The following is a 140,907-nucleotide window of genomic DNA, read 5'->3' on the forward strand; positions in this document are numbered from 1 at the left end:
CTGTCTCGATCGAATTTTCGAGTCTGGGGACATCAGAGATGTCGTTTGGAAGAACGCTAGCATATGAACGTAGGGGAAAAATAAATTTTTAACTTCCCGCTCAGAAAATGATATATATTAAAAAAAAAGGGAAGTGTTACGTTCTGGCTTTAATTATATTTAAATAAAAATTTTAAAATTTCTTTTGATAATATATAATAAAACTTCGGTGAAGAAAAATTCCCCATCAAAGTAACTACAGTAGATAAGCGATTTCCGCGAACACCGTCGTGGCCCGTAGTCTAAACTCATGACGAGGCATGAGACCCAGACCTCGGCGACGTTCGCTAGGGTAACCTGAGATGCGACGTTGGACAATTTATAATTTTATAATTTTCTGTACTGGATTTGCGGAGACAGAACAGGCAGTCAGCCGACGAACATCTAAGTCGCCGGATCTCGGTCCGGTGACTGACTGACTCAACCTAATATTTTATTAATTAAAAGATACCTCATTTTAGTAAATGTGGTGTACCATTTATTATGTAACCCTAATCAAATATTTATAAAAAATTCTTAATCACTAATAATCGACGACGGACACGCCTGGGGTCGATAGATACCCTAATGATGTCAAACCTGAACATTTAAATTATTAATATAAATTTATTTATATTTTTAATTATTCTGGGGTAATACCCCAGAATGTAACAGAAGTCTTTGGTTTCGGTCCGATTTTCAAAAACCGAGTTTTCAACAGATCTCGACGTTTTGAGGTCCTAGGAAACTATTCGAACTATTTTTAAGAGGATGTTCGAGTGTATGTATGTAAATATTCTATAACTTCTGAACGAATTAACCGATCGAGATCGTTGAGGTGGCTTCCGAAGCGAATTATTAATCTGTAATAGGGTGCTTTTTTTGCGACAATTTTTTTTTTTTGATCCCATCCCGAAATTTTGTTGGAAATACCCCCCAAAAAATTCCCTGAGAGTTTGAGCCTTTTATATTAATATTAAGTACTCGTCCACAGCGTGTAAAAATTTCCCATTTAAAATACACGGGAACTTTGATTTTTTAAATATTTTTATAGCTCAGCGGCATTTTATGGTATCATCTTGTCCAAATACGGGATTTTCTCAGAATTAAATGCTATACAAAAGTGCCGATTGTCGCGAAGTCGTAACTCATACTGGTGGGGTAGTATGGACCGCTAAACTGAATTTTTTCATAGGATTTTTATTTTTTCTCTCACTATCTCATAAACAACAAGACCTACAGAAAAAATGTTACTGACAATTTTATAGGAAATTCAATTTTCTACAATAAAAGTCTTTAGCACCGAATCACTAAGATTGATATTTGCTGAGATATTAGTCAAATAAAAAATTAATGTTCTCTAAGATTTGAAATTTTATGAAATTCAATGCTATACGTAAATTTCAATGACTAATATAAGCTTAATCAGTACATTATGTTCGGAATTATTTGAAAAATAAAATTTATGAAAAAAGTTTTTTTCGAATAACTTCGAACTTACTTCATAGATTGATTCCAAAATCTAATTAGCTCAAAAACTCTATAAGCCACATCAAATGCAACTACAACAATTAAAATTGAATCATTTGTTCAAGAGATATCGTTAACTAAAACATTTCAAGAAAGTGTTTTTTTTTTCGAATAAAATCAAAAACGTTCAATTGATTATTTCAAAAAAACTTTAAGCTTAAGAGACTAAAAAACTGCGTCGAATGTCACATTAGACGTCAAAATCGGTCTATTAGTTCAAAAGATATCGGCGATGAAATATTTAAATAATATTGTCGACAAAATATATGAAAAATCACTGTTTTTTACACCTCTTAGATATTTTGTCTATTAACGCTTTGATTTGATTCAACTCATCGAACTTTCTATTTTAATCGCATTTGGCTGTCTGAACCGGCCTGGAACCCGACTTCAACTAAAAAAAAATAAAAAACTACCTTTTTTTTTAAGTCTACAGAGCCATTAATATTCTGTTCATTCAATATTTATTACAATATTTTGAATGAACTTTATAAAGCATATGAACTAATTTTTTATAATTTTTATTCAGTCCGTCATCATTTATTGTAGGAATTTTCATACAGAAGTATCCTATTATTGATTTCATTTTTCCTACAAGCAAAACTACCCGGATAAAAATTATTGTGCATGAATGTATTATTAAACATGATACCGTATTTTCTGTACCATGCATGATCCCGTCGTTTTTTAATTTTTTTAAGGCTGGGCCGTACTAAACGAATTTTTGAATTTTACTTTTCTTTTAATTTATTAATCAATTGTTATCACATAATTTTTATAGCTTCCGAAAAAATGTGAAAGACAAACTTATTCGAAAGGTTTTCATCATTCGAGTGACGTAATTATTCAAAATGTAATTAGAAAAGTAAAATACTCCCGACCCTTAAGAATTATATGAAAGTTTTGAATACTAAAGTAACGGCATCTAACAGATGTAACAAAATTGGAGAACTGTTTACTACTATCGGTATTGAAAATCACGGAACGATCAACCATCGCTCTGAAATGTTACAGACACACACGATATTATGGTAGTGTTTTCATAGAAAAAAATGACATGCAATAAAAAAAGGGACCAGCGACACAAACTTGTCCCAACCTCCCTATTCTAGTAACCTTGCTTTGGTCTTTCGTCGTTTACAGGAACAGAAAGGGTCTTGCTTATTTTAAGTTGGTACTGTGCTGCACTAAACCTACTTTACCAAAAACGAGCAGTTCAGAAGGGAAATCATATGATTGAAAAAAAGCAACAGAGCATAGCCAAGGTTACTAGAATAGGGAGTGTTATGTCCTGGGAGGTTTAGGGTCGGAGCAGACGCCACCTCCTGGACAGTGGGCAGTTCGTTGTCACGCGGGACCAATTTTGAATTTGAAAACAGTGATAAATTTATTGTTGACTATGATGATGATGATTATTATTATTATTTAATGAAATAATGAAATTATGGGTAAGGATAGATGTAATCGATAAAATAACTTTTATCTGAAGACTGAATTTTATTATAAAGTGTAGATAAGATTTGATCAGTAATAACAGCTGTGCTCGTCAATAGCTCCCGGAGAGAAGTGAAGTTACATCAGCCCAAGGCTACTAGAATAGGAAGGTTAGGTCAACCATTATCCCAATGTTAAATTTTATCGCTGGTCCCTTTTCTAGGAATAAATGCTGGTCTACCAATCAGCTTTCCCGAAGCATTTGGATGAGTTTTCAATACTCTACAGAGATTGGATCTGTACTCTATAGGTAATTGAAAGTAAAAACGAAGCGCGATAGATAAGAAGCAGCAAATGGTAATATTTTTATTTATCAAATTTGAAAGCTAAATGCCGCTGATTGATTTATATAAAGAGTAGGGAAAATATTTCAATAGAAAATAATTGTTTTCAAATTTAATTTTGCCAAACTTTGTCATTAACTAAACTAAATTTGTAAAGGAACGTGGAGCTAGTATATGATCGTTCAAAAATTTTCAGCAAAAGACTTTTTTTTTTTTTTAATGTGGTTATTTTAACTCAAAATAAGTTACTAACTAAAAATTTTCATGAAAAAAAAATTTTATAAAACTTCTTAGACAACGATTATTTCATAATCAAATGAAATTAAAATTAAAAAACTCAATCAAAATTGAGTCTTTTATACAAGCGAAAAGACTACATTGATTAATTTTATATGAATTTACAAAATTGAAAAACGTCAAATCTGAGTAAGAAAAAAAAATTTTTTTTCAGCATAAGCCAGTGAGTCCTGATTTTCTATATACACTGGTCACAAAAATTAAGGGATAGAAAAAAAATTCTTTACAATTGATTTTCTTAACATCGAAACCATTTCGAAGATGATAAAGAAGAAAGATATCGGAAAAAAAAAATTCAAAATAATCAATTTTCGCAAAAAAAAAAAAAAATTTTTTTTTTAATTTTTTTTAAGAATTACTGTTTTTGATTGAAGAAACGAAGCTTGTCGCTAAAAAAAACTTTTTGACATTGAAGAAATGATTGAAAACCAAAGAATCGCTAATTATGCCATTTTTGGCTAAATCGATACATTTAAAGCTTCGGGACACTAAGAAAGAAAAATCGCAGCGCTTTGAAATTTTCAGGGTTTTTTCAAGACACTTTGAGTTTGAAAAAAAAAAACGATGATATCCTTTGTTCATCCGTTATATCCAAAGTTATAGCAAGATTTCCGAATATCCTTAAATATGCGAATTTTGACCTGTTTTCTAATAAACATTATCGCTTCAAAAAAAATTTTTCCTTCAAAAGCCACTAATTTTGCCTTATAGAGAACGTTTTTCAGTTTTCAAAACCCTACTTCCATTCTCTGTACGACTAATACATCCGGAATTATTGATTATCAAAGCCAAAGTGGACTTTTTTGCTTTGATCAATGATAACTCGGCGCCAAATCGCCGTAGAGACTTTTGTAGGCCGCCAAATTTTCTAAAAGAGTGATAAAGTCGGATTATCCAAAAAAATTTATTGAAGCCCATAGACTTGTTAGAAGACGAGCAAAAATTTTGAAAAATTTTTTTTCGTCGGTTTTCTTATGATTACTCCGTAACCGTGCATGATAAAAAAATTTTAGATCCAGATCTAAAAACTAGAAACTTGAGGCTACAATTTGCTTTTTTAATTTTTTCTACGACCATTTTTCACCGAGACACAGCATGTTGAAAATCACCCAAAAATTTCGAATTTTTTTTCTATCCCTTAATTTTTGTGACCAGTGTAGGAGAGGGTGGGGCAGAGCGGCCCCCCTAAGCCAATTATTACTTTTTGTGGCTTTCAACCATAAGATCACTTTACTTTTGTCCTATTTCGAACGAATTTATGGACATTTTGCCAAAATTCTGAAAAAAAAAAATTTTTTTGTGGGGCAGAGCGGCCCCTCTCCAAAAAATGATAAAAAAAATTTTTTTTTCGTTTTTTTTTTTTTTTTTTAATTTTTTTTATCATTAAGAATGTATTTCTTTCTCTTGACAACTATTTCTGGTTTTATATTACTCGAAAAAAATTTTTTAAGGTGTAATAAATCGTTCACCCTCGATTACCTTCAATACTAATTGTTATTTAATAAAAAAAAAAAACAATTCTATAGTTTTACTTTATTTCAAAAATTTATCAACTAAAAAAAAAAAATTTTATTTTTATAAATTTTTGTGACCAAATTTGCCTCTTATATAGAAAAAGGGCCGAAAAATATGAAAAAATAATTTTTTCGGAAGATTCGGCTGGTCCATTTTGCCTCAGGTGTTATGCGTAGGGCTTGAAATGTGGAATTATAATAATTTTTTTTTAATTTGACAATAAAAATATGAAAAAATCACTTTTTCAAAATTTTTGGGTTGTCCGTTTTGCCCCAGGTGTCATGCGTAGGGCTAAAAATGCGCAAATATATCGGATTTATAGTAATCAGACGAAAAAAAAAAAATTTTTTTTTTGATCAAAATTTCAGGGGGGCCGCTCTGCCCCACCCTCCCCTATATACTGAGCACACTGAGTAAACTTGTCGCATTCAAATTTACTTGTCGCATGTAGATTATCGCATAACCCACAAAAATGTCGCGGCAACAATTGAATCAGCAAAAAGCTACTTAGCGAACAAGGCAGCGAGCACTAAAATAGTACTCATATCGCATTAATAATAAAAAAAAGTATGTACACGTCGTGCGGTGTTGCCGATTACCCACACGAGCAAATGAGCTCAACTTTGCTCTCATGGGCAATCGACAACTTACCGCACTAGTTGTACAATATACTATCATCGATAGAAAAATTAATAATGGGTGAACAAGAGCTATATATAAATAAATTTCAATAAATGTTAATGAACAATAAAATTAAAACATTATTTTGTAACAGGGTAAAATAGATTCCAATGGCTATTTATTAAGATCTAAAATTGGATTTGTCCACGGTCGATAACGGGCCCTAATTATAATTCGGTTTATTAAATTGAGTGATTCGACATGTCACCGGGTGTCGCTAATCAGTGAGACCCGAACATCCGCCCCTCTCTTTTGCTAATTAATTTAGTAGGGATGAGTTTTCCGGGGGTGAATCGAAGAGTTATAAGGGAGTGCCGTACCAAAAATCAAGAGAGTTCGTTGGACACCCAAAGAGAGTCAGTCGGACGACCGAAGGCGATAGACGCCTAAGTGAAGACAAGAGTTAGTGAACGACAAAAGTGATCAGACACATTGTAATACAAGGTTATCTATCATATTACGAACGAAATAATAAAATCGTGACAGAAGGAATTACGAGGACAAAGAAAGCCGGACAACGGAAACCTGAAAACAACTAACTAGAGAGATTGCTAGCAGCCGGAGCAGGTCATCACTAAAAGTTCCAAGGACTGCTGAAATAAAATTTGGAGGTAAAATTTAATTAATTCAGGCCGCTGATTAATTGTATTAATCTGGCAAATTAATTATAATATATTACTTAATATCTTTCCGTTGGTCTCGCGTAAAGAAACGGATAGTTCAGGCTCTCCAGCCGTTCAATCTCGTGTTCTCGAAAGTTCTATTGCGTCTCGTTTTGTCGCCATTAAGTGTCCGAAACTCTGTAGTATTTATTCAAGGCTCTAAAGCCAGAATAAAATAAAGTTGTCGCGTAAATAATCCGGTAATTAAAATTATTAATTTATTAATTTATTCCAGGCTCTCCAGCCGTTATAAATTAATTTATTAATTGATCTTAAGATTAATACAGGCTGGAATTTATTCCGTCGGCCGCATTAATTCTAAGATTCATTAATTCAATCGATTTACTCTATCAACGTCAATAAAATCGGGAACCGTGTGACGCCAATTCACCGGCCTAAAATTCTAGTCAACCCGAAATCAAATTCTAGTCATTACGTGATTATTAAATTAATTTTAAGTTAAATAAAATATCTAAAATTTAAATAAAAGATACTAGAGTTTGGGTAAATTAAATTGTGAGTAAAATTGAGAAAACGGATTATTTTGAAAGTGAAATAAATTTAATTGTGAAAATTGTCAGTGAAACATTTAGGAATTGAAAGTAATAAACGAATAATAATTGTGGCAAATTAATTATGAAATTTAATCAGAGAAAATTAATTAGGAAATTTATAAGTGGTAAAATTAATTAATTTATAAATTACATTAAACAAAAATAAATTAATTGATTGGAAATACAGTGAATTATGAATTGTAAAAATTTAAGTGGGAAAAGTTACTGAGTATTGTTAAAATTAAAGTCAATTAAATTGTAGAGTCAAGTTAGAGTAAAGAAACTGTGTCTGTGATGTAAGTCCGGTGGACAAAGATTAAGTTAGGTTTAGGATATGTCCGGTGGACACTAGGAAATAAGAAATGCGGGTTAACGTCCTGTGGACGGTTTTTTAAAGTAGTAATTAAGGAAAATAAGGTCTAACGTCCGGTGGACGGTTTTTTAATCAAAGTGTATTAAGGTTCAAGGTTTAACGTCCGGTGGACGGTTTTTTAACGAGAGTGTGTGTGTAAGTGTGTTACGTCCGGGAGACGCTTAAAATACGTGTGTGTGTGGGAGTGTGAAAAACGTCCAGGGGACGATATTTAGTTTTGTCATAAGGAACACCGTCCAGGGGACGAGATATTTAGTTTGTCATAAGAATATTAGTTTGTCATAAGAATATAGTTTGGTTAAATAAATAATAAGCAAGGTGCTTAAAATAATTGAAATTAAAAGCAAAGTTTTAATAAAATTTATTTCAGCCTGTTCACTATTCCTCTCCTCTCTCACAAAATAAAAATTTACAAACGACCCTGAGAATCAAAAATTACAATTAACATCCGGTTCTGGAAGGCCGAGTCCATCTTCCAGTGGCGCCCTAATATTCGACTATAATACTTAGGTGCGACCAGACTTGGCAAGCTAATCACTCTGTCATAATTTTTTTAGTTTAAATGAACTCTTTCACTATTTTTTCTGATTGACTGCGACGCAAATTTTACCACCGATCTTTTCCGACGGAGATTTGGGAGATCCGAACCCTGGTCCATCTTGACCATGTCCGGTAAATTGGCTACAGACACCCCCAATCTTTAAATCCTTTTTAAGTAAAAAATAAACTTAAAAAATTGATGTTTGATATTAAAACCCGAAACCTTGATGTCAACATAGGAAATAAATTTTATAATACACGTCATAAATTTTTAATTTTTAAATGACGATTTTAAAAATCCAAACATTATTTTTTCCTGTATAGACAATAAATTTTAATATTATTTTATAATTATTTACGTTTGAATTGTAAATGAAAGAATTACTACACTTATCCAAAAAATTAAAGGAACAAGAAAATTTTATAAATTTTTTAGTGATTTTTGGAAGGCTGTATTTTTGTGAAAAATGATCGTATCGAAAAAATTAAAAAAGCAAATTGAAGCTTGAAATCTCTAGTTTGAAGATCTTTCAGCAAAATTTTTTTTGAGCCACGGTTTTTGCGGAATCATAAGAAAAAGGTCGAGACAAAATTTTTCTAAATTTTTTGGTTTCGTTTTTTAGGTCTACGGGGCCGGGAAAAATTTTTTCAAAAAAACGAATTCATGGCTTGTTTAGGAAATTTATTCAGCTACAATTTGCTTTTTTTGTTTCTCTGTACGACAATTTTCTGCTGAGATATCAGCCTTCAAATGAAAAAGGATCCTTTTGTCTTTGATTATTGATATCTCAGCAAGAAATGGTCACACAGTAATTTAAAGGGCAGTTTAATAAACTTGAATAAATCCCCTACAAGCTCCATTTTCGATTTTTTCAAAAAAAAATTTTTTTTTATCCTTGATATCCATTTGAAAAACCTTTAAAAAATGGCCATTTTCTAGTTTTTTAGTCAACTCATCGCTACTCTGCAAATATTGATAAAAAAAATAATGTTGCCAGGTAATTTAACAGCTTAATGTACCCTCAAAAACCCTGGAAATTTTCAGATTGATCCATTGAACCATTTGTCCGGACCGATTGCTCAAAGTTTTACAAAACAATTAAAGGAACAAGTTTTGTTCCTTAATTTGTGTAATCATTACCAAAATGAAATAATGAATTTTTTTTTTATTTTCTTTCATTTTTGCGTTAGTTATTCAGTAAATGTAAGGTAAAGAAAAGAAAAATTTTTTTTCCGAAAAACGAAAAAAAAAATAACCCTCCGAATAAAACGTAAAAAAATAAAAATGTGAAAAAATTCTTGTTTGGTCTCGTTTTTTGTAAAATTTTTTTTTTTTCCTCTTTACCTTACATTTACTGAATAACTAATGCAAAAATGAAAGAAAATAAAAAAAAAATTCATTATTTTATTTTGGTAATGATTACACAAATTAAGGAACAAAACTTGTTCCTTTAATTGTTTTGTAAAACTTTGAGCAATCGGTCCGGACAAATGGTTCAATGGATCAATCTGAAAATTTCCAGGGTTTTTGAGGGTACATTAAGCTGTAAAATTACCTGGCAACATTATTTTTTTTATCAATATTTGCAGAGTAGCGATGAGTTGACTAAAAAACTAGAAAATGGCCATTTTTTAAAGGTTTTTCAAATGGATATCAAGGATAAAAAAAAATTTTTTTTTGAAAAAATCGAAAATGGAGCTTGTAGGGGATTTATTCAAGTTTATTAAACTGCCCTTTAAATTACTGTGTGACCATTTCTTGCTGAGATATCAATAATCAAAGACAAAAGGATCCTTTTTCATTTGAAGGCTGATATCTCAACAGAAAATTGTCGAACAGAGAAACAAAAAAAGTAAATTGTAGCTGAATAAATTTCCTAAACAAGCCATGAATTCGTTTTTTTGAAAAAATTTTTCCCGGCCCCGTAGACCTAAAAAACGAAACCAAAAAATTTAGAAAAATTTTGTCTCGACCTTTTTCTTATGATTCCGCAAAAACCGTGGCTCAAAAAAAAATTTTGCTGAAAGATCTTCAAACTAGAGATTTCAAGCTTCAATTTGCTTTTTTAATTTTTTCGATACGATCATTTTTCACAAAAATACAGCCTTCCAAAAATCACTAAAAAATTTATAAAATTTTCTTGTTCCTTTAATTTTTTGGATAGGTGTATTTAGAATGATACTATTTACTGATGACTGTCATTATATTATTTGTCGCTTCTTAATGTACACAGTTAATTTATTTCCGTGTACTTTAATTTTCAGAAAATTTTAAATTCATTATTTGAGACTTCGACATAAATATATAATGACAAACTTAATTATTTTCCATCAGGTCTTTCACAGGAATGGTAATTACGTTCACACCTGAATATGCAGACCCTAATGACCATAATATTTTGAGTCATTAGTCTAATGACCTTTTCTACCTCAGGTACATTTCTTCAGCCCCGAACTATTACTTTCTAATTACCCCCACACCCATTGTTGTGACAATTTCTTTTGTTATAAGATCCCTTAAATTTCAGCGTCGTCAATATTTTCACATTTTATTCTCGAACTCCATACCCGACAGTTCGTCTGAGAATATATTAAAACTTACGGAAAAAACAAAATTGTGTTATTTCAAAGTGCGTAAAGCTGTTTCGGTGTAAAGTAAGAAAGTTTGCAGTGAAGTTACATTGATAGTGAAAAATTTTGAATAAATATGGCACAAAAGTGGTATCTAAACAAAGAAGAGTTGAAGAACTCTCCAAGCTCCAAGGATGGCATCAGCGCGGAGAAGGAGTTAGACCACAAACAACAAGCCGCTTACCTAATAAACGACTTGGGCAAGCGGCTAAAATTATCAGAAGTCTGTGTGCATACTGCCATTGTGTACATGCACAGATTTTTAATCCATCATTCATTGGGCAAGTTTCACCGATATGAAATTGCAACGGCGGCGATTTTTGTGGCGGCAAAGGTCGAAGAAGAGCCACAAAAATCGAAGGCAGTCATAAATGCTCTTCATATCTGCCTAAACAAGAACAAGGATCACCAACTGGACACTACTTCTGCCGAGTACCAGGAGAAGGTCAAGGCACTAATACCAAATGAGCGAATTCTTCTGGCAACACTAGGATTTAAGATGGGGGTTAATCACCCTCATCATTACATCAAGAAATTCTGCAGGGAAATAAAAGCTTGCAAAGAATTATGCAAGATTTTTCTGCAGGTGGCAAACTATACCTTACAGATGACGTCAATGTGCGTGAAATATAAACCAGCAGTTGTGGCATCGTATTGTATTTATTTTACCATCCAATCGTCGCAGTGGAAGATTCCTGAAGTCATAGACGGGAATCTTTGGTTTTGGCTGCTGGATACGAAAGTGACCTTCGACCTGCTGATAAAGATGGACAGGGAGTTTAAAGCAGTTTTAGATAAAATGTCACCCAGAATAAAAAACCGGGTGATGCGATTATTTAAAAATCCATCTGTCAAAATGATTGCAATGAATCGGATAGCGACGACCCCCAGCTCATCGGATCCAGAAAATGTTTCCAGTAAACCTGAAGTCGAGAAATCAAAGACTCGACAAAAAATCAGCTATCACGAGTATTGTGATAGACTGATGAAGAAAAAATCTGCGGATTCAGATGGATCATCAACTTCTTCACCTCAAGCTGATGGGGAAGTTCAAGATGATTCCGTTGGAAGTACCAGCCAACTTTTACCCTCAACTGAAGCGGATTTGGACGCAACAATCGGAGGCCTGGGAAACTGCAGCCGTAAGCGTCAAAATAATTATGATATGGGCAGTATGTTGTGTTCTGCTAAAAGACGTAAGCTGTTGTAGTTTTATTAAGTTTTTAATAGTAACTGTGATTTTTTGTATATAATTATTTATCATCCGCTTATTTATTGTTGTAAAATATTATTGTAGTTTTAGGATTTTCATAAATTAAATATTAAATATTTGATGTAAATAGTATAAGATTTAATTGTATAAATTAATCGTAATTATGGTTTAAAAATTCAATTTTTATTTAATAAGTTCAATACATTTTTTGTAAATAATTAAATAGTAACATAATTAAAATTAATGATAATGCACCATAGGCTTAATCATGTTTTTTGAAAAATAAAATACTAAAAAAACGAAATCCTCATTTTGTTTTTATTTATCAATAATTTTTATTTTAATATAATTAATTTAATTTTAAAACTAATAATTAATTTTTATGATAGTAAAGTTAGCGGACATTTGACAATTTTCAAAACTTTGAAATAATAAATTAAAATGTTTATAAAATAAAAAAAAATAATAATGCATGTTTAGACAATTCAAAATTCAGTAGATGCATTTTTTAAAAATTTTATTACTTTAATTACCACGTCTGATTAAACAACTGAATTAGATTGAATTAAACAGAATTAAAATTTTAATTCTATTTAATTCAGATAAATTCTGTTAGTTCGGTACCTAACTTAAAAATGAATTCTGTTTAATTCGGCAGGAAAACCAGAATTTGTCCGAATTAAAACGAATTAAAATAATTTTATTCGGTTTAATTCTGATTAATTCGAAAATAATCCTCCGATTTCTGATTCTAAATCCGAATTAAACTGGATTAAAACGAATTTGAAATTTTTAAATCGGTTCTATTCTGTTTAATTCAAATTCAAATTTTCAATTCAGTTGAATTCTGTTTTGCAGAATTCGACAGAATATACCAGAATTAAAATTTTTAATTCGGTCGAATTGAGTTGTTTAATCAGGGACGCTTACACTTATTTAATTTTTCCAAATTTCAAATTTTTATAAAATTTTTTAATAAATGCAGAATAAAAACAAAACTTTCATTCAAAATATGACTAGTTTTAGAAAATAAAAATTATCTCCAAATAAAAAATTTAATAAAAATTTATGATCCTGAAGTTAGCAGACAATTAAAAATTTTTAAATGTTTCTTTCAAAAATTTAATTAAAAAAAAAAAAATATGCACAAATATAAAATTTAAAAAACTATGCAATTTTTAACTTCCCACTGAGAAAATCAACGACTTTAAAAAAATTTGGAAGTTATTGGTTTCACCCCAATTTTCATAAATCGGGTTTTCATCATATGTCGACGTTTGAAGGCGCTAGGATGCTATTCTGACATTTTTAGAACGATGTCTGTCAGTATGTATGTGTGTGTGTGTGTGTGTGTGTGTGTGTGTGTGTGTGTGTGTGTGTGTGTGTGTGTGTGTATGTGTGTGTGTGTGGATGTAAACCTCTCATATCTTTTTAATGAATGAACCGATTTAGATGGTTCTTGCGGCACTCAAAAGATCCCTTCTGAACTTAGATTTTTAGAAAATTTTAGATTATTTAGTCATATATATTCTGAGATATTTAAGAAATACGAAAAAAAAAAATTTTTTTTTTCGTTTTTTTTTGGATATTTTGAAAACTGTTGGATCGATCAATTCCAAAATCTAATCAGCTCTAAAGTCCTCCCAGAGAATAAGTCGCCGCCGGTTTTTACCCCCACTATGGAAAAACAAGTCTAATCTCACGCCGTTACTATACATTAACATTACAAAACGAAAATTTTCGACAATTCCCGACGGCGATTTACTCTCTGGGAGGACTTTAGAACTCGATAAAAGCTTTCGATTGCCGCCAAGAATGTCTCAATCAGATAATCCGTTCGAAAGATATCGTCGACGAAAGAAATAGTAGAACACAGTTTTTTGCAAATACCGTCGAAATGACTAAACCAATCATTCACAAAATTTTATCAGCTCTAGACCTCAATGAAACGCGCCAATTGCCACCTCAAACGTCTCAATCGGATAATCCGTTCAAGAGATATTGTCAACGAAAGAATGGAAAAAAAATAGTTTTTTTTCGTTTTGCGTGAATATTTCGGAGTCTATCGAATCGATCAATTCCAAAATCTAATCAGCTCTAGCACTCGATAAAAGCATTCGATTGCTGCCAAGAACGTCCCAATCAGATAATCCGTTCGAGAGATATCGTCGACGGAATGATAAATGTAAAATCTATATCTGCTTTTTCCATTGAATAACATCATAATTACTGAACATAATTACTCAAAACTAATATGTTCTTCTTTATATAAGTTATTGGAAGTGATTGCTCAAAAATCGTCATGTTCGCTCGTATCACGATATAGATAAAACTTAACACGTAAATACTTATTTTTGAGCTAATTATTGAACATAATTGTAAATAAATATATAAAAATCGCTCATTCATTTATTATTTTGGATTCTAAATTTTTAAACTTTAACATAAACCGTAACCCTTTTGAGCTTGAAAAGCTCATAAAAAAAAGAAACAAAGGTATTGTCGAGCTCGAAAATGTATTTATACTAATGTTTTCGAGTTCCTACACAGAAAAAACAGATATCTTGAGTCAGGAAAATATTTTTGAAGACAAACGTTTTCGGGAACCAAGTCAAGATTTTCTTGAGCCAAGAGAATTCGTCTTGGTTGGAGAAGATTTCTACTTTATCTGAGAAAATTTAGGTCTCCAAAAAAATTTTCTTGAATCAAGAATATTTACCTTCAGTCGAGAATTTTTTTTAGTGTGTGTAGAGCTCAAAAACACCGGGAAGTTTAGGGGCTGGCTTGCTCGGGGCCAACCGATGCCTAGATTTTTTTTAAGTGTAACGATGCCTTTTTTATCTTAATCAATGTATATTTATTTTAAATTATTCATAACTACATAAATAAGAAAAAAAAATGAGCTTAAAAAAATTAAAATTTGGCACAAGTGATTCTTAAAAAGAGGAAAATCTTTTACAAGTAACAAATTGATTTCATATATTGTTGTTCTTCCTGAAACTGTTGGCACGCACATAAAAATTTATTGATCAATAAAAGAAATGACTACTTGTCCAGTTTGAATTATCAAAACTACTTAGTAGTATGTCGAGCCCAATTGGTACGTTGAACTTGGGTCGATAGATCGTTCCTTACAGGAAGCCGTACACTAGTGGTCCTTGTAGGTGGTGATCCTGTTGCTCTGAGTATCGTAGTTAATTTACAATTCTTTGTATCTGTTTGATCCCCTACAAGATTTTCTTCATACTTTAAATTATCTTCGAAATTTTTTTCCACGGTCTCACCACGCTTTTTTACTGGCGGAGTATCGAGCATGAATGATGTTTGAGGAGGACAACTAATTCTTTGTTGTTGCTTAAAGTCTGGATCTCGAGCAGACGTGGTGGAGCTCGAAGTGTACAGTGAATTTCTTTGACGTGAGACACATGGCAAAGGTTTTATTAATGCTTGAAGTTCAGAAAGAGGATCTGATGAGCTTTCAATTTGTGTGGAGTAAACAGGAATTTTATGTGACATGATTGGAGATGAAGTAAAGCTGTTTGCTTGAGATATACGAAGAGATAGAGATCCCGAATTCGACGAATTCTAATAATAAAGAGTAAAATTAATGAAAACAGTAGACTGGTATTTTTATAAATGACATACTCACTGGTAATTTATTACAATTTGGAGATAAAAGGAAGTTCGGTGGCTGCATAGGGTAAGACGACGGCGTAGAGTAGGATGACCTCTGAGTCGGGTATGGGCTAATATTATGTAACCTCTCAAGTAGTTGGGCTTGAAAGTGCATTTGATCGTTGGAAGTAAACGGCTGGTCTATCCTCGCCGTTGTTGAATAAAATTCAGGAGTGTAAGAGTATGTAAAAGACGGTGCCTCTAACTCCCAGGGTGAGTTTTGTATTGGTGTCCATTGTGACTGCTTCGGAGAAAGGTGTATTGTTACGGAGTATTAGATTACACCGCGAAGACAAAGAACGTTAGTATGACACAACGATTCTTCTGCAATTGCGAGATATAAGATGCTAGGGCGATTACTGCTGATGCTGATTTTTATAAGTATGTACTGCTACTACGATATTACCTAGCATTTGCTGATATTAAATCCAAAAACCCCGTGCGAAGAACCTGTCGAGCAACAATCGCGGATACCTCGGGGTAATATCACGGAGATTTTAAGCTAAACACAAAGCAGTTTATTATTTTATTCAAGCGCCATTCAAAGTAGCATAAAACAATCACAGCCGTCAAACTTTTAATTCACTCTTTCTATTTTATATTCTCTGTCGCTTCAGCAATATTAGATTAAGAATATAGTCGTGAAATAACAGAGATAAACGTATATTGATTTGCAGCATGTATGAAAAATAAAAGATACGAAAGCCTCGCAATCATAACTATGGCAGTATATATATTAGGGTACTTTTGGATTATGTTGCCATCCCCGAGATCGGTTCTGAATCCCGTTAAAAAAATTATATTACAATTTCAGCTGTCAATATTAATACGCGCCTATAACCATCATTTGTATTGCACACCTCAACCACGAAGCGGAGAGGTCTACAAGAAAATCTTGTAGTAGTCTTGTACTCTTTTTATGAAACTATCTTACGGAAGACCCCTAAGTGTCTTTATATAGCTATTAATCTGTGACAAGATATTAATGCAAAATTCTAAGACAAGATTGTTGTAGGACTTGCACATGATATTGTACTAAAGAATATTGAAGATGTTTTGCTCAAGATTTGTTAGTAAAGTTACTTACGCATATCTTGAGCGAGTCTTACACCAGAAATTACTTGCATACACTAACGCATATATTGCGGCAGATCTGCTCAAGAAGTCTCATATTACATTGTTTATCTATCTCACTTCTGTCTCTGCCACTTTAACCCTTTCATTGTCATACGATACAGGATCCTGAGGTTAAGTGACAGAGATAGAAGTGAGATATATAGATAGTGTAATATGAGACTTTTTGAGCAAATCTGGCGCAAGATATGCGTTAGTGTATGCAAGTAATTTCTAGTACAAGATTGGCTCAAATCACTGTATCAATGCACCTTGAACAAGAAATCTTCAATATTCTTGCACGATTCTTTAAGTAAAACATCCCTGATTTCACAAAACGATAATCATTGAGTGAATCGTTTTGTGAAATCCCCATAGATATACATTAATCATTAATGTATATCTATGGGGCATTCCACACCAAATCGACCACTTTTGAACCCGACCCCTTTAGATTTGGCTAAAAATTTTTTCTCTTTTTCTACCATGTCAAAAACGTTCCTCATAATTTTTAAAAATTTTTTCACTCAACCAAAAAAAAGTTATAAATTTTTGAAAGAAATGGCTTTTTTTATTTTAAATGGCCATAACTTTTTCAAAAAATTCGACTGATTGGGACGTTTTTTTCTTCAACATTTTTGTTTTTAAATATACTTTTCGAAAAAAAATACAAAAAAATTATTGCAACCTATCTTCATTACTTTTTTTTAGATTTTTGGAAAAAATCAAAAATTTTTCGATGTTTACCATTTTTTTTTTTTTGCATAAAACTTAGACATTTTCTGCTAATCTTCAAATTTTTTCAGAGTGATGTTTTTTCGATTTATATTTTTTTTTTTCCAATTGAAAATTTAAGTAATGAAGATAGGTTGCAATAATTTTTTTTCGAAAAGTATATTTAAAAACAAAAATGTTGAAAAAAAAAACGTCCCAATCAGTCGAATTTTTTGAAAAAGTTATGGCTATTTAAAATAAAAAAAGCCATTTTTTTCAAAAATTTATAACTTTTTTTTGGTTGGGTAAAAAAATTTGTAAAAATTCTGAGGAACGTTTTTGACATGGTAGAAAAAGAGAAAAAATTTTTAGCCAAATATAAAGGGGTCGGGTTCAAACATGGTTGATTTGGCGTGGAATGCCCCCTATATAGGGGAGGGAGAGGCAAAAGGGGGTACTTAAGGAAATACCAAGTTTTCGAGGACTCAAATACGCTAAATCTTTTTTTTTAATGATATTCAAAGTAAATAGAAGAAATTTTCAGTTACCGTTGAAAAAAAAAATTTTTCATTTTTGCGGGCAAAGTGGGGTACCCCCTAAAGAAGATAAAAAAAAAAAAATTTCTGGATTTTAAACGAATTTGATTAAGTTGAATTTTTTTGTAAGTAATTTACATGAAGAAAAATTATATTTTACATGTTTATTGGAGACAACATAAGAAATCAAATTTTTAATAGTTTTTATCATAAAACAAACGTCATTAATATTTTTCAACTGATAATTGATTTTTGAAAAAGTTTACCAAAAAAAATTCAAAGTAACGCTTAATTATATTTACAGGAGTGATTTTGAAATGTTTAAAAACCCTGTGGAAAAGGTCTTATAAAATCTCATAAAAAAAATTGGCTATGAGAAAACGATCAGTATTTGTCCACGAAAAATCTCAAAAATTCTGATACAATTATTTTCTCATAGATGGTGCATCAAAAAAATTTTTTTCTTAAAATTCTCATATAAATTATCAGAATCTATAAGAAACAGAAGCTGTAATATTGTGATTATAAGTTTTTATAAGTTTTCGAAAAATGTGAAGTTTACAATTGAGTAGATTTTGGAAATGAATAAGATTGTATGAGACGATTTCTGAAGTATTGAAGGTTTATATGCTAAATTATTGAATTTTTTAGCATGAATTCAAAAAGTTTCTATTATGAATACTCAAGAATATTTGTATGAGTATTTACGCGGAAAATCTTTAGCAATCTATTCACGAAAAATCTATGAAATGAGTCCGTATATTTATTCATCAAAAATTACTCAAGTAAACATTAATATTAAATATTAAAGTCATGATGTATTATGGGATATACCATAGTACAACCCAAACAGGTACTTGTTGGTCTGTCAAATGACAGAGGAGTCAAATAAAATCGTATTGAAATTTGGAATATAACACTTCTGAAATAAATGTCTTACCAGGGACACTACAAATCGTAGGCGCGATCTCGTGGCGAGCACCGAACTACTCCCGCTGCTGCTGCCTAGCACCGGTGACTTTATCCTTCTCCATATCGATCTTTTCTCCCGAGAAATTTTTTCTCTTGGCTTAAGCAACTTTTGTTATTTTGGTCGGAGAATACAAAAAAACTTGCGTAAAAAGAATAGTACTTGTTCCGAGAAATTTTATTCTGTTTAAGCAAAAAAATGCAATATCGCTACAAAAAAATAATGTATCTTGCACCAAAAAAAAAAAAAAAAAATGGGGCAAGATACATTACTGGGTTTGTAAAAAATCACATAAAAAATCACCGAACAGTTAAAATATTTAAAGTACAAGAAATAGTGATAATATTAGTATTTTTGGTGTAAATTCTTATAAAAAAAAAATGAAGTTAAGCAATTATTTTTGAATGAATCTGATAAAATTAATATTTTATGTGAATGGAAATTATTTATAAAATCTCATAAGTACTCCATAATATTTTATAAGTAATAGCCTTCTAACTAAAACTTACAAAAACTCATAAATCACATAGCTTTTAAGTTAAAATTAAATCTTTTAGGTTTTTACAAGTTAATTCGATTATAGATTTTCTTACTAATTCTCATAAAATTTTTATGAGAAAAAGGTCTGCATTTGTCCATGTGATTCCTGATTCAGTCTCATAAAATTTCGAAGAAATACATGTTGAATATTTTCTCATAAAATATGACAAATATTTTATGATATTCAATAAGATATTATCTCCTAGGATAACTCTTACTAAATCTTATAAATTCTGGAAATTTCGTATAAAAAAATAATCTTATTGAGATTTTGTAAGTATTATAACATCGGAATTCGCCTGATCAATTCTTATTGAAAATAGATTAGAATAAACTGTAACAATCTTATAGAAGTGAAAGTACTTATTCAATCTCATAATCGTTGGCGGAATTCGAGTCACAAAATCTCATAAATTAAAAAATCTTACTCATTCTTTTAAAAATCTAGTACGGAAATCATGATAGGAAAACATCAAAAGCTTTGACTCATAGATTCTCATAAAAATTCATATGAGAATTTTTTTAAATCTCATAGATATTTTTGAAGCTCATAGATTCTCATAAAAAATATTCAATATCTTATTAGAATTTATGAGAGCTTTTCCACAGGGAACCATTTAAAATATAAAATTTTTTTTTATAAAATTTTGGGGGTACCCCGTTTTGCCCCCCCTTCCCCTAGTATTGAAATTGAATGGTTTTGAATTGTTTTAAAATCATTTCTAATCGTTTTGAATCGTTTCTTTTAATCAAGGATAACACAAAATTTTTTTTGTCTTGTACAAGACTTGCAATTTAAAACTTTGTACCAGTGTCTGTAACAAGATCCATAGTTATATAAAGACATAGACAACTAGTGTACTGGTGATTATGCCTGGACAAGATTGCTATAAGATTGTTATATGGGTTCTTTCCGCATTTGAAACCGATATAGAAAGGGGGGGCGGGGCAATATAAAGTTCAAAAGTAGCCTAAATAAGGTCCAGGTATATACTTATACAGTAGAACCTCGATAAGTTAAAATTCAAGGGAAACGTAAAAAAATTTGAGTTATCGAGTTTTTTACTTATCGAGAGTTTAAGTTAGAGAGGTTATTAAAGTAAAATTTTTAACTTAACGAGGTTTATTGATTGGAAACTTGAGTGTGAAAAAGATACATATAATTCAATAGAAATGATAGATTTTTATTTATTTATACATATATATTTACTCTTATATGAAAATTCCTACTGAGTAAAGGTCCTCCCCCTCCCCTTTATCCTTTATTTCCCTAGTTCCCGATTAAGTGAAAGACTAAAGTAAAAATCAATTAAGCTTTTGGCGAAACCTTTTGTTTGCATACATACTTAATACGATGACTCAATGATATTACTTTAAGTTATGGAGGTCACCAAAATATTATTTTAAGTTATCGAGGGCAATGCTCAAAATAATTGTTTGAGTTATCGAGGTTTTGTACTTTAAGTAATAGAGGTTTTAAGCTGTGAAGGGAAGGGAATCAAAAAAATTTTTAAGTTACAGAGGTTTTGAACTTATCGAGGTTCTACTGTATATATACGTGTGTGAGTAAATGTATACATATCTATTTATGTATTTATAAATATATGTCGTAAGTTTAATATTTTTATTAAAAAAGTAAAAAAACATAAGCTAAAAAAAGCAGCTACAATTATTTAAAAAAAAATAGTACATAAAATAATAAAATGCATTGACATAGCTTGTCGGTATCAATCACGGCATCATTCAGTAGAACGTTACCTGACCAAGACTTGACAAGTCAGGAATGGTGGGACTTTGCGAAGTTATTGTATTGCCAGTTACACCTGAAACTTGTGACTGTAACACTGAGTTCCCATGAGAGCTTGAAGTACGATCTTGTTCTCTTAAATGACTGACTAATGCTCCAATGTGCTCTAAAAGCTCCTTATTTTGAACAAGGAGCTGATGAGTTCGTGTCTGAGAAAAGAAAAAAAAATATACAATTTAATTATTTCTGAAGCTATTGAAATAAGTATATTTTTAATAATAATTTACTTGGGCTTCTACTCGCGCTGCCGTTTCAGCTGCCAATTGATCTTGCAATAATCGCGCGTGAGCCACAGCAGCACGTGTTTGTTGACTTTGCTGATCGAGACGTTCTCGAAGAAGTTGTATTTCATGTTTAAGAGAAGTTAATTCATTATTACTCGAAATTAATAAGTCGCCACAATCAGATGCCACAGTTCCCTGTGAGGAAAATTATTTTATAGAAGTTTAACAGATTGAAAATTTGCGCAACTTATTGAAGTGATTTAAAAAATAAAAATTACTGATGGTGATTGTCTCATTGGAGACGCTGACGATCCATGTGTTCTTACAATACAAGGCGAAATCGCAGGTGGTTGATCTTGCACTGGATTTTCTCCGTCACTTAATAGTGATATGTCTTTATGTATGCTTGGAGATGGTGTTCGTCGTTGGATTATTGGTGCGCGTTCATTTGTCATCTCGTCATCATAATCATCATTATGAAGAGGATGCTCGTCATTATGTTCAAGTACATGTTCTCGTTCTCTATCAATGTCTTGTTCTCTCTGTTCCGTTGGTGAGTTCAGGCTTAATTTATGGCACACTTCAAAGGCTTGACCTACTGTTCTAACTACTCTCATGGCTTGACTCTAAACATAAAAAATTAGTGCAGTTTAGTGACAGTACATAATGAAAACTAAAAGATGGTTAACCCTGCGAACCAGCCCCGAAACTCCCCGCTGCTTTTGAGCTCAAGGAGTTCGAAAACATCATTGCTGATGAATGTTCGAGCTTTTTGAGCTCAACAATACCTATAAAATACATTGGTATTTTCGAGCCCTTCGAACTTGAAAAAAGTGACGTTTCATATTAGTATCCGATAATTCGAGAAATTGAAAATAATCAACAAAGATCATTTATTCAAGTTTTGAACACGATTGTGCTCGATAAATTCAATGTTTTTAGACAGAAAATAATAGAAATGATATAGATGAAGCTAGGTGAACTTTGAATTAAACCAGCAAGTTGATATATGAAACATCTGGAAAAAATCTCAGGAACAGTAATTTTTCAAAATTTTCGAAGATGATATTATTTAAACTATCGAACTGATTGCAATAATTTATGTGGCGATCATGAAATACTATGAAACCAAAAGGCCGGTGTGAGTTTTGGAATGTATAATAAATTACAATGTGCGTTATCGGAGAAAATTGTAATTTTTTTAATTGTTCATTGCCGATACCCTTCGAACTAATTAACCGATTTTTATGTTTGAGGCGGCATCCGACGCAGTTTTTCAGCCTATATCGCTAAAACATTATTAAAATCAATCAGTTTTGTAATTTTTGAATTTATTAGAAAAAAACACTTTGTGTATTTTGTACTTTGGGAATAACTCGAAATGTACTGTACCGATCAAGCTCAATTTCTCACAGCACCTAGGAATTGATAAGCCATTTCGAATGCCACCTTGGAGATCTACATGGGTTCACCCGTTCAAAAGTTATAGAATATTTACATGCGTGCATACATTCACTCACACACATACTCGGACATCCTTCCAAAAATTGTCAGGATAGTCCCCGAGGGCCTTAAAACGTCGAAATCTGTTGAAAAGTCAGGTTTCGAAAATCGATCCGAAACCAATAACTTTTTTTTTTTTTTTGAAAAAATTTTCAATTTTCTTTGCAAGACATTGAAAATAAGTTAATGTTAATAGTAAACTATAGCTTACTTGAAAGTTTCAAATAATACACATTTTTCATTAAAGCCCGATAATATCACTTATTGTTTACCTCAAGTTCTTCATAATTTTCGTCTTCTTCAAATGTTTCTTCATCTAAAGAAATGTGTGACATTGGGTCTTTTGAAGAATTAGTAGGAAGATTTTTAGTTCTAGATGATGATTTTTTATTTTTAAAATACCTGGATAGTTCAGGTTCTTTAAAAGATAATTTTTTTCGTGGCTTTGAACCACCTGACGTATCAGGTTCAGGTGTACCAGGGCTTTGATTTCCGCTTAAACTAGTATTAACAATTGATGATAAATCTGACGAAATGGCAAGTTTACCAACACTTCTAAGCATCTTTTTTTAGCTTCAACCCAATGAAATTTCAAACTTAACTTAACATAAATTGTTATTTGAATGAGAAATCTATCTCATCATAATTAGAAAGGAATTTTACAATTCACTAAGCAAATGATCAAACTTAACTAAATATAATTCTGAACTGAGAAGAGAATACAAGAAAAAAGAGAGGGTAAAATCCACTCTTCAAATTATGTTTCTATTTTAATAACTCGACTGAATTGGTCTGATACTCAACGAATTCTGAAGATGAGCACATGTATATAAAAATTACAAGGAAAATTTCCTATCGTAAGAAATACAATGAAACGATTCTTATGTCTGTCAGATTCGGTAAGCACATGAACTGTAGCAATAATCGAAAACGGAACGTAAAACGTCATTCAGATAATCGAAGTATACATAAAAGCTAAACTTACAACGGAATTGTAAATGGTTTATTAATAAACACTAGAAACTGTACAACTACTTGCATCTTTCTCAAGTTCTTTAGGACTGTAAATCGTAAACATTCGAATAATCATTTCTGCAAAGCAACTGGTTTTGGCAGCGACAGATACCTGGTTATGCATGAAAATTGCTCGTCAACTGCAGCTCTACGAGACGCTTCATTTATTTATAGATTTTTAACGTCAGCAATCAGACATTATAAATTATAAATACGAAATAATCGTATGAGGAGTTATAATAAAAGTTTTTTAATTTGTACTTATATTTCATACGTAAAATTTTCTATTAAAACTATTTTTAAGTTTCTACAAAGATTTATTTGTAGAATAACGAAATTTTGTTGCTCTGAGAAAAGAAAGTCTCACCTTTTTATTAGATTTAAAGACGTTGCACTTGAACGAGTTGCTATTACTATCACGAGCTATGTAACTGAATATTTTTAGATCATGACTGTCGTGGGAGACGTAAAATATTCTGGAAAAAGTCGTAATTTAATAAGTTAGTCAACTAATTACACTGAGAGAAAAAAATGTATATTTTAAAAAGAAATGGTTGATTTAAGTATATCAGTTACTTAAATAAAGCCAAGCAATTATTTTCTTCAAGTATTTTATTTACTTGCTTAATACTAACAGAAAAAGTTGATGTTGTCAAAAAAATATTATTATACACCTTTTTTTTATCTAATATTGTTCTGATTAATTTTGTACCTTAACAAACATTTTTTTTATAAATAATAAAATTTAAATATTTAATAGTCTATAGAAGTAGCTCTCGAAAAAATTAAAATATTTTATATTTTTTTCAACACCAATGAGAAATATTCATTTTCTTATAAAAACAAATTCTTTTCTTAGGGCAAAAATTTTATTCTAATTTTTAATTGTAATAAATTTGAAAAGGTATCAACTAAACTAAAGAAATATTTGCTTACCTTAAGTAATTGATGCTTCTAGAAATTTATTACTAAAGTGAGGAATAGTTTTCTTAAACTAAAAACTATAAATTTAATTTTAGAAAAAAATTAATTATTTTGAGTATTTATGGAAACAAGAAAAATAATTACTTGAATTTTATTTTTTTTTCTCTCAGTATGTAATAAAAGATTAGATATAAAAAGTTAAATAAATAATATTTTATTTGAAAATTCCTACTTTGTTTTATAAAATACCTGTATATTGGATAATGCATCTGAAATGCTTTATTTTCATCAATCCATTGCTGTTTTTTCTAAAAATATTTATAAATTATTTCTATTTATATATTTTATAAATATTATATTTATTTATTTATTTAAAATCTTTATTACTTTTTTTTTACGCAGGCTAACTTTGAGACCATCTACAGAAACTTCTAATGTTACTTTCTTTTTTTTTATTCCTTTCGCCTTAAATTCATACTAAAAAAAAAAAAATACAGAGTAAGAATAATTATATTTTACTATTTATAAGAATATTTAAAACATACTCGAATTCGTCGCATTGCCGCTACGATCTCGACGCGGCTGGTTGGCCTTGGTACTTCCATAGATCCGATAAACTATAAAATAATAACAAAAACATTAATTAGAAGTAAAAATAAATCAAGGTTGAGATAAAAGGAAAAAGATATAAATATCAAGTGGCAATTATGCTCTCATGTTATTGAATTTAGGTTGTCTCTTGACTCATTTCTTCTATTGATCGTTTTTTCATCAGAACCAATTAATTTAAAAAATCCCATAGTTTAATAATAAAACAATAGAATTTTCTATTCGAATAAAAAAAAAATGTATTATCTATAAAAAAAGGGCAAAAGACTGGAGATCAAAATAAACACGTGTATGATGACGTCACGACGTGAACGATATAGTAAAGAAATACTAAACAGAAATATCCCAACATCATCGTCAACGACCTCATTGTTGAAAGAAAACGTGTCTTTGTGAAGCTGATATCGTCATACCATTCGACTTGTAATATTTAATGTCTTATTGTTATACTTTGATCATACATTAACACGTGGATTATTCATACTAAAAGATATAATGATTAATTTCTTTGTTTATAAAATAAAATAATCATATAAGCTAATTTAGTGATACTCATTCCTCATATATATTTTAAGTACGTAGTCGTGCGCCGCGTCAAAATGACATTCTTTATGAGCCTACTTGTTGAACTATAACGTTTACAAAATCATTTTTGATTTCTGCTATACGAATATAGAACAAATTGCCATCAGAAGTTGTTGCGTTGGAAACTTACACATAAAAAATGAGTCTTGTTAGAAAAAACACTAATGCAAACCAATAATTGCATTATTTTTATTATTTACTACCGAATATATTGCACAAATCACACAATGCTTATTAGTACTATAGTCTATCTGAAAAATTGCTATACTGTTATTTTTTAGGGATGTGCGAATATTCGAATTTACGAATTATTCGTCTCGAATCGAATCGAATAATTCGAACGACTCGAACTATTCGAAATGTTCGAATTATTCGAATAGCTCGAATTATTTGAATAGTTCGAATCATTCGAGTAGTTCGAAATTTTCGAATATTCTGAATCCAAATCAAATAATAATCTAATTATTAAATTCAAGAAAAATTCATATTCGTCGTAATTATCAAAATTTTTGACTTCCCGCTAAGAAAATTGTAAATCTTAAAAAATTCGGGAAGTTATTGGTTTCAGTCCGATTTTCGAAAATCGAATTTCTAAGAGATCTTGCAGACTGTCTGACATGGAAAATTAAAAAAAATTTTGCCGCGTAGCATGTTTTATTTAATTTATGTAGAATTTTCGAATCAAAATACGAAATTTACCTTTTCATTCCGGATATGACCGGATGACACTTTTCTTACAATAAAATTTTTATTATTTTAGTAATGAATTCTATGAAAAAAATATTCAAATTGAGTCAAATACACCCGAACAAGACAACTTTTTCATCGAAATCGATTAATTTAAGAGCACAAGACAATTATTTGAACTATTCGAATAATTCGAACATTCGATTCGATTCGAATGATATTCGCATACCCCTATTATTTTTATTACTATTTTATTGATATTTTTTACTGATAAAATATCAATTTATACAATGAGTATATCAAATTACCTATAAACGCTGAGTAATACATTTCATTCTACGATTTAACGATTTTTATTTTGTAAAAGAATAAACATTAACTGATAGTGTGTATTAAATACTCTACAATATGAAAAAAGTTACTGTCTGTATAGTCATTTTTATAAATCAGATGAATAGCGAAGTATTGAGTATCATACAGCAACTAACCAATTACTAAACGGTTTGTAATTTTTTGAAAGCAGATCGATAAAATTAACAATCGGTAGCAATTGCGTACATGAATATCTATTACAAGTTTAGAGACTTTCGTTCAAAAGAGGCATTGGACCGCCAGGCACACTATTAGCACGCGGGAGATCAGGGTTCGAATCTCGGTCAAGTTAAAATGATTTTTAAACATCAAAATTTAGACAAATATCAATACAGATGCCATAAATAATAATAATTATGATGAATATTTAAAAAACTAATCGAATTTCATTTTATTTTATTTCATTCTAATATAGTAAAATTTACTAAACTGGATAGTAAAATTCACTATATTGGATGTAGTAAATTTCACTAAACATATCGACTGAGATAAAAAAACATTAAATTTAAGTAATTATTTTTCTTCATTTCCATAAATACTCAAAATAAGTTATTTTTTTCTAAAATTAAATTGATAGTTCTAATTTAATAAAAAACTATTGCTTCATTTTAGTAATAAATTTCTAAAAACATCAATTACTTACGACAACCAAATATTTCGACAATTTAGTTGATACCTTCTCAAATTTATTACAATTAAAAACCTTGATAGAGCAATTATTTGGTTAAATAAAAAAAAAAAGTATTGAACAAAGATAAAATTCAAAATTAGTAAAAAAATTTTGTTTTTATCCCAAAATAAAATTTCTTATTGGAATTGATAAAAATATAAAATATATAAATTTTTTCGACAGCTTCTTCTACAAAGTAATAGATATTTAAATTTTGTTTTTTGGTTGTGTAAATTAATGTTTAAGATGACAAACATCGATGAATAACTTACGAGTTTATTAATAACATGATTTCCAATAAGCCACCGTGGCTGAGCGTAGGTTCGAATCTTAGGTGGGGTAAAATTATTTATTCATAAAAAAATGTCTGTTGAGGTACAAAATTAATCTGAACAACATCAGATTAAAAAAGGCATGTCTAATAATATTTTTTTGACAAAATCAATTTTTTAACTTTTCGCTAAGAAAATCGATGATTTCCAAAAAATTCGGGAACTTTTTGTTTTCACCCCGAGTCCTAGGAAGCTATTCTGACTATTTTCAGAATGATGTCCGCGTGTGTGTGTGTGTGTGTGTATGTAAACTCTTTGCAACTTTTAAACTAATGAACCGATTTGGATGGTTAAAGCCGCAATCGAAAAAGCTTGTTGGCCATCAACTTTCCTGGAAATTTCAGATAATTTGATCGAGTAGACTCGAAAATATTGGCGAATTACGAAAAAAATTTTTTTTTTTTCAATTTTTTATTGATTTATCAGAAACGACTTAAACGATCGACTTCAAAATCTAATCAGCTCTAGAACTTCATGAGACGCGTCGATTGCCGCCTTAGCCATCTCAATCAGTTAATTTTTTCGAGAGGTATCACGAGAGAAAGAAATGGTAAAAAAAACAGTTATTTGCGAATATCTTTGAAATAACTCAACCAAACAATTCCAAAATCTGGTCAGCTCTAGAACTTAATAAAATGCGTCGATTGCCGCCTCAACCATCGAAATCGGTTCATTCGTTCGCGAGATATCGTGAAAGAAAGAAATGCTAAAAAACGGTTTTTTTTCGAAAACAATGGCATACAAAAGTATTTTCGAGCTCAAGGAGCTCGAAAATGTATTCACAACAATGTTTTCGAGCTCAGAGGCTCGAAAATAGCGGGAAGTTTTGGTGCTGCCCTGCAGGGTCAACCGATAGACAGATTTTTTTGTTAGTATTAAGCAAGTAAAAAAATACTGGTTTTAAGTCATTATTTTACTTGATTAAAGAAAATATTTGTTTGCTACTCTTTAAGTAACTAGAATATTTAAATCACTCATTTTTCCCTGAAAATATACATTTTTTCTCTCAGTGTAGTCAAGTCTACTAATCCAGTTTATATTCATTACTATGTTCAAATAATAAAAATTACAAAATTCAAATATAAATTAAATTCTCAAGATAGTAAAAATTATGCAATATCAATAGCGTTTCAAGTGTACAATATAAATTAAGTAATTTTAACTCATATTTCATAATAAAATTCCCTGTATTTTTTTCTTTAAATATAAAGAATTCAGATCTTCGTGTTACTTATTGTTTTAAGATAGAGATGCTGAGTAATAAAATTGTATCTTGAACCCTGATTATAAATTGTCTTTATTGAATAAGTTTCTATTATTTGTGTAAATTTTATTATTATTTTTTATTTATTTGCCGCCAGAAATTACAAATTTTGTAATTTCGGTCTCCAAGGATCTAGATTTCAGGGTAAAAAAATGTATTAAATAAATGAATAAATTTTATATACCTTCGCGTGGAAGACAATACCACGATGGAAAGCCTCCTCGCTGTGTAAAGGAATCCTCGTGTCGTATTCATCATTGCGCACAAGGTTGTACTGCTTTTTCGAGGGCATGCTTGGCCCAGAATAATTAAATTAAGAATTGCTAAGGCACCTGAAAAAAGTATATTTTATTTTATTTTGTTTATTTTTTTAATCAGATCTGTAGAGTTATTATAAAACGTTAAATAATGCATAGATTGTTGAAAGGATAGTCTTGAAATGAAAAATAAAAAGGGCAATAAAATTCAATACAATTTGTTTGTTAGTTTCTGTATAAAATGATTTTATTGTTATGTCAAAAAATTTATAAAAACGTACGCTTATATTTATGTTTATGTTAAAAATTATTACATTTAAAGTTGAAATTTTGTTGAACTAGATAAGATTCAAATTATTCATTTTCAGAGTACTGTTTTTCGTTAGTGTTTTTTTTGCTATAGAAGTTGAACTTGAAGATTTCAAGATCACATAAAAAGTAGATATGTAGCTTTCAGTTGAATTAAGAATTTTTTATTCTTGTGTATCTACACATTCACGTTATCTCGTGACTGTTGAGGATCTATTAAATTTTTCTTTTTAAAAGTTAATGACAGTGTATATAAAAATCAGTATATTTTTGTCTTATAAGAGGGTAAAAATTTTCAAATAAAATTAGTATTTGTACTTATGTGTGTTCAGGTATAAATTTTAAATAATTTATGGGAAGACAATGAAAAATGCTTGAACCTTGAATGACAGTCACGGACAAAAAATCATGCTGGTTTCTCTCGTCATCACACACGCACTAACAACTGAGTATAGTTTCGCTCTCGTATTTTTCAATTTTCCATACATTCTCTCTTATTCCCCTTTTCATTAACTCGCGCACGATGATTTCTTGCTCTTGCTTCTGACTGTCCTCCAGAGGGGAATGAACTTACATTTTTTCCGAAACAATACAATTAAAGAAAATTGTTATGTAGAAAAAATTTATTTATCTATTTTGTCAAGTTCCTTTCTATTGAAGTGAAAATATTTTTTTATTTTTAATATTATGTTATATACAATTTTACTTAGTTTTTTAAATGTCTCACAAGTAATTATTTCCTTAAATTCACTAATCACATGTAAACAAACGTAATTTTATTCTATGCATTGTATCGTTATTATTTGTAATATGGATAAATATTTAATTAATTATTATAATTTTACATAACAATTGAAATATTGAGATTTGTTGAGAAGCTGCGTGAAATATAAACTGATGAACACATGTATGTATATACAACATTCCTCGCTTGTTGCGTCCGGAACAGGGGACTGGGAACTGCCGGCTGACTAGTCTAGACTAGTCAAGACATTAATACCAAGTCACTTGCTTGCTTGCTTCATATTCAGTATCCCCAGAGGCCCCAGAGCTTCAAGACATTGTTCAAGAAATCAAGTCCTATGTACACTTTGTATACATTTATGTCTATAGTAGCCAATAGAAATAAAGTGAAAAAGAGAGAGAGAGAGCAGTCATATATGAATAAATCATATATGTAATACTTCTATAGCTAATGGGTATACTATAGGAAAGAATGTACCAAACCACGGTAGTACGGTACCGACTAAAAATTTATTCTCTCTCTTTTCTGAAAGATTTTGTCCGTACTGCGCATGCTCGACAATTCTCTAAATAACAGTAGTGAGAACATCAACTTGAAAATAATTTATTAGTTATCGATGTGTTCATCTTATTTATTCAATGTTTTATTTTTATAACAGTAATTAAGATGAAAATTTATGTCATACTTATGAATTTCAATTAGGAAACAATTTTTTTTATCAATGAAATTCAATGAAGCACCTACACTTCATTTGAAATATTCTACTACACTGTATGCGCACAACAGGTGCGCAGAACGGAGTTAGTTACTCGGAAGAGAAAGAGCACGAGACGCCATTTTTCTTATTATATTGGAACGGCTTCCGCTTACAGGGGTTGACCATACATAAGTATTACATAAATAAATACAATAGTAAAGATTGTACCCCGGACTGAGATAATAAATTTTTCACCCTCGACTGCATATAGTGAAAAGAGACGGGTACTTGACCTAGGCTACCTTGCATTTTTCCGAAGGTTCTAATAAATTTTTCTATTATATTCCGCTTTTATCGTAATATAATTAACCTAAATAAATAATCGACCGTTGAAAATAATTAGAATTCAGCGCTAAGGGTAATAGGCTATAATTTTTATTAATAAAATTATGTTCTTAAAAATAGAGTCGATTGGAAAATTAATTGGTCAAAAGTCCAGCGTCAAAACGAAACATCATTATTTTTTTTCATATTTTATCATGTTGGCATAATATAGGTGGCGTAGAACAAAATACGCGGGTATTTCAAATATTGATGGAGATCGACATAACAAATCTGTCTATCGGTTGCCCTGCGGGCCAGCCCCAAAACTTTTCGCTGTTTTCGAACCTAAGGAGCTCGAAAACATTGCTGTGAATACATTTTCGAGCTCTTCAAGCTCGAAAATACGTTGGTATGCCATTGTTTTAGAAAAGAAAACGTTTTTACTATTTTTTTCTCCAACAATATCTCTCGAACGAATTGATCGATTGAGGTGACAATCGACGCGTTTTGTCGAGTTCTAGAGCTCAATAGATTTTGGAATCGATTAACCTAGTCGTTGTTGAAAAATACAAAAAAAACTAAAAAATAATTTTTTTTTTCAATTCTTTCGTCAACGGTTTCTCTTGAAGGAATGAACCGATTCCAACGGTTGAGGTAGCAATCGACGCGGCTTATAAAGTTTCAGAGCCCAGTTGATTTCGGAATCAATCCATCGAGCACATTAGAAGTTATAAAAAAAAAAACAATTTTGAAAAAATTTTATTTTTGAAATATCTCCGAACGCACACTACCGATCAAGTTCACTTTTCCACAGTTTGTGGGAATTAATAAGCCGCGCCGATTGCCACCTTGGAGATCGAAATCGGTTAATCCGTTCAAAAGTTACAGAGTATTTACGTACATACGTACGTACGTACACACATACATACACTCTGACATCATTTTGAAATTAGTCAGAATAGCTCCCTAGAACGTCGAAACGTCAAGATCTGCTAGAAATTCGAATTTCGAAAATCAGACCGAAACCAATGACTTTCCTTTTTTTGGAAATTTTCAATTTTCTTAGCGGGAAGTTAAAAAAAACATTAACAACTATCAATAATCGATAAGTAATTGCTTAATTCATATTATCAATGTTGCGTATATAATACACAGGTGGTGTCGTTAGTGCCTGGTATACTAAATTAACTCTGCTATACTTTAGTATACAAGATAATGAAGACCGCATCTGTACCTAAATGAAATTCTTCAAGTCCCTGAATACATTAATAGGTTGCTAAATACTCGCCTCAATTTATGAAGGAGCGAAAAATATTTGGAAACAGGTATAAAGTTGGGCTGTAGAAATTTTCCTTAAAAACTAGATTTTGTACTAATTCTATTAGAATTAGTACAAAATCTTATTAGTAAAGAAATTATAGTGAATTCAATTATTCGTAATTTAAAATTTTCGAATCCAATGATTAAAAAAAGCTTTGGGTTAAAAATTTGTAATTTAAAAAATGTTTCGTAATAATTTTTAGCCGAAGATGAATATCACCATTCAAACTGGATTTGAGTTCCTCAATCAATCAGGGACAAGCATTTGATAACGGCTGATCATGTCAGAGATGTCAAAGAATTCAAGAAATGCGCGGTAAAAGTATCTTAATATTAGTTTAAAAATTTATTATAATAATTAATATAAGATATAAGATGGAAAAAATTATGTACTTTGTCATTTATTATGAAATTTCATTGTAAATGATTGAAATAAAACTTTATTTAAAAAAAATATCATTAAATTACTAATTTCAATTTAATTTTAAAATAAGGACTTGACTCCTCTTCTGCTTTTCTACCTGCAATAAAATAATCACTACAAATACAATCTGTTGGTTCCGACTTACACGGTGACCCATCAAGACTCTAATAAATCTATTTTATTAGAAATTGACACAAACAAAATTATTTTTTATCTCACATAATATATTAGTACATCAGTTTTTGTAAACACACTGGAAAGTTAGGTTATACACTACTTACTTTTTTCTTCTTACTGCACCTATCCATTTTTTTCGTTTTTCTAATTTTCAACTGGCAGTTGGAAATGTATACAACTTGCAATTACTATTTGTGTCTGTAATTCTGCAATTAACTACACAACTACTACTAGATCTCATTTTTTAACACTGCTTTCATTTAGCTATTTACAACATAAGTGCTATTTAACTCGTATTTCGTCCATGACGGACGCTGCATTCGATTTGGTTGTCCCCACCCTATACTCCGCACCCTGCCAGTTGAGCTCAACTAACTCCACTAAGCGTTCACAACGCTCAAAACGCCTCAAAATCCTATCTAAATACACGTGAGCGTGGCGTTGTGAACGTCAAGTGGAACGCACCCCAACAGTCAAATTGAGCGTAAATTTGACGTCAAATTATAGCCGCTATTTGACATATACGATATACGAGACATCAAAAATTCACTCAAGGTTACTAGATTACTAGAATAGTAACCTTGCTTTCACTAGATAATGCGGTTTTATAAATTCCATCACTAGATGGCGAAAGTAGAAGAATCTATATATTTTAAATTGATGAATTTCATGTTTTACTATAAATCCTATACTATAAAGATCATGAATTCTTTAAAAATTATATAATATCGCATTAAATCTTATAAAATTGTATAAAATTCCTTATGAGTTAAAAATTCTATAGCTCAATGTTCGAGCCGAGCAACCGCAAGAATAAACTAATAGATCATATGGGACTGAATCAGAATTTTCAATTATTTTTTCCGCAACTTAATATTTTCGTTTAATAATTATTGTCTGTAAAATTAAAATAAATTTTCTCAAGCCATTTTCGGTGTCGAATTTTATAAAAATATATTTTCATAACCCTTATTAGAAGAAACGATTTAAAACGATTAGAAAAAAATATTTTAAATACTTTTTAATGCTTTTAAATACTTTGAATACTTTCGAATCGCCTTTCTTATGGGTATTTAACATTGCAAATCATTTCGAATTGTTTTTTTTTAATCAGGGAGTTTCTCTAGCCAATTGATTGGTCAGAATGAATCTTTATACAACTACAAGAGTGTATCTAACTATACTTTTCATCTTAATAAAAGATATTCTAAATGATAATTAATAACAAAAAAATTTAATTTTATTGTGTAACACTTGATTTGAAAAATTAACATTCTGCGTGATTTGGTATTCACAAAAGGTATGGAGACTATATAGTCTCCATAGCAAAAGAGAAAGATTCATATTAAAGAGAAGTCATATGACATATGTCGTGACATCTAGCAACTATTCAACATAGTAAATTTAAAAATCAAAAGGTAAAAAATATCTCTACACTTGAGGTCTTGTTGACGTCATTTGTTGATGTCATTTGTTGCGTCTCAAATTTTGATGTCTCATAGACGTCTAATAGCAGCTTTAAGTTTTCGTCAAATTTATGTGAAATTTAACGTCAAAGAGCTCTCAAAAGTTGAACTGAAATTTTTTATGTGTACTGTATGTCACTGAGACGATAAAAGTTTCAGCTCAAAAATTGTGCTGAAACTCTGGTTATCTGGGCTCTTTAATGATGTACCGACAAATGATGTCGTTGAAAGAACTTTCGTGCACTTCCTGATAGCCAGACTTTCTGAAAGAAAGTTGGTTGACAACAAATTGTTGCCAACTTTCAGCTTTTATAACTTTTGAATACAAGTTGTAACCAACTTTCCCTGAATGTTGGCGATAATTTAATAATTACCCTAATAGCACAGTTTGATTCAGCAAAAGCTTACTTTACAAAAGTTTCCTTGAATTTTTCGTCGAATTTCAGTCAACTTCGGACTTTCCTGTTTTTTACGTAATTTGACGTAAATTTACTTTCCGAATTAGAATGCAAATTCACTTCAAAAGTTGACTAGAAAAAAGTTGTCGTCAATTTTCAGGCAAATTTTATGTCAATTTATTGTTAATTTGACTTGAAGGGTAGACATCAGTGACCCATAATCCGATTACTCAGATCTATGTTTGCCCAGAATTCTTTTACTCAGAATCCGTTGACACAGAATTCTTTTACACAGAATTTCTATCACCCATAAATTCTATAACCCAGAATATCTTTAACCCAGAAATCCGATTACAAAGGATTTCTTTTACCCAGGCACCTGTTAACACAGATTCCTTTTACCCAGATTTCAAATTTTTCAATTGATAGTTTAACAAAAATTCACTAAATGGCAAATAAATAACTATTTTTGAATAATTAATAAAAATAATTAGCTATTTTGAAAGAAAAAAAATAAAAAATTGACTCTTGGGCCAAGGCTGGCAAACTTGGATGTTGGTGCTACGATATTCCAGCGAAAAAATAAAAAATATGCCTAGGCATCCGTTAACACAGATTACTTTTACCCAGATTTAAAATTTTCTAATTGATAGTTTTTGTGAATAACCTCTATTATTATTATTATTATTGTTATTCTTTTTATTATTATTATTATTATTATTATTATTATTATTATTATTGTTATTCTTTTTATTATTATTATTATTATTATTATTATTATTATTATTATTATTATTATTATTATTATTATTATTATTATTATTATTATTATTATTATTATTATTATTATTATTATTATTATTATTATTATTATTATTATTATTATTATTATTATTATTATTATTATTATTATTATTATTATTATTATTATTATTATTATTATTATTATTATTATTATTATTATTATTATTATTATTATTATTATTATTATTATTATTATTATTATTATTATTATTATTATTATTATTATTATTATTATTATTATTATTATTATTATTATTATTATTATTATTATTATTATTATTATTATTATTATTATTATTATTATTATTATTATTATTATTATTATTATTATTATTATTATTATTATTATTATTATTATTATTATTATTATTATTATTATTATTATTATTATTATTATTATTATTATTATTATTATTATTATTATTATTATTATTATTATTATTATTATTATTATTATTATTATTATTATTATTATTATTATTATTATTATTATTATTATTATTATTATTATTATTATTATTATTATTATTATTATTATTATTATTATTATTATTATTATTATTATTATTATTATTATTATTATTATTATTATTATTATTATTATTATTATTATTATTATTATTATTATTATTATTATTATTATTATTATTATTATTATTATTATTATTATTATTATTATTATTATTATTATTATTATTATTATTATTATTATTATTATTATTATTATTATTATTATTATTATTATTATTATTATTATTATTATTATTATTATTATTATTATTATTATTATTATTATTATTATTATTATTATTATTATTATTATTATTATTATTATTATTATTATTATTATTATTATTATTATTATTATTATTATTATTATTATTATTATTATTATTATTATTATTATTATTATTATTATTATTATTATTATTATTATTATTATTATTATTATTATTATTATTATTATTATTATTATTATTATTATTATTATTATTATTATTATTATTATTATTATTATTATTATTATTATTATTATTATTATTATTATTATTATTATTATTATTATTATTATTATTATTATTATTATTATTATTATTATTATTATTATTATTATTATTATTATTATTATTATTATTATTATTATTATTATTATTATTATTATTATTATTATTATTATTATTATTATTATTATTATTATTATTATTATTATTATTATTATTATTATTATTATTATTATTATTATTATTATTATTATTATTATTATTATTATTATTATTATTATTATTATTATTATTATTATTATTATTATTATTATTATTATTATTATTATTATTATTATTATTATTATTATTATTATTATTATTATTATTATTATTATTATTATTATTATTATTATTATTATTATTATTATTATTATTATTATTATTATTATTATTATTATTATTATTATTATTATTATTATTATTATTATTATTATTATTATTATTATTATTATTATTATTATTATTATTATTATTATTATTATTATTATTATTATTATTATTATTATTATTATTATTATTATTATTATTATTATTATTATTATTATTATTATTATTATTATTATTATTATTATTATTATTATTATTATTATTATTATTATTATTATTATTATTATTATTATTATTATTATTATTATTATTATTATTATTATTATTATTATTATTATTATTATTATTATTATTATTATTATTATTATTATTATTATTATTATTATTATTATTATTATTATTATTATTATTATTATTATTATTATTATTATTATTATTATTATTATTATTATTATTATTATTATTATTATTATTATTATTATTATTATTATTATTATTATTATTATTATTATTATTATTATTATTATTATTATTATTATTATTATTATTATTATTATTATTATTATTATTATTATTATTATTATTATTATTATTATTATTATTATTATTATTATTATTATTATTATTATTATTATTATTATTATTATTATTATTATTATTATTATTATTATTATTATTATTATTATTATTATTATTATTATTATTATTATTATTATTATTATTATTATTATTATTATTATTATTATTATTATTATTATTATTATTATTATTATTATTATTATTATTATTATTATTATTATTATTATTATTATTATTATTATTATTATTATTATTATTATTATTATTATTATTATTATTATTATTATTATTATTATTATTATTATTATTATTATTATTATTATTATTATTATTATTATTATTATTATTATTATTATTATTATTATTATTATTATTATTATTATTATTATTATTATTATTATTATTATTATTATTATTATTATTGGGAGAACATGTGATTCCGAAGTGCTCTGAAATAAAAGGCCGTTATTCAGTAAATAGTGGTTTGGTTATTATAAAAAGTGCACCAATGCATTGATAAAAACATGGTGAATCAATTATAATAATAATTAATGTTATTTGAAGTTGTTAATTATTTAAATTTGTCATTTTGATAAGTGTATTAATAATTGAGGTTAGTGTAAAGGCGGTGTTTCAACAACATTAAGCGGCACTGCTTAGTATACAAGAAACGACATAGTGGTAAAACGGTTGATATAATAATAAGATGGCTGGAGAGAAAGTTAAAGAATATCAGTGTTATCTATGCAAGCAATGTAATTTAAAGACACCTAAAGAATGTCATTACTGCAATAATAATTTTCACCCAAGCTGCTTGAAAAAAAAACATAAAATTATTGATGAAAGTGGAGATTTTTTAGTGTGTAAATCACATCAAGTAGAAAATACAGAGGAGGACGAGGAGAGTATGATGATAGTTGATAAGAATACAAGGAAAAGGAGAAAGCATGAGACTGAAGAGAGTGTTGATAATTATGAAATATCCCTTAAAGTCGATAGTATTTTGGAAAAAATAGAGGAAATAGGAATAAATCAAGAGAAAACCATCAGAAAGATTAAAGATATTATAGTGACAGAATTGAAAGAATTTAAAACCACAATGGAGGACATGATAGTTAGGACAATTAAAAATGAAATTAAGCTTTTAAATGAACGAAATGATAGACAAATGCTTATTACTAAAAAAATAAGTGAAACAGAGAACTCGTATGCCAAAGTAGCCCAGAAATCTAAGTTTGATAATATTGTAGTGGAACCAAAGGAATCCCAGGACAGTGAAAGGACAATGCAGCATCTTAAAAGTAAAATTGACGTTGGGAAACTTGGAATAGGAGTAGATAAAATAAAGAACGCGCAGAAAGGTAAAGTGGTCATTGGGTGTGCGAATAGAAAAGATACAGACAAGCTTGTAGGAGAACTGAAGAAAACCATAGGACAAGAATATAATATTAAATTACCTGCTAAAAAATTACCTAAAGTTAAAATAATTGATGTTGAAGAAGAGATAGTATTAAACATGGACGAAAAGCAAGTCATTGAAATGATATGTAGTCAAAATGACATCAAAGTTGAGGAAGTGATAACGATGCGAATTAAAAAAATGATAAAAGGAAAACAACAAGGCTTGATAATCATGGAAACGGACCCTAAAACGCATAAAACATTAATGGATAAAAAGAAAATTAAAATAGGTTGGAACAGGTGCAGAGTGTTCGACTGTATAAGCATTGTACGGTGTTATAAATGTTGGGGATACTACCATTATGCGAAGGAGTGTAAGAAAGAAATTAAATGTAGAGTGTGTGCAGAAAATCACAGTGAAAAAGAATGCAAGAACTTAATAAAAAGATGTGTTAACTGTGTGAAAATGGTGGAGGAGTATAAAGTGAATGGGGTTAAGATTGATCACTGTACGACTGATGAATCATGTGAATATTACAAGCGAATGGTAAATAAAGCTCAAAAGAATATAATATATTTTAATGAATAGCAACGAAAAAGTTATTGGAAGACAGGGGGATCACATTTGTTGTTAGTTAATATTCAGGGATTTATCAGAAACAAAAATGAACTGGAGATATTAGCTAATGAAATGAAACCAGAAGTTATTTGCCTAACGGAGACACATGTGACAGCGGACATCGAGGAGCATGAAATAAATATTGATAATTATAATCATGTTAAAATGTACTCAGAAAATAAGAGAACGGGAGGAGTTATAACATATATTAGAAAGGATATCAAGTATGAAAAAGTAGAAAAAGTAGGAAACGTAGTAGTAGAAGAAAACAATATCTGGATGTGCAATGTTAGGTTAAAAGGTAAATATGATGGTATCATTGTTAGTAATGTCTACCATTCCCCTAGTCAAAGCAATGGACAGTTTATAAAAAGGCTTAGAGAGGAAGCAGAAAATTTAATAGAGAAAGGACAGGTTATAGTGGTTGGTGATTTTAACATCGATGTTAGCAAAAAGACTCAGTACTCTAAAAAACTATTGAAGGAAATGAAAAGTTTGGGACTCAAGCAGCGGGTTAAAGAGCATACGAGATGTACAATGAATTCGAATACAGTGATTGATTTAGTATTTTCTAATGTAAATATTGAAACAAATGTACTGACGAGACCAAGAATTACGGATCATTATATGGTGGAGGTAGTTATTCCTAGGAGAAATAAGACAGCAGGTAATAATAATGATAATGCTACTGTCTTCAGGAGGGACTTTAGTAACTATGATAGCGAAAAACTAATGAAGGTGATTGATGAAAAATATCGAAGTTGGTTGAGTGAGAAGGAAGATAACAAAGAAATCCAGACCGAAAACCAGATGGTGGAGTTGATAGAGTTAGTAACAGAGAGTATAAATGAAATAGCACCTAAAAAAAAGAGAGTGATAAAAACTAAGTGGAATGGCAAACCATGGTTTAATAGGGACATAAAAAGATTTATAACCGATAGGGATAAATTTGCTATGGAGGCTAGAAACAAAAAATGTGAAGAAAGCTGGAATAAATATCGAATCATGAGAAATCGGGTCGTGGCAGAAATTAGAAACTCAAAAAAACGATATTACGAACAGGAAATAGATAAAAATAAAGGGGATTCTAAAAAAATGTGGAACAAGTTGAAGGAAATAATTGGTAGTAAAAAAACAGGCAGTAGAGAACGTGATATAGTTTTTGAAAATACAAGTTATGAGGATGAATTGATAATCGCTGAAAAATTCAACAAGTACTTCGTGGAAAGTATCGAGAAGATAATTGATGAAATAAATATGGAAAACAGGGAGTCTGAGAGTGATACCGATGGAAAAGAATTAAAGAACGTACTGAGTGAATTTAGACAGGTAGAAGTCAATGAGATAGACAAGATAATAAAATGCTTGGATATGAATAAAGGAAGAAGTGAAGAATTAAATGCAGATATAATTCATAAAACATGGGAGATAAATAAAGAGATAATCACTAGTATCATCAACTGTAGTATTAAACAGGGTATTGTACCAAAAATATGGAAAAATTCAGTAATTCATCCCATACTTAAAGTAGCGGGCAGCAGGAAAGCAGAAGACCATAGACCAGTTAACACGCTTCCGGTGTTAGAAAAAATACTCGAGGAAATTGTTAAAAAACAAGTAGAAGAACATGTTGCTGAGAATGGCATACTAGAAGAGGAACAATCTGGCTTTCGGACAAGACACTCGACTGAGACAACGCTACAGAAAACGATTAGTGAATGGAGAGAGATGTTAGACAAGGGTGAAATAATAGGAGTAGTGTTTATAGACCTTAAGAGAGCCTTTGAGACAATAGACAGGACAAAATTGGTTAAAATACTTGAAAAATATGGAATAAAAGATAGGGCGCTTGAATGGATTATATCATATCTAAGTGATCGAACACAACAGGTACAGTTTGGCAAAGTTAAATCTGAAAAACTGAAAGTGCAATACGGAGTACCACAAGGATCAAAGTTAGGACCATTATTATTTACGCTGTATATAAATGAAATAGTTAAGATTGCGAAAAAACACGGCTGTGATTGTAAATTATTTGCAGATGATAAAATTTTATATGTAGGGGGTAAAGATATAAAAAAAATTGAAGTAATATTGAACAAAGCTTTGAAAGAATTAGAAAACTGGCTAGGTAATAATTCGCTGAAAGTAAATACTAAGAAAACTGTATACATGATAATACGAGATAAAAGAAGAAAATTAAATGATGAGTGTGATATTAGGGTAGGAAATGAATGTCTAAAAAGAGTGAAAGAAACTAAATATTTAGGAGTAGTTTTAGATGAAAATTTAACGTTCAGTAATCATGCTCATTATGTTGCGCAAAAAGTAAGTAAAAAGATCGGATTTTTGAAAAGAATAGGGAAGGAGGTAGGATATTTCACAAGGGTAATGATTTATAAGACATTGATAGCACCGCATTATGAATATTGTGCAACATTATTGATAAACCTAGATAATAAATACTTAGAATTATTACAAAAGACTCAAAATAGAGCTATGAGGGCTATATTGAAGGTTAATAGGTATACGAAAATAGAAAATATGCTCGAAGCACTATGTTTCATGTCAGTAAAACAAAGGATAAAATATAATGTATGTATTCTTATTTATAAAATGATGAATAATTTAAGTCCGGAGTATCTATGTAGAGGAATCACGACATACAGCCACGAATACGAAACGAGAAACAGGGATAAGTTAGTAGTAAGAAAGATAAGGACGAAAACTGCTCAAAAAACGTTAGAGTTTTATGGTTTTAAATGGTATAACCAATTGACGAAAGAAACAAAAATTTCTGAAAGTTTGAAGGTTTTTAAAAGAAAATTGAAAAATGAAATTTTACTGAAAAAAAAAAAAATTTAAGATAAACTGTATGTTAATTTTGTAATTTTGTTATCTAAAAAAGTGCAATATTTATGTGAGGTAATAGGATGTGAAATGAAAACTATGTACAAACAAAATAGCTAAAGAGCTAATTAAATAAACACATTATTATTATTATTATTATTATTATTATTATTATTATTATTATTATTATTATTATTATTATTATTATTATTATTATTATTATTATTATTATTATTATTATTATTATTATTATTATTATTATTATTATTATTATTATTATTATTATTATTATTATTATTATTATTATTATTATTATTATTATTATTATTATTATTATTATTATTATTATTATTATTATTATTATTATTATTATTATTATTATTATTATTATTATTATTATTATTATTATTATTATTATTATTATTATTATTATTATTATTATTATTATTATTATTATTATTATTTCTTTTCTAAGTAAATGCTCAGGGGGTTATCCCCGGTAGTCCGACTCTACCGAGGGCCTCACCTGAGCGCCAAATCGTTACTGCTGCGATGCTTCATCAACAAGATGATCAGCATGCGCAGCAGGCCAAGTTTCTTTGCCTTAGGAGACGGAGGGACCCGAGTATAACAGCCTTTTGCATCCGTGATGCCAGAAACTCTACTTGCGCTGAACAAGTTGGTATTCTAGCTAGTGCAGACACAAACGACTGTTTCATCCCTCCTAGGACGCCAACAATGAGGACGACAAGTTTGACACGGTAACCTGGGTAAAGTTTGCCAATTTCGAACAGGAGATCCTGATATATCTCGTGTTTGTGCTCTTCTTTAACCGTGATGTTATACTCAGCAGGTGCTGAGAACTCAATGACATAAATGTCACGAGTGGTTTTATCAAAGAGCACAATATCAGGTTTATTATGGTCGATTTTCCGCGTTGTTGCGAATCGCACGTTCCAGTTAATACGGCAACGGTCATTCTCAACAACTTGCGGAATATCTCCTGGCAGATAAGGCAGCACTGGTGTTTTATCGATACCGTGCGTATGTCTAAGATGGTAGTAAAGTACTTGCAGAGCAGCATTGTGACGCTGCCCTGATTAAACAACTGAATTCAACCGAATTAAAAATTTTAATTCTGTTATATTCTGTTAAATTCGCTAAGACCGAATTCGACCGAATTAAAAATTTTAATTCTGTTGTATTCTATTCAAATTGAAAGTTAGTGGTCCTAATGGAGCTATGAAACAAATGGCCTGCCGTACGCTTAGATACAATACTTTTAAACTTAGACAATTTAGTGAATCTAATGCCTTAGCCTGGGACTACTGTTAGGAACAAATTAATAAAAATAAATTCGATCACCAAAGGTGGTGTACGGACTAACAATAATGCAGTGTTATGAAACAGTGAAAATGATTCAGGAAGTAGTTCAGCATTTAGTTATCATCGGTATATTTTTGGAGGTAAAGTATACGATACCAAGTTGTATACAAAGTCAATCAAAACAAATAACTCTTATGTATTATTGCATGATAGACAGATAATGCAAATTTGTAATTTCTTTTGTAAAAATGGAGATGCACACATGCAAGTCGAAACTTTAAATGTTACACCGGTAGCTAATCTAGAGCATATGTGGATAATTACTAGTTATACAGAAAATATAATAAGATTTTCCAGTATCGCCTATAAGAGAGAAATTAGTGTATATTAGATTGATCCAAAAAAATCGACTATTTTTTTTTTCTTCATTATATCGAAAATATTGTTGGAAATGACGAAAAAAAAAAAAACTGTCAAAGTTTGAGCTCTTAATATTGATATTAACTGCTGCCACATTGCAATTTTCTATTTCCTGTTTAAATAACATGGGGAAATTTATTTTTTAAGCTTTAGAATTTTGTAGCTCACGGTGGGACCAATACTTTTAAATGTTCATGATTTATTCTAACGGGAAATTTGACGCTCTACAAAAAAGGTCTCTTATAATTTTTATTTCTTCAAAAGTTATTCGAAGTTAAAGTTGAATTGATGATAAATTTTTACATTTTCTGAATTTTTTTACGCAACCATCAACTTGATCGGAAAATTTTATAGGACATTTTTTGTAGAGCATTTCATTTCCTATAACTTATTTTAAAGAAAATTTTCGATATTTCTCACAAGTTGTAAGTTATTTGCCATTAACTGAAAATTTTCTTAAATAATCTAAATTTTGTTGCTTAAAATTAATTATATTAAATTTTCAGTTAATTGAAAATTACTTTCGACTTGTGAGAAATATCGAAATTTTCCTCTAAGATAAGTTATAGGAAATGAAATGCTCTACAAACAGTATCTTGTAAAATTTTCCGATAAAGTTGATGGTTGCGTCAAAAAATTCAGAAAATGTAAAAATTTATCGTCAATCTAACTTTAACTATGAATAACTTTTGAAAAAATAAAAATATCGAAAAATTACAAGAGACCTTTTTTGTAGAGCGTCAAATTTCCCATCGGATTAAGTCGTGAACATTTAAAAGTATTGGTCCCACCGTGAGCTACAAAATTCCAAAGCTTAAAGAATAAATTTTCCCATGTTATTTAAACGGGAAATAGAGAATTGCGATGCGGCAGCTGTTCATATTAATATTAAGAGCTCAAACTTTCACAGTATTTTTGTTTCATCATTTCCAACAATATTTTCAATATAATGGAAAAAAAAAAATTATTCGATTTTTTTTAATCAGTCTAGTGTATATATATATAAAATCTGAGAATTTTGATAATGATAATAGCTATAAGAAATATTTATGTATTCAACCCAACGATTTTGAAATTCAATAAAATATTCCGAACATTACAAATGACAAATATTGTCAACAATTTTAATTTTTCCTTACCAAAGTCTTGTTCAAGATACTAAATTATAGTGATTATATAAATATCTTTGCTGTTGACTGTGTACATAGGACAAAAGGTATACTTTTTAGTGAAAATTGTAGAAAATTAAATTACAAATATCTTTTGTAAATTTTAAACGCATTTCATTTAAAATCAATGTGCTGTTTTGTAAAATTACAACTCGTGTACGATTTATATACAAAGATGATAAAATTACAACTCATTTTAGTAGTTTTCCTAACGCATCATGGAAAATTACTCAAATTGCGTTATAATCTTGTATTGACATACATTGATTATAATTTTTACGACACCACTGCTTTGTAAAAATATTGTAATTTTACAAAAATTTTTAACAGTGATATGATCATCGTATTCTGCATTGGTTCTTGTAACATTAATGTTTCTTAATGTGACCCTGGCGCAAGGCTGTTGGGTCATTTCATGAAAATATAAATAAATGTTGATAAAAAAATTCATCTATTTATGATAATCTTTAGTTATTTTGTATGACGCAATTAGATAAAAGACACGAGTTAACATAATCAAATATAGTGGGATAAAATGAAACAAATAGCCGTTTAAAATCATTATTAATCCATAAAGTAATTGGTCAAAGTATCGATAGCTTCTGAATACATGTAAGTAATATAAATAAGTATTTTTAAGTCCAATTTATATACTGCTATTTTATGCTCGAAAAACAATTCGACTACTTATACTTTAAAGTCAGAATAACTTCCTAGGACCTCAAAATTTCAAGATCTGATGAAAACTCGATTTTCGAAAATCGGACCGAAACCAATAATGTCCCTCTTTTTTTTTTTTTAATTTTCAATTTTCTTAGCGGGAAGTTAAAAAAGTCATGTCTAATAATTTTTTTTTGACAAAATATATTTTATTTTATAGTATTAAACAACTAATAAAATATTTTAATCACTTTACTTCGTAAAAGCAAACGATTGCTTGGCACTATTTAAACTAGTAAAAAATACTTGAATTAAGTATTTTTACTTAAAAATATACATTTTTAGTAGATTTTATAGAAATCTAACTATTGTATTGGTCCCCGTGACGAAACTTTTCAAAAATTTTATCATTTTTATTCACTTATTCATTGAAATTTTTGAAATTTAGCTATTGCATTAGTTCTACGATTTAGTTAATTTATGAAACTGTTCGAATTCATGTTATTGATGTGTAATACTTTTAAAATGAAAACATTTCAATTCAAGCGGTTATATCCAACTTTGTTTTATTGAGAGTATATAAATCATATGATATATCAATAGCGAGAATAACATTAATTATGTTAATAGTACGATGGTAATAATAATTTAGCTATTTTACAGATTTTCATAATTTTATTCTCTATAATGTATTATTTATCGTATTGTATAAGGGTTTGTCGGTGTCTTCATTTGAAAGGTTAAAACAACCTAATAATGAGAAATCTACTTCCATTTCGGCTGCCGAATGGCCTTTTTTTTTCTTGGTGCTTATGTTGTTTCAACGGCGTTTTCGGGGTTAATTTTAACACCGATAAAAAAAAATTTGGATTAAAGTCTCAAAGTTCTCAATGAGGATTTTGAGGATCAATTTAGAATTTGAAGATCAACAACAGTATAGAAAGTTATCCTAGTTTAGTCCTCAAAGTATTAGTTACGACCAATTTTACCACTTTGAGGAGTAAACTGGAATAACATAATCTGGATTAGAGCCTCCAAATACTCAAAACATGAAGGAACAATTTTATCCGCATTTGAACCCAAGTCCGAAGTATAACTTTCCATTCGTTGAGGATTCTGAGGTCTTAATAATAATTTAAAATCGATAAATTACTCGCATTTAGACCTCATAGTTCTCATTAAGAATTTTTAGTACTAAAGTAGAGTTACTTTCTGGGCGGCAAAAAAAAACATCAAAGGAATTGAAACTTTTGAGGAATAAACTTGAATTGGTTTTTTGACTCAGGATAATCTCAACACCCGGATAGTTTGGACTTAAACTGGTATTTTTTGTGCAGTGTAGTAAAGGCTTTACTAAACTACTATACGAGATGTTTAACATGAAGATATTTTTGTTGGCAGTTTTGGTAGTGGCTTTGTTTGCTGCCGAAACCTTTGCATGCATCGCAGTCGGCAGCACCGTACGAACAAAATACTATTATTATATATTACGGTGATTCATTTCCGCAGAAGTTTTTGTTTTAAGTGCTCAAGCAAAATGTTAATCTACATATAGGAAAAAAAATTATCACTTTATAAAATAGTAAGTACTTAGGATTGGAATTAAAAGCTCATCTTCGGTGATAATTTTTTTTTTCTATATGTAGATTGAAATTTTGATTGAGCACTTAAAAAAAAATCTGGGCGTCGGTTGGCCCGGCAGGCCCGCTCCAAAACTTCCCGCTGGATTCGAGCTCAGGGAGCTTGAAAATAATAGTGTGAATATATTTTCGAACTCTTCGCAAATCCTATTGAATGCAATTGTTTTTTTATGGGCTTTTCAAGCTCTAACAAGTTACGTTCTATGCTAAATTTTGAAAATTTAAGAATCGAAAATCATTAATGAAAATCGGTTTTCAAATTTTAATTACCGATTATGTTCAATAAAATAAACGTATTGAGGCAGAAGTTATTGACAGTGATCAAAATCAAGATTTAAATAAGTTTTGACTCATGTCAGAGCAACAATATATAAAATATCCGAGGAAACTATTAAAAACTGGGTTTTATCAATTATTTTATTGATAATATGATTGAAATTAAATAACAAGTTAAATGACATTTCATGATAATCAAAAGAGTCTTTAAAGAGGAAAATTTTGTATGACTTCAGACACATTTTAGTACATTATATAATTATTTATCCGGAAAAAACAACATAAAATGTTATTTTTTTTACTTTTCAACGCCGATAGCTTTTGAACTAATCAATCGATTTTGACGTTTGAGGTGGCAATCAGCGCGTTTCATTGAATACTAGAGCTGATTAGATTATGAAGTCGATCGTTCAAGCCGTTTCTGAGAAATCACTAAAAAACTAAAAAAAATATTTTTTTTTTTTTCGTTATTCGCCAATATTTTCAAGTCTACATGATCAAATGATCTGAAATTCTTCGGAAAGATAATGGCGATAAATCGATTCATTAGTTAAAAAGTTACAAAGAGTTTAGTTAAAGTTACAAAGTGTTTTACATACACACACTCGGACATCTCAAAACGTCGACATCTGATGAAAACTCGATTTACGAAAATCGGGGTGAAACAATAACTTCCCGAATTTTTGAAAATTTACAATTTTCTTAGCAGGAAGTTAAAAAAACTTCTGTGGAAATATATTACCCTAACATATATATTCTATATTATATATTGAATTGAGTATAATTATTAAATGTATTTATTATTTTTTTCTCAGTGTGGAGTTTCGGATACTTGTTGCAATGGTCAATGTATACCAGGTCCTATGATGGGTCTAGTGGGAACGTGTATATAATAAGTTACGTTAAATTAACCTCGAATTAACTTTCGACTCAGTTCATACATATTATACATATATTATGTTTTTTTAAATTTAGAAACAAACAATTGCGACTATTTTTTGTAGAATGCCTGGTTTTATTTGTAAATATATGTAAACTTTACCTAACGAAATTTTAAAATATATAAATTTATATACAAATATTATTTTCAAACTTATAAATTTTTTTATTCAAATTGAAGGTTTCGGATATCCAAATTTATATAAACGTTATAAAAAATTTTTTTTTACCTGTAATAATAGCAAAAATAAAAAAAAAAAGAAAACGCAACTTAATTACATTACATTTTTAATTTAATTCAAATGCTCTGCTAGATGTCGTTTATAGATTTTGTCTCTACTAATAAAAACAGTATATATATGTATCTATTTGTCGAGAAAAATCGCGGGTTCGTTATGAGTTGAGACCGTTAGATTTTTAACATAATTATTATTAATTAATAATAACCCATAATACTGAACACAAAATTCGTTAATTTTTAAATAATATATAGAAATTCATTTAATTATCTCCCATTTAAATAAAATATTTTGAAAACAAAAAAATATGCGAACGCTAAGCAAATAAAGTTTTTTTTTCTGTCTATATATAAGTTGCATATCTAAAATATGTGATGTTTCACATGGATAACTCGAAAAAATATAATAATTATTTTGTTTTACCCAACCGACAATAATTTTTGTAGATAAGAGTAATTGTCGCTTCGCCTGTACTCGAATTTTAGCACTTTTAAGTGTTTTCGACGAATTGATAAGAGGAAAATTAATTTAAGTAAATTTTGGAACCACGTACGTCACAGCAAGCAATTAAATTACAAGTACGGGTTTCCATCATCACATCGAGTGGGGTCACTAGTATAAATAGACATTTTAAATGTTGATTGTCTACAAAGACATTGGTAAAAGTATCGATAGCGTAAAAAAAAATGTAAGTGCAATAATATATATTTAATACAAATTTCATATATATTTTTAAATATTACCATTTAAATGTTTGAATTAAAATTTTTTTTTTTTTTTTTTTTTATTATATATTTAAATTACAATCTGTTATATGATAACAATAAGTGATTTTTGTGATTCTATGTACATGACGGGTAATTAGGACAATGTCCACTATTATTGAAAACGATTTTTTAGATCAATTGTTTTGAACCGTTTTAGTCTTCTAGTTGTCTCTTTGTTTAGTAGTTCTGATGCCATGGGATTTGGATGGTTTTCTAGTCTGCCTTCGTATTTCACGCTCAGTCTCATAATTTCTTCCTTGATAGTCGGGATGCTCAGGTCTCTGCTTATTATTGCGTTGGATACATACCAGGGGGCATTAACAATGTTTCTAATTGTTTTGTTTTGAAATCTTTGTAATATTTCTAGATTTGAGTTGCTGGCCGTTCCCCATAGTTGTATGCCCTACGTCCAGATGGGTTTTAGGATAATTTTATAGATGTTTAATTTATTATTCAGCGAGAGCTTGGATTTTTTACCAAGTAGCTAGTATAGTCGTCTTGTTTTTAGTTCCATTTCCTTCCTCTTGGTTTTTATGTGCTTAGCCCAGGTTAGACGTCTGTCTAGGTGTAAGCCAAGATATTTAACCTCGTTGGTAGTAGGGAGAGGTTCACCATATAGCGTGACTGGTGGACAGTCACCTCTTCTGGTGGTAAAGGTGATTTGGACTGACTTAGTTGGACTTGCTTTTAGTCTCCAGTTCTCCATCCATGACTGTACCTGACTGAGCCCTTTTTGCAGTAGTTCTGAAGCCGTCGTAGGGTCAGTATCTGCTGCTATAATTGCTGTATCATCAGCAAAGGTGGCTGTAGTGGTTTGCTCGTCCACAGGTAGGTCAGCCGTGAATAGTGTGTACAGGAATGGTCCAAGGACGCTGCCTTGTGGGACTCCAGCTTGAACCAGGTGGAATGTGGATTTGGCTTGTCCATGTCTCACGTAGAACTTGCGATTGCTTAAGTATGATTTTAATAGCAAGTAGTACTGAGGTAGATCCTTCTTAATTTTGTATAGGAGACCCGTGTGCCAGACCTTGTCGAACGCTTGCTGTATGTCTAGGAATGCTGCAGAGCAGTATTTTTTTTCTTCTAGTGCGTTGGATATGTTGTTGAATACTCTGTTAACTTGCTCTATCGTAGAGTGTTTATTTCTGAAGCCGAATTGGTGGTTGATTGTGAATTTTAATGATTATATAAACTCATACGTATTAATTAATGCGATAACTTTTTTTTTAATAATAATTAATTAGAATTTATGCATGGAAAAAAATAATCTATATATAGCTGTTACAGATTCTAATAACCTTCCGAATTTTTTTGAAAATCATTGATTTTCTTAGCGGGAGGTTAAAAAATCTGTGGCAGCCACACTGTAAAAAATCGGAAGTGAATCAGGATTTGATTTAAATCCGCATTCACTCCGCTCTGGAGCGTTCACACTTAAATAAATTTATGTTTAATAGAAGTAACTTTTTATGAGAAATATTATTATTTTAATAAATAAATTATTCAGGTATTGATAATTAGCACATAACCCTGGTTAAAAAAGAGAATTAAAGAGGATTAAAAATGAATTGAATCCTTTTTAATTCTCTTCAGAGAATGAAATAGAATTAAGGAGAATTCATATTTAGAAATTTTCAAAACTTTTAAATTCTCTTCAGAGAATTAAATAGAATTGAGGAGAATTCATATTTTAAAATTTTTAATACTTTTAAATTCTCTTCAGAGGATTAACTAGAATTAAGGAGAATTCATATTTTGAAATTTTTAATACTTTTAAATTCTCTTCAGAGAATTAAATAGAATTGAGGAGAATTCATATTTAGAAATTTTCAATACTTTTAAATTCTCTTCAGAGAATTAAATAGAATTGAGGAGAATTCATATTTTGAAATTTTTAATTCTTTTAAATTCTCTTCAGAGAATTAAATAGAATTGAGGAGAATTGATACACTTATCCAAAAAATTAAAGGAACAAGAAAATTTTATAAATTTTTTAGTGATTTTTGGAAGGCTGTAGTTTCGTGAAAAATCATCGCATCGAAAAAATAAAAAAAGCAAATTGAAGCTTGAAATCTCTAGTTTAAAGATCTTCTAGCAAAATATTTTTTTGAACCACGGTTTTTGCGGAATCATAAGAAAAAGGTCGAGACAAAATTTTTCTAAATTTTTTAGTTTTGTTTTTTAGGTCTACGGGGCCGGGAAAAATTTTTTCAAAAAAACGAATTCATAGCTCGTTTAGGAAATTTATTCAGCTACAATTTGCGTTTTTTTGTTTCTCTGTACGACAATTTGCTGCTGAGATATCAGCCTTTAAATGAAAAAGGAGCCTTTTGTCTTTGATTATTGATATCTCAGCAAGTATTGGTCACACAGTAATTCAAAGGGCAGTTTAATAAACTTGAATAAATTCCCTACAAGCTACATTTTCGATTTTTTCAAAAAAAAATTTTTTTTCATCCTTGATATCCATTTGAAAAACGCACAAAAAATGACCATTTTCTGGTTTTTTAGTCAACTCATCGCTACTCTGCAAATATTGATACAAAAAATAATGTTGCCAGGTAATTTTACAGCTTAATGTACCCCCAAAAACCCTGGAAATTTTCAGATTGATCCATTGAACCGTTTGTCCGGTCCGATTGCTCAAAGTTTTGCAAAAAAATTAAAGGAACAAGTTTTGTTCCTTAAATTGTGTAATCGTTACCAAAATGAAAAAATTAATTTTTTTCGGATTTTCTTTCATTTTTGCGTTAGTTATTCAGTAAATGTAAGGTCAAAAGGAAAAAAAAAATTTTTTTCCGAAAAACGAAAAAAAAATAACCCCCCCCAGGTAGGAAAGAACAACTGGGCAAGGTTTGGACCAAGCCTTGGCCAAGCGTCACTAGGATTATGCAAGGCTTGGCACGTGCCTTGGCTGAGCATTAGGCCAAGGATTGGTCCAAGCCTTGGATGATAACCATGTCCCAAGCCTTGGGAAACAAAATATCAAGCCTCGGCCGAGTCTTGGGAAACGAAAAATTGAGCCTTGGCCAAGGCTTGGGAAACAAAAAATCAAGCCTCGGCCAAACCTCGGGAAGCAAAAAATCTAAGGCTCACCCAATGCTCGATCTCAAATGTTATTATTTAAATTAATAAATATAACTAAAAAAAGTTTGATCACACTTTTATCAACATTACATTGAATTGTAATTAACTAATTACTGAATTAATGGGAAATAACGAATAAAATTATTTGGGGGCTACCGGGGTTCGAACTGAGATCCTTCTGATTACTAGGCCGGGACGCTATCCACTGTGCTAAATCTGATGTCCAAATAATCATGATTTTTTTGCTTGTTAATTATTTAAATACAATTTAATTTAAAAATATTAAATCGTAAACATGGGGTGAAATGTAGTTTTATTTAATGAACTTAAAATTGTCTGATGAGTAATGACATATTTATATCAATTTGTAATTTTATGATTTGATATAAATGAATAATTTAATGCAAAATAATCTGTAATCTAAAAAATCAAAAAACACGTTTTTTGGGTTCACAATAATGACAAATAAAAAATATCGAATTGTTATTTTTTATTAAATAACAATTAGTAATTAAGCTAATCGAGGGGAAACGATTTATTACACCTAAAAAAATTTTTTTTGAGTATTATAAAACCAAAAATAATTGTCAAGAGAAAGAAATATATTCTTAATGTTGAAAACAATTTAATAAAAAAAAAAAATATCATTTTTTGGAGAGGGGCCTCTCTGCCCCACAAAAAAAAATTTTTTTTTGCCTTCGTATCCACCAATGATGTGAAATGTAATTTTTCTTTATGTATATTACATATAAAAAATTTGAATTTAATGAAATTTGATCAACTTTCAGAATTTTTTTTTTCAACTTTTTTAAAGGATACCCCATTTTGACCGCCAAAAATAAAAATTTCATGTTAACTAAAGTTTTGTGCATAGCAATAACTAATTAAATGAAAATTATTGTATATCAAATAATTTTACTTTTTAAAAAATTTCAACTCTTGATATTAATCGTATACTCGGTAGACCGTTATGCCCTGGTCTTCTCTGTATACATATATATAGATACATGCAAAGTTGATAATTTTAATATTAAATAAAAATTTAAACCAGGCTGAGGCATTGGCCAATGGTCAGCTGCCAAGGCTCGGCTTGACAAAAATTAAACTATCGGACCTAGCCTCGGCCGATCCTCGGGCCGATGGTCAGCGGCCAAGCCTCGATTTAACAACAATTAAACTATCGGGCCTGGCCCTGGCCGAGGCTCGGGCCAATGGTCAGCGGCCAAGGCTCGATTTAACAAAAATTTAACTATCGGGCCTGGCCCTGGCCGAGGCTTGGGCCAATGGTCACTACCCAAGGCTCGGCTAAATTTAATGAAACCATTGGACCAAGCCTCGGCCAGGGCTTGGCCCAATGGTCAGCTGCCGAAGCTTGGCAAGTGACAACAGGGCCAAGGCTCGGCCTATCGTCAGCCTTGGCGATTCCTACCTGGGCCCGAATGAAACGTAAAAAAAAAAAAATGTAAAAAAATTCTTGTTTGGTCTCGTTTTTTGGAAAATTTTTTTTTTTCCTCTTGACCTTACATTTACTGAATAACTAACGCAAAAATGAAAGAAAATCCGAAAAAAATTAATTTTTTCATTTTGGTAACGATTACACAATTTAAGGAACAAAACTTGTTCCTTTAATTTTTTTGCAAAACTTTGAGCAATCGGACCGGACAAACGGTTCAATGGATCAATCTGAAAATTTCCAGGGTTTTTGGGGGTACATTAAGCTGTAAAATTACCTGGCAACATTATTTTTTGTATCAATATTTGCAGAGTAGCGATGAGTTGACTAAAAAACCAGAAAATGGTCATTTTTTGTGCGTTTTTCAAATGGATATCAAGGATGAAAAAAAATTTTTTTTTGAAAAAATCGAAAATGTAGCTTGTAGGGAATTTATTCAAGTTTATTAAACTGCCCTTTGAATTACTGTGTGACCAATACTTGCTGAGATATCAATAATCAAAGACAAAAGGCTCCTTTTTCATTTAAAGGCTGATATCTCAGCAGCAAATTGTCGTACAGAGAAACAAAAAAACGCAAATTGTAGCTGAATAAATTTCCTAAACGAGCTATGAATTCGTTTTTTTGAAAAAATTTTTCCCGGCCCCGTAGACCTAAAAAACAAAACTAAAAAATTTAGAAAAATTTTGTCTCGACCTTTTTCTTATGATTCCGCAAAAACCGTGGTTCAAAAAAATATTTTGCTAGAAGATCTTTAAACTAGAGATTTCAAGCTTCAATTTGCTTTTTTTATTTTTTCGATGCGATGATTTTTCACGAAACTACAGCCTTCCAAAAATCACTAAAAAATTTATAAAATTTTCTTGTTCCTTTAATTTTTTGGATAAGTGTATTTTAAAATTTTTAATACTTTTAAATTCTCTTCAGAGAATTGAATAGAATTGAGGAGAATTCATATTTTAAAATTTTTAATACTTTTAAATTCTCTTCAGAGAATTAAATAGAATTGAGGAGAATTCATATTTTGAAACTTTTAATACTTTTTAATTCTCTTCAGAGAATTCAATCGAATTGAGGAGAATTCATATTTTGAAATTTTTTATTCTTTTAAATTCTCTTCAGAGAATTAAATAGAATTGAGGAGAATTCATATTTTAAAATTTTTAATACTTTTAAATTCTCTTCAGAGAATTAAATAGAATTGAGGAGAATTCATATTTTGTAATTTTTAATACTTTTTGATTCTCTTCAGAGAATTAAATCGAATTGAGGAGAATTCATATTTTGAAATTTGTAATGCTTTTTAATTCTCTTCATATTAATCGAAAAGAATAAAGAACTATTCTCAAGAAAAATATAGAGAGCCCGAAGTGGGATGGATATCCCGAATTGTCCATGGGGAAGACCACTGGTTATACCAAAAATAATATATTATCTATACCAGATATATATATATAGGACGTGGTGCAGGGTATACTGCGCCACTATCAGTAGGTACTTGCCACTCTGCTACGCAAAGTTCACTTGGTAGCAGTAGAGTGAAGACTGACGATTAACGTCCGCTGCATTAGCTTTTAACACTTCTACTATAAGTGTCCATATCCAAGAAGCCCGCACGCTCTAGCGGTAAGCGCGGAACTAACTTTCGCTCACTTACTCTCTCCCGCCAGATTGTCGGTCGGCGAGCGTCTCACGATCACTCTTACATTTTTTTCCCGTTGCCTTTTTCTCTTTTAATTACTTTTTTTTTCCACAAATTTCTCCATAAAAAAAAATAAAATTTCACGTATAAAATTATTATTTCTTTTCTTTCCCAGAATAAAATTTTAATATATAAATAATTACTAATCATTATTATTTTGTTTTTCAAAGTTTAAGGCCATTCTCAGACAGTGCCCCCCACTTTCTAAAAATTTTGAATGACTTTCAACTGTTATAAGCGTATCAAATTTTTAGCAATTAATTAAAAAAAAATTGAAGCATTAATTGAAAAAAGGACAACGTAGTTGTAATTTCGCCGATATATAGATATAAAAAAAAAATTATTTACACTTGATATCAATTCGAAGTTAAACAAAATTCGTTAAATAAATTTTCGTGAAATCGTCCTGTCAATTTTATAATTAGAATTTTTTAATTTTGTTGGGTAAGTAATTTTTTCTAAATTCTATATCGCAACGAAATTACGACTACGTTGTCCTTTTTTCAATTAAAATTTTGATTTTTTTTTAATTGATTAATAAAATTTTAATATGGTTATGATAGTTGAAAGTCATTGCATATTTTTAAAAAGTGGGGGGGCACTGTCTGAGAATGCCCTTAAAAGAAAAATAATTATTTTTGTTATGGTGACAATTCTCTCGAATTCTCAGCGAGGACAGGAATTGCAACATGACTTTGAAATTAAAAAAAAATAAGATGGAATATAACTTTTTCGGATCCTGTTTTATTCTCTCGAATTCACGGGAAGAACAGAAATTGCAACATTATTTTAGAATTAAAAAGAATTAGTTAGAATTGAATTTTTCCGAATCCTCTTTTATTCTCTTGAATCCTCTGCGAGAACAAAAATTCAAAGTTATTTTAGAATTAAAAAGGATTAGTTATAATTAAGCTTTTTCCAATCCTCTTTTATTCTCTTGAATCCTCCACGGGAACAGAAATTAAAAATTATTTTAGAATTAAAAAGAATAAGTTAGGATTAAACTATTTTGAATACTCTTTTATTCTCTTGAATCCTCCGCGAGAACAGAAATTCAAAGTTATTTTAGAATTAAGAAGAATTAGTTAGGATGAAACTTTTTTGAATACTCTTTTATTCTCTTGAATCCTCCTCGGGAACAAAAATTAAATATTAATTTAGAATTAAAAAGGATTAGTTAGAATTAAACTTTTTCCAATTCTCTTTTATTCTCTTGAATCCTCCACGGGAACAGAAATTAAATATTATATTAGAATTAAAAAGAATTAGTTAGGATTAAACTTTTTTGAATCCTCTTTTATTCTCTCGAATCCTCCTCGGGAACAAAAAATTAATATTAATTTAGAATTAAAAAGGATTAGTTAGAATTAAACTTTTTCCAATTCTCTTTTATTCTCTTGAATCCCCTGCGAGAACAGAAATTGAAAGTTATTTTAGAATTAAAAAGAATTAGTTAGGATTAAACTATTATGAATCCTCTTTTATTCTCTTGAATCCTCCGCGAGGACAGAAATTCAATGTTATTTTAGAATTAAAAAGAATTAGTTAGGATTAAACTTTTTAGAATTCTCTTTTATTCTCTTGAATCCTCCTCGGGAACAGAAATTTAAAATTATTTTAGAATTAAAAAGGATTAGTTAGCATTAAACTTTTTCCAATCCTCTTTTATTCTCTTGAATCCTCCACGGGAACAGAAATTAAATATTATTTTAGAATTAAAAAGAATTAGTTAGGATTAAACTTTTTTGAATCCTCTTTTATTCTCTTGAATCCTCCGCGAGAACAGAAATTCAAAGTTATTTTAGAATTAAGAAGAATTAGTTAGGATTAAACTTTTTAGAATCCTCTTTTATTCTCTTGAATCCTCCACGGGAACAGAAATTGAATATTTTTTTAGAATTAAAAAGAATTAGTTAGAATTAAAATTTTTTGAATCCTCTTTTATACTTTTGAATCCTCCGCGCGATCAGAAATTGCAATATTATTTTAGAATTAAAAAGGATTAGTTAGAATTAAACTTTTTATAATCCTCTTTTATTCTTTTGAATCCTCCACGGGAACAGAAATTGAATATTTTTTTAGAATTAAAAAGAATTAGTTAGAATTAAAATTTTTTGAATCCTCTTTTATACTTTTGAATCCTCCGCGCGATCAGAAATTGCAATATTATTTTAGAATTAAAAAGGATAAGTTAGGATTAAAAATATTTAATCCTTTTTTATTCTTTTTAATCCTAAAACGATAATAATTTTGTCGCTAGATGATGGAGAATTAAAAAGGATTCATTTTATGTTCGATCTGAATTCTCCGGAGAATTAAGAGTATTAAAGAGTATTAAGGAGTATTAAGTATGTGTGCTTTTTTAATCCTTTTTAATTCACTTTTTTAACCAGGGAATATATTATGTTTTTAATTTATAAAAAGTTTTAGTAACTCACTAAATTATAATTTCATATAATCCATAGTAAAAACATTTAAGTATTTAATTGTTATGGTGACGTATTTTTTATGGGAATATTTTATATTTCGGTAGAATATAAAATTTTATTTCGCGGTTTGGTTGATGTGAGTCATGTGACAGTTTGTGGCTCAGTGAAAACTATATCAATGATGGAAAATGGAAAATCTAATTCTTTAACTCCATATGCGTGAAAGTTTCAATTACCAGCTGGTTATAATTTTTAAAAATTATTTCGCGCGAATATTTGAAAAGGGAGCTCGTAATCATTTCCGTACTCAATATAAATGTCTTGTTAGCATGAAATTGTTCCTTTTATTTTTTATTATTTATTTTGTATTTTAAATCTAAATTTACCTGCAAATTAAATTGAGTTAATGATTTAACTTAAATTAAGTGATTATAAGGATGGATAGGATAAATAGTTATTATTTAATGAAAGTCGTGGTTTGGGTATATCAAAATGATGATTATATTTTGACCCAAAAAAATTAGGGAAAGCACTACGGCATAAAACCCTTTGAAGACGTTACAATGAGAAAGATTCAGAGAGTTGAGATATGATAATGATAGTAACTCGTTGAACAATTGACACAAGATATTGAACGTATGGATGTATGTGTGTGTGTGTGTGTGTGTGTGTGTGTGTGTGTGTGTGTGTGTGTGTGTGTGTGTGTGTGTGTGTGTGTGTGTGTGTGTGTGTGTGTGTGTGTGTGTGTGTGTGTGTGTGTGTGTGTGTGTGTGTGTGTGTGTGTGTGTGTGTGTGTGTGTGTGTGTGTGTGTGTGTGTGTGTGTGTGTGTGAATGTGTGTGTGTGTGAATGTGTATGTATGTGCTTTATACGTGAGAACCATTTTTCTTTTAAAAATCATCATTTATCATGTTCTCTTATATTGTAAAAAAAAAATTTCTTTTGTTCATTTTTTATTTGTTTATTTAACAAAAAATTTGTTATAAACAAATGAATTTTTATGCAATATTTTTTTTTAAATACTACAAAAAATACTAAAAACAACCATGTGTATTTTTTTTGCGAAAAAATTTTTTTATATTTTTTATATAATTTTTAAAATTATTGTACACTTGGACTTGTCGCTACCTTTCTGTTTTTCTTCATTGTTATTAAAATAACTTATAAATTATTGAAGATACGACTAGAACACTTCAAGCCTTATTTATTCTTTATTAATTAATAAACAAATTGAGCTTTTAACCGAAGCTCTAACTCAATTATATAATGAATTATGAATGATAGTATTTATATAAAAAAAATTCTTTAATTTTTTTTTTTTAGTCTAAGCATTTTATGAACTACAAATAAAAAAAAACGTTGAATTTTTTTTATATAAATAATTGCATAAAAATTCATTTGTTTATAACAAATTTTTTGTTAAATAAACAAATAAAAAATGAACAAAAGAAATTTTTTTTTTACAATATAAGAGAACATGATAAATGATGATTTTTAAAAGAAAAATGGTTCCTTAATATTAGTATTAAGCAACAAAAAAAAATTGTTAATCAGCAAATGCGTTTTTTAGCAATAAATAAATTTTTTTAAGAAACGATTTTTTTTTTTAAAATCATTATTTTCATTAAGCGTCTTATTCCCGAAAAAAAAATTTTTTTAAAATCTTATTAACAATGCATTTGTTTATAACAATTTTTTAAACAACGCAAGTAAAAATTTTTTAAAAATTATTGTTATGTAGCTTTTAGCGATAAAAAAACGAAATAATAAAAAAAATTTTAAAAATAAATTTTCTTCATTGCTTTATTTAAGTTATTCGTTTTTCACTACCTTAGATTGTTAATAAAAAAGTGAAAAATCGAAATTTTTTAATTTTTCCAACGGCGATCTTTTTCAAACCCTTTCAAGAATAGCTCCAAGAAGTGAAAAAAATTCTGGGTTTTTAGTTTAGAAATAATCAGGGTTTTTATGTAAACTTTCAACAGGTCAAAATTAACTAATTAACAAAAGCATAGTTAATTGAAAAATCGGGGTAAAAATTTTTATTCGGCGGATTATTATTTATTCATGTGTTTTGAAAGTACCAAATTTTTTTTATTCCTTAATATTTATATTTTATCGGTTAAAATAATTTTTATTCATCATGCTATTGATTCGGTTGACGCGCGTGCACGCGCCGCTACCCGTTTTTAGTCCCATTTTCACCGTTAAATTAAAATTATAAATATTGTCGGTACAATTCGGGGAGGTAGGACTTTTTTTTAGGAAATTTCCTCCTCTTTGAGGATCTTTTTTCTAATTTTGGATATCTCAAATATTTTTCGAAATATTTGCAAAAAACCAAACCCTTTTTTTTTTTTCACTAAATTGTTTATAACTTTTACAATTTTTGCGAGCCCCAATTTTCCACTTGAAGATTTTTTCTAGATGCCATTTCGAATCGAATGAGACCAAAACCATAATTTTCGATGAGGTTAAACAGGTTTTCGTCAAAAAGGCACTTGTTGACTAGACTAACCCGCGGTCCTATTATTTGCGAAAGAAGGTTTAAATTTAATAAAATAAATCCAAATAATAAATGGATAATATTGATAAATACTTATCCTTCACCGATGGATTGAAATTATATCAGATAATCAGTTAATTAAGCAGTTGTCGAATATTTAATTACTGGCTTGATAATTATATGCGGAATAATCACAGCGTGTGCATTCAACAGTAAGACTTGTGGTCAACTGACGAAAAGACGCGGTGACGCCGGGTTGTGGTTTCGACGGAACGGAAAATTAGACACCTGAGTTATTTCCATTTTATTGCCAAGCACCGAAAAAAAAATAATTCTTATCGATTTTAAGAGCTTGGCAATAAAATGGAAATAACTAGAAAACAATGCAGAATTTAGAAAAACTTTATCAATGATAATTTCTAGAAAATAAAATTGTCTACAAAACATATCCTATGACATTTTATAATAAGTCCGATAGTTTCGCCGGAAAAGTAAAAAGATCTCAAAATTTACTCTAACTTGACTTCATGCTCCAATAACTTTCGAACAGATGGATTTATCAAAAAATGATAAGAGACTTTTTTTTGTAGAGCATTCAATTTCCTACAAAAAAACTGTATTAAGAATTTCTGAATTCTCATTAGTCGACATGGTATAAAATTCAGAACGAGCAAAAACAAGTTCTTCGAATTGTATCAAACTTTGACGTCGGTTATCTTGAGAATGGTTGAATTTATGCAAAAATCATATGAGACCTTTTTTGTAGGTCGGTAAATTTGCTACAAAATGTTTGGGGAGAAATTTTCTGTATCTTGATTTTTTCGGAAGTTATGTATTTTTTACCATGTTACTAAATGAAAAACCAAAAATTATCAACAGCCACCTCTAAATATCAATATTAAGAGCTCATATCTTAACTGTCAACATATTTTAACATACCCTTCGATTTTTCAAAGTTCTTCAAAAAAAAAAAAAATAGTCGCTCAATATAAAACAGTCTAATATATATATTTATCATTTAAAGACGCCGTAGAGTATACATTATATACTTATATATATTATATATATATTAGGGTGTCCGTTATTTCCCAAATCGATTTTTATTTACCGATCGCCCCCTGAATCTTTAGTTTATGACCTAAAAAAAAATATCCAACACAAACAGGCTCTTAATTTTCACATTAAACCGTGCCGAAATCATTTTATATTTCCCATTTAAATAACATGGGATTTTTAGACTTTTGACTCTTAATTTTTTTTCTCAGAAACAAATGAGAGTAAAAATTTGATCGAAGCATATTCTGATAGAAAATTGAACGCTCTACAAAAAAGTTTTCTTATGGATTTTCGATAAAATAACTCCTTCAAAAGTTATTTAACGTTAAACTTGTGTTTGTTATCAATCCTATAATATTTTTAATTCTATTTTCATTTTTACCGTTTTTGACTATAAAATCGTTGAAATAAAAGATAATTATTATTATCACTATAGTACCGATGATCATTTATGTAGATTTCATGGCCTAAACAGATAATCAAGGGAAAAAAAAATTGTTTTATGAGAAGTAATAGAAATAACATACCTTTCTTCATACAGACGAACTTTAAAATGAATTAATGGAAAGTGGTGAAATAAAAATGCAATAACTTCTTTGTCTATAATATTATAAGCAGATTTATTATCATTTTTGCTTTCTTTCGTAAGCTTTCTAAATAGTCGTTATTGCCCGCCCACGTTTCACATCTAATTTCAAAAAATTTCTTTCAATGTTAAATCTTTCAAAAAAAAGTAAGGAATCCGAATTTACTTACGAATTGTTAACAATTTAAAAGTAATTAATGATGTCACCGAAAGAGCAATTAAATTAACTTAAGAGTATATCAATATTTTAACAACACGAGGAAACCAAAAACAATATTTGATTCAAGTTGTAAATGAGTACAAAACAAAATATCCTAATGCGACCATAGCTTTCTTAACAAAAAATTCTAAAGAAAGCAAAAATGATAATAAATCTGCTTATAACATTATTTTATTACTTTGGGGTTTAAATTCGGATCAATTTCATTTACTATCTTTTCCTGGGTATTTTTTATTCCTTATTGGCTATCGTCCCAATAAGGCCACGTACCACTTCTCCTAGGTCATAAAGATAACTCATAAGTAGTTCTTAGTTGATTTTTAAAATTTATTTATTGAATGAGTAGAAAAACTTCCAAAAATAGTATGCTCCGAACGGCACAGTATTTAAAAAAAATCATAGCATCTAAATAGACCGATCTGAGAATGTTCATTGGTCAAATTAAGTCGAAAAACAATATTTAGGGAAAAAAACTTTTTTCGAATTAAGAAAAAAAATAGAACGAATTGTTTGTCCACGATCGGATTGGTCTCAAAATTTTCTAAATTCATCCAAGTTTTTTTGAGAATTTTTTCAAAAAAATCGGAGGGGGCATACATTTCCAAAAAACATTTTTTTAGCTTCAAACTTATAATAAACAATGAAGGAATTGATTAAGAATAAAAACGTATTTTTTTCTGGAAAGAACATTCAAAAACGAAGATTTTGAAAAAAAAAAACGATCCGATTGGTGTACTTTTCGCGAAGTTATAACCGTTTAAAAAAAAAACCTCGTATTTTGAAAAAAATCGGTATGTCGGAAACGGGTAGTCAAAAAAATTCGAAAAAATTCATGAGAGCGTTTTTTATCAGCCTCCAAAACATATAAATTTTTCAAAAATATCGGAGGGGGTGACCTCAAAAAGTGGCCGATTTGGTATGGAATGCCCCATATGTATATATAGGTATATTGTATACATACAATGCATTCGTATGCTGCCTCGTAGGATACCCTATACTTTGGAGACTATATACATTAGGGTGGTCCTTATTTTGGACATTTTCGAATTTTTATGCTCCCAGAGGCTTGTGTTGTTCGAAATAAATAAAAAAAAATATCCTCAAAGTTTCAGGTCTCTATCTCAATTTTAACCCGTGCCGCACAGCGATGTAAGTTTCCCATTTAAATAACACGGGGTTTTTGGCATTGAACGATTAAGTTTTTATTCCGGCTAAAGTAATAGTTTGAAAAATTTGAAACTCTGTAGACTTTATCCTCATATTAGCAGCTACTCCTCAGAATTTTTACAGATTTTCAGCTACTATAATTTTGGGGGTACAGCATGATGAAAAGAAAAGAAAAAAAATTTTTTTATTTCAATCTAAAATTTTTTTTAAATAACATATCAAATCACTCTGCATCCTTTTCAGAAGTTCTTCCTTTTTTTCATTCTCGCACCCAAGTGGGTGAACGGCATATCTTTGTTGCACTAATACAGTAATCAGGAGAATTTTTTTTCAATTACAACAGAAAAAATTCCCTTAAAGTTTAAGCTCTTAATTCTAACGGGAAGAGTTACCGCAAAATTTTTTTTGTGATTTTTTCAAGAAATATTTTTGTTTATGTTATTTGACTCTGTGTCTTTTTCAAAAATACATAATGCATTTAATTGATATCTGAGATCGGTATATCAATGCCACTAATCATATTATGTCTCAGTTTAACAGTTGATAAATATTATCAATAAATTAAATTTCTTTCAATATTTGCTTAAATAAGTTGGTCACCTTTAAGTTTATTATTTGTTTTAAGCAATAAATAATAAACAAAAGGTTGATAGTTTTGTGTATTATAATCCCGATGAAAAAAGATTTTTTCTAATCATATATGATTATATATGTTCATATATATGATCATATATGAAGTTATATATAATCATGCATGATTATATATGGGGTCATATATAATTATATATAATTATATGAAATTATATATGACCCCATACATAATTAGATCTGATCATACCTGGCTGTTATGACCCCATATATAATCATATACAAGTCTATCTACATTCTACGTAAATAATGCACCTAATGATAAATTTGGTTTTGTACATAAAATACAATAGAATTCATCAGATACATATAATCAAATCTAATTATCTATCAACTTATAAATATTCGTATATCAATCGATTTCGATTAATACTTTTGAATTGCTGCCGGAACCTTTGAATATTTTTTAAGTAATGGGGATTTAAGTTTGATTGATAGTTGACAGAATAAAAATTTAATAACATTGATATTAAAAAATTACAATATTATTTAATATATATATATATATATATATATGGGTCATTCCACCAAATAAAATTATTTTTACGGGGCGACCCTCGTCGATTTGGTTCAAACTTTGTGGAGTCGTTCTATATATTAAAAAAAAAATTCTCTGAAAATTTGAGCTTTTTATATGCAGCTGTTTCAAAGTTATGATTTTTTGAATTTTTTAAAAATTTTTGTTTTCAACTTTTTCATTAATTTTTTTAAAGGAGAAAATTTTTTTTTAAAAATGAGCACATAACAGTTTTTCGTAGGAAAAATTCTCAGCTTTCCAATAAAAATATCTATTTTTCATTTTACGTTACAAAAGACCTTTTAAAATTCGATTAAAGACGAAAAAACGATTTTTATGACTGTGCGGCGCTTGATACATCTAATTTGATATTTTTTTCTAAAAGCTGAGACTTTTTCCCACAAAATATGTGATTTTCACGATGTGCATATTTTTTGTTTAAACAAAATCAATAATTATTTAAATACAAGTCATTGATTTTATAGTTTTAACAAACTGTAATAGTTCTTTGTGTGGCAAGAGATGAAACAAAACGATGTCAGACGAAAGTAAAGTAGGCTGCCCGAACCGTAGACAAAAGCTGACAATAACTGCAATCTGAAGTCGTGTTTCATCTAGTGTTACACACTATTTTTTTCATGATTACCTGCATTGAAAATTATTATCAGTGTCAGCAGCCAGATAGAATCAAGTTATATTAAGACCAATGGTGCGATCAACCATTAGTGTACGCCTAACTTATGCTTTGCAATTTATAATTAAACAGAAACCATAAATACTATTGATTATGCACACAAATTTTTATAAAACTTGATTACAAAGTCAGAACTGTCATTAACGCAGATGACATCAATAGTCTGAAATCACTATTGAACAAAACACAAGAATCAAAGTTCAAATTACGATATAATTCCTGGACTTGAACCATTGATGCTGGTATCATGAAAAATGGTTTTATAATTTTTGTTTTTAGAGCTTTACTGCAGATCCATACCCGGAAACATATCCTCACACCGCAAAATTTATACATCCGGGCTATTCAAAATTTTACCAGCGTTGATTTCACTGTTATAACCATCATTTATTGAAAGAAACGACTTAAAACGATTGAAAAAAAAATTTAAATACTTTTTAAGGCTTTTGAATACTTTGAATACTTTTGAATCACCCTTTTTATGGGCATTTAACATTACAAATCGTTTCGAATCGTTACGTTTAATCAGGGAATGATGACTTCTTTTAGAAAATAAATGTTTTAGACGTACGATACTTTAAGTCATAAACGGTAAAAGAAACACAAGCAGTGCACCCTATCTCACTTATTGTTGATAGCTTAGAATATATATGTGGTAAAAATGTATCACCATCCTCAAAAAAAAATAAGAATTAACGTTTTTTAATCATAGAGAGTTTATATTTTATTTAATTTTATTCAAACAAAAAATATGCACATCGTGAAAATCACATATTTTGTGGGAAAAAGTCTCAGCTTTCAGAAAAAAATATCAAATTAGATGTATCAAGCGCCGCACAGTCATGAAAATCGTTTTTTCGTCTTTAATCGAATTTTAAAAGGTCTTTTGTAACGTAAAATGAAAAATAGATATTTTTATTGGAAAGCTGAGATTTTTTCCTACGAAAAACTGTTATGTGCTCATTTTAAAAAAAAAATTTTCTCCTTTAAAAAAATTAATGAAAAAGTTGAAAACAAAAATTTTTAAAAAATTCAAAAAATCATAACTTTGAAACAGCTGCATATAAAAGGCTCAAATTTTCAGAGAATTTTTTTTTTAATATATAGAACGACTCCACAAAGTTTGAACCAAATCGACGAGGGTCGCCCCGTAAAAATAATTTTATTTGGTGGAATGACCCATATACATATATATATATATATGTATTTATTGGAACTATATACATAATTAAATATTTATGGTTTCATATCAATGAATTCTGATCAGATTTAATCACACATAGACATACATAACTACATATAAGTTTATATCAGTCATGTCTGTATAATTATATATATGCTTATATCTAATTATATATGGATTTGTATCAATCATGTCTGATCAGATCTAATTATGTATAGACTTATATATGATCATATATACGTTTATAACAGCCAGGTATGATTATATCTAATTATATATAGACTCATATATGATCAGATCTGATCATATATAGACTTGTATATGATTATATATGGGGTTATAACAGCCAGATATGATCATATCTAATTATACATAGACTCATATATAATCAGATCTGATCAGATCTAATTATATATAGACTTATTTATGGGCTTATAACAGCCAGGTATGATCAGATCTAATTATGTATGGGGTCATATATAATTACATATAATTATATATAATTATATATGACCCCATATATAATCATGCATGATTATATATAACTTCATATATGATTATATATAATAATATATGATCATATATATGAACATATATAATCATATATGATTAGACAAAATCTTTTTTCATCGGGTAGTTATATATGTCTATGTGTGATTAAATCTGATCAGACTTCATTGATATGAAACCATAAATATTTAAATATATATATATATATATATATATATATATATATATATATATATATATATTAAATAATATGGCAATTTTTTAATATCAACGTTATTAAATTTTTATTCTGTCAACTATCAATCAAACTTAAATCCCCAATACTTAAAAAATATTCAAAGGTTCCGGCAGCAATTTAAAAGTATTAATCGAAATCGATTGATATACGAATATTTATAAGTTGGTAGATAAATAGATTTGATTATATGTATCTGATGAATTCTATTGTATTTTATGTACAGAACCAAATTTATCATTAGGTGCATTATTTACGTAGGATGTATCAATTTGATTATTTGAGTTAAGTAATGCCATAAACGTTTCTCAATTGTAAGTGTATCACAGACTAGAGGATCAGACTACAAACCATCGATTACCAAAGTTAAGTAGCATCGACGTGGGACATTAATTGGACGGGTGACCTCGTAGTAAAATAATAGTCAATGGTTAATAATTTTTTTTTATTTTTTTTATTTCATTTTAACCGACATTTATATTGATGAAGACAATAAATCCTAATTGAACTACTTAATTAATAATTTACAGATATTCTAAATGAGATTCTAAAAATGACTATATTCGTTCATGCATGATCATATATGAACATATCTGTTCATATATAAACAGATCAAGTTATGTATGATCAGACCTGGCCAATTTTTGGATCTGATCATATATAGACAATTATGCATGATCATATATGATTAGACAAAATCTTTTTTCATCGGGTAATATCAAAATAATTATTTGTTTACAATTTTCTAACTATAATAAATTATTAATAAAATAGATCTCTTTTATAAATAAATATAATAAACTCAAAAAATCACAAAATTTGCGACACGTGGTCCCGTTGGAATTAAGAGCTCAAACTTTAAGGGAATTTTTTTCTGCCGTAATTGAAACTGTTTGTGAGGTGATCGTAATAAATTTAAAAAATCCTTTTAAGGAACACTTTACTGCACACTAATGCAAAGTTCCTGATTACTGTATTAGTGCAACAAAGATACCCGACTAGAATTTTTCATAAGGGCCTGACAAGGTCCTTATCGGGTTAACCTTATTTCAAATAAGGTCCCGATCAGGGTATCCTGACGAGGATTCTGATATGAATGTAACGCATAAGACCCATGAGGTCCTTATCGGGATTGCCTTATCAGGACCTTACCAGGATATCCTCATCACGCCCTTATCAGGATTGCCTTATCAGGTCCTTACCAGAATATCCTCATCAAATCCTTATCAGGATTACCTTATTAGTAATTATTTTTAAAAAAATATTAAATTGCAAAAAAAAAATAAGAGAATTTTAATTCGATCGAGAATTTTATCTATTGTATTGAAAGCATTAATTAGAGGAAGTAAACATATTTTTTATTGATGAAAAAATCCCGATAACTGCTGGGCTCGAACCTGCGTCCTTTCGATTCAAAGTCCTCGATGCTATCCACTGGCCTGACATACACAAGTGATCTTGAAAGTGTAAATATAATATTCATTATAATGTCAAAGAATAACTGATGAAGAAGTAAAAAATCTGTGCTACAATGATTGACGTGATTTTTAGATAATATTCTTTGGTACTTTTTTAAATTTTTAGCCTGTAAATAAAATATTTGAAGGAATGGGATAGCTTTTTTTTGAATAAGGATATCCAGATACGGTCCTAATCAGGAACTCGTCAAGTTGACCCGATGGCAAATAACTTTTTTTTTAATATAGATATCCTGACGAGGTCCTGATCAGGAACTCGTCAGGTTGACCTGATGGCAAATTAGTTTTTTTAAAAATAAGGATATCCAGATACGGTCCTAATCAGGAACTCGTCAAGTTGACCCGATGGCAAATAACTTTTTTTTTAATATAGATATCCTGACGAGGTCCTGATCAGGAACTCGTCAGGTTGACCTGATGGCAAATTAGTTTTTTTAAAAATAAAGATATCCAGATACGGTCCCGATCACGAACTCGTTAGGTTGACCCGATGGCAAATAACTTTTTTTCTAATAGAGATATCCTGACGATGTTCTGATCAGGAACTTGTCAGGTTGACCCGATGGCAAATAACTTTTTTTTTGAATAGGGATATCCTGATGAGGTCCTGATCAGGAACTCGTCAGGTTAACCTGATGACAAATAACTTCTTATTTGTATAGGGATATCCTGATGAGGTCCTGATCAGGAACTCGTCAGGTTGACCTGATGACGAATAACTTCTTATTTGTATAGGGATATCCTGATGAGGTTCTGATCAGGAACTCGTCAGGTTGACCTGATGGCAAATGACTTTTTTTTTTATAGGAAAATCCTGATGAGGTCCTGATCAGGAACTAGTCGGGTTGACCTGATGGCAAATAAGTTTTTTTTGAATAAGGATATCCTGATGAGGTCCTGACAAGGAACTTGTCAGGTTTGCCCTAATAAGGCAAACCATACATTAACCTGATACGGTCCTTATGGTACTTCAGGCAAATCAGGAAGAAATTCTAGTCGGGTATGCCGTCCACCCACTTGGGTGCGAGAATAAAAAAAGGAAGAACTTCTGAAAAGGATGCAGAGTGATTTGATATGTTATTTAAAAAAAATTTTAGATTGAAATAAAAAAATTTTTTTCTTTTCTTTTCATCATGCTGTACCCCCAAAATTATAGTAGCTGAAAATCTGTAAAAATTCTGAGGAGTAGCTGCTAATATGAGGATAAAGTCTACAGAATTTCAAATTTTTCAAACAATTACTTTAGCCGGAATAAAAACTTAATCGTTCAATGCCAAAAACCCCGTGTTATTTAAATGGGAAACTTACATCGCTCTGCAGCACGGGTTAAAATTGAGATAGAGACCTGAAACTTTGAGGATATTTTTTTTTATTTATTTCGAACCACATAAGCCTCTGGGAGTATAAAAATTCGAAAATGTCCAAAATAAGGACCACCCTAATATACATATATAGTCTCCATACCCTATACACTCACGCCTGAAAAGTGAAAGTTGTAACGCGAATAGTCGTAACAAGGTCATTCGTTGAACGTATTTTACTCCTCATATTTTTTCCATACCGGGCTCCTTATATGAAAATCGATTCTTAAGGAGTAAACTCCAAAAATTTGTATAAAAAAAAATATTATAGTAATCTTGGGCAAAATGAAAAACGATTTCTGAGATGCAAAAAAAAAAATCCTGTTCGTTTTAAAACGAAAAAAAAATTTTTATCTCAAAAATGGTGTCCCATTTTACCACAGGTTTCCATATTGTTGATTGAGTTATAAGTAATTATTAATTAAAATTTATTATTTCTCATTAAAGTGCGAAAAGGATTATGAGTGTTGCAGCGGAGCCTGTTACAATTACGACTGTATGCCAACCCATTACTGTGGACCAACCATCAAAAAATAAATTCCATTAATTATTTCCTCTATAGTCACTATGGTCAAAAAAATATTCCAAGATATTTCGAGTTCTCAAAAATTATTTGCATGAAATCGATTATATTTATTAAACTATAAATGTTATAAAAATTATGAAATAAATTTTCGGTTTCTTTAAAAAATTATCTTATTATTTAATTTACTGTTATTTTTATCCCTTTTCGTGTAATTAAAAATTTCTAAAAAAGTATATATACTTTTCATTAGTCTTTTAAACACCAGTGTTTTAAATATAATATACTGTATTGGAAACAACAGAAAATATAATAACTACTTTGTTTTGCAAAATCGATAACAATGTTAACGGATGTAAGTTCAATCGTAAAACGCATCCTGTGTAGGGTTTTATGAATGGCCAACTAACTATGCGGCCATGAGTGGGTGCCAAGCATACTAGCCTGGTACAGTAATGCATTACTATTATTAGATACGTAGTAATGCATTAGTATTAATTAATACGTCGTATCCCACATTTGGAAAATTTTTCAGGAGACGATTAAAACGTTTCACGGTCGCAAATAAAAGAAAACTAGTAACTCTTTTTCTGACGTTTGTTTAAATGCATAAGTAGTAATAATAGAAGTAAAAAAAAAATTTTTTTGATAAATTGTGTAACGAATGTGAAATTGATTTTTAAAATATTTGGATAGCTAGAAAACAAATGCCTTCTTCTCTTGTTTTATAGATGCGCGACTAAAGTCAATCAGTCTTATATTGACAACTAAACAGCATATATCTGTAAACTATGTTTTTGATTGCCTTTCTTTTACTGCTTTTAATTGTGGTGTTATTATTTCTAATATAAGTGTGTTATTATTGTAGTGTAGAAGTAATATTAATTTAAGATACCAGTTACTACAATTGTTTAATTACGACATATTGACTGCTGCTACCTGTATGGGATATAACATATTGTCAATAACATTGAGTGTTATAAAAAAAAAAATCGGTCTGTCAGTTGACCCTGCGGGCCAGCCCCAAAACTTCCCGCTGTTTTCGAGCTCAAGAACCTCGAAAACATTATTGTGAATACATTTTCGAGCTCTTCGAGCTCGAAAATACGTTTGTATGCTGTTGTTTTCGAAAAAAAAAAAAGGTTTTTCACCATTTTTTCGCCAACGATATCTCTCAAACGAATAAACCGATTGAGACGGTTGAGGTGGCAATCGACGCGTTTTATCGAGTTCTAAAGCTGATCAAATTTTGAATTCGATTTATCGAGTCGTTTTTGAGATATTTCAGAAAAAATAAAAAATTTTTTTTTTTAATTCTTTCGACAACGGTTTCTCTTGAACGAATGAACCGATTTTGATGGTTAAGGTGGCATTCGACGCGGCTTATGAAGCTCTAGAGCCCAGTCCATTTTGGAATTAATCCATCGAGTACATTAAAAGTTATCGAAAAAAAAACATTTTTGAAAAAATTTTATTTTTGAAATATCTCTGAACGAGCCCTACCGATCAAGCTCAATTCTCTCACGGCTTCAAGATATTGACAAGCCGCGTCGAATGATACCTTAAAGTTCAAAATCGGTTCATCCGTTCAAAAGATACAGGTATTTACATACGTACGTACGTACATACTTACATACATACACTCGGACATCATCTTGAAATTAGTCAGAATAGCTTCCTAGGACCTCAAAACGTCGAAATTCGATTTTCGTAAATCGGACCGAAACCAATAACTTCCCGAATTTTTGAAAATTTACAATTTTCTTAGCGGAAAGTTAAAAAAAAAAGTTGAGAAAATTTTGAGATAATGATTACTCTTACTTGTTTTTAAATTAAAAATCTTTTAATACAGTTTAACATATTATATTTTTATGTTATTTATCAAACCATCAATTACCCATATAACAATTTTTTTCAATTCTTGAGCAAGTCTGCTCTCAAAATCGATAGATGCTAGTGATTTTTTCTACGTATGTATCTTGCTGTACAATGAAAAAAAGATTTATTTGAGCCGACTAAGATTTATTTAAGCCAAAGATATCGTATATTTGGATATGGTGAAATAAATATTTAATTGTGAGAAAGATAGAATATATTTGAGTAGCTTAATTGCGTGAAATAAGTGATTTATTTGTGGTAAAGAAATGATCCAATTGCTACAAATAAATAAGGGCTTCAAATATATGTATAGTATCGTCAAATTTTAGGTTCTTTGTCACAAATATATCAATTACTTACCACAAATAAATGATATATTTCCGCCAAATTATAAAATTATTTGAATCAACTGTCATATTTTGTTGTACCAAATATATTTATTTGTCATTAAGAAATATTAAATGGTAACTATTACCATAATATTATAGTAAAACCATTACCATAATGTTATAGTAACGATTACTATAATATTATAGCAATGATAACTATAATATATATGGGTCCCGTTCCTATAATCGACATTAAAAAAAAAAACGGTTACCATGCATTATGGGAACCATTCCCATAATATATTGTAATTGTTATAAATTTCTCTTCGTGTAGAATGGCAGTATCGATATGATCTTGAATAATCGGTACGACAGTAGAAGAGTTTTTATTTCTTTTCATATATGCTCATACATGACTATATATGATCTTTTATAAATTGTACATCGGTTAAGTAAAGTTTTCTTCTTTTTTATGTATGATCATATATGATCAATGGACTTTTTTCCGGGGAAAAAAAACAGGCTTACTGCGGGTAGTTAAGAACAATACTAAACGTACGGTAGCGGAGAGACTGAAATTTCTAGAAAAATTTCTCCTACGTGCCCAAGACCAGCCTTATGACAAGTGTTCGATTGTAATTTAATTTCAATATTCATAATTTTTTTAGATTTATGCGCATAATTTATATCTTTATTATATATGATAGAGAAAAATAAATAAAAACAGTCTTTGCCGTCTAAAATTGATAATACAGACATCGCTGTTTAGACTAATGATTTTAATTCCTATAGCTACCACGTGTATTCAAAGATTTGAGTAGGGATAGAGAAGTGGAGAGGGACAAGAAGATTGGAAGGAAGAAAAGGAATAATAGAGGTTGATTGTATCAGTTCTCTACTGGGGTGTCTTAAGTAATCACATAGTTTTTTTTAAACATAGTATAAAAGTTTTAACTCTATTTTTTTAAAGATGTTAGTGAATCTACTGTGCGCTGTAGTCATATGTTTAATCATCGCATTAGCAATAACGTATCATGCAAAATCAAAAGATACACCTCCAGGTATGTTATAATCATTAAGTAATCAGTATTAAATTAAATGATCTAGATGATAGCCAACACTAATAGCGACTAGTAGCCGGCATACTTGCTCAACTTTAGATTGAATACAATATTATGAATACTTTTTATTCCAAATTTTTTTTTTCTGAGAATTTGTTATCTTTTAATTTGTTACGCATTCCACGCGTATCAGTAAGAGACTAAGTATTTAGAAGTACAATAGGATGATTACTAATTCTATATGTGTATATAATTTTTTTGAAGGATATCAAACAAAGGCTTTGTAAGAATTTACCCGAGGCGAAATTTATTTTAACTTAAACTCTGTTTCAACCTAGTATAGTTTTTAGTCTGAACGTCAGGGTGAAATGGGTTTTAGAAGATAGAGAACTCCAATGAAATTAAACCCTATTTCAGTCCAGTAGCGCCTACACACGTTCGTTTTCAGACGAGTTAGGTTGAGAAAGGGTTTTAATTAAAACCCCGTTAGACCCTTGTTCGTCTGATGACCTATATTTACGAATATCATGACCTACATTTTTTCCACTAAATTTATAAATAATATAAGAAAATTATAATAGTAGTTTATCTATCGAATGCGAGCGTCTTAGACTCGATTGTACTAGATAAATACATTAGTTTTTATGACAGATATTTGAAATGTACTACATTCAGTGCCTATAAATGGCAGGTTATAAGCCCGCGTTTTTTTAGTTGGTAAGATTGTTTTGAGTATTTGTTGAAAATGAGAGAGAAGTCGGTAAGCGTACGAATTAAAATGATGATAAACTTTGTCACAAGATGGCTCGTTAAGTTACTTCGATATTTTTTGGTCGTTTGCTATCGCACATGTAACCAAAAAATATTTTTTGATCCGTTGATGACGTCACTATTAGAAGGATTAGGTATCTTTTTTACCAGCTGTATCTTATCTAATATTTTTAGCTGCCGGCTATAGGCGCTAAATGTCGTACATTTCAAGTGTCTGTCACAAAAATAAAATTATACTTTCAAATAAAAACAAAATTAATTGAATAATATCGCAGTATTTTGCATTATCTTTTTGTTTTCAATTTATTTAAGTATATGTAAAAAAATTCAGTTCATGTAAAAAAATAACATTTTTACATATACTTTATCACAATGTCAGTGTAATCAAGCCAATCAACATTTTTGACTTGGAAAATGAAATTCTTCATGTTTTTCGAATCTCTAACTCAATCATTAAACTCATTATTCAGTTATTAAATTATCTTTTATTTATTAATTTCTTGTATATTTTTAAAAATTTTAGTTTCTTATCAATACTACAAGAAAAATAATTTCCAAATTTTAATCCCATTTTCATCCTAACTAAAAAATTACAGGTTCAAATAGTATAGGTTGAAACAGAGCCTTAAATTTAAAATTAAACCGTGGTTGATTCTTTTTCGAACTTATTTAAGGCGTACTAGGATGAAACAGAGTTTTAAACTTCACACTAAACCCTAGTTCACTCCTTCTTACCCGAAGTTCAGGCGAGTTAGGTTGAAAAAGGTTTTAAAATCGAGGCGGCAAATACCCACATCAAAAGGTTCAGGCTCTACAAGGCTCATATGGGGTTTTAGAATTTCGACTCGGAATAAGCTCTTGATATTAATATTGAGGTCGCTAATCGTACACGGAGAAAAAAATATTGTTCTGAGAAGTATACTGTATAGTTACAGTAACAATACGAAAACGTTATCTACTAGATTGTTACTGCAGCGATCTACTGTATTGTTCTGACAACAATACGGTAGATAGCTCTGAGACCTATACTGTATCGTTCTGACAGCTAAACCGTATCATTCTGAGCCCTATCTGACGTCACGTGCGTTGCAAATGATATGAGACGTTGAAAAATCTTTATCATTAACAAATAAATGATAAATAAATAATTTTGATTAAATAAAATAAATTATTTATTAAGCGTCTGCTAGCAACAATTATACCCGATACGCAAAATAGACGCAAAAATGGATGCTTAAATAGGTTAGGTGGTGCCGTGTGAGGTGGCGACTACGGAAAGTCGTATAGGGCTCACAGCTATCTAATAGATACACGGAAAGAAATTTTTCGCGGATACCACTATGTTGTATGGTCGATTCTACCATACTGTATGGTAGCAAAGATTTTTTCATTCGTTTAAAAATTGTGAGTATAGATGATTTGACCATCACGGGAATGGTAACATTCACGATAGTCATGGCGGATGAGTCTATGTCAGTATGGGCGTCAAGCCCATACTGCTTGGCGGTATCCACAATGCTTCTGGTAGATAACGCTATTCAATATTGTCAAATTACTTATGCTAATATTGTAGTATTACCAAAGGTAATTTGATTCAAAAAATAGGTTATACTCCCATGAAAAAAATTTATAAAAAAAATATATGTTAAAACATTACAAAAATATATTTTTCATAAGCGGCTGAGGCAGCCGTTCGGCACGCGCGTGGCTCGGGCGATCACCGAAGTTAAGTAGCATCAAGCATGGCCACTACTTGGCTGGGTGACCGTTTAGCCACACGTCGGGTTCGAACGAAGGTCTCTGATCGTTAGGCGCGGGATGAAGATCCAGTGATCGGTAAAATGGGAATTTTATCGATCACTGGAGCTTCACCCAAACCGAAACTGTACTGGCTAGGTTTTCTCTGTGGTTTTCCTACGCCACTATACCTCCATTGCACAAGGGAGGGTGTAGGGCATCACCGTAATGATGCAGTACAGTATAAGCACAAGTCGGGCCACAGCCGCACAATGAAAGGCAGAAAGAAAAGTAAAGCAGTTGCGATATAAAGGCTAAAAGAGTAAAAGGCCGTTACTACGGCTATATACTAGAAAACAATTAAAATTAAAAATTATATTTTTCATATAAAAAAAATGTATTAAAAATACATAAAAAATATATAAATATATATAAAAGATGTATAAAAAATATATTTTAAATTGCTAACCTTTAGCTGATTTTCATATATTTTTTTTATGTTTTAAATGTATTTTGAATGTGTTAAAAATACCCTCGCAGATTTGAATCACGGTGGAAACACCGTGGAAGTGTAAACACCGTGGATCCACCGTGGTTACACGGTGGGTTTGTTCCATTTTACCACCGGGTATACACAGTGTATCCACTGTGATTATGCGGTGTATCCAAGGTGATTCTACGGTGGCTTGATGACTGTGTATACACGGTGTTTCCACTGTGATTACAAGGTGTATCTACCGTGATTTCACGATGGCTTCGCGCTATTTCACCACGGTGGTTCCACGGTGTATCCACCGCGTAATCACAGTGGGAACACCGTGTATACACAGTGGTCAAGCCATCGTGAAATCGCGGTGGATACACCGCGTAATCACAGTGGGAAAATGGAACAAACCCACCGTGTTTCCACCGTGATTCAAATCTGCAAGGGTATATCTTAGAATATATAAAAAAATACATATATAAAAATATAAAAAAATTATATAAACAATATATTTCAAATATATAAAAAATACAATTATGGAAATATAAAAAATATATATAAAAATTATATTTTTACTGTAACCAACAACTTAGAAAAAAAAATATATAAAATTTATATAAAAAATGTATTTTTTATATACGTTTTTTTTTATATATTCATAACTATATTTGGTATGTATTTTTAATATGAATTTTCTTTTATATGAAGAATAAATATTTTTTATATTTTAACATGCACTTTTTTTTATAGTAAATTTAACATTTCAAGTATGAGGGATCATTTTTTTTTTAAATTAAAAAAATTAATTAAAAATCAAAGTATAAATTTTTTCAAATAAGAATTATTGCACACCTCAATCGCGAAAGCGTTAGGTGTGCTTTACTGTCACTCTCTCACTCTCGGCCCTTTCACGGACTTTAAATCCTCTCTACTTTCTTTATAGTACACCAAAGTTGTTAATGATATATACCATTTTGAAGGAAATTTATTAAGGAACATTTTTCAATGCAATCCTTATTTGATTAATGATGTGATTAATTAAAAAAAAATGATTTAGTCCGAAGCCCTCAGTGCGTCAATTGTGGTGTTTGGACTCGTCTAAACACGATAACTTTCGAAAAACAAGACTTATCGACTTAGTTTTTTTTTTATTATCTGTGTATTTCTGATCACAAGAACCCTTTCAAAATTACTATCTGAATCCTTTTTGTTTTGGTGTAATTAATAAAAAACGTGAAAACTGATTCTTCGTGAAAAATTTAGCTGCTATTTTTACTGTTGTTATTATTTTTTCATTGTTTCTCTCTATCAACTACTGGTGGCAGCACTAGCGTATCAATATGTTTGAACAAAAAGCGACATTTAAGACAAAACAAGGCGGGATATTTAGAAAAAAATGTTAGTAAAAAAATATTAAACTGAAAATAAGAAATAAAAATAAAAAAATCAAATTGATAATTTGTAAGTTGAATAAAAGTTCATAATAAAAAAAAATATATTAATATTATATAATAATAAAAGTAATGATTAAAAATAAATTGAGCGATTGAGGTGTGCACTTTTGGATTTTCCAACATTTTTTTCCTAATATAACCTGTGATCACTTGTTTACATAAATATATTTTTATCTATTTATCGACGAAGTATTGCAGCTACATCTATGCGGTATTGGTAGTAATCCGATAGTGTATTGACTACCGCACAAAGATCTATTGCGGAATGCCCTAGTGGCATTGCCGTTTCTTCAATGTAGTATGGGCCTCAAGCCCATACTTATCTGGTCAATTCTGCTATACAGACATGTAAGCTACACAAAATTTTCTGTACTATACAGTATGGTGAATAACGCCATACTTATGGTACTTGCTGCAATACTGTAATAAGAGTATGGTGATAAGTACCATACATTTCTTTCCGTGTAGTTACAGGAACGATACGGTATTGTTACCACAAGTATACATATTGTTGTGGTAACGATCTACGAGTTGCTATACTTTAGATCGTTCGAGGAACAATATTTTTTCTCCGTGTACCTGTTTATTTTTCATTTAAATAACACATAAATTTTTTTTTTTAGTTTTGAATTTTTTAACTCATCAGTAGATCAGTTTACAAGAAAAGCAAAATATGTTTTTGTTGAAAATTTAACGTTCTAGAAGAAAGGTATCTTATCATTTTATGGCAAATATAATTCTTCAAGAATTCTTTCAGGCCAAAGTTGAATTCATAGTGAACTTTATTATCATTTAAGTTTTCCGGCAAAACTATTAGACCTCACAAAATATCGAAGAATATTTTTTGTAAATCATCATTCCATTTCCCATTTCTATAGGTAAAACTTTTCCAGTCACAACAGATATTCTTTAGCAAAAAAAAAAAAAAAAAATAAAAATAAAAATTCTGATCGGTGATTTTTACATGGAATGAGCATATTACTTTTTTTAAAATTTGGTAATTACAAACAAATGGCTTTTAGTTATAACAATCCACTATTGTTCATTTTAGAATCAAGTGAGAAATGGCAGAAGACAATTTCTTAGAATAAATTTTTAAATTCAAATAACCAAAGAGCCTTTCAGGAATTTCGTGAGCTTTGTGAAAGATAGTTTGTAGGAAATGAAGTGATCTGCGAAAAAGGTTCCCTGATATTTTATAATAAGTCTTATAGTTTTGCCGGAAAGGTCAAGTGAAAGTAAAATTTACTATGAGTTCAACCTCGACCTTGAATAATTCATAAAAAATTAGATTTGCTATACTAAATTGATGTGAGATTTTTTTTGTAGATCCCCAAATAAAAAAGATCTCTCGCAGATTTGAATCACGGTGGAAACACCGTGGAAGTGTAAACACCGTGGATCCACCGTGGTTACACGGTGGGTTTGTTCCAATTTACCACCGGGTATACACAGTGTATCCACTGTGATTACGCGGTGTATCCAAGGTGATTTCACGGTGGCTTGACGACTGTGTATACACGGTGTTTCCACTGTGATTACGAGGTGTATCTACCGTGATTTCACGATGGCTTCGCGCTATTTCACCACGGTGGTTCCACGGTGTATCCACCGCGTAATCACAGTGGGAACACCGTGTATACACAGTGGTCAAGCCACCGTGAAATCACGGTGGATACACCGCGTAATCACAGTGGGAAAATGGAACAAACCCACCGTGTTTCCACCGTGATTCAAATCTGCAAGGGATTATATAGAGTTGAATACAATTATATATAATTATGTATAATTTATTACATAATTATATAAAACTTTTTATATTTCTATATAAAATGAGAAAGAAATGTTTGTGGAATTTGGTGTAATATAATTGTAAAAAATTCTACACGGAAAGAAATTTTTGATGAAAATTACTCTGCAATTTCGAGTAATCCTGGGCCATTCCAAACAAAATTGGTATTTTTTATTTCAACTTTTAATATTTTCCGTTGAAATATTAATATCTCTAGACTATATTTTACTCTACTAGTGAGTAATTTTTTAACAGCAGATATATCGGTATAATTCTATGATTTTATACTCTGTTGGTATCTCATATTTAATCGGTTATTGTAAATATTTTATCTTAATCTGCCAATTTTTATTCTATGTGTATTAATTTTTGCTCCCCAATATACTATTTCTTTAAACCTATTGATTTTATGATGAAAAATTACTTGCAACTCAAATAAAATTTCGAATCTATTGAAGTCCCGATGAAAAAAGATTTTGTCTAACCATATATGATTATATATGTTCATATATATGATCATATATGATTACATATAATCATATATGAAGTTATATATAATCATGCATGATTATATATGGGGTCATATATAATTATATATGACCCCATACGTAATTAGATCTGATCATACCTGGCTGTTATAACCCCATATATCATCATACATAAGTCTATATATGATCAGATCGATTTATATATAAGTCTACATATAGTTAGATCTGATCATACCTGGCTGTTATGACCCCATATATAATAATATACAAGTCTATATATGATTAGATCTGACCAGACATGGCTAATATAAATTCATGTATAGTCGTGCATAAGTTTATATATGATTGGATCTGATCAGACATGACTGATATAAACGTATATGTAGTTATATATTTCTATGTATGATTCAATCTGATCAGACTTTATTGATATGAAACCTATAAATATTTAATTATGTATATAGTTCCAATAAATATATATATATATATATATATATATTAAATAATATGACAATTTTTTAATATCAAGGTTATTAAATTTTCATTCTGTCAACTATCAATCAAACTTAAATCCCTAATACTTAAAAAATGTTCAAAGGTTTCGGCAGCAATTTAAAAGTATAAAGTATCAATTTGATTATTTGAGTTAAGTAATGCCATAAACTTTTCTTAATTATAAGAGTAGAACAGGCTAGAGGATCAGACTACAATCCATCGATAACCAAAGTTAAGCAGCATCGGCATGGGACATTAATTGGACGGGTGACCTCGTAGTAAAATAGTAGTCAACGGATAATAATTTTTTTTTTTTTATTATTTAATTTTAACCGAAATTTATTTTGATAAAGACAATAAATCCTAATTAAATTACTTAATTAATAATTTACAGATATGTTAAATGAGATTCTAAAAATGACTATATTCGCTCATGCATGGTTATATATAATCATATCTGTTCATATATAAACAGATCAAGTTATGTATGATCAGACCTGGCCAATTTTTGGATCTGATCATATGTAGACAATTATGCATGATCATATATGATTAGACAAAATCTTTTTTCATCGGGGTATTTTTTACCCCGTCTTCGATAATCTTCGGTTCATTTAGGCTTCTATTAAATGTCTTTTATTTAGCTCGTAACAACTTACATGTTACGCACACAATCGTAGGCTTGAAAAAAAAGACGATCTTTTTATCTCTCTATAACTTGATATTTATTTTAAAATTTAAAAAAATTTCGTATTTTTTCTTTTTCAACACAATACGAGGAATTTTTTCCTTTTTTTTCTTTTTCAAAATATTTATTTTAAGTCATATTCTAATGCGATTAGATGGTTTTTGGTAATGCGCCCTTTTTTCAAAGGTTTGTGTGTATGTAATTACAATAGTATGTTAACACACCATGCTTGCAAGGGTACTGAAAAAATTATCGAGTGAAATTAATTCACACCAGAATCAAGTATTCTAAGGATAAACTACGATCAAATTTTATATCATTCGGTCAGTTGTTACTCAGATCAATTGCATCTCAAATCAATTATCGCTCGGAGGAATTGTCTTTGGTTCAACGGTCGTGTCACCGGGTATACAGCTATTAGTCTCGTGACCCTATAAACAATTATATGATTAAATATAATACAAATCAGAAAATTAATCATTTATTTGTTATCTTTAATTTTCTTAAGTTCATTCGTGTCCAAATAAATACAATCAACGACGACTTTCAAGTGTGTTATACGGCACAGTGCATTACAGTTTAGATTCAAAGGTGTCGAGATCGGGCCTACAACTCAGCATTATTTAACTAAAAATTTAATTAAATTTCGAATAAAGATTCTAAATCCCTCAATGCTACTTTAACGGAACCCATATAGTAATAGTTTGAGTGCTCTTAATCACAAAAATTTTTTTACGTGAACTACAAATATTTAATGTCAATAAAATTTCTGTTGTCACGCAATGTATTAAATTATTCATAACTATTATTTTACAGTTCATTTATTTTTATTTGATTTTTATAGGTCCTTACCCGTGGCCTATATTTGGGAACTTGAAATTATTGAGAAAACTTAGTAAAGAATTTGGTGGACAACACATTGCGTTCTTAAAACTTGCAAAACAATACAACAGTGATGTTATTAGTCTACGCTTAGGTACTTCACGTGTTATTGTAGTTTGCGGATTTGAGACGGTACAAAAAATTTTACGTGATGAAAACTTTGATGCACGTCCTTGGAACGAATTTGTTAAAATAAGAAATATGGGCTTAAGAAAAGGTTTGTAATTTTTCGATATGATTTTATATGTGTAACCGTTACTTAAAAAAAATCAATAGTAAATTATGTGACAAGGGCTGACATCGCCTGAAGTTTGAAACCGTGTTTCATTCTGTGTCACACTATATTATTTATGATTATCTGCATTGGAACTTAGTTTCAGTGTCAGCAGCCAGTCAAAAGCAAGTTCATCAATTTATTATACACACGGGTTAGGATGTCCTGCTTTCCTCTCTTGGTGTGTAATATACTATTATTTCTTCCCAAGGGGCGAAATACAAATATTTCTGTACGCTGACTGAAGGCATTTACAATTTACGCATTTGCTAATATTTATTAGCGGCATTGGACTGAAATTAGCTTGTTTCAACTGGCTGTAAAGACACTGACCCGAGTCGAAATATTAGACGTAAGTTGAACGTTCTTAACGTTTTAAAGGTGAATTGAACGTTTTTAACGTTTTGAAAGTAAATTGAACGATTTTTGTGTATTTTGGTTCGTAAAAAATTGGTAATTTCATGAGTTATGATTTTAGTTTAATGATAACATTAATTAATTTATTTCAATATTTGTAATCACAATTTTCATAACCTTGATATCATATTATGTAAAAAGGTAAAATAGTGTTAAAGATAGAAGTATGAAATTGAAAAAAATTTTGTGTCAAAATACGAATTTTTTATTTAAGAGCCAGAAAGGCGGACGACAAAATTTTAGGGAATTGACGTGATCCAGGAGTACAAAATCGATGAAAAAAGTTTTTTGGTATGCTTATGTTTTCTTATTGTAAGTCTAAATAGGTTTTAGTTACGTTTTCGATTTATGATACTCCAATCTACGTTTTGAATAAGTTGAAAGCTGTCAAATTGAGTTTTTAATGTCCAAAACGTTCAATTTACGTTCAAAACGTTAAAAACGTTCAATTTACGTCTAATATTTTGACTCGGGGAAACTTAAAGTTTCGATGATGGTATTATGAAAAGATAGTTTTGTTCCATTTTATTTTAAATAGGGTAAAAGTACCATTTGTGGCCACTGCTCCATACTTGGACATTTAATACGTTTTTTTTAAATGAAAAAGTATAAAATAAAATTTCCATTTTAATAGTGGAATGAAAAGATCTTCGAATGAATTTTAAAAATTAATAACGTCATTGTGTCTCCAACAAATTGTTTTATTTAAATTTTTCAAGTGTCCAAAACTAGCCTTAGAGTGGCCAAAAACGATACCTCTACCCTATTCATTTAAATATCTTATGAATAAAAAATATTTCTCATGAAGGTATTACCATGACGGATGGTTCCGAATGGAAAGAAATGCGAGGATGGTTAGTGCGCTGTCTTCGAAATTTGGGATTCGGCCGAGAAGAGATGTCGAACAAAATAAACGACGAACTCAAAATCATAATCGATAAATTAAAGCTTAATAACAATGGTCCTGTTCGTATGAAGCCTATCATAGCTCCAGCAGTTATCAATGTAATTTGGAGTCTTGTAACCGGAGAAAGGATAGATGAAGAAAATAAGTAATTCTATCATTTCTTATTTAAACTAATATTTAAAAAAAAAGATTCTAATGTGAATTTATACTCACAACTTAGCAATAATTTTACAAATTTTTAACATCGTGGTATAGAAAATATGTCACTATTTATAAATTTGCTTGTTTTTTTATAAGATGCATTAAAACGAAAGTTAGTATGGGACGAAAAACCCCCTGCTTAAAAAGAAAAATTCCTATAAAATTCGATTGATCTTCATAAATTTTTCAAGAGATTTTATAAGTAGTTAAAACTGTATAGTTATAGGATATTTAGCACACGTATCATAAGGTAAAGTGTATAGGCAAGGCTGAATATATTTGGCGCTTCCAACATGACTTAAAGTGCTCAGAAAAAACTTTCAAAACAGATGTTGCAAGAAAGAATTTATTCCTATTTACCTATGGAGATTATTTCCATAATTATGGTAATCATTACTATAATTCAATTACCATATCCGTGAAAAAATCTTTCTGTAAAATTTCATGAAATTTCCTTAACCGTCCGGTCAATGACCAGGTACCCGGGTATCCATTTCAACTTCGCAGATAGAATTTATTAACTTTTTCTTTAAAAAATTGTATAGCCGTCTGGATCCCCAAAATTTAAGTAGTTTGAAACCCAATTTTTTTATAATCAATTATTTAATATTAGTTATTAACTATCAAACTTGATACCTCCTTCATTCAATAACCAGGCACCCGGGTACTCACTGAAGTTATTATGCATGAATATCGAATTTATTCACACTAAAGAGACTAATTACTAAAGTATTTAGGTAATTTGACTTTTAAATAAATAATAAACACTATCGTTTATTAGTTGTTTTTATTTTAATATGTATGAATGAAATTTCATTCATATATAATGAATTCACTGGCAAACCAATCCCATTTCAAATATTTTATTCAGTAATATTTCGCCAACCTCCCGGGGCTAGCATCTTCAGACTTCCTAAGATATATATAAAAATAAAAAAACAATAGTTAATAATTATAAAATATAAATTACTTGTCAAAATGAAAAAGAAAAAGAAGAAAAAAATCATTTACACAACTTTTTCACATATAATAAGGTATAATATAAAATAATAATTAAATAACCTCTATAAGACACGTGCTTTTCTAATTTAATATATATTATTCCAGATCTATAATTAGTAAAATTGTATTTAAACTTAAATAATATTTTCATATTTGTATTAAAAATTTTCCACAATTTTTTCCAAATTTTTTTATGTATAAATTGTAACAAACATGTAAATTAACTTAGGAAGTCTGAAGATGCTAGCCCCGGGAGGTTGGCGAAATATTACTGAATAAAATATTTGAAATGGGATTGGTTTGCCAGTGAATTAATTATATATAATATCGTTTATAATTTCTTTTATTTAAACAATTTTTATTAATATTTATTATTTATTATAAACAATAACAAAGATAGTAAGTAAAAATACATAATTTCGTTTATATTTATGTTAGTAAGAATTTTTTTTTTGATTATTTATTTATTTACAATGTTTACTTTTCTATAATAATACAATGCCACACGAAAATAAAAGCAAAATTTATTATGTCGCACACCCTTCACATGTCGTGGTTGTAATACAATGTTCATCACAAATAGGGTTCTCACATACTGAACATATTTTTCTTGTTTTGCGACGTTTTTTGAATGCACTTTGAAGACAACTATAACATACAGCAGCAATCTTTTTTCTTCCGGTTGAATCGAGCTGTGTCTGGGTTCTTAATGATCCAGGTGTTGTTGGTTGAGCATATGGATTGGCAGCTCGGCCAAGAAAAGATTCAGTCGCCACTTTCGTTGAGAAATGCCTCATAATTTGTGGATTCTGCGAACGATTTTCAACGAATGGCGTACACAGTTCTATGCCTAATTGCCGATAAAATAATCGCCACTCATACGATTTTTTGACAAGCATTTTATTATTCTCATAATACAGAATATATGCTGCAAGGCAGACGACATCGAGAATGTTATAAAAAAATACTAGAGGCCATCTTTGAGTAGATCTTTTTGTAGTATATCTACCAAACATTTTATCCATAGTGTCCACTCCAGCTTTTGACCAGTTATAAAATTCAATAATTTCGGGTTTTTTCTTTGCACTTTCACTAATTTTTGCTTCATGATGCATTGATGATAGCATCATTACTACCTTTTTTTCTTGGCACATAACTGCACATGGTTATTTTTTCATGAAAACCAAACACAGTAGATAATTCCTCTCGCGTTTTCGATGCAGCCATTGCTGGTGGAATATATGTCCTATTTTTCTTCAAAGTACCAACAATCGTCAAGTTCCAGGATAGTAAAGATTTTGCCAATGGAAGAGTAGTAAAACAATTATCCATAGTAATGTTTCTACCCGATCCTTTATATGGTGCCACCAAGTCTTTGAGAACTCTCTCACCAACGTTCTTTTCACGACCCTCACTCGATTTCCCAGTGTAAAGCTGTCCAGTAAGTGAATATGAATTTTCAGCATCACATATCCACCATACTTTGATTCCATACTTTGCTGGCTTCGATGGTATATACTGGGTGAATCTAGTCCCGGGAAAAAATGATTTTGCCTAATTATATATAATTATATATAAGACCTTATATATAATTAGATCTAAAAATTGGCCAGGTCTAATTATATATAATTCATATATAATTATATATAGGTTATATATGATTATATATAATACGTTATATATAATTAGATCTGAAAATTGGCCAGGTCTAATTATATATAATCATATATAAGTTATATATACTCATATATAATTAGATATGATTATGTATAATACATATATATCATATTTTATATATAATTAGATCCGAAAATTAGGCGGGTTTAATCATATATATGATTATGTGTAATTTATGTACAATTACGTATGTTCATGTACGATTAATATTGAAGTATTCAGAGGGAAGTTTATTATTTAATTATACGTTTGCAATTATTCATAACAAATTATATTTCCCTCAAAATATAAATACAGAGTATAATTAACGACTGTGCTACTACATATATTTATTTTTGTTATATAACATTTTATTATGTATTTATAGATAGATAATACAATCATGTCATTAGACTATTAGTACTTACAAACGTAAATTACTAGAGTCATTTTTACTAATATATTAGAGAAATTAAATATATTCTATAAATAAAATATTAACTTATATATATATATAAATAATTAATTTATATTTGATTATATATAAATCTAAAGATCTAAAATATAATAAAAATTACTAAATATGGGTCTATATAGGTCAGGTCTAATCAGATCTAATCATATATAGACCTATGTATAACTATATATAGGTATATACTATTATATATACTATTATATATATTCCATATACAATCATATATAATTAGGCAAAATAATTTTGTCCCGGGATATAATTAGATCTAATTATATATAAGGCTATATATACTTATATATAGGTCTATATATAATCATATATAATTAGGCAAAATCATTTTTTTCCCGGTATAATTAGGTCTAATTATATATAAGGCTATATATACTTATATATAGGTCTATATATAACCATATAGATTCTATATATAATCATATATAATTAGGCAAAATCATTTTTTTCCCGGTATAATTAGGTCTAATTATATATAAGACTATATATACTTATATATAGGTCTATATATAACCATATATATTCTATATATAATCATATATAATTAGGCAAAATCATTTTTTTCCCGGTATAATTAGGTCTAATTATATATAAGGCTATATATACTTATATATAGGTCTATATATAACCATATATAATTATATATAATACCATATATAATTATATATATTCCATATATAATCATATATAATTATATATAATTAGGCAAAATCATTTTTTCCCGGGGTTCGACCACGGTATGGATAAAATTGCTCGTCGATTGTCAGGTATTCTGTTGGCTTATAGTGTTTTGCTAAATTACTATTAAGCATTGTCGAAATTTCTTGTATTGGAGCAGCTTTATCAGTCTCCACACGCTGAGCTCGAGTATTGGCATCATCAAATCGAATAAAGCGAATGATGTTCCAGAAGCGATTGATGCTCATTGCTGCACGATATAATGGATATGAATACGTCTGCCACATATCCCTTGCATTGTCAGTATTTGAGTTGTTGGCGCCAGAGGTTATCAAAATAGCCAAAAAAGCATAAAATTCCTGCAGCTCAAGATTCTTCCAAACTAATTGATTTTCTCCGGATTTTTTTCATTATACGCTGTATATGATGAAATTGCTTTTTTATTAGTATGGCGTATAATGATATCCGCCATTTCTGAAGTAAAAAACAATTTAAAGGTGTCGAGAATGGACAGCATACTGGTGTTTCTATTAGGCCCACATCTCTCTCGTACAATGTTACACCTTCCAACTTGATGCTCACTTGATGGTGTCGCAGCCCACTGCGAACCGTCTTTTGCTTTCATTCCTAACCCCGTCGCTGCTTCATCACTTTCTTCATCTTCATCTCCATCTTCTCCATTTTCACTTTCTTCATCATTTTCATCGAGTGCAATTTCATCAGCTATTCCAAAAAATAAAGATAATTTATAAAACATAATACATCATAATTATTAACGTACATAATATAAAATAGAAAAATTAATTACCTGTATCATCACAATCTGAAGCTGCAGCCTCATTCGGTGGAAAATATTCGTCGTCGTCACTATCCGACACGTGGTCATCCTCAGATACTTCGGCTTCGAATGTTTTCTCGAGATTCTTCCCTGAGAGCGAGTGATTCTATTGGAAAGAGTTTTTAACTTTAGTATATTTACTATTTTTTTAAATAGGACGGTTAATGAAATTTTATATCAACTATGGCCTGGTAAAAATTTATGAAATTTCATAAAACTATACAGACAGTCATTTTTTAAACCAAAAATCTGTCTATCGGTTGACCCTGCGGGCCAGCCCCAAAACTTCCCGCTGTTTTCGAGCTTTTTTAGTTCGAAAACATTGTCGTGAATACATTTTCGAGCTCTTCGAGAAGAAGAAGAGCTCGAAAATACTTTTGTGTGCCATTGTTTTCGAAAAAAAAACTTTTTTACTATTTATTTCTTCAACGATATCTCTCGAATGAATTAACCCATTAAGACGGTTAAGGCGACGATCGACGCGTCCTATTAAGTTCTAGAGCTGATTATATTTTGAAGTTAATCGTTTAACTCGTTTCTGAGAAATCAATAAAAAACTAAAAAAAACAAATTTTTTTTTCGTAATTGCAAATATTTTCGAGTCTACTGACCTGAAATTTTCAGGAAAGTTGATGGCCAACAAGCTCTTTCGATTGCCACCTTAACCATCCAAATCGGTTGTTCATCAGTTTAAAAGTTATAGAGCGTTCACATCCACACACACACACACACACACACACACACACACACACACACACACACACACACACACACACACACACACACACACACACACACACACACACACACACACACACACACACACATACAGACACATACAGACACTTGGACATCATTCTGAAAATAGTCAGAATAGCTTCCTAGGATCTCAAAATGTCGACATCTGATGGAAACTCGATTTTCGAAAATCAGGGTGAAAACAACAACTTCCCGAATTTTTCGAAAATCATCGATTTTCGTAGCGGGAATCCCGGGAAAAAATTATCATACCTGTCCATGCCTATTCATGTCTGTTTATGCCTGAAGCGTTAAATACGCTCAGGCCTGATCATACCTGTCCATGCCTAGTCATGCCTGTCCATGCCTGGTTATGCCTGTCCATGCCTATTCATGTCTGTTCATGTCTGAAGCGTTAAATACGTTCAGGCCTGATCATGTCTGATCCGGCCTGATATATGGGATTAAATTTAAAATCTTAGTTATAATTAAATATAACTAACTTAGTTAGAATTATATATATCTAATGTAGTTACAATTATATATAATTTCATATAACTATAAATCAATAATAATAAATTAGATATAAAATTTTATTGGCTAAAAATCTATCACGTATATGATATAAAATCTTGTTGACTAAGAATCTATCACGTATAAGATTTTTATTACTTGACGTTCATACGAAATTCACGTCCCAAGTCATTCTTTGAGCAACGAGTTGCGGATTAAACTTTCAAGCGTGCGGTCCACGGTTCGAATCCTGCACATGCCTGAAATTTTTTTTTTCTTCTCAATTTTTATATAAATAATTATATACAATTATATAGAGTTTTTTTTTATTTTTATTTTAGTGTTTTAATTGTACAACTTCTGTTTTTTACAATGTTTTTTTTTTCACCTTCTAACGCTTTACGCTCTCTTTCCTTTCTATAGACACCCCGTGCTCTTACTCTCTTTCATTTTTGCGGCTGTGGCCCGACTTGTGCTTGTACTGTACTGCATCATTACGGTGATGCCCTACTATCTCCCTTGTGCAATGGAGGTGTAGTGGCGTAGGAAAACCACAGAGAAAACCTAGCCAGTACAGTTTCGGTTTGAGTGAAGCTCCAGTGATCGATAAAATTCCCATTTTACCAATCACTGGATCTTCATCCCGCGCCTAACGGTCAGAGACCTCCGTTCGAACTCGACGCGTGGCTAAGCGGTCACCCATCCAAGTAGTAACCATGCTCGATGCTACATAACTTTGGTGATCGCCCGAGCCACGCGCGTGTCGAACGGCTGCCTCAGCCGCCAATTGTATACAGTTAAAAAAGACAATTTTTCACGGGTACGGTATAGGAACTTTCATCATAATTATCGAAATTGTTTGTATAAGTATGGAAACTTTGCCTAGAAAATATGGACGTATGTTTCATAGTTTCAAGTATGTATTTATTTTTATAACGGTATAGAATGACATTTCATAAACGTGCTAGGAACAGTTACCATCATTTTTTAAGTATAGTAATAACACACGAAAAAATTTCATGTATATAATTGAGATTTTTTGAGGTAATACCATTTTAATATAGTGGGTGTTAAAAGTTTGACTGCGATCTTTTATCGTGCAGTATTGTAATCAGTATTATAGTCAGTAAAATATTTTGAAATACAGTCAAATTTCATTGTCGGATTCTATTAACCCTTTCTTAGTTGACCTTGAGTCCCTACGCTTAATTTGAATCGTTCTTTTTCGTCTAAAAGTGAGAGAGCGCTAGCCTGTTTAGTAGAGAAGGGACAGTAAAATAGTAGAAGGGGGCGCATGCATGTACTACTACGATTGAACCGTTACTCACACAGCCTCACTATGAACTGTGATTGGTTTTATCCCCAAACAGCTCACACCCCTACTTCCCCTCAATCTTGACCCCCACTACAAGCTACGCTGTCTCCCACCCGACACTATGCATTTGTATGTGTGATATTTATATTTATGCATGCATCATTCATGTGATGTAAGAGTGGGTGCGTGTACTCTACTCTTTAAAAGATAAGGGGCATCCAATAAGTCGAAATTTTTAGAAAATTTCCGCTTCTCCATAGAGTAACTGTCCGAGATAATGGAATTCGATTGTACATAAAATTTTTATTGATAATGACATAATGAGTAACGAACATTCAAGTAATATTATGAGTATTGCATAACAGAACAATAAGAAATGATAACTATACATTATATCATTAATTTTCCTGTCAATAGATTGAAGTATTTTCTTGACCTTATGGAAAGACGATCGAAAGCATTCGATATGGCTGGTGGGATTCTCTCTATTTTTCCTTGGATACGATACTTTGCTCCCAAGACATCTGGTTACGAATTATTAGTTACTTTGAATAACGAACTTAAAGCATTTTTAATGGAAACTATTGAAGCACATAAAAAAAAATATATCAAAGGCAGTGAAAAGGATTTAATTGATATGTTCTTGACAGAAATGTATCAAGAAAAAAGATCAGATACAGGTTTTACTGGTATTGATTTTCATTTTATTTCTTCAACAAACTTTATTTTGAAATAATTGTACTCAAATCCATAAAATTTTGAATTTTTTCAGAAGATCAATTATTAATGATATTAATCGATATTTTCATTGCTGGAGTGCAGACAACTGCAGTTACTTTGGATTTTCTTTTTTTATATATGACTGTTCATCAAGATATTCAATCGAAACTTCATGACGAGTTAGACTCTGTGATTGATACAAAACGTCTTCCGCAATTAAACGATAGACCAATGTTAGAAATATTATTATTTGATTAAATTTTTATCATTTCAATATTTCAATTAACTATAACGACTATTTAATTAAAGGTTGCCGTTTATGGAAGCTGTAATAGCAGAATCTCAAAGACTCCGATTAGTTGTTCCTATAATTGGACCACGTCGAGCGCTCAAAAAAACAAATCTCAATGGATATAAAATACCGGAAAATTCTTGTATTCTTATGAATATATACAGTATTCATATGGATCCTGAAATATTTCAAAACCCTCAGTTATTTAAGCCAGAAAGATTTCTTGTAGATAATGTTTATACTCCTAACAAGAAACTTATATTTTTTGGCGGTGGTAAAGTCCTATTTACTTTCTTATCTGAATTACGTTTTCATTACAGTTAAATGTACTTTTAGAATTTTTATTTTAAAATTTTTCATCAAAAACTATTTTTAGGTCACCGACGATGTCCCGGAGAAATAGTCGCTAAATCCGCAATATTTTTATTATTTGCTGGTGTAATGAAGAATTATAAGTTACTTCCGGTATCAAGTAGTAATTTGCCAGAGATGGACCCACAGCCTGGATTGACAATTTCACCAAAACCATACGAAGTTTTACTAACCAAACGATAAAGTTTAATTTTTTAGGATATTCTTACGTTGCACGTGAGTCGAATGAGGATTAGTAATTTAGTTTCTACTTTCAATCATACATTGTTATTTCATAGATAAATATCTATCAAAATGTTTCATACGTGTCCAAATAAAAAAAATAAATTTTACTATTAGAAATAAAGATTGACTGCTTTTCATCGTATTTTTTATTCAACAAAACCAAATTTTGTCATTATCTATATTTTATATGTGAGGCTTTTCATGTGAAATCGGACCGTTCGAAAAATTTCTATTTTTGATTTTATTCATTTTTTATGTCATTGATTGTGAATAGTCTTAAAGAGTCGTAAATAATTTTAAACACCTGTTTACAGTGAAAAATTGTAAAAACTACTTAAAGGAATTAGAAAAATAATTAATAGTGACCAAAATTGGTGTTCATGACGATTAAGAGAGAAAAAAAAATTTTTCAAATTTTCAAAAATCGAAAAAGAATAATAGCCATAAAGGTCCCACGATCGAACCGGGCTTAAAAGTTATGGAAAAGATAGTAGCTTGTTATAAAAAGTTTTCAAAAGAATCAAAGTATGCATGAACTTTGAAGAAAAGATTTAAAGATTTAAACTAGAAAATGACATAGAAACATATTTTAATAAAATTGTTCGTATTTTTAAATTGTCTGTATCTATGTGTGTGTGTGTGTGTGTGTGTGTGTGTGTGTGTGTGTGTGTGTGTGTGTGTGTGTGTGTGTGTGTGTGTGTATGTATGTGTGTGACCGGTCTATAACTTTTTAACCAATGAACCGATTTGGATGGTTAAGGCGGCAATCGAAAGAGCTTGTTGGCCATCAACTTTTCTGAAAATTTCAGATCATTTGATTAAGTAGACTCGAAAATATTGGCGAATTACGAAAAAAAAAATTTTTTTTTTTTTAGTTTTTTATTGATTTCTCAGAAACGACTTATACAATCCACTTCAAAATCTATTCAGCTCTAGAACTTGATAAAACGCGTCGATTGCCGCCTTAGCCATCTCAATCGGAGTATTCGTTCGAGAGTTATCGCGGGAAAAAGAAATGGTAAAAAACGGTTTTTTGCGAATATCTTCGAAACAACTAAACCAAACATTTTCAAAATTCTACCAGCTCTAGAACTCAATAAAATACGTCGATTGCCGCCTCAACAATCAAAATCGGTCAATTCGTTCCTGAGATATCTTGGGAGAGAGAAATGCTAAAATCAGTTGTTTTCGAAAACAATGGAATACGAACGTATTTTCGAGCTCGAAAATGTATTCACAACAATGTTTTCGAGCTCAAGGAGCTCGAAAACAGCGGGAAGTTTTGGGGCTGGCCCGCAGGGTCAACCGATAGACAAATTTTTTTTTCTAAAAAGTACATGAAAAAATGAAAATTTCGAATGAAGAAGTATCGATTACTATATCAAAGAAATCATGAGCAACAGTACAAAAAAAAGAGCAATTTTCGAACGGTTCATCGAAAAAATCTCAAAATTTACCAGAAAGAGTTTTTTTTATAAGTACTACAAAATATTAAAAAATGAAAGAAATGAAAAATCAAAATTTTTCAAACTGTCCGATTTGGAATGGAACCCTGTGGAAAAGCTCTCATAAATTCTGATAAGATATTGAATATTTTTTATAAGAATCTATGAGCTTCGAAAATATCTATGAGATTTAAAAAAATTCTCATATGAATTTTTATGAGAATCTATGAGTCAAAGCTTTTCATGTTTTCCTATCATGATTTCCGTACTAGATTTTTTAAAGAATGAGTAAGATTTTTTATTTTATGAGATTTTGTGACTCGAATTCCGCCAACGATTATAAGATTGAATAAGTACTCTTACTTCTATAAGATTATTACAGTTTATTCTAATGTATTTTCAATAAAAATTGATCAGGCGAATTCCTATGTTATAATACTTACAAAATCTCAATAAGATTATTTTTTTATACGAAATTTTTAGAATTTATGTTTTAATAAGAGTTATCCTAGGAGATAATATCTTATTAAATATCATAAAATATTTGTCATATTTTATGAGAAAATATTTAACAAGTATTTCTTCGAAATTTTATGAGACTGAATCAGGAATCACATGGACAAATGCAGACCATTTTCTCATAAAAATTTTATGAGAATTAGTAAGAAAATCTATAATCGAATTAGCTTGTAAAAACTTAAAAGATTTAATTTTAATTTAAAAGCTATGTGATTTATGAGTTTTTGTAAGTTTTAGTTAGAAGGCTATTACTTATAAAATATTATGGGGTACTTATGAGATTTTATAAATGATTTCCATTCACATAAAATATTAATTTTATCAGATTCATTCAAAAATAATTGCTTAACTTTATTTTTTTTTATAAGAATTTACACCAAAAATACTAATATAATCACTTTTTCTTGTACTTTGAATATTTTAACTGTTCGGAGATGAGTGAAAATATAAGTTTTCATGTGATTTTTTACAAACCCAGTATTAATTATGATACCTATGTTGACCAATGCGTAATTTCCTAAGTTTAAATGAGAATTTCCTGAATAGAATTGATCTATTTTTTCTTTTGTGGTTTCAAGCTTATAAAAAAATATCCTAAGGTAAATTTTTTTTCTTAAAAACTTTAAATTTTGTGACAAGCTTTAATCTGCCATTTCTTTGACTTGATTGTTTTTTGCACTTTTGTTTATTACCTGGACATTTTTTATGCACCATAGCACATTAATGCACATCTAAAAAATAGTCCAATTTTTAAATTGTCTTCCCAAAACTTGTATTCGAAACAAAGTTCCGCGAATGTCTCTCAGTTTTATGAAATTTATCACAATAGATAGTTAGAAATCAGTCTGCGACTGATTGATAAACCGTAAAAAAAAAAAAAAAAAAATTCGTCTTCACTGAGATCCGAACTCACGTTACTTCCACCATGGAAAAAGATCGATATGGAGAAGGGGGAAGTCACCGGTGCTAGGCAGCAGCAGCGGGAGTAGTTCGGTGCTCGCCACGAGATCGCGCCTACGATTTGTAGTGTCCCTGGTAAGACATTTATTTCAGAAGTGTTATATTTCAAGTTTCAATACGATCTTGTTCGAGTACTCCTCTGTCATTTGACAGAGCGACAAGTACCTTTTTGGATTGTACTATAGTATATCCTGTAATACATCATGACTTTAATATTTAATATTAATGTTTACTTGAGTAATTATTGATGAATAAATAAACTGACTCAATTTCATAGATTTTTCGGGATGAGATTGCTGAGGATTGTCCGCATAAATACTCATACAAATATTCTTGAGTATACATAATAAAAACGTTTTGATTTCATGCTAAAAAATTCGATAATTTAGCATATAATCCTCAATCAATACTAAAGAAACTATAATTTAATCAATCTCATAAATTTTTTCGTTACTATATGGAAAATTACTGTACTCACATTGATTAACCCTTCCTTACCCACGCTATGAGCGTGGCGCCGCCTTTTTTAAATTTTATTTTTTTTCTCGTAACTACTTAAATTCGTAGTTTTGAAAAAATTCAATTCTTTCTTTGATCTATTAAAAAATTTTTACTGCTATTTACATGCATAAAAACCCTTGGAAAATATTTTTACATTCTAAAATTCGAGACCGAGTTTGAGAAAACGGCGCTCTGCCGCCCATCGTGGGTAAGTCTCCCGATCTTTTTCAAACTGCGCTGTTGCCAACTTTCTTTGCCGCCAGTATTTTAGCCTGTTTTACCACATGTTCAACACAACTGGTAAAGAGAAGTGATTTTTCAGGTTAATTTTTATTTTTATTATATTATTTACAAATTAATTGTTATTAAATAATAATTAATACTATTTATATAAAATAATTTTGTTTTATAACTTTGTGAGTATTAGAATTTATTAGAGTATTAGAGTATTAGAATATTATTATATAAAATAGAAATATAATGATATAAACTTTAGTACAAATAAGTTCTGAAAAAATTATTATTCATAGAATAATACAATATTTATATATATATGTATATAAATATAAATAATAAATATAATTGAAAATGTTAATTTTTCGATTTTTGATAATAAATAATCTGGTTCCATGAAAAAACTGCGAATTTATATTACAATTTTTCTTTGATAATTATTAAATACTGTATAATAGTCGTGGTTAAACGTTTGGCAACAGCGCGTTCAATTTAACACGGCGGCGCGACGCTAACCACGTGGGTAAATTCGGCTGGCAAAAGAACGTGGGTAACGAAGGGTTAATCATTATCAAATCTTATATGATTACTTCAGAAATCGTCTCATACAATCTTATTCATTTCCAAAATAGACGCAATTGTAAACTTTACATTTTTCGAAAACTTATAAATACTTATAATCATAAAATTACAGCTTCTGTTTCTTATAGATTCTGATCATTTATATGAGAATTTTAAGAAAAAATTTTTTTTTTAGCACTATCTCCCGATGAAAAAAGATTTTGTCTAATCATATATGATCATGCATAATTGTCTACATATGATCAGATCCAAAAATTGGCCAGGTCTGATCATACATAACTTGATCTGTTTATATATGACAGATATGATTATATATAATCATGCATGAACGAATATAGTCATTTTTAGAATCTCATTTAAAATATCTGTAAATTATTAATTAAGTAATTTAATTAGGATTTATTGTCTTCATGAATATAAATGTCGGTTAAAATTAAATAATAAAAAAAAATTATTATCCGTTCCCGATGAAAAAAGATTTTGTCTAATCATATATGATTATACATGTTCATATATGATCATATATAATTATATATGACCCCATACATAATTAGATCTGATCATACCTGGCTGTTATAACCCCATATATAATCATACATAAGTCTATATATGATCAGATCTAATTATATATAAGTCTATATATAATTAGATATAATCATACCTAGCTGTTATAACCCCATATATTATCATATATAAGTCTATACATGATTAGATCTGATCAGACATGGCTAACATAAATTCATGTATAGTCGTGCATAAGTTTATATATGATTGGATCTGATAAGACATGACTGATATCAACTTATATGTAGATATATATGTCTATGTATGATTAAATCTGATCAGACTTTATTGATATGAAACCTATAAATATTTAATTATGTATATAGTTCCAATAAATATATATATTACACTGTGCCAAATGAAATCGATATTTTTTTTTTCGGTCCCATACGAAAATTAGGTTGTCTCACTAAAAAAAAAAAATCCTGAAAAAATTTCAGCTCGATATGTCTATTTTTCAGTTAGCTCTCGCGTAAATAAGAATTTTCTAATAAAATTGTTTTTTATCCCAACTAAATATTTTACAACTCATTAAATATAACTGATTAAAAAATGGCCAAGGTGCCATTTTGTAGGGAATTCAATTCTCTACAAAAGGAACTTTTGATCGAATGAAAAACATCAGCCAATTTTTTTCTGCAGCCATTTGAACCTATTTTTTTTTCAAAATTTATATTTATCTTTAGTATTAAACGCTTAGAAAACTATGTTGCTATGTATGAAACTTATTGACTTCAATTTCTCTAGGAACCTTTATGATCCCAAGAACTAGTTTTCATACTTAAAGTAATAAACAAAACATTAAACTATTAATATTATCGATATTTCTAACAAGACTTTTTCTTCGTATTGACATTTTTTGCATTTAATCTTTCTAGTAATTTTTATCTGCATTAGAATATCGTTCGTAATTGTGATTTTGAGATTCTCATACTGCTGATCAAAAATTATTACTTTATTGATAAAAATATACATTGTTTATAATAATAAAATACCCATAAAAATTCAATTAAAGAAAAAATTGATGTTCTAATGTGCAGAAAATTTTCTTTTAATTCTGTTACTAGTTTTTAAGAGTTTATGATATGTCAGGAGACCCTATTGCGAATATAAAATGTACTTGCTCCAAACTAATTAATTAATTAGTTAATTAATCAATAAATAGATAAATTAAATAATTTCTACTACAAGTTGTTGCTGCCCATTGTAGGCAACTTTCAGATTGTTTGCAATAGGTTCTCCTGACAAATTATAAGCTCTTAAAGACTAGTAACAGAATCGATAAAAACTTTTCTGCACAATTAGAACATCACTTTTTCCTTTATTTAAATTTTTATAAGTATTTTATTATGATAAACAAGGAGCAAGTACATTTTATATTCGCAATAGGGTCTCCTGACATATCATAAACTCTTAAAAACTAGTAACAGAATTAAAAGAAAATTTTCTGCACATTAGAACATCAATTTTTTCGTTAATTGAATTTTTATGGGTATTTTATTATTATAAACAATGTATATTTTTATCAATAAAATAATAATTTTTGATGAGCAGTATGAGAATTTCAAAATTACAATTATAGACAATATTCTAATGCAGATAAAAATTACTAGAAAGATTAAATGCAAAAAATGTCAAAACGAAGAAAAAGTCGTGTTAGAAATATCGATAATATCAATAGTTTAATGTTTTGTTTATTACTTTAAGTATGAAAACTATTCCTTGGGATCATAAAGGTTCCTAGAAAAATTTAATTCAGTAAGTTTCATACATAGCAACATAGTTTTCTAAGCGTTTAATAGTAAATATAAATGTAAATTTTGAAAAAATTAGGTTCAAATGGCTGCAAAAAAAAATTGGCTGATGTTTTTCATTCGATCAAAAGTTCCTTTTGTAGAGAATTGAATTCCTTACAAAATGGCACCTTGTCAATTTTTTAATCAGTTATATTTAATGAGTTGTAAAATATTTAGTTGGGATAAAAAACAATTTTATTAGAAAATTCTTATTTACGCGAGAGCTAACTGAAAAATAGACATATCGAGCTGAAATTTTTTCAGGATTTTTTTTTTAGTGAGACAACCTAATTTTTGTATGGGACCGAAAAAAAAAAATATCGATTTCATTTGGCACAGTGTAATATATATATTTATTGGAACTATATACATAATTAAATATTTATAGGTTTCATATCAATAAAGTCTGACCAGATTTAATCATACATAGTCATAAACTATACACATGTTTATATCAATCATGTCTGATCAGATCCAATCATATATAAACTTATGCACGACTATACATGAATTTAAATAAGCCATGTCTGATCAGATCTAATCATGTATAGACTTGTATATGGTTATATTTGGGGTCATAACAGCCAGGTATGATTAGATCTAACTATATATAGACTTATATATAAATAGATCTGATCATATATAGACTTACATATGATTATATATGGGGTTATAACAGCCAGGTATGATCATATCTAATTATACATAGACTCATATATAATCAGATCTGATCATATCTAGACTTATATATGGGCTTATAACAGCCAGGTATAATCAGATATAATTATGTATGGGGTCATATATAATTATATATGATTAATATATAATTAATATATAATTATATATGACCCCATATATAATCATGCATGATTATATATAACTTCATATATGATTATATATAATCATATATGATTAGACAAAACCTTTTTTCATCGGGCGATCAATACTAATTTTTGCTTAAAGATCTTCAAACTAGGTATTTCAAGCTTAAAATTGCTTTTTTTAGTTTTACGATACGACCATTTTTCGATAAAATACAGCCTTTCCAAAATCAATAAAAAATTTCTAAAATACTTTTGTTCCTTTAATTTCTTGGATAAGTGTATATAAAATACTCAATACTAACTCAAATGAGACATCTTGAAAGGTCGTTTCATATTTTTGTACAATATAACGATTTTATTCAACGCAGACCTGATTAGCGGGCTTTATGACGTCTGCGTTGCGAACCTTAAACGGCTATTATCGACCGGTGCAAAGAAGTTGAGTAAAATCAAAATAGATGACCTCGACTTCCACCGGCGTTATGAAAAGTGAGTGTTGAAATGACATTTCACCACGCGACTCAAGATTTTTAACTGAGCTCCCTCTATTAAACATCGTAAGAACTCGTTGAACGACTTGACCTTGATCATATGGAGAGTGGGTTATACCGCGTGGTTGTGTTGCATTAATTTTGTTAATAAATATTGATATTAATAATTAAAACATCTGAGTAAATTTAAAATCAATTAAATATGAATGCTGAATTTTAAAGCCGATGGTTGGTTGTAATTTTGTGGGTGCACCGTGTCGCTAAACAGCCATAGACCTTTGGTCCGTGTATGTAACCCTACGACTCGTGCTGAAAACATTGCCCTCACCACATAAAGACTGTCTTAGTATCCTAACTATGCAATATACTATTTCATTATCTTCATCACATATTTCTTACCGTTTGGAACTGCTGGTGCCCTAAGGGATTCGTAAGTTATAATACTGTTCCTGTTCCATTTAGTTATAATTTAAATTTGTTTTATCTTACTTGTTATTATACACAATACTTGCTTAAAAAATATAAAAAAAAAAGCATTTTATATTTTAATATCTAGTCTTTTATTCTTAATTCAAATCTTTACAACATTTAATAATAACAAAAAGCATGTTTCACAAATACATTTATTATTAAAAATGGTATATGCACTTCCTTAAAAAACAATTTTTTTTGTAATTACATTACTAAAAATATATAAAAAAAAGCTTTAATTTTTAAATTATATATTATTTATATTTATTGAATTGAAAAGTTTTTTTTTATTAATTATTAATCATCGAAAAACTTATAGATAAAATGGGGAAAACGGTTGATTTTGTTAATCGGCCCAAAAATATTATTAATTACTTATACAATGGCAAGTTCAGTTTCTTGTTCTGAAGAAATTTATTTGCTACACATTTTCGCCTTTATTTTTATGTTCTGTGTTATACTCATTTTTTTATAAGGCATTGAGATATATGCACTTTGAGCGATTAGCGAAAATCGCCATTATATCATTCCAAGCTCGTAGGATTCAAAAAAAAATTTTTTTCATTCATAAAATTTAATAACGATTGACTGATGAACTGCCTATTTATTACCAAGATTTTCAAGTGAAATCGTGTTCATGAAACATAAAATACTGATAAGCTTTTTAGCTTTTCTCGAATACTTAGCAAACAAAGAGAATTATCTGTTTTATTTTTTGTGTAGTTTTGGATGACAATGCCTCCAATATTAATTTACCAATCTTTGTTCAAGTCTAGAATACTATTCAATAAAAATTGAAAAAAACTCATTTTTCCCTAAACCTGTCATTCACAATATTTTGAAATCATATAAATTGATTGAGACGGCTTTAATAACAATTTAAAGCTTTATTTAAATTTTGGAACTGAATAAATTTTAAGAAAACTAATAATTCTAGTCATTTTGTAATACTATGTTACGTCCCAGCCTGTACGGCAGATGACGTGAGCTTTTACTTCTTTAATTACCGACCTGAAATCTAACTAATAATATCGAATATCGATAATCAAGTAATGTTCATAATATTTAATGAATTGTATAAAGTAATATAATAGAATAATATTATTTAAGATATTTGAAAGTTAAGAAGATGAGTAATAGTTGATAATGTTATTTTTCTATATTTTATCAAATATAAATAAGCGCTGACGCCTCGAGTTGATCCTCGAGACGTGCAGCTGCACAAACATCTATTTTGTTTAAGATAACTTTTGTGAATAGATAAGTGACTCATTTATTTGTAACAAAAGTGGAGAGATCGTGAGAATTAAGTATATTCAATAAATATTAGAATGGATCATTCGAGAACATGCGTTATCTCGAATGGACCCCACCATATGAATCGATGCGCGGGTCTGATGCCCAAACGTATTGATAAGAGTTACTCTAGTTTTTCTCGATCAGGAGAAGTCAGTCTGAAATATAGAATCATCGAGAGCAGTCAGGCTCAGAATAAAACACTTAACTTCGTTCTCACATTCTCGAAGCTATTATTGAGAATAACTTAACAATATTATAATACCACAATTGTACGTTTCACAATTCTCTAATTATCTCTTTACTCATTGAATAAAACTGATCCAGATAATATTTATTTAATAACATATAAATATAACCAGTTTATTGCAACCACCAAATGGTGGCTGTTCAACCCTGTGATGGCGAGATAAAGCGCCCATCCGAAAACGGTCCCCAGTTGGCAAAGACGCCGAACGACACCGACGACATACTTCCCGCTCGAGCATCCACAAGTTTTCCCAAAAGGAAACGGATAGCGGGGGAAAGCAACGGGCACAAGAGGTGGACCAACCCGGGCCCATGTACAATGAACGGTCCTCAGTTGGGTACAACACCTAAGGCACCGGAACCAGTATTCAGCAGTGGCCCAACGAGTGCCGAGATAGCGTCGATCGTTGCCAGATCTGCAGCGAGGATGGAGATTGTCACCAACCCGGGCCCACGCGCACGCAGTCCCCAGTTGGCAGCACCCACAGCAGCATGGCTCGATTATGACAACGCGCCACTACTGTCTGAATATCCAGACAACTTCGAAACCAGGCCGGGAGACCTGTTCCCACCACCAAACAGGGTACAGACGTCGTTGCAATGACTGTTGGCGACATTAACACCGCTGGCCGAGGTAAAACCTAAGGCGGTGTCCAAGCGCCAAAGATTCACCGCATATGACAAGGCGCTGCGTCTATATAAAGTAACGCGATTCAAGAACGTCCTGGCACCGGACATTGAGACTTTGAACAAAACGGCTCACCAGCTGCTAAACGAGCTTGAAGAAAAAAGGCAAGCAAGCTCATCTCTTTTCTTCTTCAGGTAGGAGGGGTGTGATGGTGAAATGAAGCGACCGAGCAGACCAGTATTGAAACCACCGTTGTGATTTGTTTGTGATAACTAGATCTTATTACTATGTGCTTATCCTAATTACTGTTACTAGTTTTATTATTACTATTTTGCTTAAATAACTAATTTCTTATGACTACTTTCACTATTTTCTACTTATATTACTATGAATACTTATTGTTTACTTAATTACTATGATTTACTTATTACTATAAGTATATTCTAATATCGTAATATTATTGTTTACGACTAATTATAACTAGTTTCTTATTACTACTTGTATTATTTTGACTAATTACTATTGTGATTTATTTTCTTATTATAAACACCATTATTTTCTACTATGACGACGTATTATTATTTATTTGTATTACTATGGCTGTGTTTAATTACTATTAAGATTAACATGAATTAATTTAGTGATATTACATTTATACGAGTGTACCGAGTGAGTATATGAATGCGCGCCCGAGTGAAAATTATTAAGTCCCGAGCAGGCAAAGTCAAAGGGAAAAAAATAAAAATACGGATAAAGATTCCGAGTGAATCTTTTAAATGATTCAAGAGATTGAAAGAATCGTGAAATAAGGCGAAATATGAGAAATAATATGTGAGATTTTAAATTAACTCCAAATTTCAATCGCTCATTCTTTCATTTTCTTTCCATTCGCTCGGTGCACCGTCGCTCGCACGGCTAAGTTCTCCGTATTTAGTGTTTACTTAAACACTTAAACACATTCTTTTTCTTTCATTTCATATTTTATTTTAAATCAAATTACTTTTTTTCAATTTCCTTTGATTTTGTCACTTTGGATTTAGAATTATTTTGCGTTCACGATGCTTTCACGGACAACAATAGAGGGCGATGGAATTTATTCTGTCCATACGTACAGCGGATAGCTAAATTAATAAAACCGCGCATAAAAGCCCGTAGAGGCAACTTAGTCTCTCCAAGAGAAGTTGTCAGAGGAAGACCATTCCCGGACAACATCAATGAAGCTCTCTTACCAGGAGTCCAACCGGACCAGGTAAGCGAAGTTTTAATTCTCATGGAGGGTTGAGGGTCCCCACCCTGAGGCCTTCTGCCAAAGGGTGGCAAGCGAAACTAGCCGAGTAGTGGGGGTTTGCCGGAGACCATCCGCTTATCCTCATGGGAGGGGAAACGGGTGTAGGGCCGGATGAGAAGTCGACCAGACACCCCCGAGGCACCCGGGAAAGGGTAGAACCGCGATACTAGTCCGCGAAATTTTGGTATTGGGTGTATGTGTGTGTGTGTGTGTGTGTGTGTGTGTGTGTGTGTGTGTGTGTGTGTGTGTGTGTGTGTGTGTGTGTGTGTGTGTGTGTGTGTGTGTGTGCAACAGAGAAGTCGCTAATTAACCGCGTAACCGTAGTTAATCTTTAAATAATGATAAACCATGATTATTAGTTAAAATAATAATTAACCGTGGTTATTATTTAAAAGAATAATAATCCGTGATTATAAATAAATAATCCATGTTAATTATTTATCTTTGTAAAGGTAGTAGAACAGGGCTCGAAGCTCATGTAAAAAGATTTTCTTTTTTTTTTTGTTTAAATAAAGTTTTGGATTATTGTTTTATTAAAAACTGTCTATATTTCAAAGACCCCTTTTCAACCCTGGACTCCGGCGAGCTAAACCGAGCAAAAAGGGGTAGCTGTTTATTTGAAATTGTCAATTTGCAATTTATAATTGTTAACAAATTACTGGTTCGTCTAAGTTCCGAATTTCTGGTATATTTAGAATTTGAACTGATTTTGATTTATAACTAATTTTGTTCGTGTTTAACGTTAATTGATAATTTCTTTAATAATAATAATTTTTTTAATTTCTTTAATAATTACTTCAACAATTTTAATTTAACCCAATTTTACTCGTTACAACCCATACAAATTATTATTTATAATTATATGTAAGTTTTCATAACGTCCACTTTAAATCAACCGCTCAACTACGCCAGCGCTAAACCATCAACCAGGACGTAACAACTACTCTAAAACACAAATGCATTTCAGTGCGAAAAAATTGAAGGCTCAGTTAAACTGCTACATAATGTAGTTGCTCGATAAGCATGCTTAAGTAAATAAATGCGGTAAGTATGCTTGCCTACAAACATGGTTAGCAATCAGCCTGGATTCCATAATTAAAAATAAAAAGTGCGTAGTTATGTTACGTCGTGAAATAGTTAAGAAATATTTTACACATAAGATAATATTCATTTGGCTAAATAAAACGAAACTAGATTTTCCTAGATTACAAGAGCTATCAGTTCAATAAATCCCGTTTTTTTCTCTCGCAAGAGCTCATAAGGGGAGATTGATAAGGAAAAAAGTTATTTAGGTTTCATAGATGATACAACAATATGAGGCAATCGCCTGTTTATGGAATTAAACTTTAAATTATGATCGTATCCACCCGGTATACTTTTTTCTTTTCGCAATCTTCTTTTTAAAGCTCGGATATCGTGAGAAATATTAAATTCAGTGATAGTGAAACAACAAAAAAGACCACCGACAACTTAATCATTTTTGCACTACTCGCCGCCAAACAGCAGCATTAACAAAATCGGGAAGAGTCCAAGTATACTGTCCAGCCACCAAATCGTCACGATCATCATCAACTGTAGTGTATATTTTGAGCAACTATTTTAAATAAAACCAACAGCAATAGTAAGTCCTGAAATTTTTATTACTAAATTTTAGAAACGTATACACTTCGCCTATCCCATTCATGCTCGACACTAAACAACGTGGTCCCCATTACTCAAGTAAAGGACTTCAGTGTCTTGACTAAAAATTAAGGGACTGAAATATATGTTATGTCTATCCGGACGTAGCAGATGCACAAATTATAATTTAGCGATAATTATCGCTGATAATGATTCTTCTGAAATTTTTACATCGCCCAAAACTATTCCTTTACAATTAAATAAATCGGATTTAGATATATGAAATAATATATATATTCAAACAACCAGTTTATTTCAACCACGAAATGGTGGCTGTTCAACCCATACTTAATTATTATTCATAAGTATATGTAAGTTTACATTGCGTCTATTTTAAATCGACCGTCGAACTACGTCAGCGCCAAATCATCAACCAGGACGTAAAAACTTATATATTATTAAAATTGGTGGCAGCGACGGATTCGAACATCCCCCGAATAGACTAATCAAATCTCAAAAATCCGAAAATTTCTTTTCTTACAAAAATTGATATCAAGTTCTCAGAGTGAAATTGAGCAACACAAACAAAATATTACCAAATTGTTTTTGTCGACATCGAAAATTTTTTTTTTTCTAAATAAAAAAAAAAAGTAAAATTGTGAAACAAAAGTGAAACGTTAAGTGAGAATTGAAGTGAGTGAAATAAATAATAATAAAAATCCAAATAAATGAAATAAAAATTCAAAAATATTTAAACAAAATAATAAAAACTTTTACTTTGAATATTTAAATCAAAAATTAAAAAAAAAAAAATTTTTTTTTTCATTCAAGATTTGAAATGGAAAATTTTTTTTTTCTGCTCTCATAAAATAATAAATAAAGAAAAAAATATCTATTCATAAAAATCAGATATTTCAAGAAAAAACAGTAAAAATTTTGAGAATTAAAAATAGAAATCATGGTATAATTCGAGTGATTGAAGTTAACGAAGAATCAAAATTTGAATGAATTAAAACTACCAACATCATTCACGACGCTCGACGGATGCAGTTTAACAACAATTATAGCTGAGAAATCTACAGTCATCGCATACTCCTGATCAACGTTTTTATCAACCTTCCGACGGCAACGAAGATCTCCATACCATCTACCAACTACCGTCTCATCTGACATTCAAACCTATAAACAACTTAGTAGTAAGACAATTATATTGTTAAAATTTTTTTTTCTGCCTTTTAAAATATTTATATAAATGAAAATGAGTCTTGAACAAATGGAAATTTCCCTTACGGAAACCTAAAATGAAGTTACAGCGTTAAAAACTCAAATCCAACAATTACTAGCAGAAAAAATTGAGATGAAAAACAAATTTGAAGAAAGTTGTCAAGCAGCTATTCCTCAACAATTCAAAACACATTTCGAAAGAAACCCACCCGCAGGTGCTTCCCACCGACTACCACAAAACCTTAATCTAACTAATTTAATTGCAAATAATAAGTTTGATTACAAAGAATTTTTTAAAGCTATGTTATATTCTGGCTGTCAAGCAGGGCCCGTTCTCAGCTCACTAGATTATTTTACCGACTTATAGTCTATTCCCAAAATAAGGCACCCTAATTACCAACAATTAGAGTACCTTAAGTAGATAATTATAATAACGTAAGAATATATTATATATCATAAGAATTATTCCATCATTTGAATTGTATAACATAAGAATATCTTTAACATACGTATATTTTCCAAATCATTAATGAAATAATAAACTGATCACCGGATGTACTTAATCCCACGTATGAGAACATTTTTCATTTTAATCTTCAAGTATATTTAACTAGAAATTATTTAATCATGTTAAAACACAGCTGTATAAACTATTAGTAATAATTTGTAACAAACGCAGATGATATGAAAATGGCCTTTGACTTTTAAATAAATAATCTTTCTCAGAAATTTACATCAACCGAGGATTAAATCCCTTCTCGCGCTCGACGCATGGGTCTTATGCCCAATCGCCTCGCGCTGATAAGGAATGACGAGTTCAATGACCAGTGAGTGTGAACTCTGATCAACAATTCAATCCCACTATTTTTGGTGATTAGAATCCCTCATAAAAACCCTCGCTCTCAGAGCAGGTAACACTTAACAGAGATTTTTACACACAGATTTTGACACTCTCAGTTTAAAGACACTTACGACAGTTCTTTGACATCAGAACTTATTAAAAATATCAAGTCCATAGTCATACCATCTGCAAGTTTGACTATTGAATATATTTAATTTGTATAATAAGTGTATACTTTCAACTTCTAAATTCTATAACTATCATTTGTGAATAAAGTTATTGTTATATCTAAATACAACACCAGTTATTTCGGGTCACCGTGAGGTGATTTGCTGTCGAGAACCCAATACCTAGAAATACTACGAAACTAGCTGAGTTGAACATTAACATCGTGCAGTGAAAACGTAACAACTATACCAGTCTTTGATGGTATAAGTTACCCAGTAGAATCATTCATCCAAGCTTGTAAAGATGGGAAAGAATATTTAAGAGAAATAAACGAAGACGCGCTTGTTAGAATATTAAAATCCAAATGTAAAGGCGAACCTTTAATGAGAATTTGTGGGTCAAACGTAAAAACAATTGACGAATTTATCGCATTTTTAAATTTGAATTTAGATTAAGCAAACGAGTTTTAGTTTGGTTAAAAGAATTTAATGACTTAGAACAAAAATTGAACGAACGTGTAATGGACTTTTATCATAGGGTAAATAAACATTTACAAGATACTTGCTCAGAAATCGCAGATACAGGCGGTAATTGTAAAGATGAAGAAGTAGTTCTAGCTAAAGAAACCGCGGTACAAGCATTTATTTCGGGTTTAGAACCAAAACTTGCACTATTTATACACAATGACGAATTTACGGATCTTGCTACAGCCGCTACTGCAGCAATTTAGTCCAGTCGGCAAGTGATTTAAATGGCGGTCCTAGTAGATTAAGCGAGGCGGAGACCGATTTTGACGATTTTTTTTTTGATTCCGCACTAAAAAAGGATTTCCAAAAAAGGTGAACAGGTTTCCCGTGTTGCTTTTGATTATTTAAATATTTAAAAATTATTACTTAGTTAACTTTTAAATATCTCGGAAACTATAGGGAAATCGGGAAAAAAAATTAAGAATAAAATGTAGAGAAATAATCAAAGAAAAAAATGAGACCAATCCGAAGTCTATACGACTAATAGTTTACGAGATATGATTTTTTTAATGCAAATTAATTTTTCGCCGCGCGCGCGGGAGTAAACAATTACCTGGAACTTTTTGAAAAATGCATAAATTAATAAAAATTTTTTTCTAATTCGTAGTTCTTACAATTCAAGCCGATAAACGAAAAATTTCAAATCGAAAAAATAATTTTTTCGATTTTTTACATTAAAAAAACCATTTTTTGATTTTTTAAATCCAAAAACCAAAAAATGGTTTTTTTAATGTAAAAAATCGAAAAAGTTATTTTTTCGATTTGAAACTTTTCGTTTATCGGCTTGAATTGTAAGAACTACGAATTAGAAAAAAATTTTTATTAATTTATGCATTTTTCAAAAAGTTCCAGGTAATTGTTTACTCCCGCGCGCGCGGCGAAAAGTTAATTTGCATTAAAAAAATCATATCTCGTAAACTATTAGTCGTATAGACTTCGGATTGGTCTCATTTTTTTCTTTGATTATTTCTCTACATTTTATTCTTAATTTTTTTTCCCGATTTCCCTATAGTTTCCGAGATATTTAAAAGTTAACTAAGTAATAATTTTTAAATATTTAAATAATCAAAAGCAACACGGGAAACCTGTTCAACTTTTTTGGAAATCCTTTTTTAGTGCGGAATCAAAAAAAAAATCGTCAAAATCGGTCTCCGCCTCGCTTAATCTACTAGGACCGCCATTTAAATCACTTGCCGACTGGACTAAATTGAAGCGGAACAAAAATTACAACAGATGAAATATATAAACAATCTTTTCAAACCAATTGATAACAGCGCAAATAAGAATTGTTTCGCGATCCAAGACCCCAACCCACATAATCCTATTAACCAGAATATCCAGCAAATTCGAAACCTAAACTCATATCAACGATTTAATGAAAATTTTAACAGAAACGGTCGTGAAATGTCGAAACAAATTAAGAATCGAAATCAAATTAATTCGAATAAATTTTGTAATTTTTGTAAAAGAAATAATCATAATATCGACGAATGTAGGGTCTTAATGTATAAAAATAAAACTGAACTAAGACCAGATCCAAATAAAAATATTTTAAAGTGTAGCTATTGCAATATGAATGGTCATTCAGTTAATAATTGCCGTAGAAAAATTTACAACGAAGGAAAACGCGACGGGTTAAATTCAAATCAGAATACGAATACGGGAAACGACAAAACGTTTCCTCGTACAGGCGCGCCGATGGGAAACGTAGCAGCGCAGCGCCAGATACCACACCCAAACTAAGATTATCATCAAAAACTTATTCCGTAGGTGCTATGGCAACTGACTATAAGCCCACGTCGATTATGCTTAGATCTAAGGATATAATATCTAGCTATGGAAAAATTTTAATAGACACCGGGTGTAATTTAAATTTGATTGAATATGGAGAAGCAAAATATAAAAAATTAATTGATGAATCTTATTGTTATAAATTAAATGGTGTCTCTGAAGCTATCACTTTGGGTATAATAAAAATAGAAATTTTTAATAAAAATACTTATTTCCATGTTATACCAGACGAATTTCTTTTAGATTATATGGGCATACTCGGCATGGAATTTTTACGAGAACACGGCGGAATAATAAATTTATTAGACAATACTGTAACATTTCAACGCTTAAATAATTTACAAATATCATTGACAGAAGGAGAATATTTCGTTTTAAAAGCTCGTACAAACACAGCAATGTTTGTGCGAGTAAATAGTAAACTAAAAGAAGGTTATACACCCCGTATTGAATTTGAAAACGGTATTTACGCAGGCGAAGCTTTAGTAAGTAATAATAACGGTATCGCTCATTTGTACGCGATTAATACTCTCGATAAAGATGTTAAAGTAAAAGTACCCGTGATTCTTCTGTGCCCTTTCGGGACAAGCGAAGACGAGGATACTAGCTTGACGCAAGATGACACAGACAAATACGATAAAAGTACCACGGCCGGGGAAAATCGTGTCAATAAGGTGTTAAAACTTTTGCGTTTAGAACATTTAAATGAGGAAGAGCGTAAAGCAATAATTTCTCTTGTAGAGAAATACGCTGACATGTTCTACATTCCGGGAGAGTCACTGCGCGCTACAGAGACAGCGACCCATACTATACCTACTACCGACGACATTCCCGTAAATACTCGACAATACAGACACCCCCCCCCCCCCCCGCACAAAAAGACGAGATTGAGAAACAAATTACAGAATTAATGTTAATGGATATAATTGAACCTTCGACCTCACCATATAACTCCCCTTTATGGATAATACCTAAAAAGACTGATTCCAAAGGCAATAAAAGATGGCGCTTAGTAATTGATTATCGTAAATTAAATGATAAAACTGTTAAAGATGCATATCCACTACCGTTGATAAATGATATTCTTGATCAATTAGGTGGTGCGATTTATTTTTCAGTATTTGATTTAAAATCCGGTTTTCATCAATTGAAAGTAGATTCTAAAGATAAACACAAAACAGCATGTACAACTTCTCATGGTCATTATCAATTTAATAGAATGCCATTTGGACTTAAAAATGCTCCAGCAACGTTCCAAAGGTTAATGGATTTAGTCTTGCGCGGGTTACAAGGAGCTGATCTCTTTGTTTACTTAGACGATATCGTTATTTACGCACGTTCTCTAGAAGAACATAATACTAAATTTGAAAAACTGGCCGAACGTTTGCGAAGTGCAAATTTAACTCTACAAGCCGATAAATGTGAATTTCTAAAAAAAGAAGTAATTTATCTAGACCATCTCATATCTGCCGACGGTGTCAAGCCTGAACCCGACAAAATAAAAGCAATTAAATGTTTTAAAACACCCAGAAGTATAACTCGGGTGAGAGAATTTCTCGGACTTGCTGGTTACTATCGGCGATTTATCAAGGATTTCGCAAAAATCTTTAAGTGCCTATCTGATCTTACAAGTAAAAACGCAAGATTTACATGGACGCCTGAACATCAGATAGCTTTTGAAACCTTGCGCGATAAACTATGTACAGCTCCGATATTGCAATATCCAGATTTTTCGAAACCTTTTATTTTAACGACCGATGCATCGGGCTATGCAATTGGAACAATTCTCTCGCAAGGCAAAATTGGTGAAGACACAATTGTTGCAGCAGCTTCCCGTGTGCTTAATAAACATGAAAGAAATTATTCGACCACCGAAAAAGAAATGGTCGCAGCTTTATTTGGTATGAAAACATTTAGACCGTATCTCTATGGCAGAGAGTTTACTCTTGTCACCGATCACAGACCGCTTGTTTGGGTAAATAAGATGAATGACCCAACATCGCGTGTAATGAGATAGAGAAAACAGCTTAAAGAGTTCGAATATACCGTATTATATAAGGTGGGTAAAATAAACACAAACGCGAACGCCTTATCGCGTAACCCAATAATTGAAAACCGCGAAGTTTACCCAATTAAAATTAAATGGCGACCCGGAAAACCCGGAATCGCTAGGTTGAGGACTCCAGATCCTTCAGACGATGGTAAAGTCTTTAAAAAACAACCTAAATACAAACATGTTGAAGATTTTGTTAGAAAATGTATTGGTTGTCAGAAAAAGAAATTAGTAAAAATAAAAACGAAAACAACCAATGGTAACAACAGATACATTCGCAGAAATTTGGGATAAATTAGCATTAGATATAGTGGTACCTAAAAAAACACGAGCAAACGGTTGTTCATATATTTTAACTATGCAAAACGATCTTTCAAAATATTGTTTCGCAATACCGCTAGTATCTATGACGGCCAAAGATATCGCGATAGCATGAGTCGAAAATTTCATATTAAAACACGGTTGCCCAAAGGTAATTTTAACAGACCAAGGTCAGGCTTTTGTATGTAAAGTTATGAGTTGCGTAAAAAAAATTTTAAATTGAAACAAATGAAAACAACAGCTTTTCACCCTCAATCGAATGGTTCATTAGAAAGAAGTCATCAGGCCTTAACAGACTATATCAAACATTTTACAAATAAAAATGACTGGGATAAATGGTTGCCCCATGCAACGTTTGCTTAGAATACAAGTGTACACGAAAGCATAAAGTTCACCCCATATAGATTAGTTTTTGATAAAGAAGTGCGATTACCATCAGAATTTTCACATTTAGACGATATCTCCACATACGCAGATTACTTTAAAGAACTCACAATTCGATTGTTAGAATCAGGAAAAGAAGCAAGACAAAATTTAGAAAATTCAACATTAAAATCTAAAGTACGATATGATAAAAAAATAAATCCCGTAAAGTTCAAAATAGGTCAAAATATATTTTTAGTAAAAAATCAGAGAGATGGTAAATTTGACGACAATTATTTAGGTCTTTATAAAATAACTGAAATTTTTCCAGATAAAAACGATATAGAAATTGAATATAAGCCTGAAAAAGAAAACTCATCCATTGTGGCAGAACTAAAATAGCTTTAATAATAGTTAAAATAGTTATTAAGAAAATAAAACGTAAATGAATAAATAAGTTTTCCCCCAAACAATCGACGAAATAGGACAAGGTGAAACACATAAAAAAAGGCCGTTGAACCCGAAATAATTAGTCCAGGACAGGCGTCCACCTCAGCTGATCCTGACGCCAACCCCCACAGCAACCACACCCCCGCTTACCTCAGCACCAACAACCAACGCCAGGAAAACACCCGACATCCAGTAAGGGAGGTCCAGGATATCAGACTACGCTTAGCTATAAAGCCGGAACCATACGATCCAACAAAACCGGGATTCAAAAGGCCAACAAAACGGCCCGTAATACGGCCAGCCAGCGCCGCGATGATAAAACTCGCCACCAACCCGGGCCCACTTGTAACAAGCGGTCCCCAGTCGACGGCAGAACTGGTTGGGGAAAATCCTAGTAGGAAACCCGACGACCCCACGGGCGCCAACCTCGACACCGGTCACCTCAGCAGCATGGATCAACCCACCAACGACGACGCCTTTCCCGCTCGAGCCACAGCAAGTTTCCTTAAAAAGAAACGGAGGATAAGGGGGCAGAAAAGAGAAGAGATTGCGACCAACCCGGGCCCATCCACAGGGGACAGTCCCCAGCTAGCAACAACCATCAACGCAGGATGGATCGACTACGACGACGCACCGTTATTATCCGACTATCCGGAGTACTTTGGGTCCAGACCGAAGGATCTCTTTCAACCACCGATAAGGGTCCAGACACCGCTGCAGAGACTACTGGCGGCATTGACACCTCTAGCCGAGGTAAGGCCAAAGACTGTGGCCAAAAAGGCAGTTCTCACCGCCTACGATGAGGCGCTGCGATTATATAATGTGACGCGGTATATAAAAGTTCCGGCACCGAAGATCGAGCCGACGGGAAAGACTGCCTGGGACCTGCTAGACAAGCTTCAGGAGCGGGAGGACCCACTACCACGGGAAGAATGAAGCTGGAAGAAAAGGGGACAGCAGGCTATCCCCTTTTCTTACTGAGGTAGGAGGGGTGTGATGGTGGGATGGTGTACTGCCGAAATGACCAGTATTGAGGGCACCTGTGATTTGTGTTTGTGATACTATGTGCTATTCTAATGTTTCTTATTAATATGACTATTATTTCTTATATATTATTATTAAAACTTATACTTTTGTTTACAACTAATTTCTAACTTACTTGTATTATTTTTATATACTATGGGGTTTATTTTTCTTATTATAAACATTATTATTTTCTTTCGGCAATGACGTATTATTATTTATTTATACTTATATTACTGTGTTTATTGACTTTTAAGTTTAAGTTAAATGAATTTAGCGAAATATAAAATTATATGGATGTACGGTATGAGTATGTGAATGCGCGCCCGAGCGAAAATTATTCTAAGTCCTGAGCAGGCAAAGTCAAAGGAAATAAAATAAAAACGCTGATAGAGATTTAAAATAAATCTCTTACAGATTCAAGAGATTGAAAAGAATTATCAAATAAACTAAAATACGAGAAATATTAGCTGAAATTGAAATAAACTCTAATATTTCAATCGTTCATTCCTTCATTTTCTATCCGTTCGCTCGGTTCACCGTCGCTCGCACGGCTAAGTTCTCGGTATTTAATATTTACTTAACATCTTAAACGAATTCTTTGTCTTTAAATTCAATTTTATATTTGATAAAATTATTTTTCCTCAATTCCCTTTGACTTTATAACTCTGGACTTAGAAAAATTTCACTAACAGTATACTTTCGCTGTCGACAATAGAGGGCGATGGAATTTATTCCCGTCCACAGTTACAGCGGATAGATATGATGATAAAACCGCGCATATAAGCCCGTAGAGGCAACTTAGACTCTCCAAGAGGTTGTCCGAGGAAGACCATTCCCAGTCAACACCAAGGAAGGCCGTTTACCAGGAGTTCGACCGAACCAGGTAAACGAACCTTTTCTCTCATGGAGGGTTGAGAGTCCCCACCCAGAGGCCTTCTGCCAAAGGGTGAATTTAGCCGAGTAGATGGGGGTTTTGTCGGAGACCATCCGCTTACCCTCGGGGGAAGAGAACTCGTGTAGGGCTGACGGGGAAGTCGACCAGACTCCCCTAAAGCAACCGGGAAAGGGTAGACCGCGATGTTAGGCCGCGTAAAATTTGGTAAAGGATGTATGTACGTGTGTGTGTGTGTGTGTATTTTGTGTGTTACTTGACCGCGTAGAAATACTCATACCCAGCGACATTTTGTTTCAAGAGAGTTATTAACCCGCGTTTAATTATGGATGTTAATTATTGTAAGGGTAGTAGAACTGAGCATCGGAGCTCATGTAAAAAGATTTTTGTTTTGCTTCTTGTTTAAATAAAAATTTGATTATTGTTTATTTATAAAACTGTCTATAAATTAAAAACCCTTTTTTGAACCCTGGACTCCGGCGAGCTAAACTGAGCAAAAAGGGGTAACTGTTTATTTAAAATTATCAATGTGGTGATGTATAATTGATAACAAATTACGGAGTCATCTAAGTTCTGATTTTTTCGGTATTTGAAATGATTTTGATTCATAATTAATTTGGCTTATATCTAATGCTAATTAATAATTTTAATTTAACCCATTATTTTACTCGTTACACAGGAGTTCCGTTGAGTGAAGTTCCAGTCACAGTGTCTTCACACAAGTTATTTTATACTAGTCCCGCACTAGTTTTTACAAGTGTTCTCACACTTAAGTTTATTTACCATTGTACAAGTGTCCTCACACTTAAGTTTGTCACGTAGCGATTCAAACGTGAATCGCTGCGCGCGCTTTCCCATCTCACCGTGAATTTAACAACACCTCCTATCTAATAAAGCGCATTTATTTATTATAATATTTTATCATGTAAGTATTTATATTATTTTAATTAACTATTAATTATGATTCAATTATGATTTATCTATGAATTATTGATATTATAGTTTATTATGTTTATGTTTTGAAAATTATTTTGAATTTTATGTATTTAATCAATATTTTCATTTCAGTTAGTAGCACACGTGCGCGTATATATTGTATAAAAATATCGACCGAAGGGAGAGTGAGTCGATAAAGTGGGGATAAAAATCAATATATCCCTCCCACCACGTGGTGCACTGAAATAATTATTATTTTATTGTTTAAAGGATTAATTATTATTATGGTTATAGATATTGATAAATAATATTATTTAAGTAATTGTTATGATGTAACTCAAATCGTGTATTAAGTTTACATAATTTATTTTAATTGATAATTTTGGGTCCGAGGTCATTAGAGGGGATAACACGTGAGTGATACCCATCCCTCGGAAAACCAACGCGTGAAAATTAATCAGAGAGGACCGGGCTGTTGTAAAGGTAGGACGTGATGTTGTCCGTGATTTTAAGTAAAATTATTCTGGTCCAGTTGCCGTTATAAAAGTAATTAAATATTAAAGAGAGTTAATTTGGTGATAATTAATTTTTTGTTATATTAAAAGTATATAGTTTGGATATTATTTATTGTTGATAGACTCCAGAAGTAAATTATTGTCAATGCCGGTAAGTCAATTGTATTATCATTTGTTGCATCGGCTATCGCTGGACCCTCGGTAGAGTTGATCGCGATATGTAATTGTTTAATAATTGAACATGAGTTATTTATATTAATAAGTTGAGTATATTCAGCGTATGTCCCAGAGTTTGGTATACGTGCGTTGACACGTCGAATAAATTCCTTAGTGGATTATAGACAAGGATAGCGTATATGACTCCTTGTCTTACAATATTATTTCTCTGGGTAAAATTTATTTTGTAATTTAATGGTATGCAACCCAGTGTTGCCAAATATATTTTGAGTTCCCGCGTCTTTCTCTCCCCAGAGTAAATAATATAAAATAAAGAAAAGATTGGTATTTTTATATATATAAATGGTGGGAAAAAAGGGAGGTGGTGGAAAATTGCAGGAAAGGTACTTGAGATGGGTGTTAGGGGTGTCGAGGAGGATTCCGGGATATATGGTCAGAGAAGAGCTAAGCAGGGATGAGATGATGGTAAGGGCAGGAATGAGAGCGTGGGGGTATGAAAAAAGAATAGAGGAAGGAAAAGGAGGAGAGTTAGTGCGAAGATGTAGGTTAGAAATGAGGAAAAGAGTGAAAGCGGGAAAAGGAGTAGAGGGGTGGGAAAGGGAGAGGAGGGACTATTATGAGAATAGAGGATGGGACTTAACAGAGGTAGAGGAGAAATGGGAGAAGGGAGAAATGAGAGGGGAAAGGCTAATAGAAGTAGATAGGAAAAAGCAGTGGCAGGATAGATGGGAAAAGATTAGGGATTCGAAGGGAAATAAGGAGTATAAGTTTGTTAAGGGGATAGGGATTCCGGGGTACTTGAAGAGGGGTTGGAAGGAAGAGAGGTGGAGAAGGGTAGCGAGGTTCAGGCTAGGGGATGGGATGAATGGGGGTAGGTATTGGGGAAACGAGGAAGAAAGGATGTGTAGGATTTGTGGGTATAAGGAAGAGACTTGGGAACACGTGTGGGAGGTATGTTCGGGATTCGGGGTAGAGAGAGGGTGGCAGGAGATGAGGAAAGAAGTGTTAGGAGAGGATGGGCAAGGGGAAGAGTGGCTTAAAGATCTGGAAAGGTTGAGGGGAGAAGGAGGGGAGGATAGTTAGAAAAAGAGCAACGGAAACGGAGGTCACGGGATGCGTGTGAGGGAATGGAGGAATGAGAAAAGGCAAAAGAGTTTTTTCTTTGGAAATTTCTTTTTCTCTTGTTGCCCCGAGTGTGAAGGACGAAGGATGAAAATTGTAAAGGATGGAAGGATGGAATTTGAAAAGAGTGTGTTATAGGTTAAGGATATAGGATTAAGAAATGTTTTTATGTAATATGAAGGCCTACGTTCTGTTAATTTTTGTAATTTATGTTTTGTTTTATGTTTTTGTGGACGGAAAGTCCGGTTGTAACCCAAAAGGGATAATTTGAAACCAATAATAAAAAAAAAAAAAAAAAAAAAAATATATATATAAATTTTTATATTGAGTTCATAGAGTAAAAATTTGTAATTTGTAATTTGAATTCCCCAGCGGATAATTTAATTGAATTAATTTGATTTTTATTATTATTATTTGACTATAATGAGTATATTATTATTTGTTGAAATTTACTATAAATAATCAATGTATGGTAAATGAATTTTGGTATTGTAATATTTTATTGGATTTATATTTATAAATATATTTAAATTAAATAATATGAAAGAAGGATTCCAGTGATAGCCAACATTTGTTTGTTTATTTCCTGGATATATTTTAGTAATAATTATTCCTTATTTATTTTATTCATTATATTTAGTTGGTTATATTTTTGGTTTATATTGCTTAGTGCATACATTCTCGCTCGAAATTTGGTCTCGTGATTTCTCCCCTGATTTGTTATTATTTTTGTCCGTTTTGTAAAAACGGGCTGGCGCCCTCGTGCACTAACCCAGCCTGAGGAGCTGGTCCAGGCACACTTTTATTTTATTTATTGTTTAATATTATTATTTACGAATATTTAACTATTATTATTATTTTGAGTCACATTTATTATCATTATTTATAATTTTTATCACACGTGGGTGACCGCATACAGTTTACCGAATTTATTCGCGTCTCCGTCACGAATTAAAAAACGGTATACGTTATAAGTTTATTCTACACTAGTTTAAATTGACTCTAAATTTTAATCGCTCATTCTTTCATTTTCTTTCCATTTGCTCGGTTCACCGTCGCTCGCACGGCTAAGTTCTCCGTATTTAGTGTTTACTTAAACACTTAAACGCATTCTTTTTCTGTCATTTCATCTTTTATTTTAAATCAAATTACTTTTTTTCAATTTCCTTTGATTTTGTCACTTTAGACTTAGAATTATTTTGCATTCACGATGCTTTCGCGGACAACCATAGAGGGCGACAGAAGTGATTCTGTCCATACATACAGCAGATAGCTAAATTAATAAAATCGCGCATAAAAGCCCGTAGAGGCAACTTAGTCTCTCCAAGAGAAGTTGTCAGAGGAAGACCATTCCCGGACAACATCAATGAAGCTCTCTTACCAGGAGTCCGACCGGACCAGGTAAGCGAAGTTTTAATTCTCATGGAGGGTTGAGGGTCCCCACCCTGAGGCCTTCTGCCAAAGGGTGGCAGGCGAAACTAGCCGAGTAGTGGGGGTTTGCCGGAAACCATCCGCTTACCCTCATGAGAGGGAAAACGCGTGTAGAGCCGGATGAGAAGTCGACCAGACACCCCCGAGGCACCCGGGAAAGGGTAGAACCGCGATACTAGTCCGCGAAATTTTGGTATTGGGTGTATGTGTGTGTGTGTGTGTGTGTGTGTGTGTGTGTGTGTGTGTGTGTGTGTGTGTGTGTGTGTGTGTGTGTGTGTGTGTGTGTGTGTGTGTGTGTGTGTACAACAGAGAAGTCGCTAATTGACCGCGTAACCGTAGTTATTATTGAAATAATGATAAACCGTGATTATTATTTAAAATAATAATAATCCGTGACTATAAATAAATAAACCGTGTTAGTTATTATTCTTTGTAAAGGTAGTAGAACACGGCTCGAAGCTTATGTAAAAAGGTTTTTTTTGTTTAAATAAAGTTTTGGATTATTGTTCTATTAAAAACTGTCTATATTTCAAAGACCCCTTTTCAACCCAGGACTCCGGCGAGCTAAACCGAGCAAAAAGGGGTAGCTGTTGATTATAATGTTTAATTTTGCGAGTTTGATTTAAATTTCCATTAACTGGTTCATCCAAATTCCGATTTGAGTAATTGAATTGATGTGATTTGTTTGTTTCCAAAATTAACAGATAATTAATTTATTAATTTAAATTAACCCTAATTTTACTCGTTACAGTACGTACACGTCATTAAAGCCTTTGAAAGTTAGGACTGTATCAGGTGATGAAATGGCGCATAGTTTAATGCGATGCAGCGATCAATATTCAAAATCAGTCGAAATGCCTGAAAACACGAATGGGGAAAGATTTAAGATGGGATTCTAGACAAAGATATTGATGAAGACATCAATGACGACCAAGAAAAGTATGTGATGAATCGTAGTCTACATGCCCTACTACGAAACTTTGTGGCGAAAAATTGCCGTAGTCATATAAAAAATTGAATGAAATAAAGAAAAATCTTGTGAATCTCCCGGTACAAAAAGCCGGCAAAAAAAGGTGTAATTTTTTTTATTATTAACAAAAACGTTTTGCAAGTAAAGCCTCAGTCTACTTTAACGGAATATTGGATAAAGATTTTTCATAACACCGATAACACCGATTCTTTAGGTGTAAATTTTGCTGGAATCAGCAAAATTTTAGGATTAAGTTAAGCATTCATTTATATTTTTTATGTACCGGATAAGATAATTGCGCACTTGAATTATATGATTATGATTATTGGCTGGCTGACGCATGCGCGTCGATGCAACAGTTGGCATCATTAAATTTATTTATTATAAATAAATTTAAACTATTTATTACGTAAATCAGTGGCTGATTTATGGTTAAATAACATTATTAATTAATTCTGATGTAACAATTGGTCATTGGGCGTCGGGAACCGTCTAAATTGCATTATTGACATCATGTTTTATGTTGGTGTTGTCGTTTGAGATAACATGCGACAGGTATATATTCTCATTGGTGGAATAGAGATAAAACAATAAAATGGCGTCGGCCGAAGTGCCGGCGTGAAAAACACGTGCTGCCGTGGTCAGACGTGCACAAACAATTGGACGGGTAGCGTGTGTGCCTGACTGTGAAAAACTAATTAATTAATATTGTCGCCATTTGGGCATTTGTACGAGAATACTCTAGTTAAAGTAAAGTAAATTGTGACAATGTCGTTGAGACCGGTAAATGTACTCTTCTACAACGATGAATGTAAGTACCTTTGAGTTATTCATTGGCGTGCATTTTGTTCCCGCGTTGGTGACCAATTGTTAACTCCATAAGTGAGAGAGAACGATTGTATAAAGGTGACGCCATTATTATAATCATTGAATCAACTGCGTAATTGTTGATTCCTCTGGTATAAATTTACCAACTATTATTTAAGTATTAATTGCGAACTATTATTTTGGCGGTAAATAGTTATACTTAACTATTTACAATTAGTATGTATTATTACTTGTGATAATTCTTTATTTTTTTCGGTAAATTTTTATTTCTTATTTTAGTTGCTTTCTAGTATATAGCCGTAGTAACGGCCTTTTACACTTTTTGCCTTTATATCGCAACTGCTTTACTTCTCTTTCTGCCTTCATTGTGCGGCTGTGGCCCGACTTGTGCTTATACTGTACTGCATCATTACGGTGATGCCCTACAACCTCTTTTGTGCAATGGAGGTGTAGTGGCGTAGGGAAACCACAGAGAAAACCTAGCCAGTACAATTTCGGTTTGTGTGAAGCTCCAGTGATCGATAAAATTCCCATTGTACCGATCACTGGATCTTCATCCCGCGCCTAACGGTCAGAGATCTTCGTTCGAACCCAACGCGTGGCTAAATGGTCACCCAGCCAAGTAGCGGCCATGCTCAATGCTACTTAACTTCGGTGATCGCCCGAGCCACGCTCGCGCCAAACGGTTGCCTCAGCCGCCCTTTTTTCGGTAAATATTTACCCTTATTATTTACAAGTTTTTCTTTGATTATTATTTGTAAGCATTTATTATTTTTCGGCGGTAAATATTTACACGTATTATTTACAAGTAGTCTTTGATTATTATTTGTAATCATTTATTAATTTTTGCGGTAAATATTTACACGTATTATTTTAAATATTATCTGTGATCACTTATTATTGTCGGCGTTAAATAGTGAAAATATTGACAAGAATTATTTAAATTTTATTTGCGATTAGTTATTGAATAGTTAAATATTTACAACAATTATTAAAATATTATTTGTGATCGTTTATTATATTGTTGCGGTAAATATTTACAAGTAGTTTAAATATTATTTGTGATCATTTATTCTTTTTGGCGATAAATATTTTACAATTAATATCGGAATATTAATTATGATTAGTTATTATTTTGGCGGTACATGAATAATTATTTTATAATTATTATTTAATCATTATTCGTGATCAGTTATTATTTTGCGAGAACTATTTAATTATTTAGGATTCTTATTTAAACCTTATTGAGGATCATGCATTGTTTTGATGGGAAATAGTGTCATTTACAATAATTATTTATATTGCATGATAAAAGTTACTGGTGAGCGTTTATTATTCAAATTTATTATCAACGATCATTACTGCTGGCGTTACTTGATCAGTGTACAACAATATATATATTTGTGAAGTGATGTACTGCGTACATAATAAAATATTATAATTTATTATTTATATTTAAATATATTTTGGGTAATAATTGGTCATCAACTCGGCATTTATTTTATACTGTTTATTTAATTTATGCTATCTCTTTCTTGCTATCCTTTTCCTAAACTTGAAACTGCTCTCTGATTATTTTATTATTATTTTCATTTCCTTTCATTTTTAATTCCGTTTTGAGTAATTTTTGTTCGTGGAGGTGCACGAACTGGCGCCCAACTAGATTTTCTAACCCAGCCTGATAAGAGCTGCGTGTCCAGTGGAGATTTTGGGACATCTTCAAAGGAAATTTATTTTGTTATTATTTATTTTCAGTTTTTCACCATCGGAGGGCCATAACGGCTATTTGAAACCAACCACACTCCGCCGTGGGTCGTTTAAAATAGTAGTGAACGTTATAAAATCATGGCAACGCGCGCAACTTCCCCCCACTATGGATATGCGCAGACCACGTCGGTACAAACAGCAGCTGTTAGGCTAGTATTTTTTTGTGTTGATTAAATTAAATGATTATTTTCATAATTAATAATTAACATTTTCGTATAAACTTTGTGACCAAACGATTTATAAAAGATTGAATTATTTTATTTTGTACATTTCATTAACTGCATGAGAAAAATCTTTATCCAGTATTCCGTTAAAGTAGACTGAGGCTTTACTTGCAAAACGTTTTTGTTAATAACAAAAAAAATTACACCTTTTTTGCCGGGTTTTTGTACCGGGAGATTCACGAGATTTTTCTCTATTTTATTCAATTTTTTATTTTACCACGGCAATTTTTCGCCACTAAGTTTCGTAGTAGGGCAAGTAGACTATAGAATTGAAATACCGTTACACGACAATATCAAATATGCTGTAGTATATCTAGCTGAGTATATTCTCCGAAGAATTCAAAAACGAAATATGTATGAATTCTATTATAGCAAAACCCGAAGAACACGATAACAGCTTACATACAATGATACATTTATTAAATCGAGGTGCACTCATGTATCCCTCACTCAAACTAATAAATTTGTTAGATTACATTGAGCAAGAGATTCGGAAAATGACGCAGGGTAATAAAATTAACAAGGATACATTATTTCAAAGTTGCTATGCCGTTTTTGATAGCAAAGTAGCGATACAGGTAGTTGAATGCCGAAAACATCAATAAAAATTCACGAAATCGATAATCGATTACTTTTTTATAATACGAATGCATTTCATTGACAAACGATTCAATACTGAAAACAGAATGTTATTGATGAATCGAGAAAGTATCGCAAGATGGCAAAGATGCAATAGATCATAAATATATATAAGATTAACATAATACAAAAAAAATAATTTATTCATGTCACTGTTATCAATAAAAATTTGAATAACTAGAAAAGCAGAACATTATTTTTCTTCTCTATCATGTAGTTTAAAAATAATTCGACAAAATTGTAGTGTTAAATTCATTAAATTAAAATTTTATCAATTGGCAGGGAGCGCGACGAAAACGACATCTGATGGCTAAAAAAAATCATGCTCGAGAATTATAAAAGATATATAAAATCAGTGTAAAAAATAAAAATTCGTTATAAAATCAAAATATAAAAATTTATAATGATATAAATAAAAAAGTGTAATTGTATTTTTGATAGAGAAAATTAAATTGAATATATTTCGATAAAAAAATTGAGTATAAAAAATTTTAATAAATAATAAACACTATCATTTTAGAATAGAATAAGGTTAGCCGATAAAATCAAAACAAATAATATATGACAACTACAATGATAATGGTTTAAAAAATAGTAGAATAGTCAATTGAGTTTTTTAACAAAATTAAAGAAAATAATTTTATTTTAATTCATGATAATTTGCTTGTAAATCGGAACTAAAAAAACATAATGTTTTTTTAACCTTCCGTTACACGCGCTTTCTCTAGTGTTTCACTCATATTCACGCCAACTCTATTAGCTTAAGTAGTGTTGTACAGGGAATCACCGTATAGCGCGAGTAACGAAGGGTTAAAAAATATTTTTTAGGCAATGATAAAAATCATTATCCAAACCGGATTTGAATCAATAAATTATAAAATATTGTTTTAAACTCAAACGATGAGCAAAGGCAAACATTAACGACACAATAACTATTATGAACTATTTTTAAACTTAATTTTCACGTGTTTATATTCAAAGAGAGCATGATTTAACGAAATTGTATTCACAGCGAGCGCTGCGATCGTTTCAGTTGTCCCCACCATATACTAGGCTCCCTGCCAATAATTAGGGATTATTTCATTAAGTGAGTCTCGAAAAAAATTAATAAACCATAAAATTTATTATCCAAGAAAAATTCGATTAAGAATACTTTTTCTCTGATGTGAATGTCGCAATGCAATTATATAGAAAAGGTACAAAAATATACCACTACAGCCAGCCCTGGTTAAAAAAGAGAATTAAAAAGGATTAAGCCATGTAACGTGGCCATTTGAGAGAGGATTAAGAGTATTAAAAAGGATTAAAAATATTGAAAAATTAATTCTTTTTAATTCTTTTTTTTAACCAGGGAGAGTTTCAAGATTGTCAAGGAACAGTAGTTTTCATGGGAAGAGTTTCCAAGGTTATTGAAGTAATGATGGTTCGTTCACCTGTCTCTGAAGAATTTGAAACGATTGAAAAGAATTCAAAAAAACAAATATTTTCAAATTGCTTTTAATCGCTAAATAATCATTTGAATTTCGGGTTCATTGGGGTATCTAAAACGATTTAAAAGAATTCCAATTTTTAATGTCTTAGAATCTTTTTTAATCGCTAAATAATAGTTGAATTTCTGGTTAACAATGAGATTTGGAAAGATTCAAGATAATTCAATTTTTCCAATACCTTCAAATCTCTTTTAATCACTAAATAATATTTTAATTTCTGGTTCATTGGGGGATTAGAGAAAATTAAGAGAGATTCGATTTTTTGAATACCTTTGAATCCTTTTTAATTGCTAAATAATAGTCTAATGTTTGGTTCATGGGGGGATTAGCGAATCTTATAGCGAGGTTTCGGAGCAAAACTTTTATTGAGTTGTTGGTGGGAGAAGCGTTTCGAGCGAGTTCCAAGATCACGCTGGTGATGTGTTTACTTCTATTAAATTTAATTATATTCGACTGCGAATGCATAAAACTGCAACTGCGATTAATATTTCCAGTATAAAAAAAAAATCAAGAAAAGAAAAAAATTTCAAAATTTTATTCTACATGAGAACAAACGAATTAAAAAGTTTAATTTGCAATTTGTGTCGACTTTTTTTTTCTTTTTTCAAAAATGCTGTGATTATGGGTATGAGGTAAAGGATATGAGCATTATAAAATTAACAAGCAATGCCAATCGTTTCGAACTCATTGTTGTTGAGATATTTAATATATAGTTAAATAAATTAATGGCTAAATATGGTAGAGTCGGTACGATATATATATATTCAAACCTAACAACCATAAATTTTGTAAGCAGAATGAGCCAGAAGCTCGAGCGCGAATGTCATTGTGTAAAGCTAAAATATATTTCCAATTTAAATTCTTCAACTAGAAAAGTAAAACTTTGTTTTTTTTTTATTGAACAGTCCTTTACCAATTTATAATCGATATACCAAAGCTGAGTATTTAAATACTGCCGGGCGAGGAAATTTAATACGGATAGTTCACATTATAGTGAATTAATTAATCGGCCTCCCGATAGGTGGAGGACGTCACATGTGTGATGTCCCTTCGCGGTTCACCTGTCCGATTGAAATGACCCCTCGCGGAATTGAGAAGCAAACCCTTACGCGGGCTATTCAAATATAAATATGTATATATTTAAAATAAATCGTGGGAAATCTTGGGTTTTTCGGGACCTAAAAGAGTAAAACATCTGGTCCATCTGGTCACTTAAGACTCGACGAGAATAAAACTGTAAATAGTTGTAATATTATTAAAGTAAGAAACTTATGTTTGAAACTTTTTTAAACGTATTGTTTGTTAGAATTAAGAGAAAGTTGTGAAGACGTTTGTTAGTTATTTATAAATTTTTTATGTATTTCGTATTTAAGTAGTTTTAAGAGACTCAAGCACCCCATCCTAAATCTTAGCAAGGAAATTCCTTGAAACCTTTTAGATAAAAAATACGAAAAGGATAGAGAGTAAGCCGACGGGAGCATCGGGTAACGCAGCAGCTGTTGAGAAGGTCGACCAAGCGGCGGAACGCAAGATTCAACTTCGAGGGGTGGAGATACTCTGTGACGTCATGAGGCCCCGACAACGTCCCCACAGCCAGCCAATAAGGAAAACTTACCCCGCCATAGTCTCGAAGGCTGATGCCCTTCAAACTTAGAATAACTTTTAAGATCAATTTTTGTAAAGTAGAATAAGCAAGAACCTCAAGCCAGACGGACGCAATCTGTAATAATTGTTGAATATATTTTTACGCTATCTGTATAACAAAATATAACCATTTTTTGAATTGAGAATCCTTCCCCAATCTATAATCGATACCAAAGCTGAGTATTCGAATACTCCCGGGCGAAGTAGCCCAGTATAGGCAATTTAATTTATAGTGAATTAAGTAATCGACCTCCCGATAGGTGGAGGTCATAACAATCTACTGTAACTAAACTGTAGAGTTATCAGAATACTACAGTAAAATCACTAAAAAAATGCCGAATTTATACCGAAAAAATTCTGGATATTGTTGTGTAGCCAACGGGTTACACTGCGCTCTCTAAGACCACCTTATAGAAAAATGAAATAAAACAATTGTATTTATAGGCGGGAATTTTTGAATACCTTATATGTGTAGACGCAAATAAATAACTAGATATAAAATAGATATATAGATATATAGATATAGTACTTATAAAATAAATAATTTAAATAAGAATATAATTATTGTAATGGCCACTTAGAATATAAAATAAATGAATATTTTGGAAAACCCATGAGGATTTTTTGCTAGATGTTTAATTTCATATTTTTTATGACTATAATCCTCTTGTTGGCAAAACTTCCCCAATATATTCAAAAACCAATTAAGGGATCATTTTGCTGGGACTAAGCTGCAGAAAATATGGCGAGACTCTATGGCAGCGACAGTCCAGGGAAAATGAAGCTGCTGTGACGCACGGACTCACTCATTTTGAAAGGGGATGAAAGCGAGTGACGGGGGGACTCAACAGCAGCACACGAAAACACCCTCACTACTCATTTACCCCCTCTCTTGCAAAAGATCGCTGGAGAAGACGAAGGACAAGCTCATTCAACAATTCGGACATCAGATTATTCTGAGCGTGGTAACCAACTTGCACGTTGGAAATTTAGAGAGTAAAAATATTTATAAAGTTCATCTTTAATTTTGTGTAAAATATTGCAGTTATTCTTTAAATTAAATGAATTATTTTAATATTTATTAATATTAAATTCGAACGTTCCAAAATATTAAAAACCAAATTTAAATTTAAATATCGCGCGCTTTTAAATTCTACATATTTCCTCCGGGGGCCAGAGCCATTGTCCAAAAGACATTCTTTCGATGCGAAATCTCCGAGATGCGACAAGTTGTCGAGTAGACAATCTCGTCGAAAAGAAATATCTATGACTAAACCAAAAGTTTAAAACTTCAAATCTGTAACAGTATAAATTTACGAAACAGAAAATTATCGAAAGAAAATTGTAAAATATAAATCATATCGAAATATGATTTATATAAAATAATTAGTAATAGAATAATAAATACTTGAATTAAAATAACCACAAAAAAGTTAGCGGCGAGTATTTTTTTATGGAATCAAATGATACCTCAATTAATTGCTCCTTAAAAGCTCTTTCAGAATCTACAATTGCTCCTCTTTTATGATTATTAGTTAATTAATAATTAATTTTTTAAAAAATTAATTTTCAAAAAAGTAATTTTGCTATAGTTTGAAAACTATTCATATTTTATACATTTTTTTTTGCTTAAAAAATTGCTCTCGATGTGCTCTATCAATTAAGTGATAAAACTAATTAATATCTACAATGTTTTTAATAATTAACTTAAAAAAACTTTTTGCATACTAGACACTGCGCTATGACGTCATTAATGGTCGTTAGAATTCATTAAGGCTTTGTTTACATGGGTAGCTGCTGTGACTACTTTATATAAATGTTTGCCTTAATGTTTATTTGATAATTAAATTCTTCATTATTATTATCACAGTTGAGGTTATGCAGCTATATAGATAATATTGTTCTCTCATTAAATATAATAACAATTAAAAAAATACTATTAAATAGCTTTTGATTTGAGACCATGAAATAAAAATCCTAACGTCGAGTGGCGAATTTGATTATTTATTTCAATAAGTATGTGTAATTAGTCTCATAAGTAATCATACTGGTAAGTATTAATCAATATGTTTGAATAATGTTGATATTAACTAATATTTAATCTAATAATATTTTAAACATTACAGATGTTATATCTGAGTAAAAAATCATTCGCTTGTAGACAGGAGTAATATGCTGGGTGATACCTTACAACGTTCACACTCAGTGAGTTTTATTGTGATCCTGTAAGTTGAAAAATCACTGCAAAAATACATAGAGAAATGTATGGTGAAGTTGAGATTGATCTAGACAAAAATCGCGAGTTGATATCATGGAAAATCTTATCGTATACTGTCACAAGAACATTTTACTCCAACGAAAATGTCCACACTTTTACTGTTATCGATATCGTTAATATAACCAAAACCGACTTAGTTTTGCTCCAAAAACAACCTGGAAATGATGCTTAATTCGCTATAAAAGCTTTTATATAGGGGTATACTAAAAATATTTATTCATATTAATCAATCGAATTGACATTAATTATAATAAACCTTTTTTTTTTTTAGGTTGAGGATATTCGGACACTTTAGTATAAGTCTAGTGTGAAAAAGTAGCCCAAGGAAGACAGCAAACTTCGTATACTTTTGCAAAGTTACAAAAACTGTCTGTGACAGCAAAGATGAAAAGTCGTCGTGTGTAATGGTCTTGTCTATACACCCTTTTGCGTCTGAACTTCTCACAACGATTGGACTGCCAATATAGAAAGAATTATACATTTTCAAAAAGGTATTTGTTAGGATGGTCGTTAAAAATTTAATTTTCTAAGGCGCCCCATAAAAAGCCTCTTTTTAGCGAAAAAATACGTAGGGAATTTAGTTTTTTCGTTTTAAGTAACAAGAGCACGTGTCGAAGGACGATCAAAGTTCATTTTTCGATACAATCGCGATTTTTTTTAAATATCTCATGAAATATGCAGATTAGAGGGAAAAATCATAGAATCAATTTTGTAGGAAATTAAATTTTCGTCAACAAAGGTCATGTTCATTTTTTTTATAAAATGTGTATTTATGAAGATATTTGAAAAAAAACTTTTTTTAGATCTGATGAATTGAGCGTTTTAAGGATTATAAATTTTGAAAATAACTTTTTTCTAAGTATATAAAAACTGTAACAAGCATTAATAATTGATATGTTGAGTTACGAAGTTGTCTATATTTAAGAAAAAACGTTATTTTTAACATTCGTTATCCTTAAAATGCCCAATTGATAAGATCTAAAAAAGTTTTTAAAAAATATCTGCATAAATACACGTTTTATAAAAAAAATAAATGTGACTTTTTTTGTCAAGAATTTAATTTTCTACAAAATTGATTCTATGGTTTTTCCATCTAATCTGCATATTTCATGAGATATTTAAAAAAAATCGCGATCGTATCAAAAAATAAACTTTGATCGTCCTTCGGAACGTGTTCTTTTTACTTAAAACGAAAAAACTAAATACCCCACATATTTTTTCACTAAAAAGAAGCTTTTTATGGGGCGCCTGAGAAAATTTAATCTTAACGACCACCCTAGTATTTATTGTTTTGGTGAAAAACCGAAATATTCTTGTCTGGAGTAAAAAATCGAGTTTAGATTTTTTTTTTAGCCAAAAATTTTATTTTTCTTACCTAAAAATATTCTCATCATCGATTACTGCCGTGATTATTTCTTGCAGTTGCTGGTAGAAGAAAAATTATCGCGAAGCATCGAGAGTTAATAAATATAGAAAAAATAAATGAAGTTCATAATATAAATCCTGATAACTATTGAATTTTCGGAATCTAAATTGGTTAGTATCTAACATAATTTTATTATTAATAAATAATTTAATCAAGTTATATTCATATTAATTAGGGTGTGTCATTTTAAGGCTAAATTTTTTCTTTTTTTACTGCTATACCAGAAAATCTGGTAGTATATAGAGAAAATAAAGAATTATTCCGCTGGGCTAAAGGGTTTAAGTCCAATAGTGGCTTAGCTCATCAGAAAATTCGATTTCCCATTTAAATAACACGGGAAATTTTTTTTCTTTATCTTTGAGTATTTTTAACTCGTGAACAAATCAATAGATCGAATTGAGTTAAACATATTTTTGTAGGAAATTGAACGCTCTACAAAAAGGTTTCTTATCACTTTTTGATAAACCCATCTGTTCGAAAGTTATTAGAGCTCGAAGTAAAGTTGGAGATCTTTTCACTTTTCCGGCGAAACTATCAGACTAATCATAAAATGTTGTAGGATTTTTTTTGTCAATAACTTTATTCCCTACAAATTATTATCACCAAAGTTTTTTTAAATTCCGCATTGTTTTCTAGTTATTTTCATTTTAATTTTAAGCTCTTAAAAAAGTAGTGTTCTGATCGATTTCAAGAGCTCGACATTGAAAAAAAAAATAACTAGAAAACAATGCGGAATTTAAAAAAACTCTAGTGATAATAATTTGTAGAGAATAAAATTGTCAACAAAAAAGACTCTTCAACATTTTGTGATAAGTCTGATAGTTTCGCCGGAAAAGTGAAAAGATCTCCAACTTTACTTCGAGCTCTAATAGTTTTCGAACAGATGGATTTATCAAAAAATGATAAGAGACCTTTTTTGTAGAGCGTTTAATTTCTTACAAAAATATGTATTAGTCAATTCGATCTATCGATTTGTTCACGAGTAAAAAACACTCAAAGTTAAAAAAAAAACATTTCCCGTGTTATTTAAATGGGAAATCGAATTTTTTGATAAGCTAAGCCGCTATTGGACTTAAACCCTCTGGCCCAGCGGCATAATTTCTTATTGCACGACTCATGATGCGAAGCATCAGAGTGTGCTTTACGATCGAAAATTTTCCATATGCTATCAGATTTTCTGGTATAGCAGTAAAAAAAAAATATAGCATTAAAATGACACACCCTTATTAATACAAGTTCATGTTTAATATTTCAAGTAATAATCTCACATTCTATATAATATTATATAAACTTGCACTTAATGCAACAACTAAATTTTAATATCACAGAGATAATAACAAATTAATCGAGTATTGGATGTGAAGTAAATTATGAGTTTGCTCTAACAAGTTATAGTGTTCGGTAATCTGTAAGAAATTTTATACACGTGATATACTTATGTCGCACTGTACATCGATTTTACTCCTAAATTTTAAACAGAATTATTATTTCAATTTCGATTATTGGTTAATTTCTATTGAGTTATATTTCATTAATTTTTCAGAAGCAAAAGTAAAATTTGAAACTGATTGGTAGAACTTATTCTTTAAACAAAATTGATTTTATTTGGTGGAAAAGCCAATTAATACATATTTATTTAAGAGTATCCATTGAGACACTACGGATATTTTTACGAACACGGATGTAATACTTCAAAAAAGGATTATTTCAGGCACGGATCGGTGATTTCATCCGTGCTTCTAATCGTCCCTATGTTATAATACTGCATTCGTGCCTGTAAAAATACCCATCTAGTGTGTCAATAAGAGCACCGTATTTATTTACTTGAATTTTATTAAATACGATTATATGTTGGCATTAATTTTTTATAAAATTTTAACATCTCCTATTAGTTATTAAGTCGTAATTAACATGTTCTATTTTTTCTTATAATAATATACTTTCATTATTTGTTTTAGTGTACCGTGGGATTTTATTACATTTATGGCCATTGTTATGAAATATCGATGAATTGGATTTTCAAGAACTTAAAAGAATTAAGAATTTAAAAGAATTCATTTTGTATTATGAGTACTGGAAATTAATTTTTGAGTAGAAAATTTTTTTTTTCCCGTTTATGATGTTACTTTAAACTTCATTTTGATAGAACATCGTTTTATAAATTTCGGAAATGATGTTTCGAAAGTTTCTATCTGAGTTAATTCTGAATTTATTTGAAAATTTATATATATATTTACGTAACAATTTTAATGAAAACGATAGGAATATTTTATTAAAAAAAAAAAACAAAAACATAATTTTAAAAAATAATTTTGTAAAGTAATTATTTGCGTATAAACAAATATATATTATTTTAATTTTAACAACGTTCAATGTAATATCACGAATTTTTAAATTTATCATGTGTAATTCACTCAAAGTTATATCATTTTTATTTTTTCAAATATTGTTTTCCAATAACATTTCGGTTTAAAAAACTTTATTATAGTGTGAAATTTACATAATTGCAATTATGTAAAGTTTTAAAAAGTTTATGTATGATTCTTTTGTTGATCGTAATATCTATTAGTATAGTTTGATAATATATCTATGTTATTTTATTTTTATACTTGTAATATTTTTAATATATATGTGTATGAATATTATTTAGATTCTAACAAAATAAATATAAATAAAATGAATAAAAAATGACAAGTGTTATTACTTACTGTTTAAATTTCGCGCTAGATGTTTATTTTTTTTAATGACTATCGTCAAACAATTGACAATCAGCATAGCATATAAATGAAAAAAAAAAAAGAGTGCCCATTATAACGCAGTTATTCATTGTTTGAAAAAGGTTTTATTTAATAATAGTGTATTCTAATTTTTAAAAAGTACTTAAAAATGACATCTTGGGCTGCTGTGTCACATTTTGAAATTTTTGACGTGATTAAGAATTTTGAATTGTGTCAAAGTAATGGTAAATTGAAGCCTAAAAAAGATCCGGTGTGGGTAGAAATTTGCTCCCATTGGTTGTACGACTCTGGGAAATTTCGAATGGAAGCTGTAAATTTATATTTTTATGTATATCAAAATCGAAATGCAATTTTTGAGAGTTACAAAAAGTTTCGTGGTGAATTTTTGGCAACAAAAATGCAAAACCTTATTGAAGAAAGCAATCTTAATGAAAAAGGTGATCCTGATGATGAAATGCTATATAAATTATCCGATGATTTTACTCTTCATCCTCAAAATAGTAATCATCCATGTAAAGACAAAATACTTAATTTTAAAATAACTTTTTCTGAAGCCCAGTGGACATCAATAAAACCTGTTGAAAAAATTGATAAACAAAAAAAAAGTATACTATGCTTTCCAGAAGGGGTGGACACATATTATTTGTGAGTTAATATGTTTAGATCAAAAATTACCATGCGCATTCAACCTAAATACTCACACAATTTTTAAAAATGATTCTACAGATGATGATCATAATTTTGTAGTTAAAATCAGTGGATTTTGTACTGATAAAAATTGCAAAGCTGCAATTTATGGTGAAGGCACATATAAGCATAGCGAAAAAGAGAATATCTCCATAAATATTATTACTTTAAACACCACAGATATCGTTCATAAAAAAAAAAGACATGTATCTGGTCCTCTGCGAACAGAATACAAAAAAGAATTGAAAGCTACTAAAACTGAAAATTTCAGAGCAAGATTGATTGATAAATTTCAAGAATACGGTGATAAAATGCCTCCTATTATACCAAATAAAACTGTATGTAATAAAATTAGACAAGAAGCAATAAATGAAGATCTAGGTGTTAAAGGTACATTGTGGGATTCTTTGCAAAATTTGAAGTACAATGTCGAGTTTCAATCAGGATTACAACAGCTTGCCTGTGATAAATTTTATCAGTTTTACTGGACACCTGAGCAGATAGACGTATATAATGATTTATTAACTTTTGGACCTGCTGTTTCTATAGATGCTACCGGAAGTATAGCTCGACGAATTCCACGTGCAGAAAATTATTCAAATGGTCCCATTTTTTTATATCAAATCGTGGCCTACGTTAATAAATTGATCGTCCCTGTTTGTCAAATGATTTCTGAACGGCATGATACTAAAATAATCGAGTTTTGGCTAAAAGAATGGTTTTCACAAAAAGCTCACATTCCATTAGAAATAGTAACGGACATGTCAAAACCCCTACAAAATGCTATTTGTTTAGCAACGAATAATATTACTTATAAGCAGTATTTATCTCTATGCTATCGTTTTTTAACTAATAAGAGTAAAGTTTTAATAAAACCTTACTTGCGTATTGACATTGCTCATTTTATTCACTGGATTGCACGTTTAGATTGTTTTTCGAAAGTTAATGTTGCCGTTAAAGATTTTTATTTACGAGCTTTTGGATTAATGTCTACTGCAGATAATTTAGAAATACTAGAGAAATTGATGAGAACTGTGCTAAAAATTTGCCAAAATAATTACGGGTGTTCTGACGATGTTAACTGGTTATTAGATAAAATCAAAACCTTTGAATTTGACAATAGTATCAATTATAAAAGCTTGAAAAAAAGTACTTTTTGTTCACAAAAAAATACATGTGAAGATCATTTATCTTGTCACGAAAAAGTAATTGATTCGAATAATATTGAGCATCTCTTGGAAGAAACTGACGATCTCAATGATTATATTGAAAAAATAGTCACCGAAACTTGTGAAAGTACTTCTTCAGATGTATCTATCAATTTTGATGACCTTAATAGTTATTACTGTCCTGGAATTTTGTCTGATTTGAAGCTACTATTGAAAAAATTTCCATCTTGGTCGAATGTAATGAAAAGTCATTACGGTTGTGAAAATAACGTTCCAACGTCCGCTAGATCTGAAAATTATTTTAAATTCATAAAAAATGATCTTTTGGAAAATCATCAACCAATTCGCGTGGATAAATTTTTAATTAAACATCTTAGATCAATTTTTCCAAAAATTAAAGAAGCGAGAGCTGCAATTGAAGAATTAAAAATCGAACAGAAACAGATTGACAAAGAAGTAGGTAAAAATCATAAAAAAATTAAAACTAATAGTGTACTAAATATCCAAGAGAATTGGATGAATCAAGTTGGACCAGAGATTAATGAAACTTCGAGTTCTGATGACAATAATATTTCGCTTGACAAACCTGAAATAAATTCAAACACGGATTTTAATGAAAATGAAGATATTAAAATTGATAAGAATAGCTTACCTGAACCAGTATTTTTTTCAACTCCTATCAAACAAGAAAGCACAGTAGATGATAATACTAAATTATTAGTTTCTTCTGCTGATCCTAAGTATTCGATACCATCATCGATTGAAAACACTGACTTTTCCTTAGAAAAAACATCTGACGACAACTTTTCTATCAAGATAAATTTAACACAACCTACATTTAAATTGAAATCTGAGAAGATATTGACAAAAAGAAAAAATGTTTATAATACAAAAAATACAAAAAGTTCTAGCCCAAAAACAAAAAGAGGAAAATATTTGACGCCTTTCCCAGAAGTGGAAGTTTTTCATACTAATGCACAGGAGAAACAATCAAGAAGAAAAGTTAACAAGAAGATCATCAGAAATGGTCAATATATCCGTGCATACCCAATCGAAGGAAAAAAAATGACTAGTCACAATACCTGTCCCTTTGACAGTTTGTTAGAAATTTTATCATTTAGCTACTTAAACTATAATAATTTTAGAAATTTTGTAGATTGTCAAATAAGACCCAATTTCTTTTTTTCGTGTTTAGTGCATTATTCTAAATTTGGTGCTGATGTACCTTTTTATAAAAAACGTTTAAATTATTTAAGTAGTAAATATCCAGTAAGAGATTGTGCTATCGATTGTCAAGATGATGTTTCGAGAGTTTTTTCGCGGGGTATGTCTGAATCTACTTGTAACACTGAACAAACTTGCTGCACAGATAAAGAATGTCTATTTGAGAAATCCGTTGACGCCCCAGTGCTAAATGTGAGTGCTAGATTGATTTGGGAAAATGGCTTTAAGTCATTGTCAGACATTATTAGTCAAGAATTAAAAAAAAAGAGGCTATTTTTATGTGACAATTGTAAAAATGTATCAGCCACTAAGAAAATTAATGTTACTTCATATTTGTGCTTAGATATTGGTCACATTTATGAACCATCTATTTACTTCACTTCCTCAAACAAAGAACAAAGAATGACATACAAGCTTCAGCAGTTACCAAGTCGCTTGAGTGTAGTAAATATGAATTTCATATTGTCTGGAGTGATTGAATTTGTTCCACCATCAATTTCAAAAGGTTTGGGGCACTATATTGCTTACACTCGATCCATTAATAATTGTTGGACACAAATTAATGATATGGAGACAAAATCAAAACAATTCAATCCTAAAGTAAAAGAAATTCGAGCAGTTTTATTATTGTATGTATCGGTACAAGAATAAACTATTTATAAACGATAAAATCCATGTGTTACCAAAAATAAAATTTTATATTGATAATATATTCGTGCAACCGTTATTTTTACCTAAAACTTCTTGACATGCTAAATCAAAAACAAAAATACAATAATAATTTATGTAATGAAAAATTTACACCTATTTTTAACTACTAACTCTCATTGAAGTAAATTTTTAGAATTCACAGTACAAACAAAAAGACTGAAATAGTTCAGTAATAAGTCGAGCACAACTTTGCAACATCCGGTCCTTCATGTATTTATTTACCTAAAATAAGCAGCCAATTTTATAAAAACAACAATTATAGATAAAAAATATGAATAGAATACTTTTATCAACTTAGTAGATAAATAACTAGCTGCGGTTCCATCGCAGCAAGACAATTTTCACTTCAACTTGATGAATAACTAGTCTGATTATTTTTCGCCAAGCAATTGTTTATTTTTTCTATGCAAAGACTCATTGAGGGGATTTCCATTACTAAATAATCCTAAAAAAAATTGTTTATAAGTAATTGATTTGTAAACTATTACACTCATAGCTGATTACTTTAACTGATTGACTTACTTTGTGTTCTAGCAGCAAGAAATTTGGACGAGTTACTACTTGTATTACGAGTAGGATGCTCGAGATATTCACTCGAAACTTCCTGACTTTCTCGGCAGTTAGTAAATAGATGAAGGTATTATTAGTACTTGAGTAATTTACTGATCAGTATATTTCCGCGGTTATCCAGTAAATTATTTGTCGGCGTACCCATTATTTCATCATCAGTCCGTCGTATCCTTTTAACTGCTCTATGACATCCAAGTTCAAGTCCTCTTTAATAACAATACGAACGGTACTGTTGATAGTCGTAAGTATTCTTGACATGACCTAAAGAAAAACATCATCGAATGTTGTATCAAAAACTGGGCCATGAATTCCTCGCAGTTCACGTGGTCATTTAGCTTCCAATACTCCAGTCATGAATCATGATCCTTTCTTTGAGAAAGCTTAATTTTTCTACATCATATCGCATTATAGCTCCCATGCCATCGATTCAAATTCTTGAGAAAGGTGAAACCTGTTATTAAAAAATTTTGTTTATTGAATCAAAGTTATTGTTTTTATTTTTAAGCAAGGTAATAAACAAAGTAATCATTACTAACAGCACTTTCGCCAAAACCAGAATGATTCCACCCGACAATAGATTATATTTTATAGGTGTAATAATTCCTGTTCCATGAAACCTGCAGTTACCTTCGCAAGGTAGTATCCATGCAAACACTATCTCCAAAAGACAAATTATTTCATTCGC

The 140,907-nt window shown here is 30.1% G+C and overlaps 4 protein-coding genes and 3 long non-coding RNA genes across 18 annotated transcripts; 5 read left to right on the plus strand and 2 right to left on the minus strand.

Moving 5' to 3' along the window:
• Positions 1-10,655: 10,655 nt before the first annotated feature.
• LOC130664351 (cyclin-T-like) lies at positions 10,656-11,789 on the plus strand. Its single transcript, XM_057464183.1, has one exon. It carries the CDS (start codon positions 10,656-10,658, stop codon positions 11,787-11,789), a length of 1,134 nt encoding a protein of 377 aa, XP_057320166.1.
• A 1,336-nt stretch (positions 11,790-13,125) lies between these two features.
• Positions 13,126-33,903, minus strand: LOC130666376 (carboxyl-terminal PDZ ligand of neuronal nitric oxide synthase protein-like). Of its 9 annotated transcripts, none has more exons than XM_057467330.1 (11): positions 33,689-33,903; positions 29,516-29,663; positions 25,358-25,429; positions 25,200-25,289; positions 25,062-25,120; positions 24,256-24,364; positions 21,650-21,997; positions 21,375-21,566; positions 21,099-21,296; positions 15,442-15,711; positions 13,126-15,377 (listed from the first exon to the last, which is right to left on the minus strand). In XM_057467330.1, exons 2-11 carry the CDS (start codon positions 29,621-29,623, stop codon positions 14,865-14,867), a joined length of 1,959 nt encoding a protein of 652 aa, XP_057323313.1. In that variant the 5' UTR covers positions 29,624-29,663; positions 33,689-33,903; the 3' UTR covers positions 13,126-14,864. The 9 variants fall into 9 exon arrangements, with proteins under 9 accessions (XP_057323313.1, XP_057323337.1, XP_057323304.1 ...); XM_057467354.1 differs by lacking the exon at positions 33,689-33,903 and adding an exon at positions 30,278-30,722 and having other exon boundaries at positions 15,442-15,708; XM_057467321.1 differs by lacking the exon at positions 33,689-33,903 and adding an exon at positions 30,278-30,722.
• On the plus strand, positions 31,462-33,439 carry LOC130666419 (uncharacterized). Of its 3 annotated transcripts, none has more exons than XR_008989677.1 (3): positions 31,462-31,623; positions 32,819-32,988; positions 33,187-33,439. It is a non-coding gene; the product is annotated as an uncharacterized LOC130666419 (long non-coding RNA). The 3 variants fall into 3 exon arrangements; XR_008989673.1 differs by having other exon boundaries at positions 31,462-31,658; positions 33,187-33,438; XR_008989674.1 differs by lacking the exon at positions 31,462-31,623 and adding an exon at positions 31,728-31,757.
• Positions 33,904-36,275: 2,372 nt separating the features above from the next.
• On the minus strand, positions 36,276-43,529 carry LOC130664368 (probable cyclin-dependent serine/threonine-protein kinase DDB_G0292550; the record flags this gene model as incomplete). The annotated part of the gene is made up of 3 exons (XM_057464185.1): positions 36,276-36,944; positions 37,107-38,549; positions 43,224-43,529. Coding segments are annotated over 3 exons (2,418 nt in total), but the record flags the coding sequence as incomplete, so codon positions are not given.
• Positions 43,530-46,439: 2,910 nt separating this feature from the next.
• On the plus strand, positions 46,440-72,029 carry LOC130670558 (uncharacterized). Its single transcript, XR_008990359.1, has 4 exons — positions 46,440-46,598; positions 47,932-48,106; positions 49,378-50,428; positions 71,786-72,029. It is a non-coding gene; the product is annotated as an uncharacterized LOC130670558 (long non-coding RNA).
• Positions 72,030-74,955: 2,926 nt separating this feature from the next.
• On the plus strand, positions 74,956-94,675 carry LOC130670549 (probable cytochrome P450 305a1). The gene is made up of 7 exons (XM_057473970.1): positions 74,956-75,129; positions 83,883-84,137; positions 85,420-85,663; positions 93,361-93,632; positions 93,716-93,896; positions 93,973-94,229; positions 94,332-94,675. The coding sequence occupies exons 1-7, from the start codon at positions 75,039-75,041 to the stop codon at positions 94,508-94,510; spliced, it is 1,479 nt and encodes a 492-aa protein (XP_057329953.1). The 5' UTR covers positions 74,956-75,038; the 3' UTR covers positions 94,511-94,675.
• Positions 94,676-131,268: 36,593 nt separating this feature from the next.
• Positions 131,269-135,407, plus strand: LOC130674488 (uncharacterized). Of its 2 annotated transcripts, none has more exons than XR_008991056.1 (5): positions 131,269-131,469; positions 131,546-131,895; positions 131,969-132,188; positions 133,051-133,233; positions 135,082-135,407. It is a non-coding gene; the product is annotated as an uncharacterized LOC130674488 (long non-coding RNA). The 2 variants fall into 2 exon arrangements; XR_008991055.1 differs by having other exon boundaries at positions 131,272-131,469; positions 133,120-133,233.
• The last annotated feature ends 5,500 nt before the right edge of the window (positions 135,408-140,907 follow it).

This window comes from Microplitis mediator, chromosome 1, assembly GCF_029852145.1.
Source record: "Microplitis mediator isolate UGA2020A chromosome 1, iyMicMedi2.1, whole genome shotgun sequence".
NCBI lineage: Eukaryota > Metazoa > Arthropoda > Insecta > Hymenoptera > Braconidae > Microplitis > Microplitis mediator.

Coding starts and splice junctions, on each gene's coding strand:
- LOC130670549 (XM_057473970.1), top strand. CDS start 75,039: ATGTTAGTGAATCTACTGTGCGCTGTAGTCATATGTTTAATCATCGCA. Junction 75,130..83,882: donor ATCAAAAGATACACCTCCAG/GTATGTTATAAT, acceptor TGATTTTTATAG/GTCCTTACCCGTGGCCTATA. Junction 94,230..94,331: donor ACTTATATTTTTTGGCGGTG/GTAAAGTCCTAT, acceptor AACTATTTTTAG/GTCACCGACGATGTCCCGGA.
- LOC130666376 (XM_057467330.1), bottom strand. CDS start 29,623: ATGCCCTCGAAAAAGCAGTACAACCTTGTGCGCAATGATGAATACGAC. Junction 25,121..25,199: donor TTAGCCTGCGTAAAAAAAAA/GTAATAAAGATT, acceptor AAATATTTTTAG/AAAAAACAGCAATGGATTGA. Junction 21,998..24,255: donor TCTTTAAATCTAATAAAAAG/GTGAGACTTTCT, acceptor TTTTATGTTTAG/AGTCAAGCCATGAGAGTAGT.
- LOC130664351 (XM_057464183.1), top strand. CDS start 10,656: ATGGCACAAAAGTGGTATCTAAACAAAGAAGAGTTGAAGAACTCTCCA.